Source organism: Neopsephotus bourkii, unplaced genomic scaffold, assembly GCF_033783945.1.
Source record: "Neopsephotus bourkii isolate Nb327-2 ecotype Australia unplaced genomic scaffold, CSIRO-AGI_Nbou_v1 NB_1825, whole genome shotgun sequence".
NCBI lineage: Eukaryota > Metazoa > Chordata > Aves > Psittaciformes > Psittacidae > Neopsephotus > Neopsephotus bourkii.
Genome location: NW_026902298.1, coordinates 2,426,642 through 2,570,820, shown reverse-complemented (window position 1 = coordinate 2,570,820; position 144,179 = coordinate 2,426,642). Strand labels below are relative to the sequence as shown.

Sequence of the window (144,179 nt, the reverse complement as noted above, 5' to 3'; positions counted from 1 at the left end):
CAGTCTTATTCTTTGTATGTTCCAAGCTTCAAATTCAGGCCGAATCAACAGTCTGGTCTTATTAAGTGGCTGACTGAAAGGATGCAGGGGTTATTGTGCCCCAGTTACTAACTGTGAAGGACTGATCGTGGCCAACCATTGTAACTAGAAACTCATAGTCTTGCTTCTGGGAGCCAGGCGAACTTGTGACATGAGAACATGTGTGGGAGCATTCTACACACCACTAACAACTTCTCCCTCAGAGAGGTAAGCTAAGGTTGTTCTGCATTTGGATACAGAACAACTAAATGCATGACTCTGGTTTATCAACCTTTCACATGCACCGATTCCTTGGGCAATAATGAGGAAATGTTTGATGACTTTTGAAGTAAGAGGCAAGTACAGTATTTTGGATGGAATTTACAGCTTACAAGTTTCACCGGTCCTGATCACACATATTAAGTGTGATTAAACAGACAACTTACCTTGAATTGGATTTCAGTTGTTCCTCTTCTTCTTGGTGTTCCACAATACCATGTAGCTCTGGTGGCACAAAGACTTCTTTGTTAACATTGCTCACCCAGCTGTTCTTCACTTTGTTTGATTTGCTCTGACTCACTTCAGCTAAAACATGAAGCAAGAATATTGTTGTCTCCCCTATGTTCATACAGGATTGTTTGAATCATCAAATACAAGTATTAATGTTACTAGAAATCATAGAATCCCAGATAGGTTTGGTTGGAAGGGACCTTAAAGCTCACCCAGTTCCAGCCCCCTATCATGAGCAGGGACACCTTCCACTATACCAGGTTACTCCAAGTCCCGTCCAACCTGGCCTTGAACACTGTCAGAGATGGGGCAGCCACAGCTCCTCTGGGCACCCTGTGCAGCACCTCACCGCCCTCACAGGGAAGAACTTCTTTCTTATATCTAATCTAAATCTACCATGTACCCCACACTAAGGATTCCTCAGTGTGCAAAACTAAGCAAGGTTTTTGTTTTCACTATCGCTATTCGTAACTGCAAGCAAAAATATCTTGACATCTAATGAGTCATTGAAAGCAATCAATCGCACATAGTTCTGAATGTACCAGTATGCCCTTTTGTTCAAGTAACAAGACTGGGGAGTAATTACCCCCCTTTAACATAATATGGCTTTAAGTACTCTCTTTTAAACTATAAATCACTGTAAAATTTCGCTACAATTTTACAGCTGATTTTCATAGCCTGCAAGTTGAAAACCAGCCAAACCCACAAACACACCACACTAACCTTTGATTTTTTTCAAGTCTTTTCTGTTTCAGGCCTTTTCTTGTCAACTTAAAAAGCCAAAACCATCACACTGTAACCTCAAACTGACTAAACTGCCATTATCCCTCATCTCTGGGAAATAGGATCTGAGAAGGTGTAACATTTCAGGATTAGACACAAGAAAACAAGGCTAAGTTGTGGTTACAAAACGTATAGAAAGATAAAGGTATACAATACGCTGTAATGTATACACGGCATTGACAGAAGTACTTGGTTGCTTCAAGAGCACACAGCAGAATCCCTTAATAGAACTTTAACTATCAGTACAAGAAAATAAGAACAGTTTTGCCCTTGTAAGCCAAAAGGATTTAGTAAAACTATGAGATAAAGAGGGATGAGTGTCAGTTTCTCTAAGAAACAGAAGAAATATTCTGTCCAAATAATGACAAAATGGAGCAGGACTCCCTAGATTAGAAAGTCAGATGTTGAGAGACTTCTAATAGAAGCCTACATAATCCTGTATGTTGCATTATATATGTTTTTATGAATAGAGATCAACTGTTCAGTTGGCTTCCCAACGATAATGGTGATCAGTTCAGTCACTTCTTACACGGAAAACATTCATTTCAAAATGCCTCAGACAGGACACGGTGAATGTTAGAGGCATGGCTTTAAAGAACTTCTTAAAGATATTAATGGGGGAAAATAACCCAGGAATACCTCCTCTACATCAAAACAGTCTGAGGTGAAAGTGTTTGCAGGCTGGTTCTGGCCTTGGAGCACATGCGTGCTGCCAAGCACTCAGAGCTGGGTGCTGGGGCCATGAGCTTTTGGTCTGCTCTAGCAGAGCAGCTTCTGTGTTCTCTTTTGGTTTGTTTCTCTCCAAATGATACACTGTATTTATTTCTGATGTTACACACAATGCATTATCTTCCCACACTCTGATTTTCTTAAAAGAAGAGCTTCAGAATATAGTATTTATTATCAAGTGAGCCCAAAGCTCATCAATATCTCAATTTACACACAGTACAGTACTACCTATTTGTTCTATTAAGTTAATGTCTGCAACTTATCTGGTACATGAACACAACTGGCTTTAACAAACACTTCTAACAGATCATTTGGGGGCACCCACCATGATGTAGGAGATGGTGGGTGTATTTACAAACCAGGTCTGTCTGCCAGAACTCCAGCATGGATTGCAGTAGTTACAACCTCTAGCTCATGGTACAAACCACTGAACTTCAGAGCTCTCAAGCAACACCTAAAATCTTGGAAATTTATAGATAAAAAGCAATTTCCTCAATCCCTGATTACTTGCATGTTCCAAGACAGCTCAGAGAGCCTCAAGAATGGAAGTAAGAAGGCATCAGGAGTGCGAAGAGCTTTTAGTCCTACACAGAAACACAAGCCAGTCCCTCCTGTCAGCAGTCATCACACAGAATCCTCTCTTTAATGGGGAGAAGAAAGCTTACACTGTAAACTCATGGGAAATCTCTTTTTTTGCATCATTTTCTGGTTATGGATACCAATATTCTTGTATTTCACTGACAAAAGAGTCTGAAGTTAGCAAAGCAAAAATCAGCCTTTTCATAATGAAATGTAAAGCAAATGCTTACCAGGATGTGCAGGCTTCCGGCGCATGGAAGCTCTGATAATATCTGCTCCATGCATTTTATCTCTGTGCCTCTTGGACTTGGCTTCGTAAAACCACTGCCCGCTCATGTTCTTGAGCTGAACATCGTCCTTGACTTTCTCTGGTAAACGCCTGAGGAGGGGAAAAAGGAATAAGTGAGACACACAATCTACTTACATGTGTTAACAGGATCAAAGTCAGATTTTGGGGGCTTTGGGGAAGCAGGTTGTGAGTTTAGGGATTTGGTTGGCTGGTTTGGGGTTTTTCTCAGTGCACTATTTCTATCTTGTGACCTGTTAGTTCCTTAGTTAATTATGAAGGATGACAATGAGCTGAAAACAGAAGCTTCAGCCCTGTTACCCTTAGAGCTTCAGCTGAAACAGCTCTTAGAAAAATATATTTATGTTTTGCCATGATAAATTCTCAAGCAGAGAAAGCTCTGAAGGAGTCTCCAATAACTGCAGATCTTGAGTTTTCCCTTCAAAGGCCAGATTGTTAAGGATAAAGTTGAGATAAGCTAGCAGGGCAGGTTTAGAAGTCTCTGTCAAAATTAAGTCTGTGGCTGGTTTAGGGCTCAGAAGGTGCCTCTTTAGGCTCTTCATGTGGCACTGCTTTATAAATACATCCCAAAAATGTACTGGAAAGATGGTTCCATTTTTTCCATAGGTTATACAAAGGTCCTTGTACAATCACAAGTTACAAAGGAAGACAGCAACTCATGGAAGAAACAACAAACTAAGGTTGTGCAGTTTATTCATCTACAAATCCGAGACTGGTTTGTGTTGGAAGGGACCTTAAAGCTCATCCAGTTCTACCCCATGCACGGGCAGGGACACCTTCCACTAGAGCAGCTTGCTCCAAGCCCCTGTGTCCAACCTGGCCTTGAACACTGCCAGGGATGGGGCAGCCACAGCTTCTCTGGGCACCCTGTGCCAGCACCTCAGCACCCTCACAGGGAAGAGCTTCTGCCTAAGAGCCCATCCCAATCTCCCTTCTGGCAGGTTAAAGCCATTCCCCTTGTCCTATCCCTAACAGGCCTTGTAAAAAAGTGGATCCACCACATAAACTGCAGCAATTTTAAATACTGTGAAGCACATCTTTAATAATTTGCTTTCAGGCTGTATGGTCACTCTGCTTCTATGAAACATTCTTTGAGGAGGCTTTGTTTGCCATTTGAGAGCTTGCTGTCTTTCCTCATTAGGAATATAATCATAAGGCATGTGCTCATACATGTCCTGGAGACCAACCTGGACACCAGGAAAGTTACTAGACGGCTTTGGAGAGTACTTGATGAAAAAGTCAAGTCAGGTTTCATCTGCCTTCTCTATGTCCTTTCCTGCAGCAAATAAGCTAATAACAGAGCTCAGGGGAGAAACCAGAACAAACCAAATTAACTTGAGACTTTGAGACCAAACATTGTCCATATTGCTGTGGGATGCTGCTATTTTCTACAGGCCTGATGGCCAATCATAGAATTGTTTGAGTTTGAAGGGACCTTCAAAGGTCATCTAGTCCAACCCTAAGGAGGTTCATGCCAGTTTTATCTTGTCCATGAGATTAGGAGAAGGAACTTCCAGTGCAACCAAGTAGCTCTGATGACAGTGTTTATTGTAGGTTGAAGATTTGACTGTCAAGTACACACAACCATTCAAAGCAGAGAAAGGGCACTGGGACAGTCCCAACCACATACTAAGACCATTCTCACCTATCACTCAACTTCTCCTTCATCCAGAAGTGAAGAGGCTTATTTGAATGTATCAGCTCTATTAGCATTTGAATACCTGAATGTCTTTTTGGCAGTACTGTCAACAGTCTGTCCCTCCTGGGTGTTTAAAGAACTTCCCTGTCTTCAATCAACTACACACAGTTGAGGCTGCAAGAAGTTGAGGTCACCACTGGCATTTCTAATGCCAAGATTAAACAGTCCGTAGCATGACTGGGCCATTTAAGATCTGGCCCTTCCTCTTGCTTATAACTCTAAGAGCCAAAATACATACTTCTCATATGCTGCAGGTCTTCCAAGTTGGAGCAGGAACAGAGCAGTAGCTTCTCTCTGTCCTCAAGCAAACACATTACTCAGGTATGAGCCAACTCCTTGTTGTTCAGGCAGTTTATGAACACAGCCAGCAGGAATAGTGGAATGTAAGCGATTTTTACACAGATGATTGCTTCTCCCTTTCACCTTCTTTCCCCTGTGTTATTTGTCTTCTCAGAACAGACGTTCCTTAGGGCTGGGGATGGGCTCTTCAGCTGTTTGCACAGCCTGCAGGGCAAGCAGAGCTCTGACCCCAGCTAGTGCCGCAGGGCAGTGTGACAACACATGCCGAGGGAGGTGCTCTGGAGGGATGGCACTGAGTCACAGGACAGGTATTCAGTGCTCTCACCCCAGTCATTTACCCCAGACACTGCTCACTCCTTTCCCCTCTATTCAACCACTGAAACTAGGGTGCGGTAGGAGAGCTGTACAAGTCAGCTCACACCAATAGATCACTGTAGAAGTGGATGGGACTCTCAGGTGTGTCAGCCTATATATCTGCTTGTGGGGATCTCAGAACTTTGACTAACATAAGCAGGCCAGAGACAGAGGATTTGTCATGGCTCTGGACTCATTAAACATCACCCATGGCCAATGTAGCTGGATGGAAGCAAACGTCAGGCACCTTGCTCCCACCCCTGTTTATGGAGCTAACTGTACCTTAACCTCACCAGCTCAACAGGCCTTATAGACTTTGGGAGGTAACTGTGCTGCTAACAAAGGTACAAACCTTCTCTCCATCTACAGTAATTCCTTTACAAGTGACCTGTCTAGATTACAGGGTTTGTATGGTAGGAAGTGACAGAAGCTCATAACTTGCAAACTACTTTTGCCTTCTCACTTTCATAGCACTTGACCTTTGCTGGCTTGGCTTCCTCATCTAAAGGAGAAGTATTTAGCCTTTGTTCCATCTTTTGAGGAACTAAGAGCAATATTAAAGCTTTTCCCAGGCATTGCCTTGCCACAAATAAAGCAGCATATTTTCATCCTCAGACAGTTAGTTCTAGGTCTTGGCAAGGACCTTTCAAGCAGCCTGTGTGCACCAGGTCATCATCGACTTGTTGCAAAACTGAGGTTAGAGACTAGAAGTTTTAGAGTGCTGCTTGAATCCTCAAGCTGTGCTATGAGCAGGCCCTACTGGCAATACCAAACTGCTGGTACTGTGTGGGTCTGTTTCACTGCTAGGCATTAGGCTGTGATTTATCTTCAAAGGAACTGTTGAGAAATGAGGCTGCAGCCAGGGATTTCCAATGTTACATGTGCCTCCCAGCACACCACAACAGGGTTAGAAGCCAGGAGCTGATTCTACACCAGGTTCTCAGTCAACAGAAAGGCAAACCATGTTGCCATTACCTTGTTTTCCTCTTGGTACCAAAGAACTACTGGGTATCCAAATTAAAATTCAGATTGCAGGATCAGCTGGCAGGTTTGCAATTAGGAGAATATGTAATAATGGCTTTACATATGTTGTAAGCATGTATTCTGAGTTCCTCAGTGGTCTCTTATAATGCCACTTAACCCAGGTTGCAGTTTTCAGAGTGAAACACCTTAAGGTTATAAAAAGGTAGTGCTTGTTTCTTCTATAGAAACATTAAACTTAAGAAAATGAAGGTCAGTTAGAAGGAATTCACTCCAAATCCTCTTTAAAAGTATGTCTGAGCTCACCCTTTACTTAATATGATTTTCTGACTGTAGAGTCATAGAATGGTTTGGGTTGGAGGGACCTTAAAGCTCATCCTGTTCCAACCCCCTGCCATGGGCAGGGACACCTTCTGCTACAGCAGGTTGCTCCAAGCCCTGTCCAACCTGGCCTTGAACACTACCAGGGATGGGGTAGCCACAGCTTGCCTGGACAACCTATTCTAGTGCCTCACCACCCTGACAGGGAAGAATTTCCTCCTTGTATCTAACCTGAAAACCTTATATCTAACCTATGCCTTGGTGAAACACTTGATGGCAAGATGACAAAACTTTCACCCCCCAGGGCATTAAGTACTCTCAGGATTACATGGAATGGGCACACAAAGCAAGTGTCTGACATTCTGCAGGCAAACAGAAAACCTACATGTGCATTAACAGGGTTGTTTCTCCCACCTCTGGAGAATCTGATAGTGGGTTAAATCACAGGGTACCACTTCAAGACAGGAAATCTATTCTTACTGAGGCAACAGTCAGAAGTTAAAAAGCCATATTAGTATCCTCTTTTTCCCTTAAACACACTCTTCTACCATCAAAATAAACTCCATTCACCCTGCTCTGCTGGCTGTTCCAAACAAGCATCATCCAGTCAAATAATCTATCTGCTACTAGTAGACAAGTTAGCAGTCAATACTGCGAAGAAAAGGTATCAGTTTCCGGTTGTCCTGGTTATGGTTAATTTTCTTGACTTCATCCCAGCCAAAACCAGGACATCAGTATAGTCCAGTGTTATCAAGACCAGTATGTAGGGTCTCTTCCTTAACCTCACCAGGTTAAGATGAGAACAGTCCTGTTTTTCCTACTGGCTTTTCATAAGGCAGCTGTTCACTGTTCATAGACCAGTGCAGTTCCTGCTACATTGGTCTGATGAACCTGGCAGAAACCACACAGGATGCAGAAAAGCTTTCTGGAGGATATATACCCCCTTAGGTTTTTGTTTGTCCAGTTACAAATGGAGGCTTGGGCACAAAAGGACTTTGCTCAGAACAGAGTGGGTTTGGTTTGTTATAGGGTTTTTTTTAGTACATCTCTGGAGAGCAACAACAAACCTCCCCACCAAACCCACAGTCAGTCTTATATCAGTTGTCTTTGTTAAAAAGGAGAAACAACAGCATGCACATTTTGCTAGAGGATAAAATTCTTTCCTAGAAAGTCAGATTCGGTGCTAAACAATATCCATAGGGAGGAATTAATCCCAAAAACATGAGCTTAGCCTTTTCCACCTGACCAGGTGTTCCTTACAGCCCAAAGAGGAACATTCTCCTCTGGGTGTATTTAGGTATTTACATATCTGAGAAATCAGTGAGTAAATGCCACTTGATACTTTTATTACTGCCAGATCTCTCAGATATCCTTTATCCTCACCCATTTTTAAGCTGCTAAAGCTAAAAAAGGAAATAAACACAGACCAAGTTTCATATATTTGAAAAAGGCTGTTGCTGAATTGATGTGCTGGATCTTGTCTGTCTTTGGCAATGGGAAATGCCTCTGAGCTGCTTCATCTCATGCAACCACCACATGAAGCCAAGCAAAGGAAGGAAGGAAAGCACAGGCAGCAGACAAGCATCAGCTTATCCTCCCTCTGGGGTAGTACCAAAGGATGTTCAAGATGTGATGATGTAGCATTGCCTCCTTCAGCACATCTTCCCAGCTAGAAAGAAGTGAGTCAAGCACAGGCATGAGAAAAGCTTACAGCTTACAGCTTGTCTCAGGTCTGGCTGAAGGCAGTCTCCAAGCACGCATCCTCATGTAGACACTGACCTTTATACCTACTAAGGAGTATGCCTGAAGTCCCTGGTACGACCACCTCAGAAGGTGCCTCTTTAGGATGTTCATACAGCACTGTTTTTACACACAAGTCCCAAAAGGGCACTGGAAAGACAATGCCATATTTTACATAGGTTACACAAAAAATCCTTCTCTGAACACAAGTTACAAAGGAAGACAGCAGCTCATGGAAAAAAACAACAAAATAAGGTTGTGCAGTTTATTAATCTACAGATCACAGAACCACAGAATGGTTTGGGCTGAAGAGGACATTAAGCTCATCCAATTCCAACCCCTGCCATGGGCAGGGACACCTTCCACTATAGTGGGTTGCTCCAAACCCCTGTGTCCAACCCGGCCTTGAACACTGCCAGGGATGGGGCAGCCACAGCTTCTCTGGGCACCCTGTGCCAGTGCCTCAGTACCCCCACAGGGAAGAACTTCTGCCTAAGAGCTCATCTCAGTCTCCCCTTTGGCAGGTTCAAATAACATTCAGAATACACTACAGCTGTAAGTCTGGCTCCCCCAGTGCCACAATTCATCTCACCCCAATACCTTAGATATATCCCACCCTGAGCAACATCTTTGCAGTGCCACACCAATGTATGTATTAAGGGGTTTGGCACACAGCAGTCACCACCCACCACATAAACAACTCCATATTCTCCCCTATCATTGACCTCCTCAGTTTACACAAGGAGCAAACAATCCTCAGCATAGCCCAGAGCAGCACTGCCAGATTCTGCTGGGAAGGGCCCAGAGAGCTCTGTCACAAAGGCGACCACAACAGCTTTGTGCCTCAGACACCCTGGTGCCAGGGGCCACCCACTCCACCACAGGAGAGACATGCAATCACGCTCCAGAGCTTCACAAGATAGGTATATTTCTGTTAGTCTTTCTAGAAAGAGCCTCAGACTGTGTTAGTCTGAACTATGTCACTGTATAAAGAGTTAGGGGCTATGCTGAAGATACTGCCAGGGAATTCGGTTGTGTGCTTAGCCCACTTGTGTTCAATACCCAAATCCCAGCTGAAGCAGGGTATAGCAGAGGTTGCTGGACAGGAATGAGGACAACAACAAAGTGAACAATATTACAGAATGGTTTGGGTTGGAAGGGACCTTAAAGTTCATCCAGTTCCAACCCCAGCCATAGGCAGGGACACCTTCCACTAGAGCAGGTTGATCCAAGCCCCACTGAACCTGGCCTTGAGGGACGTGGCAGCCACAGCTTCCCTGGGCACCCTGTGCCAGCACCTCAGCACCCTCACAGCTGAATATGCTGAAAACCAGCTTCTAGTCTAGTGCTGAACAATCCAGGGATTAAAGCAGAGTGCCCAAGGAGGCTGCGTGGGCCAGTCTAACCAGCAGTCTTGCTAGAGGTAAGCAATATTAGGAGCCATTTTCAGAGAGGAAACTCCATCAGGTGGTGTAAAATTCCACTAGGAAGTTGCTCAAAGAGGATTTTGTCATGTTACTGGTTTGTCCACACTCCAGGAGCATGGCACAGGTTGCTGTGAACACCCTCCAAACCTCAGAATTCCTTCTAGAGGGAAAACGATCTCATTAAAAGGCTTCCATTATATACACATACAAACAGCACTTTGTCAGGGTGTGATGTTTGTGTGATGACATTCAAACCCAGATCTTGGAATCTTCCAGGTGTGCAAGGCTGTAGAATTCAAACTAAAATGCTGCATCTCCTTGGCTGGAGATATAATTTATGCAGTGTTTTAACACATAAAAAGCAAGCTCCATGTGCCACATCTATGCAGAAACATCAGTTTCATACGTAAACTTCCAGCTCCTCAGAAGTTATAATATTAAGAAGCCAGAAGAGACGTTTTGTTGTAGGAAGAAACATGGTGATTACAGGCTGTGACAACCTGCAGTCCCTTGCATTTTCCACCACACCCTCTTGAACTACAATTACAAGAGACCAAAGAGAAGTTACACAGACAAGAATACTTGTCAGCAGCCCTTTCAGACCACTACTGAGAGTGGCTTTTTGATTTAATCTGTTCCAGGAAGGGTTCCTTTCCCCACATACTGTTTTCAAACTCACATCTACAATTACTTGCCCTGAGCACTCTCAGACCTGGCACTGATTTATCATTACAAGACTAAAGTCAGTGTTCTTCTACCTAAAGAAAACACCCGCTCTGTTACAGCAAAGTCACTTTTCTGCTTTCTGAAGCAGGAGACAAAACTACACGGTGAAAATATCTCCTCAGGTTGCATTAAGATAGCTGGGAAAAAGAACTGTGGTGAGTGTTGCCTGTAATAATTTTACCTTCAGCCTTCAGAGAAGCAAATAACCTTGAGAGGAGAAGCACTGTTAACCAGGAGAAGCAAGAGTAATAACAACATGATGAATACACACTGACCAAACCACCTCAAGGCTGCAGAAGCTATTCAGCAAATGAAGGCTGCTCTTGCGGCAAGTGGCAGGCTGCTGCTTATTTCCAGGGTATGGGAATGTCTACACAGAAGACATATTTCTCAGTAGTGAAGCATCACAGGTGATCATGGCTGAAATAATTTCAAAACATTTAAATAGGAAATACAGGTCTTCACAAGGAAGAATCCTGGAGATTATTGAATCAGCGAGAGAAAATTTGATCCTGCCCCTCTATTCTGAACACGAGACCCCACTTGGAGCACAGTATACAGTTCTTATGTCCTCAACGTAAGGACACAGAGCTGTTGGAGCAAGTTCAAAGGAGGCCACGAGGATGATCGGGGCTGGAGCACCTCCCGTATGAAAACAGGCTGAGGAAATTGGGGCTTTTTAACCTGAAGAGGAGAAGCTGTGTGGAGAACTCAGAGCAGCTTCCAGTATCTGAACGGGGCCTATGAGGATACTGGAGAGGGACTCTTCACTAGGGATTGTAGCAATAGGACAACGGATGGTGGGTTTAAGCTTAACAGGGGAAGTTCAGGCTAGATATAAGGAATAATTTCTTTACTGTAAGGGTGGTGAGGCACTGGAACATGTTGCCCAAAGAAGTGGTAAATGCTCCATCCCTGGCAGGGCTCAAGGCCAGGTTGGACAGAGCCTTAGGCAACATGGTCTAGTGCAGCGTGTCCCTGCTCATGGCAGGGGACTGGAACTAAATGATCTTAAGGCACTTTCCAACCCATACCATTCTGTGATTCTGTGAAATTCTGCCCAAGCAGAGACCTCCACTATCAGTTTGTGTTACAGCACTTCGACCTTTCATCATCTAAGGCTCCATTTTTCATTATCTGGCCACTTGTCATTTTGTGGAACCTGTAATGGATACTTTCCTTCACAAAAAAAAAAGAAGCTGGCTATTACAGTGCTCATTCTTGAGCAGGTACCTATCTCTATTAGCTGAAACCACTACTTGACTGCTATTTATAGCTGCGTAAACTGGCTTTCTCAAAGCCATTTGGGCAATGCTGCTTTCCATGCATGCATTTCTGTTCATGGCAATTACCCTAATAGTAGCTCTAGGAAAACCTCCCAGCACAGAAACACTCTAGAATAACCCCACATTGCTCCATCTGTGACACCACAAAGAAAACTGAGAGCAATTTTCTGCTTCAACCACAATTGCAAAGACATCTCTTTGTAAAGAGCACAGTGCTGGTACCTCCTCTGGACTGCAGGTGCAACACTTCATGTATGTGAGGTGTAACTTCATCATTCAGACATACTGCTGACTGCATCCATACTGACTTTGTTTGGGATACTTTTTTTGAATCAAGTCTCCCCACTTAATACCCATTAATTCAGTTCACAGAGGTTTTGGTACATGCAAACTGAATGCTGTTCTGAGGAACCCAATCCAGGTTCATATCAAGCTAGATGTGCACTAGCTGTGCTTGGCCTGAGGGAATTGTAGGAATCCAAATCAACACTTGGCTTTTTGGCCAGCAATGAGTCATTTGTGTGTTAGAGGCATTTCACCCGGAGTCTGTGCTAAATCTAGTCCAGAGTAAAAATCTCCAAACCACATAAACAGTGCAATATGGGGCCATCAGCAGCAACTGGTTTTATCTACTATGCTCCAAGTAACTTGGTGTGCGAGCTATATAAGTCTTCCCAAGACAGCCAAGGGTGTTGGATCCCTTACCTGACTCTCTCTTCTTCAGCTCTTTTAAGCTCTGCATCCCGTTGCAACACCTTCATTATTGCCTCTTGTTCCTCCTCTGTTAGGAAGCTTAGGTCAATCATCTTGTGTGTGCAGGGTAGAGTGTCCAGGAAGAAATGAAATCCTGCTGGAGAGGATAGTCTTGTAGACTGCTTTAAAGGTACAGAAGAAAAGTCTTCTTCAGCAGGTACTGAGAAAGTTGGATCAGGTCACAGTCAGTGGTTTAAAGAGCCCCAAATGTTGCTGTCTTGGATATGCATGCTTCCCTAGATGAGAGGCTTTGGGGTAAGTGTTGCGTTCCCACTTGCCATTAGAATGATGTCTTCTCAGCTTGTCCACTCAGCTCTGCTTCCTGGAGTAACAGTTCACTGACCCAGCATATCCAGGGTTTAAGAACAAACAAAACATCCCCTAAAAGAGACAAGAAAGAACAAGCTGGAATATCAGGGATCAGGGAAGTAGATGATGTATGCATTTTTAATTAAAAGAAACAAGTTTTGCAGTGTGATTAAATTACTTTGTGAAGTTCAAATGGTCACTTCAAGTCAAACCTGTTTTACAGGCCTCTTGAACGAGGTGGCCATGAGAATATATTCCCTTCCAATACAACTCACACCCTAAAACACAGAATCAAGTGTTATTCAAATGATAACATTTTAGGATAAGTCGTTTTTAAGTTGCTCTTTAAGGCAGCAGAATAATTTGGAGGATAGGGAAGGAGAAACATGACAAAACAAATCAAGAACACTTCTCACATTCATTTAAAGTAAAAAAACCCAACGTGTGGTCACAAGTATTGACATCACATTGAAGAGAACATAAGAAATCTGTGTTTGTGGCTATCATACATGGACAGACAAGAGCCAGATAGCGTGGAATAAAAGCCACTGCTGCTTTCAGCCCTGATTCACAAGGAAGCAGTGGACTGGGTGAGGCAGCATAACATCCATCTGCAACATCCACCTCCTGGCAGCATCTGGATCACTCCATGAACCCTCTTCACAAAGGCTTGAAGTTGGATTTTGCTTATTTAAAGAAAGATTGCCTGAGCCCCAGGAACAGAAAAAGGGGGAAAAGCAGCCACTTGGGCTAACACTCATACACTTGCCATGCTGGTTTATTTATTAGCACATTTCTAGGACACCATTTTTGGCAAGTCACCAAGCAATCAGAAGAAAAGAACCATCCCATTAGGACAAGCCATTGAACTTCGGGATCCTACTCCACTCATGCGTGCCTTGCCCTCCACACCTGCCTTCCCACTCCAAGTGTTCAGACTCTTTTCCCCTCCCAGGAGATCAGAAAGGTGGGAGCCATCACAAGCCCTGGAGGTAAAACCCAGAGGAAGATATGGGAACCCTGCCAAATGTAACATGTTGCAGCAGCGAGATGGGAAGAGGCTGGGAATGTGTTAGGGGAGTTTGTGTGCTCTAGTTCAAGACTTAAGCAGCATGTTCTCCATCTGGTGCAGTGCCTCTTCCTGCAGGATTTTGTCTTCCATTTGTAACAAAGCTTCTCACATGGTACTCAGAACCAAAAGCAACAAGTTTAAGAGATTATTTCGTCAGAATCCCTTCAAATGGGAATTCTATAACAGACTCGGCCAAAATCCTCTTTCCCCAGAAACAGACACAACACTCCTCACTGAATGGTCAGGTACCAGGCTTGCAAAGGCAAGTTTCTTACAGTAAACTTTCTAAATTTCCTAGAAGCTGCTGCATGGATCCAGCAGTGCTATTACGTTCTGACAAGTTACCTTGAGCGCAAGAGGAAGGGAGTCACTTGAGTCCTTTCCCTTTCCTCTGGACCAGCCCCTCCTTTGGGAAAGTCAAGGATGTCACAAGCTGCAGTACAACTTCATTTACAAGATATAAATGTAACTTTTACTCACATTTTACCACTAATAGTGTATAATTATGTGAGGAACGTGATCCCATGCAGGCCCAGTCCCTGCCCTATAGAGCATATTGAATAAATATGCCATAATTTCTACACAACCATTTTGAGTACATGGAATTCAAAGTCATGCAGTAACATGAACCTCACTGCTTTACTGAAACCAAACTGCATATACAAGCAATCATTTAAGATACTGTTTTGCCTCTTTTATAGGCCATGGCTCCAGAGGACTATTCACTTACAGGGCAATCCCAACTGTCAAGGACAAACTTCTTCCCAAAGAAAACACAAAGGAATGAAGTGGGGGGGGGGGGAAGACAGGGCAGGGAGTTGGCTGTACCTAGAGTAATAGCTCCAGGTTACAGCCCAATGGATGTAACAGAGCCAAAGAAATAAAAGAGCTTGAATTTACTGTTAGAAGCATCCCTAGTGACAACCCTGGTGAGAGAGAGAAGAGAAGTAGATGCTGCTGTTGGGCAGATCCCGATTAGGCAGCTCCCATCACAACCACCCTTTAGGTTAGCATGTGTCCGCCTGAGGCTTCTACAATCTGATACCTGCCATCTGGCAGACAGGATGCTGACACTGTATTGATCTAAGGAGCATGAGCGTCACGCAGCGAGTCATTGCTCTTGGTCCCCTGGCCACAGGCTTCAACCAGGAGATCAAAACAAGATACTGGCACTTCTCAAAGGGAAACTTCATCTCTCAAGATAACAGTGTTTCTTGCAGATGAGGAAGGCAGCTGCAGCCAGGTTAATTATATTCCTGAACCCCCTTCTGCATGTGGTTATGTCTAGCAGCCATATTTATGTTCTCCATGATTGTCATTGTGATTTTGTGCCATGAGGTTCATATAACAGTATCTCAAATAACCTGCCATAGAATTATAGAATCACAGAATTCTGTAATTCTTGGGTTGGAAATGACTTTAAGATCATGTAATTCCAATCCCCCTGCCTCACAGTAGACCATGTCACCCAAGGCCATGTCCAGCCTGGCCTTGAACACTGCGAGGGATGGGCATTTACCACTTCTTTGGGTAATCAAAGAAATATGTAGGACCCTAACTAAAACCAGTGCAGATTTTAGGCTCTGCATGAACAAGAAAACCTCTTCCTGTGTTTTATGAACTCTCAACCTCAGGAGATCCACAGATACAAGTGAGTGCAAAGCTGACTTGCTGCAAATGGTTTTTAGCACTGATTCCAAGCATATTCCAACAGCTAAAAACTGCTGACTTAAAGTCTATAACCAATGCCTTCCCCCTTTTCAAATCACCCACTACCACCCCTGAAGCTCAATTCTTTTAAGTTCCTTTTGGACACTTTTTGCCTCCAAAAAGCCCCTATAAAAAAACAAAAAGAACTAAGAGGTCTCAGCAGCTGGTTTGGTGCCATTGCAAGTTTGGAGTTTTCCTTTGCCAGGCAAGTTTTCAGACTGAAATGAGACTGAAAGGAGACAGAAAGCTCCACAACAGGCTGATTAAATAATGGAAACGGATAGAAATACCACGTGGACTGACTTCTGGAGAACGGCTGTCATGCTGTAGACTGACATCAGTGAGTCTTGGCATATTTGGCATGAGTTTTTCCTTAAACCTTGAATTCAAGTGAAACCACACAAAAATCTTCCCTTTCATAAGGCAATTCTAATCCCTGTAATAAACAGGAACATGAAATTATGTTTTATGTAACTCATACATGAAAGTATCTCTGTTTTGGCAATAAAAGGAACAGAGAGAAACCCCCAAATAGTTTCCCCACATACACTCTTAAACTGCTTACAACTTCCAAACATTTTATTTGGCATTCATCCAATAACTTTATCTTCTAGAATTCCTCAAAGCCCCTCAGGCAGCTGCACACATCAACTCCTTTAAGTAAGGCTTCATACTGATCTTAAACACAGGTCATAACAGCAAGACAACCTTGTCCACAAACTGGTTTACCCTACAGAGCGCAGATTTTTTTGCCTCCCCTTCTGCTTTATCCCAAATACAACAGGGGAATATTAAGTCAAATACTGCATCCCAAGCATCATGAGTTATCAAATTAAGATGTACCACAATCCTAGTTTAGATTTTAAAGTTCTCACTCGGTGTATACCTGTGGGATGTAACAAGAGAGAGGCAAGGAAGGAGTTGGAGTAGTTTGTCATGGCTGACATTAAGTTCATCAACAGGATCAGAAAACAAACAGCAGAACCCCAGAGTCTGCTGCTCCAGCCAAATCAACCAGACTTCCCTTTGCATGCAGAAACCTCATAATAGCCTCTATTTACATTGCAAAATCACATTTCAAGTGCTTCTTGCAAAGTAGACTTAAGTTGCTAGAGCTCTGCTGGAGAGAATCTGTCTCACAGCCAATGCCTTCTAATAAGAGGAAGAAGGTGACAGCCAGCTCTACACTTCTGGCTGCTTTCATACCCCTGTTTGTGCCAACTTCTTTAGTTGAAGAGTTACCCCACGGGCCTGATTGAGCAGTGACTCCCACCTAAAGGGGGCCTACAGGAAAGCTGGAGAGGGGCTTCTGACAAGTGCCTGTACAGACAAGACAAGGAGGAGCAGCTTTTACCTGCCAGAGGCAAGACTGAGATGAGCTAGTAGGTGGAAGTTCTTCCCTGTGATGGTGGTGGGGTGATAGCACAGGGTGCCCAGAAAAGCTGTGGCTGCCCCATCCCTGGCAGTGTTCAAAGCCAGGGTGGGCAGGGCTTGGAGCAACCTGCTCTAGTGGAAGGTGTCCCTTCCCATGGCAGGGGGTTGGAATTGGATGAGCTTTAAGGTCCTTTCCAACACAGATCATTCTATGATGATCTTCATCCCATAAAGCATTCAATTACTAGTAGCCTGTTGACTCTGAAAAATGAGAGCGTTTGGTTTTATCTGTTTGAAAGCTACACATTTTCCTAACTTAATTTCTCCACGGCTACAACATACTAGCACTAGCAAAGAAAACAAATTGGAAGTCCAGAGATAAGTCAACAAGCAGCTGAAGAAAACAGATAAATGGAATTGTGTAATGCAACAACTTGCATCTTCAGAGAAAGTCATTCTCAGAAGTAACTAAGTGTGGCCTGCACCCATGCTCAGGAAATAATAAACCTTTTCTTTAAAGCAAGGAAGCCAAGGAGAACACAAAGAGCAGTGAAAGCTTTGCGGAATTGGCCTCTATGACCCTGGGTGGTCACATTAAGCAGTAACAGTAGTTTATGAGTCCTACAGCTTTGCAACAACAAACACATCATTACACTCTCCTGAACAAATCCGATTCTCCACTGACATTTAAGCTCAACAGTCACGGGTAACTCAACACCTTTCAAGGCTTGGGGAATATAATTTGTAAGTACATGAGACAAATCCCATGAAGAGAGAACAGCTAATTGAGCTAAATGCCAGTGTTGGCACAAGCACAAGTAGTTTAAGATAGAAATGAACGTATTGCGCAGAAGATCAGCAGATGATGAATTTCAGTTTGAATAGTGGAGAAAAAAGACTTAAAGAAGGACTTAAGTCACCTTCCAGGAGAGTTTTAAATAATGATAAGGATGTGAACTTGAAACAAGTACAAGAAAGGCTGTTGTCATTTTAATTCTTGAAGGGGCAGAAAGGAAGAGATCATCCAGGATTCACCAGGTTCTATAGTGATAGGACAATTGGTGATGGGTTTAAACTTAAACAGGGGAAGTTCAGGTTGGATGTAAGGAAAAAATTCTTTACTGTAAGGGTGGTGAGGCACTGGAACAGGCTGCCCAAAGAATTGGTAAATGCTTCATCCCTGGCAGTGCTCAAGGCCAGGGTGGACAGAGCCTTGGGAAGCATGGTCTAGTGTGAGGTGACCCTGCCACAGGCAGGGGGTTGATACTGGATGATCTTAAGGCCCTTTCAACCCTAAACCATTCTGTTCTATGATTCTATACCTGTAGCTTTAGCCAATCCAGCTGCTCTTTCAAGGTGTTATCAGAGCATTTTCCAAATGATAACAGTGGAGTGTACACAGCATATTGTCGTTCCAGCAGTCCGAAATTAACTTAAAAAATAGTGTTTGCCAACATGTATGTTTAGTCAGGGGAAGGTAGAAAAATTCTTATCTAGCTCCTTGTGAAGTAGGGAGTGCTGGAGGAAGACGGACTTTTGGGGATATCTGTAGTAAGGCAGCATTGAAGTTTCTCTTACAAACACAGTAATGCTTCATTTTAGTCCAATAATAAAGCTATGTGTTGATACTCAACAAGCCTTGCTCACTCCTTACCCTTCCTTAACAGCACCAAAATGATTCCTTACAGTTTCAACCTGCAGAATAATTGTAATCTTAGCATATTGTCACTGGCAGCTTTATGTCATGGTCTTCAGGCAGCTGGAAGAGGAAGAAATGCAACTTGAGCAATAGAAGTACTTGAGAATAATTTCATTTTTCTCCAGGAACAACTTCTCTGTTGGTCCACAGGACTCTGCCTGGGATTTCATTCTATCCTTTTCTGGTAAGAAGTCAAGACTTTCACCACTTTGAAGACTCCAGAGGCAAAAAATAGTTGTGTTTTACACAGAACTTACCCTGACCAAGACAGTGAAATGTTAAGAACAGAAAGAGGATAAACATTAACAACTGAAAATTGGAAGAGAAAGGAATAATTTGCTTTGGTTGTGGCCTAATCCCTCTAATCACATATGGCAGCTCGCCAGTTCTTTCATAAGGCTTGGATACTAGCAGCAATACCCAGGAATGTCAGTCTCTGCACCTATTATAGTATATAACCATGTACCTATTATGGTATATAACCATTAGGCCAGTGGTTTCAAGAGGATGTGGTCTCTGGAATAAGAGGTTTGTAAATTAAAGAGAAGCCTCAGAGAAACACACCTACATTTTTCTTTTCCCTGTGAACACTCTGTCAGACTAACTATAGATGCCATTTATTTCACATTACCATAAGTATAAAACTACTCGAAAAGAAGTAACATTTAAAGCAGCTTCAGAATTAGAGATTCTAGCAGTTTATTAGCACTCACATCAGCATCTCTCATTCTAAATTCTGAAGTTCTTCAAATCCAGTTGTATTTCTTTGCACTTCATACCACTGGCACTTTGTTGTGGTTTGATCCCAACAGGCACTTGGTTTGAATTCATAACAGCTCCTTCACAAGAACTTCATTCTTCTAAGTTGCTAATTCAACATCAAGAGTTAGAATATCAAGAATTACAACACAAAGACTATTTTCTCAGGGCAAGAGACTTAAAATATAATGATGAAAGTGGCTCAGTCCTCTGGATGGCTGAAGGCAGAACACTGTCTATTCTGTAACAACTATTCTCATCTCCCTTCACACTGGGAGTAGACTCCCTCTCAAAGCCAAAGGGGTAGGGGGGCTCACAAGACACAAGCCCCCACTGGCACTTTCTCATTCTTCATGCCAGCATTGGCATTAGAACCATTCAGGGTCCAGATTTCATGTCTTGTTTGAGCACAAATTCAACTAAAGTACTAAAACATTTCAGAGAGATTGGAAGTACACTGATTACTTGGTGGGAAGTAATCCTGACCATACATATGATGATCTGACAAGCTTCTTCCCTTCATATTGATGGTTAAAGAGTAGTGCTGTGGAACTGGGAAAAATCCCTGTTGTTAAAAGTGTTGGTCTTGGGTTTAGCAAATCTTAGCAAATTAAAGTTACAACGATCCAAATATTATTCCAAGTGTAAATACTGGAGACTTAGGGGAATTATCCTACCCTTACCCTGCTTCCTGGCTCTCCTACTATTTAGCAGGTACTTGGGTACTTAGCAGGACTCTGTTGTGGCAATTATACCACTCTGGAATGGGAATGGGCAAAACAGTGTGAGTAATGAACAAGTATTTCCTACCAGTGGCTACTGGGAAGTGACACACTTCCTGCATCTTGCTTAGATAATCTTTGCTATCTGAAAGCAAAGAAATGAGCTGCAGTTTATGCAGTCCCTGTGTAGTTGGTACTCTGCTTAAAGCAGACTTTCTAGCAAGATTTTATTAAGGGGCTACCAGCACTGGTGCGAAGAAATTCTTTAGAGCACTGTGTGCTGTTCTTGTCTCCTCAACATAAGAAGGACATGGAGCTGTTGGAGCAAGTCTAGAGGAGGCCACGAGGATGATCATAGGCTGGAGCACCTCCTATATGAAGACAGGCTGAGAAAGCTGGGGCTGTTCAGCCTGGAGAAGAGAAGCTGCGTGAAGACCTTAGGGCAGTCTTTCAGTATCTGAAGGGGGCCTGCAATGATGTTGGATAGGGACTCTTCAACAGGGACTGTAGTGATAGGACAAGGGGTGATGGGTTTCAACTGAAACAGGAGAAGTTCAGGTTGGATGTAAGGAAAAAGTTCTTTACTGTAAGGGTGGTGAGGCACTGGCACAGGTTGCTCCATCCCTGGCAGTGTTCAAAACCAGGTTTGACAGTCTTGGGCAACATGGTCTGGAGTGAGTTGTCCCTGCCTATGGTGGGGGGGGGTGGAACTGGATAATCTTAAGGTCCTATCCAACCCAAACTATTCTACGATTCTATGTTACAAATAGCAAACATGAGGTTTGAATTCAAATATTTACTTAGACTAATGCTCACTTTGCTGAGCTGACAGTAAGAGAGTTTGTAGAGATTCAATCTTGGACACCAACAGAAAGACTTTCAAGTCTACAATTTCTGAATAAACACCAAAAAAAAGTTTACTTCAAAGCCTGTCCATATGACTATATCTCAGTGTTAGGGGAATCCATTAGTCAGTATCTGTTGCACTCCTGTGACTTAATTTCAGAGTCACTGCTTTCACTCCTCCCTCCTTTGAGTGGAGTTGATGAGCTAGTTGAGCAAGGACAGCCACCATCACACTGATTTTCTATGTTTGTAAGATTAGGAACCCAAGGATTAATAGGTTGACCCTTTTATGCATCACCAAAGCACTGCCACAGCCAACTCCTCAGTCACCGATGGCAGCACATTTCCTCTGCAGAAGGATGCACAATACAGTGGTACAGATTGAACGCAGAAATGCCAAATCAAGAGGGTGACATTTTAAGTCATCTTTGCCTCCCGTGATGACAGCCATTAATCTCAGCTCCAGAGCAGCTTTGCCTGTAGCCCAACACAGAACTGAGATCACACAGAACATTGCAGAAGGCACTCCATCAGACTCAGACACAACAAACTATATAAACAAGTAGTTGTGGAAAATAAAATCATCCCTTACCTAAATCTCTCTCATTTGTCGCTGCAGCCCCCCTACTTTTCATCTAACAACTTGTTATTCTAAGCACAGCTCTGTTTAACTGATTACTACCCTGCACAATGAGACAGTGAACAAAACAAGCCCTTTGGCTGTCCTTTTTCAGGAGATGACTGACTAACCACTGACCTTAGACACTCACTCCTGCAAGTGTTTAAGGTTAAAATTACCCACCTAATAACTGATGAAATCTGAAGGCTACTAAGGAAGCTTGGGTCAGATAATCTGGTCCTGAAGCACACACCTACCAGAAAGCAGGGCCTCATACAGAATCCAATCACCAGCATAAATTAGGTGCCAGAGGGAAATCAAATATTCTTTAGGAGTCCTGCAGTCACAGAAACAGTAAACTAAAGAGGGTGGTTAATAAAAGCTGCCTAGACTGCAGGTAGAATAGCCACAACCAGGTCTCATCTCAGTCACCAAAATTAACTCAATCTTTGCAATGAAGTTTTTATTTCAGGGTTATTGTTTTTTTTTTAATAGCTACCTTTAAAAAGCTTACTATAGCTCCTTATTAAGAGGAAAATCAACCATCTTCCCATGCATAAAGACGTTTTAATGGATAGCTCCATTATACGAACATTCCATCTGCTAGCAGGTTGAGTCTGGCTAAACTGAAACCAGCAAGCAGCAACATCAGTACTCCTTAATAATGATATTAAATGGCAAGAATAACAAGAAGTCTATCAGCCATGAAAACTTCACTCAGGAGATTATTTGCACTGCTGGGCTGGGCTGTATCATGCAAAGCCCAGTCTGTCCCCTGACTGGCACCAGTTTCACTGAATATTGATGGCCAGATGCAAAAAGCACAATGCAGTATGATGCAAGGAGCCTAAAAAGTCATGGGGAGAGCTACTCCCAGTTGCTACACATGAGCAAGAAGCAGAGAACAGTTTCTGCAGCAGCCTGTAGTTGCACTGCATGAGGTGTGCTGTCAAATCATGTGCATGAGTGGGAATTGCCCTGTAAATGCACAGGAATAGGACAGAAGGAACAGAAGTTGTGTTTGACATTTTCTTAGACACAGCAGAGTTCTGAGGTTGGGTTTGGAGTATGATACCTGTCCCTGAACAGGTATTTAACCTTGCAGGAGTGGTTCATCCTCTAAGGGAACAGTTATGCAAGGTGTTAGATCTGCAGGAAGCAGCCAAACTCAGAGTCCCCGAAATCACTAAACCTAAGAGGACCCAAACTCACATCCCTAAAGGTTTCACTTGGCTCACTTTTAACCCTTCCTGGGGCTGCACTACCACGGATTACACCCCTATGTCACGGAATGACTATTAAAGTGATGTCACAGCCTTGCAAACAGAAATAGAAAGGAACACTTCCAGTCAGACTACTATATCACAAATCAAAACCTCACACACACATACATTCTCTCTCTTCCTGTTGCTGTCAATGCAATAAATACAATAAAGTTACATATAGCAAGGAAACCTCATACCAACAAGTAAGAATCTAGCGCAGGGTGTTACTGTACCCAGGTGAGTTGGAATGACTCCCTACCACAAGAATGAAGCACAAATAAGTCTGCTAAAATCAGCTGTCACTCACTCACTTTGTGCCCAAATAAGCTAAAGGACTGGAGACTACTAATATAGCAAATGCAACAGTACTGGCTTGACATATCAAAAAGCATAAGTGTTCTGGAAGAACAAACTAAAGAGCCTCCTTAAATTACCTTATGAGGCACCTAAATCAGCTGACTTCAAATGCAACAGGGATTAAGCACCAGAAAGTCAGCAACAGCTTTTAGTAGTTATCTGTCAGACAGCCATCCTTGGTGAAGAGTCTGGTTCAAAACAAGTCACTATTGACTAAAGACTGACTTCCAGAAGACAGAACCAACATTTTAATTAAAGAAAAATAAAATTGAAACCTTTTTTTCTACTGAGAGACTATGAATTTCTTTCATGTTCCCCTGTAAATAATGCTTCACATGAGGTTGTTTGGGTTTTTTCATTCTCTCCTATTCCTTTCCCTCATGAGCACAAGGAAAAATACAAGGTAGAAAATAAGTAATTTGTTTGGCTTCATTCCACTGTTTTGCTTCCTGGTTCAGCAGTTAAAAATCTCACCTTCTGTGCAAGCATCAAAGGTTCTTTCCAAGGATTAACTTGGAGCAGCATGTCCACCTGGGAATCTGGCAAGTGTCTCCTGCAGAATAACAGGAGCTTACTCCAGGGAATATATCTGTCCATGGTCTCTACCCAGTGCTTTAGAGAAAAGATAGAGAGACCTTTTTGTCCCTCATTTCTGGGGGCAATGAAGTGTTGTTTACTCTGCCCTTACCAGCATTAGTAAACAAGACCTGAAGACCTATTTCACTGAATTCTAGAAGTCTGACAGTGAAACTGGTAACACATTATTCTGAGCTGCAAGAGATGCTGGAAGGGAATCTCTTTAACATGAGACAGGTCCAATGACAGCTTCAGAAGACTCCAGAACATACCTCACAGCCAAAGCAGGGGCCTGGCTGCATCCATAAGGTAGAATCAGACTGAGCAAGATGCTTATTATTTTTTTGCCTTAAACCTAGACATAAGCACTCTAAAATATGGTACTTTGTAACAGCATATAAGCATTTTGTGCCACTGTAACATTAGTATTTTACTACATAGCTATGCATGAATAAATACCACATAGCTGCAATAAATAACACATAGCTGCAAGTGGATAAAGGCTTGCAGTGAACTTGCCCAAACAGTGCAAAATGAGAGCAAAGGTGTCAGGTGAAACCAAAAGAACAAAGAGAAGATGTGTCTTAGGAAACCAGAATCATCTTGCAAAATAAATGAGAGGGGTGTCTAACAAAGCTAGGGTAATTCTTACTCCCAAAAATAATACAAACTGTGTACAAGGCAGATGAGTTTACCCCCTTTTCCCCCGGGGGGCAGCAAGGCACATGAAGCACTAACAATAAGCAAAGAGGGATAGTACTTCATGGAAATCACAAAATGCTCACTTTGATTCCAGCTTCTCCTGACAAAGAGCTCTAGAGTGCTTTGCTTTGACTTTGGCAACTGAAAACATCGAGAACTGTAGTCACCAGTGCTGAACAAAGTGCATCAGCTCCATGGCATTGTATATTCCCAGGTTCACTACCACTTGCAGATGTGATTGTTTAGGAAAATATAGTAATAATGACTGATGATAACTAAGGCTGGAAAGCTGTATTGTTGCTATATATTAGTTTGGTAAAGTGGTTTAATTCATCAGTATTTTTAATACTCCATCACAGAAGTCTCCAATTCTCCAATATATGAAAACATGCATATTTTGCTGCAACAGTTTGCTTCCTTTATCAAACAAAATGAAGTTTCTTTTCAGAGCACCCTCTCAAGCACGATTTAAATCCCCTCATTTCGACAAAGGTCGAAAACACTTCTCTGTCCCCACATTAAGTCACCTTTAGCCTGCAATGGCAACGATGAAAACAGATCCTTCTGCTCAAACAGGAAAGACACAACTGAGCGTGTTGGACTTCAGGGCCAGGTCCAATTCTACAAGTCATTCCAGAGACAGCGTGGAAGATGCAATTAATTTAGCGTTTTGAAATGAAAGGTGATTAGCATCTCTCAACTGAGATCTAAGCGCCCTCTTTAAGCGAGGAGAGTCCCTTTACCACAGCAAAAGCTGGGTGCGGGCAGGCTTTACCTTTCCTCGGCTCTCACTACCGGGCTCCCTCCAACAGCGCAGCGCTCGGCTCCCTTTTCAGGGCAAGGCTGCCCTTCCCCACACCGGCTCTCGGATCGCTTCTGAAGAAGGTCGCTGACAAGCGGCGCTTCCCCCCCCCTCCCCCGGCATTAAACACGGTGGTGAGCTCTGCCCCGTCCTCAGGGAACCGGCCCCGCAAGCCCACCACAGCAACCCCACTGGAGCCCGGAGTAACCCGGCTGCAGATAGCCTTAACCAGGGCTCCTCAGCTGCCAAGAGGCTCATCCCCAAGCTGCCCCAGCACTGCGGGCACGGTTGGGGGTTTATAAATCTTTGAATTAGGAAGGCAACACCCCCAGCTTCCGAACCCCCTCAGGGCAGCCTCAGCCCTGCAGCCCTCTCAGGGCAGCCTCGGCAGCCTCAGCCCCTCAGCCCCTCAGCCCCTCACTCCAGTCACCGGTTACCTCGTCCCGACCACAGCCGCGTCCTCACCCGTCTGAGGGGAAGGGAGGCGGCGGCGTTGGCAGAGGCAGCCCCGGCCCGCCACGGCCGGGCCAATGGCGGTGCCGCCTCCCTCAGAGCGGGGCGGGCCCTGCACCTCCCAACCCGGGCCGCAGCCGTGTCCGTGCCACCGGTACCTGAGGGACTGGGGCGGTTGGATGCTGCCCTCGGTACAGCGGGAGCCCCCAGGGCGGCTTTAGCGGGCACTTCGGGGGCAGAAGCTTGCAGAAGCCGGCTCACACCGCGGTGTGAAGTCCCTCATGAAGTCCATATCGGCTTGACTTGCCTCGCTGCCCTGAGGTAAAACAGTCCTTCACTTTACCTGGTGACAGGCAACCGAAGAGGTGTGAACACACGCCTCTGTTTGCAGTAGAGATACTGGTAGTGATAACAGAGGTTTCAGTCATCTGTTTGCCCAGGAAGCCGCTGTAAGCCCTTTTCTGTTTGATTAGTGGCACAAAATACACATGCCACCATTGCAATGGAGCTTTCAGCAGGACCTTTGGCAGCCAAGACACCAGGAGAGGATGATGGCACTGACCTTCTCTGATGAGGAGAGCCGGTGTGGTGGTGTGTTTATAGCATCATAGAATTAACCAGGTTGGACAAGACCTTTAAGATCATAAAGTCCAACCATTACCCCAGCGCTGCCAAGGCCACCACTAACCCATGGCACTGAGGGCCTCATTTACACTTCCAGGCATGGTGACTCCAGCCCTGCCCTGGGCAGCTGTTCCAATGCCTGAGCACCCTTTGGTGAGGAATTGTTCCTCAGCTCCATCTAAACCTCCCCTGGTGCAGCTTGAGGACGTTTCCTCTTGTCCCATCCCTTGTTCCTTGGGAGAACAAACTGACCCCCATCTCGCTCCATCCTCACGTAGTTGTAGACAGCGATAAGGTTCCCCAGGTCCCTCAGCCATTCCTCATCACACTTGTGCTCTAGACCCTTTGTTGCCTTTCTCTGGCCCTGCTCCAGCACCTCAATGTCTCTCTTGTTATGAGGGGCCCAGAACTGAACATAAGATTAAAGATGCAGCCTCACCAGGGCAGAATACAGGGGGATTATTTCCCATTATGCATGTTCCTCTCACGGCACTTGCTTTCTATTTTGATTCTGGTTTGGGGCAGCTGGAGGATTTCAGTCCCCACTATGCCTGCCCTGGTCTCACATGCAGCCTGGTTTTAAATTACTTCCCCTTTTGTCTCCAGCCTGAGTCCATTCAATTGCCAAATCCTAGATCATAGAATCATAGAATAGTTAGGCTTGGAAAGGACCTTAAGATCATCCAGTTCCAACCCCCTGCCATGGGCAGGGACACCTCACACTAAACCGTGTCACTCAAGGCTCTGTCCAACCTGGCCTTGAATACCGCCCCAACTTGGGCAACCCATTCCAGTGCCTCACCACCCTCACAGTAAAGTTCTTCCTTATATCTAACCTAAATCATCAGTATGGGCTTCCTGCTAACCATAAATTCTTTTGTTTCCCCTCCTACTGAAACTTGGACATGGTGAAGCAAATCACTGTTTTTTAGAGAAAAATTAGTAAACATGGTGTTGGTATAAAGGTTTGGTAAATTATGTGTCTTCAATTTCATGTGGTTCATATGTGGCCCTTCCTGATGACAAAATCAGTGACTGGATCATGCTTTTTGCAGTAAAATTCTGGCTCAACAAGCCTTTAATAAGGCTTCCACTCAGTTCACAAGGATCAAAGTAAAATGGAGACCTTGTGAAAGCTTAAAACTTGGTTTCCCCCCAAAATAATCTTCATTGAAGCATCTCTCATCCACAGATCCTGTTTATTCATCCTAACGCAGCATGCTAAGCTGTATGTGTTCAAACCCACACTGAACTCCTGTTCAGTGCAGAATAAGAAACACCATTTGGTACATTAATTAGAAGTGGGGGCCTTTTTGGCATTCTTGGTCCATGGCATGGAACATATTTTCCTGTTGTATTAAATACCTCTTTTCTTCCCCACCTCCCCACCCCCAGCAGTCCCAGAGAAGAAAGAAGATGGGGTAAAGCAGCCTTTTTACACCAGACAAACTGTATTAGCTGGTATGCTTGGCCCCTGCTGGATGGAAATGGAACTGATGTTCTGTTTTGCCCAAACCCTTTAAATAAGAACTTTGGACCCAATCATAGAGAAAACCAGGTTCTTGCTGCTAGGAAGCTCCAGACGGCAAAAGTCTCCAGCACTGGGACAAGTGACAGCTGTAAAACTGTGTACAGGGTGTGTGCTGTGTCTGTTAGAATGTGTTCGCTCCTATAAAGTTCAGTTTAGTGTTTTGTTCTTGAGGTGGATTCAGATGAAATCTGTGGGATTACGTACCTGAGGGCTGTCCCAGGTCAGACTGATTGCCAGCTCATCGCTTGAGTGTTTGCAGCAGAGACTGAAAATGCCTGAAAGATAGGAATGGTGAGGACTCGGATTCGTCACTTACTTCAAAGAGTCTGCAACAAGTTCACAGCCTGTCCCCGTGGTTCCTCTGTGCTAGTGTATTAAATCTGGAGAATCTAACTCGGATGCCACTGATTCAGCCTGGAGAAGAGAAGGCTCCTTAAGGGGAGACCTTAGAACAGCCTTCAAATACATAAGGGGAGCTTACAGGTAAGTAGTAGAGGGCCTGTAGGGATAGGACAAGGGGGATGTCTTTAAACTGACAGAGGGGCAGTTTAGATGAGCTCTTAGGCAGAAGCTCTTCCCTGTGAGGGTGCTGAGGCACTGGCACAGGGTGCCCAGAGAAGCTGTGGCTGCCCCATCCCTGCCAGTGTTCAAGGCCAGGTTGGACACAGGGGCTTGGAGCAACCTGCTCTAGTGGAAGGTGTCCCTGCCTGTGGCAGGGAGTTGGAACTGGGTGAGGTTTAAGGTCCCTTCTAACCCAAACCATTCTATGATTCTACAATTCCATTAGTGTACTAATATTTCCCTGGCTGGTGGCTTTGACCACATCATCTCTTGCTTTAGATCCTCTATTTGTCTCCTGGGCCCCAAGCTCTTTTCTTCCCCTGTAGACCCTTCTGCATTGTTAGGTTAAGTGACAAAAGGCTCTTTTCCATACACACAAAGGAAGGCTGAGGAACAAATGTATGTGGAGAAGCTTAAGCATCATCCTGCCTGTCTGCTTCCAAGCCCATCATAGGATCTCTCAGCCAAGTAAAGGTTCATCCTCGCACACACAAATGAGCACAGATGCACAAGGGCATGTCAGGGAGCACGAATACCCGCTTCAAAGGCACCACCATTCCCAGGACTGTCCCAAGGGATCTTCAGCAGCTTACAGACTTGGGGGGATCGCTGCCTGTGGGGTGGAAAACGTGGTGGGGTGCAAGGGAAGAGGATTTCCAGATGCATAAGAGCTGCTATGGGATACTCAGGGAACGAGCTAACGGTGGGGAAAAAGGAGGGATAAATCTGGGATGTCTGGCCATATACACGCCCTTGTCACTGCTCTGTGTGCAGGAGGCCCATGATCCCACCACAGCGCTGTGGCCTGGGATGACCGCGCTCTCCCCACTCAGCCGCGCTCTTTACGCGGGCTTTTCCCCGGCGGCAGATACCGCGCGGCCCGCCAGGGGGCGCTGCTGCACCACGGAACGCGCCTATGGGCGGGGCGAGGCTCCCCGTTGCCTCGGCGACCGGCGGCTGTTGGCGCTGCTGCGGGAGGAGCGTGGCGGGTCCTGACTGAGTGAGGGCCGGGCACCGGTAGCGGCGGGGCCTCGGGGGTACGGGGACAGCGTGTGGGTGCTGTGGGGGTACGGGTGGGACCCGGGGCGGTGTAGCAGCCTCGGAGGGACCGGGAGTAGGGACAGCGTGTCGTGCAGTGGTGACAATTTAGGCCTTGGGGTGCTGAGGGCCCTGAGGGAGACTTGGATGTGAATGGTGGTAGGGTGAGGGGAGACACCCCAGAGCCTGACTGTGTAGGGAATTGTTTGGACGTGGGTGCTCAGAGCGACAGGGGACAGCATAGGGCAGAGGCTTAGGTACAGGGTGACAGCGACAGCGGGGTCTGGTGGCTGCGGACAGTGTGAAGGGTTTGGCCACTGGTGATGAAGGGGGCAGTGGGGAATGCAAGGGACATGCAGGAAGGATTGCGTAGGAAGGGACTGAGAGCAGGGGGAATCATTAGCCTCCTTTGAAGACTAGGAAGGGGTTATCGTGTGGCTGCAGGGTGCTGAGGTAATTACTGATGGGCAATGAGGGAGTGGAGGCTACTTCAGTGGCAGCTGCTTGAGCTACAAGGGAGTAATGTGAGTGTATCTGGGATCTCCTTGCTGCTTCTGAGGATGTCCTGGCAGTGCAGTTATCAGTTGTGAAGGTGCTGGTAGTGGTAATGGGGAACTGTTATAACCTATTTGGGAGAAGAAATAGATATTGTGTTCTGCAAATGGTTTAAATCTGCAGACAATTCTCTGTTCCCCCCAAAAAAGTTCCCTTCTCTCAGATGTATTTTTGGTGTCTTGTAAAATCCAGCAAATTAGAGTATGGTTTTGTTGCCTTGTACAGCTTGGAGGCTTTCTTGTTGCTCCCTGTACAGGAAGAATTTAATAAATACATCACTGGAGCCCATCTGGGGCTGGAGTGCCAAGAAAAACCCAAACCCTTTTCAAAGTACTGCTGCTCAGAACGATTCAGTTTGTGCCCAGCTTTAGGGAGGAGATTTGATTATCCATTTAGTGTAAGGGACAGAAGCAATCGTTATTAATAACAACAGTAATTCTTCAGATTGTGGTACTGATCTTACATTTCTGAGGAAAATCAGTAAAGTAACTGCTCAAGTGAATCAATGGCAGTCCAGTTAATTCTGTGCTGAAGAATGACAGATTTGTTGTTATACGTAAAGAATGCATCCTGCATTTGTGCATTTGGGCTGGGAATTTTAAGGGGATTTATGGAAGCCAAGTACCAAACTTCCTTTACCAAACAGTCTGTACTAAACTTCTGAGATTTTTCTCTTCATTTACTTGGCCTCCTTTTAACATCTCAATCTTACAACCGTTGTGTGTTCAGGATGTTTAAAAGTTCCATGAAAAATATCAAATTGGTATCTGCAAAGGTTGTGTATAAATATTAAGGACTTAATATGGCTTCAGGCTCAAGTGGATGCTCAGGTGCAAAAGGATTTGTTCTTGGATTGGTAAATGTCAGGTTTACTAAGTCACTTGGTAATGGGATGGCATTGAAGTTGTACAGTAGAAACATTTTACTAACGTGTAGCAACTGTTAAAACTTTGACCTGGGACGTTTCAGAAGTTCAAGCTATTGCTCGTGGGAGTCAGAAGTTTCCAGATTTCTGCAAATGGAATTAGCTGTATCGGTGACATAAATAATCAGGGGGTACAAAGACAGTGATTAATAGCTCTAGGCAATTATCCCTGAGTGTGAACTTCTCTTCAGCAGGAGAACAGGTAAAATCTGCACAAGCAGGTTTCCAGTAGAGTGGGAGTAAAATTCTTCTGAACATCACGAGAAAGATATTCCAAGGTGTGAGCAGCTGCGTGAGGATATTAGCTCCAAAGTATGTTTACCCTTTCTTTCACTTCCCTTGCAGAGCTGCCTCACAGTGAGCATTCCTCTTACACACCTTTCTGTGCCACACAGCTTACTGCCCTCAGCCCCCTCACTTGTTTCAGCAGCAGACATCAACTGCTCATCTAGGGTAGGAAGTTATTTTGGATACAGAAGGCTGACCTTGCCTTGCTTCAGGGCCAGCCTATGGATTAGAGTGCATCTGTCAATAGTCACTTTAACTTCATTCCCTTGATTTTACATCGATTTGGCAAGCTTGTTATGTGGCTTTCCATGGATGTTTTTTCTGTTTCCTTGGGCTCATTTTAATAGGAAAAGTATCCATCCTGCTGTAGTTAGTCACAGTTATTACTTTAGTTACTAGCTATTCTATTAGTTGTTTTCAATTTTAGCTATTAGAGTGATAACTGTTAGAAAGCAGAATTTGAAGACAGAAAAGCAGTTTAATATGAAAACAGGTTACGTAAAATGTTTATAGTCATTCAGTAATAAAACCTCCCATGTTACATGAACTAATCTAGTTCTGGCATTTGATCACGTGACTGCTAAAAGTGAGTAATCTTCATAAAAGCCCTTTCTTGTGACTTTTATTTTATATAATATATGCTACCGGTTCCATTACAGAACTGTTCATTGTCAGTTGAATCCTGAGGTTGGCAGTTGTGACAACATGCCCAGGGAATACTGCTGACATGCACTGCCCTTCAGAGAGCGGTTTTGTTCCAGCTCTGACAATGAAAACTGAGTTGCAGTGAAAGGCAAATATTCATGGTGCTAGGAGAACAGAAGGAGAGGGAAAGAGATGCATATTAACAAGGGGACTCGATAAAAGAAGCCTAATAAAGAAACAGAGACAAAGGACTGGGAAAGGAACAATTCCTTGTTTGATTTGCAAGAATGTAAAACCTAGTAATTAGTGACAGAGGCCACTGTTCTCAAACTCAGGGCAACACTTCAGGATGTCATAAAACCAAGGGCCTGAGTGCTATCCTGGGCAGGATTATTGCTGTCAAAAAACCCCTCTCTTGTTTTGTTTATTTTGGAACAGTTAGGAACTTGTCACAAGTGACAAAATCTGGTGAACATATGACATTTTAGAAATCATTAATTTCTCTTTATTATTCCTTCTTTTCTGCTTGCTCTTACCTCCCTTTTAGGTCTAACTTCTAGCACAAGTGTACCAAAAAGCATGGAAGAAAAGAAGAAAGAGGAGAAACCAGAAGAGCAATTTACAGACCCTGAATCAGCTGTCCCAGAATCCTTACTAGAGTTTCAGTAAGAATTAAGATATTTATTTTTTTAAGATATTTAACTTTTCATTGATATAGAATATGTGAATGGATAAAGCAGATAACAAAGACAACTTTTCCAGTTCAGAGCCTGAGCTGATTGACTGTATTTTTCTTTCTTTCTTCCTCTCTCTTCTCTTTCGCTCTTGCTCTATAATCTGTAACTTCTCTGTAACACTTGATTGAACAAGCAGCATAATCATAGCATCATAGAATGGCTTGTGGTGGAAAGGACCTTAAAGCTCATCCAGCTCCAACCCCCTGCCACAGGCAGGGACACCTTCCACTAGACCAGGTTGCTCCAAGGCCTGTCCAACACTGCCTTGAACACTGCCAGGGATCATACAAGTGAATATCTGTCACATTCTGCTTTAGGAATTATCAAGTGTGTAGTATTTGTTTAACTTCCATTCCTGCTTTTTCTTCTGGATATTGAAGCATGGATTCTCTAGTGAGTTTGTTATTTTGCAATTCCAGTACAGGATTGCTTAGGAACAACAGTCCCATGAATTACTTTCCTTAGTAACATCCTATAGATGACTGACAAAATTGTCATGGTAGTGGAGTGTTGCTTCTGGATGCTTCAATCATCTAGATGAAACCTACTACAAAGAGTTGAGAAAAACAGTATCATCAGTCTAACTGGTTTGTAGCTTTCACCTGAGAAATACCATAGAACTATAAAGAGGAAAGCTCCAATAGCAGAGAAAATAGCAAATTCTACTCATATAATTTTTCTTACATTAACCAAGTGATGGATACAGACTGCCACTTCATGGAAAATATTAAAGTAGCAGAAATGAAGACCATAGCAGCTTTCTAACTCCAGAAATGGTTTAAAATGGCAGGTCATTTAGGAGGTAACACTGTGTGGCCAAGCTGTCACCTCTGCCTAATGAGTGATAGATTTTTGCTGTAGCCATATCCACATATCTCTGCTCTAGTCTCTCTAACTAATATCCTTGTACTTATTGGAAAACCTGAAGGATACTGTGGAACATATTGGCACCGGAGGATGCAAATCTAGTAACCTTCAATGACTGAGTGATCCAAACTTAGCCAGGAAAAAATTATCTTCTTTTAAAATAACTTAATACAATAGGGAGGGGCAAAAAACAAAACCCCAAAACAAAACCTCAAGGAAAAATAGCTGCTGAAACAGTAAAAGATATTGTGATAATTGTAATATTTGCTCTATTGTGCCATTTGGTGAATGAATTCTGGGATTAGAAGGAAAGATTATAGAGAATTTTGCAAATAGACACTGTTAGCAACCCAGTGTTTCTCATTCTAGGAGAGAGAACACACAAAAAATGCTTATTTTACAGCTGTGGCAAAGAGGATGACAAGTAGTCTATGAACATTGTGAAAGCAGCAAGCTAGTTCTCTGATGAAAATGTATAAACGTTCTCAGAGGATACTACTCAGGCTGCAGTCCCTATTCCCTTAGTGCTTCTTAAAGGCTGACAAGTTTTTAGTGTACAATGCAGGTTATGAATCACAACAAGCCACATTTCCAGAAGAATTTAATCCCATTGAATTCTCCAGTTTGGGATTCAGCTGAGCTGTGTCTGACCGAATTGCCTCTGTAGCAGAGAAGTAAGTATTTCTGGAGCACAAACCATCTTGTCCTGAGAGAGACCTCTGTGATAGGTCAGCCAAACTTCACTCAGAGAGAAGAAACCAGCTTAATCCTTTCTAGCGGTTACAAATGAACAGAATAATCAGGGATTCTGTTTCTGTGAAGGTCTAAATGTATATGGGAAATCATTTCTTTATGTGTAGTAAGCAGACAGCGGCATCTACCCAGGTGAGTCTCAGTATGATACACAGACATTTCAGTTGTATTTACATTAACCTAGTTTAAATAATACTCCTCTCCTGTTTTAATAAGGATGTCTCTTTACTCTTTCTCTGCAGAATTGAGGCAAAAGAAGAAGCAATTGATAAGCTTTTGCTTGCTTTGAAACAACTGGAAGAAAAGAACAAAGAACATTATGAAAGAGTAAGTGGCCATGCATCCTTCTCCCAGTGCATTTTATATGTGGTATTTTAACTCAGATTCAATTTTACTCTTTTAAGCCTAATACTACATTGACTAAAATTACCCCTTGCAGTGAATTTCTTACAGTCAATGTAACTAGAGTTAGGAAGTGCTGAAAGTTAAAGTGTTATCTGAATTAAATGTGACATAAAGCTTAAATATCCTAAATATGCAAAAAGGAGCTGCAGGAGTAGAGCATTGCAGAATAGGACACAGCAGTAAAGTAAAGTGAGTTCAGTGAAGGTGTTCTCCAATCTAGATTTAGATTAGATATAAGGAAGAAGTTCTTCCCTATGAGGGTGCTGAGGCGCTGGCACAGGGTGCTCAAAGAAGCTGTGGCTGCCCCATCCCTGTCAGTGTTCAAGGCCAGGTTGGACATAGGGGCTTGGAGCAACCTGCTCTAGTGGAAGGTGTCCCTGCCTGTGTCAGGGGGCTGGAACTAGGTGAGCTTTAAGGTCCTTCCCAACCCAAACTGTTCTGTTTCTACCAATGCATGTGAGATCCTCAGTAACTACTTAAGTATTTAATCCTACTCTGCAGCAAACACGGGTCAGCAACCCCCTTTCAGTAGGTAACTGTGCTACAATATCTTCAGGTGTGCCTTTTTAAACAATACTGCAATATTTCAGCATACAAAGAATAAACAGTATTAACTTAATTTCTCTCAGCAGTATCAGCAGATCTGACCAATTATTGAGATTTGCAGACCTTTGATTCACTTCTGAGATCATGGAATTGCACAGGTTTCTATGAGAGCTTATTGATTCTTGCAAACTTAGTGTGAAAACTGAGCAAAAGAGAGTGAGTATCATGCAGTTGTCTAGGTGCAGTTTTTGGCACTGCTTGGTAAAGACTCACTTTCCTGTGGATTAAGATTTGTTTTGGGTCTGTTTTAGAACAAGGTTATGTGACTATTGATGGCACCTGAGTGACACTTTAAAGAACTGTATATATGAACTGTATATATGAACTGTATATAAAGAACCATAATATGGCATATAATGACTGAGACTGAATTTTGAAAGTAGATATATACAGTTACCTAATGAAATAAATAGCTCAAAAATCCTTAAATTGGATTATGTGATTGAACACTGTTGCAGGCTGCACCACTCCCTAGAGCAGGAAAACTGCCTCTTTATCCTTCCCATGCTGATACTTCCCTGTATCTGTTCAGATATCCATCTGTTTAGCTTTTCTTGGTGTTACTTTCTGTCTTGAAGTATGGATGGTGTTTCATTTGTGGCCTTAACTATCAGTGGAAGTATCATTTGGCTCTTCTCTCTGCAGACATCTGAAGTCTCTTATGGTTCTTCCCCTAGTCTGCTGCTAGTTCATGATCTCACAAAGACTCCTTCGTATTTTAGGTTGTGCAAGGTACCTCAGGGCAAACTTGAAGTAATATTTGCTTAATTTACCTATGTTTTGACAGTTTTTTGAGCTCCATCCTTTATTTTCTTAGTGATACTGTGTGGTTTAGAGTTAATCCATTCAGAAGTGATGAATGCTTGAGACTGTATACTGAACAGTCACTGTTACAGTTATGGTATCCTTTGAGAGCAAACATACATGAAATTACTGACCGTGTAACTTGAGTGTCACTTGAGAGGGCCATGGTGAGGGGTTATAATCACAGTTGTGGAATCAGTCAGTATAATTAATTTCAGCTCTTTACAAGACTCTCTACTATGGGTATATGAAAGTGATCTGCTTGACTGATGACATTTCTACCCGAAGCTGGTACATTCTCATCAAGAACGAATGTGAGGTAAATAACTCCTACAAATAACTACTATTATTAAACTGACCCACAGGAGTCCTACAAGGGTACCAGAAAGAATCTATGACTATTGATGTTCTGCACCAAGTCCAGCAGTCATTTGTCTTTCATTTCCTTGTAATAGTCTTGAAGTTACTGAGGAAAATTCTGAGACTTGCACACTGTGCTTTCTGCTCCATCCTTTTTGAATATAGAATCAAGAACAGTTAGGATTGGAAAGGACCTTGAGATCATCCAGTTCCAACCTCCCTGCCATGGGCAGGGACAACTTGCTCTAGACCATGTCACCCAAGACTCCATCCAACCTGGCCTTGAACACTGCCAGGGGTGGAGCATTTACCACTTATCTTGGCAACCCATTACAGTGCCTTACCATCCTCACAGTAAAGAACTTCTTTCTTATATATAATCAAAACTTCCCCTGTTTAAGTTTGAACCCATCACCCCTTGTCCTATCACTACATTACCTTAATAAAGAGTCCCTCCCCAGCATCCTTGTAGGACCAAGATGAGGAGATGTTTAGCTGAGTGGTTTTGCAGTGCATCCTGGCACAGGGTCAGATTTTACTTTTCTTCACTACTTACACTTGTCACTTTGAAAACCAATTTGAAACTGGTTTTATACATGCTTTTTCTTCTGCTCTTTCATAGTATGAGCTGCTGAAGAAGGAATTGCAGGCACGGATCAGGCGCTTACTGGAGCAAATAGAGGAAGAGCAGAAAGAACGAGATAAGAAAGGGATTGTAACTAGGGATGATGTGGAGAAGTCGCTGATAGCAACATGGCAGTATGTTAAGGACAAAGAACAACTTCTGGAAGGTGTGCTGTGAGTTGTGGAAGTTGCAGCTGACACCCTTGGGATTTAGTACTTCTTTTTGTATTTTAAATCAAGATTCAACTCCCCTGTTGAAGCATAAAGCTTTTCGCCCTAAAATTAAGCTCTCTCAATGTGGTAAGAGACTGTAGAGGGTTTGTAAGTAAATCTGTTCCTTCCAAGTGATGCAGACCACTGTGCACATGCAGTGGCAAGTCATGAAAACCCAATGGCTCCAATGGAAGATTATGATGGCGGCAAAAGTTACCAATTTTGATTGTTTAGAGTCTTGGCTACCATCCCTGTGATTCTCTGTGGGACACGCATGTGCATTTGGTTACATTTCAGTGAGAACTGTTGGCTCTCCTTGGCAGAAGAAGATCAAGCTGTTTTCAGCAATGATGGTGGCCCTTGGCACTGCATGAGGCATTCATGTTGTGAAGTATTGTGGGGTAGAAGAAGCACTCTTCTTTCTCCAATCCCACTGAAAGTGCCTTTATTAAAGATTTTGATGAAGTAAGAATTATGAACTATCAGTTCAAGAAGCTGGTAATGAACCTGCCTTCTCTTATTCTGATTTTCATAGATCTGCACTCCCAAATTGAAGAAACCAACCAAAAAATCTCAGTAAAGCAGAGAGAGAAAGATGATTGCTTGGAGTACAAAAATGTAGGAAGTAAAATAGAAGCTAAGAAGATTCTGAGTCTGGAAAAAGACATTAAAGAAGTCAAAGATGCTTTCCACAGAGCTACAGGTCAGTTTACAGCTGTAAACATTTTTGGTCAGCTACCAGCTGCAAACATTTGCTTTACAGCTGGTGTAAAGCAAATCTTAGAGGCCTTTTGTATATTACTTGCCCAAATTAATTAAATTTGAAGTCATATTCTGATAATTTCTGTGAAGTTTTCCAAGACAGTGTACCTGAGGAGGGCTGCATAATTGTATAAAATGGAAAGTCTTTCCTTTCCCCTTTCCTTTCCCCTTTCCTTTCCCCTTTCCTTTCCCCTTTCCTTTCCCCTTTCCTTTCCCCTTTCCTTTCCCCTTTCCTTTCCCCTTTCCTTTCCCCTTTCCTTTCCCCTTTTCCTTTCACTTCCCCTTTTCCTTTCCCCTTTCCTTTCCCTTCCCCTTTCCTTTCCCCTTTCCTTTCCCCTTTCCTTTCCCCTTTCCTTTCCCCTTTCCTTTCCCCTTTCCTTTCCCCTTTCCTTTCCCCTTTCCTTTCCCCTTTCCTTTCCCCTTTCCTTTCCCCTTTCCTTTCCCCTTTCCTTTCCTTTCCTTTCCTTTCCTTTCCTTTCCTTTCCTTTCCTTTCCTTTCCTTTCCTTTCCTTTCCTTTCCTTTCCTTTCCTTTCCTTTCCTTTCCTTTCCTTTCCCTTTTTCTTTCTGCTTTCCTTTCTCTCTTCTTTTCTCCTTTCTCCTTTACCCTTTCTCCTTTCCCCTTCCTCATTTCCTTTCTCCCTCCCTCCCTTTCCTTCCCTTTCCATTTCTTCCCTCTTCTTTTTTTTTCTCTTTTTCATCTATTTCTCTCTTTCTTTCTTTCTCCCTCTCTCTCTTCCTCTGCGAAAGTCTCTTTAGTAAAGAAACAAAGTGAAACAGGAATTATGAACACTTCAAGAAACTGATCAGTTTGTCTCCTGACAGCTTCCTTGTCAAATACAGGCAGCCCATTTCTAAAAACTGTTCCTGTGAAGGACAGCAGGTTTCTAAATATAAGTTACATCTATTGAGGTCACCTACACATAGGACTCCCTCAGCAGTCATGCTGACTCTGCTGCTGTTGCTTCTTATCATGCTCCAAGCACTTCACATGTGGAAAACTCTTTTGATGGGAAAGTGCTATGAGCTCATTCTTGGAAGTCTTTTCAGCTGAGCATGGTTGAAATGCACAAGTAGAGGGAGCTGTCGTGCCAGTGGTCTGAACTTTGTATAGTCCCATGCATGAGGCCCTGCAAAACTGCCACTACAGACATATACAAATACTGGGAACTGTTTCAAGCCTGACACAACAGTGGAATGAACTTGAGAGCTTATGTATTCTGCTGTTGAGTGCTTCACAAAGGTTTTTTTACTACTGCACTATTTTAAAACCTTTTAAATAGTTTTGCAGTTACATATCCCATGCTTCCAACACGACAAGGATGTCTTGGTTTTTCTCCTTTATGGCCCTCTCAGTATGCATAGCCACGGCCAAGCAGCTGGTAGTAACAGGCAGTGACACTGCTCTAAGGGTCTCTGTATATTCTGTGCCAACCATTACCAGGCATCAAGTACTGTGGATAAGAGCCAGATATCTTTTTGTCTTTTGAAACATATTTGATCCCAGTTAAGACCTGCACTGTGCTTTCTACATCATCAGATAGCTTGTCAGATATCCATGTCTGTATTCAGGAGAGGTTGATATTTTTCATTATGTGTTTTCCATGCTCTGAATCAATCTAAAACTTTGCTATACAGCTGCTGAGCTATGGAATGAAAAAGAGAATGGGCTTTTATATAGAATGCCAGAATGAGCCAATAGGAACATTCTGTCTGACCTGCATGTCACAGGGTTCAATTTGTGGTCGAATGGAAGTGTATTTATAGAAAGACTGTTACAGAGGTACATATAGCAGTTGCCTAGTTAACATACTACAGAATGATGCTGCCAGTACTGGATGTTAGCAGTCTATTTTACTCAGCTTCCTAAAATCTAACATATAAAGTGGCTGGGGAGTACAGTTTTCCAGCCTATCAAAAAGAAAACAAACCCAAACCCAAAGAGAAATAAATCTAACAAGCTGACAGAGTGATGCAGCAGCAAACTGGGCTTGTTCACTCCCTAAATGTGTAACAGGTTTATGGAATAAAACAAGCATAAGTGAAGAGGTTTCTATCTCTGTAGGGCTCGATGTTGGCACAGTTCATGTGGTCTGGTGATGACAGCTTAAACATAATTGCTGGAAGGGAGAAGAAACAAAAGAGTGCCCTACACTTACGTGAGGTGTGGGGAGAACAGTGTTGCTGTGAGAGTTAGGGCAAATAGCCTCCTTAGAAACAGTAAGCATATGTGAAGTGTTCCTCCTTTTCTGCATTCTCCCAGCACAGCTCAGGTTGTTTAGCTGTGTGAAAGAATGAAAAGGTGAATTAATAATAGTCTGTAAGTACTTCCATTTCATTCTGCCAAGTCTACATGGCAGGTTGATTAAGGCAGGCCAGCTTTTACTGTGTTAAGAACTAATGCACAACTAATGCACCTTTCATATTTGACAGCCTTTGACTCCACAATGGGTCCATGACCATTTACAGCCAAGCCTGCAATAGGCTGTCTGCAACACAGTGCAGAGCTAGGCTGAATTTCAAGCCTCTGGAACAAGTATGAAGTGCTTTCCTTCAAAGAAAACTAGTACAATCTCATTCGCTCCTTCAAAAGGAGAAAACCCCAAGCAGCAGGGGGCTGTTTTGCATAGCACAGAAACAATTGAAAGGAAGGATGCAATAGTTAAATAGCAAGTGACTAGAGCTGGAAGCTAAACAAATTCAGCCTGGAGAAGGGAAGCTGTGTGGAAACCTCATAGCAGCCTTCCAGTATCTGAAGGGGTCCTACAAGGATGCTGGAGAGGGACTCTTCATCAGGGACTGTAGTGGTAAGACAAGGGGTGATGGGTTCAAACTTAAAAACAGGGGAAGTCCAGGTTAGATATGAGGCAGAACTTCTTTACTGTGAGGATGGTGAGGTGCTGGAATGGGTTGCCCAGAGAAGCGGTGGCAGCCTCATCCCTGGCAGTGTTCAAGACCAGGTTGGACAGAGCCTTGAGCAACATCATCTAGGATGAGGCACCCCTGTCTATGGCAGGGGGGTAGAACTGGATGATCTTGAGGTCTTTTGCAATCCAAACCATTCTGTTTCTATGTGAAATTCCGGTTTATCTATTAAATGTCAATTATCTAGTTGTTAGGAGAAATGGATGTCAAATAATGATTTCTGATTTCCTTCTTTTCTTTGTTTTGAAGAATATTACAGAAATGCCTTGAAAGCAATGGAAGAAGAAAATGCCAGACTGGTTTTGAAGCACATGGACTTAGTTAAGGAACAAGCCCCTGAGGTATTCCTTCTGCCTTTTTACAAGTGCTAACTGTATCATAGTTAGGATTCGCGTACTCTGCATTAATAATTATTTTCACTTGAATTAAGACTTAGAACTTTTCTAATAACTTGAGAGTAAAATAAATGTACATTTTCTTACCAGACATGACATCGGTTATTGTTATACACACGTGTACTTTTGGTTTCACATCAGACTAACAATGAATACATGTGAGGTCATTTTCCAAGCAAGGTATGGGAAACTGGGGCACCATGGACTGACCTCACTTGTTCAAGAGCAGGTCACTTTTGCTGTGACTTCAAACAGCAATTAACACACTAAGAGATTGTCTGCATTGAAATATACATCAATTTGAAAAGTACTTTTAAACTTACCTACTTTAAAACATTTAAAATGTCAAAATAGTGCAGTCTGCAGTAAAATTTAGGTTTATTGATACATATATATATGTGTATATATATATATAGTGGGTCATGTCTGTGAGCTGATTTGCAAAGTATTTATGGTGAGGTCTTTTTACACACAAAATGCAGTGTACTTCAATACAAATCATTGCTTGGGACCATTAGGTATTTAAATTCCCTGACTTCAGTGCTGGTATATTCAATCATGTGAGAATATAATCCAAAGGACTGTGTTCATGGTGATCTATAGGTGATTTCCTCTCCCCAGTTGTTCCTTTCTACTTACTGACATCAATAACTGTAGCCTTGGCTCATGAGCATGGACCTCTGCATGTTTAAGTCACTTGCCATGGATCAGTTCTGATTAGTTTGTGATTTTGCCTGGGTTTTTTAATAGCTAAAGCTTTGATTTCCTGAAAACAGGAAGATTTGGGCAGTAATGGGAACATAGCAGAACTTGTTAGGTGAAAAGGGAATGTCCTATCTTAATATGGGAAATTAAAATCTTGGTAAATGACTTGACATATAAACTGCACTAGTCAGGATGATGGAGAAGAAACATGTGGCCCTGGGGACTAAATCCCCTTGTGATCCCTCAGGGGATGATGCTACAGGCTGTTGTGTGGATGTTTCTTAGCTGTTTCCTGCTAAAGAGCAGAAGGATCTGTATAGTCTGCAGCACTGTCAAAGTCCAGCTTTCAGATGAGATCTCAAATTGTGTTTCCTCAGAATGCTGTGAGATACTTAGACAAAGACAGCTGCAGAGAAATTGAAGAGAATAGCTGGCTAAAAGAAGAGGTAAGAGCATCACTTGTGTACAGGTGATCATGGTAGTTCAGTTTTGAAGCACCGTAGCCTACAGTCATAACTGGTTCCAGTGATGAGCCTCTGAAGACTTCCAAAGGAAAAGGAGAGCAATTTTCCTGTAATTACTCTGCAGTCCTGAGCAGCAGTGTATGAGGTGAATAAAGGTAAAGATGAACATGTGTTCACCAATGAAAGAATCGTTTTCCTGCCCAAGCAGTTAAGTATTTGTATCTACAGAGATAGGAATACTCTGTAAAGTCCCAGCCATCTAAGTATTTGGAGAGTGTACATTTGAATTGCATTAAAGTTCTGGTGGTCCTGTATTGAGATAAGAAAGCTGGAGAGGGAATTTTTACAAAAGCCTGTATGGATAGGACAAGGGGGAATGGCTTTAACTTGCCAGAGGGGAGGTTTTGATTAGACATCCAGATGCTCTTCCCTGTGAGGGTGCTGAGGCGCTGGCACAGGGTGCCCAGAGAAACTGTGGCTGCCCCATCCCTGGCAGTTTTCAAGGCCAGGTTTGATGGGGCTTGGAGCAACCTGCTCTAGTGGAAGAGGTCCCTGCCTGTGGCAGGGGATTGGAACTAGATGGTCTTCAAGTGTTTTCTCTCCAAGCTCTGATGTGAAAGCAAGAAAGAAAAATGCAGAGCTTCTGTCTACCAGACCTATGTGGCTATATGAGAAGGTTTTGCTCTCAGGGTTGCAAAGCCCAAATGTGTGGCTCTGATTCACAGAGTTGTGCCAGTAAATGGCTCTAATAAAGGCATGAAAGAACCAGAGAGGCCTTCCCTTGCCTGAAAATGTGTCGCTGTTCCTCAGCCTGTTATAGCAAAGTATGTGCTATTAAGACAGTCACTGTGAAATCTTTCCACAATGGGTATAGCCTTTCTAAGATGATCCTGTTATTTTTGCTTTCACTGTCAAAAGGTTAAGCTGTATCAAAAGGAAGTGAGTGATTTGAAAGCCTCAATTCAACTCCTGGAAGAAGAAAATATCGCTCTAGTGGCAAAACTGGTTGATAGCAGACTTGAGTATCTCGGAGTACCCAGGTAAAATGAAGCCTTGACAGATTCAGAAGTGATTCATCTTTTTAAAAGATGCCTTCAGCCTTTAAAGCTATTTGGGTTCTCCTACAGCAAAACCAAGGTAGTTTTCTAGTCGAGGACAAGCAGGATTTGACTGGGTATGCGTGGGACTTGTTTCTCTGAAGAATGCCTGTGCCATTGTAACCTCCTCAATACCAAAATTCAGGGAAGAAACTGGGTTCTTTACTAATCTCTTCAGACCTAATGACACTTTCTTTTAGTGGGGATACCACTGGGGCTTGGAAATAGTTTCTGTTGTAATTGCCTTGAACCAAGTGCTGAGTAATAGATTTTCCCTTTTCTGTTGGCAAAATGTTTAGGGATATGAAGATTAATATACAAACAAATGCTGTTTTGCAATCTCAAATGAAACAGATGACCTGGTACTGAGTAAGGAAGAGGCTTTGGAATAGGTCTATCTGTAGAGGTGTCTGTAGTATTATTTGTATTGAAATTATCTTGTTCCCTAGAGAAAGATTAATTTAACCCCAGAATACCAACATGAATGGTATCAAAAGCACAGTGTAACAATGGGAATGATCCATCTCCATTTTCCAGTCCCAGCCCAGTGATTTCAGCCATATTGCAGAGAAAGGTTCCAAGTCTTAGGAAGTGACCATTTTTCTCTCCTCTCCAAACTTCGGACTGCTTTTAAGTGAGAGCTGCCAGCTGTGGTTTGAATCTTGGACTGACTGAAGAATATAACATTTGTTTTCTTTTGTCTCATGGACATAGTTGAACTGAAGCACTAAGAATAAGAAAGAACAGCTTTTTAGCCACTAAGCTACCTGGCTGCCTCCAGTGCATTTTTAAACCATTGCTCTATTCTGCCTTTGTGGTTAAGGAGCAAATGGCTTTGAGAAAGGGTGTTCTCCCCCCAGAACATTGCACAGGACAATTCAGAAAGCCAATTCAGGCCTTTGATATGAGTTTATCTTTTAATTCCATAGGCATCTTGCAGCTGGCTTGCCAGATAACTTTCTTAAGGATGGAATGAAAGCAGTAGAGTATAGCGAGTATGCAGGTAAGGCACATGCAGCTTCTAAGAACTGATAAGTTACTGAACATTTATATGCTTTTTATTTCTTTATTATCAAACTGATGTTTGACAAGATGAACACTTGATTTCCCACTTAACTGCAGCCACCACAGCAATGACAGACTGTAGTTTGTGTTAAGAAGGCAAACCCACAATCTACCTGTAATACAGTCTTAAAATTGAAATTGGTGTTTAAATTGTAGAATCTAGACCTGCCCTGGAATGTGGGTACAGGACTGGCCATCTTTTATGAAGACATGATTTATATATTAATCATAGAATCACCGAATCCCAGGTTAGAAGGGACCTCAAGAATCATCTGGTCCATCCTTTCTAGGCAAAGCATGACCCAGACTAGATGTCCCAGCACCATGTCCAGCCAAACCTTAGAAGTGTCCAATACTGGGGAATCCACCCCTTCCCCAGGGAGATTATTCCAATGGCTGATCATTCTTACTGGGATAAATTTTCCACTTGTGTCCAGTCAATCTCCCCAGGAGTAAGTTGTCCCCATCACCCCTAGTCTTTCCCATGTAACTCCTTGTAAAAAGGGAGCCTCTGTCTTTTTAGCCACCCTTTTCATGCTGGAACATGCTGATAAGGTCTCCCCTGAATCTCCTTTTCTCCAGGCAGAACAGCCCCAGCTCTCTTAGCTTTTCCTCATACAGCTTCCCAGTCCTTGGAACATCTTTGAGGCCCTTTTCTGGACCCTCTACAGTCTATTCTTTACTGATCTGTGTCACCATAACTTCATTGTATCTTGCCCCTGAGAGGTTACTCCTTTCATTTGCACTGTATGTGCACTTTACATTCATTCTGACACTGAGATACACTGGAGTTACATGATAAATGAATCCCTAGCAACAGCAGATGAAGCTACACAGAGCTCAGGCTGCACTGAACATCCTGGTAAGCAGTACTCAGTTTGGGCCGAATCTCCACTTTTCTGGTAGGTGTGCCCTAAAGAAGGATGTACCATTAGGCAAGAAGGACCATGTCAGTGCACTTGTCTGTTTAGGGCATTTTCTATGGATTCCTTGGTATCACATGTTTTATATTACATCTCTGTGTAAGTAGAAGAAAGAGGGGGGAAGAAAGGACAAAATTAAATCAAAGAGTTAAGCTGCAAAAACTGAAGCCATACCCTTACGGATACATGAACAAGTCTGTTGAAGTTCTGACCAGTTTCACCCATAGGTGGACCTTTCTGGAACTATCAGGCACCAAAACATGTTGACTAAGGCTTTTGAATTGGATATATGTTTATTTTGAGCAGTTCAGTTCTATTACTTTTGCTAGAACTTTACAGTAGTTACTGGGAGAAGAAGGTTTTGTTCCAATAACCTGGAGTCAAGTCCTTGTCCCAGGCAAACTCCACATTTGGCTTGGCTTGCCAATTAAAAGTCTTCCCAAGCTGTTCTTTGCGTTGCACTGGCCAAGCCACATTAAGGATTGCAGGCAATGCTCATACCAAGTATTAATTCTGGTCTTCATAAAGCTTAACAATTCCATACACATCATTATTCTTCTCTTTAAACAGCAGAGGCAGATGGGGATGAAAGCCTCGGAAGTGCCACAGACTCCTGTCAGAAAACAAAAGCCTTTCCAAAGATTCAGTCTACATCAGACACTGAGGAGCCCCAAGAGAGTGATGAGGAGATACGGGAACAGCCACTCACTTCAACCCTCGGTAGCCTCTTTTATGAAGATGGAAAAGATTTCCAGGTATGAATTCAAGTAATTGGGTCTCTCAGTGAAACATCTTTCGGTACAGAGCATGAGTTACTGCCAGCAGGGTTCTATTCCCATTGGTGTCATGGCAGGAAAAACTCCCATCGCTTTTACCATGTGTACAATTCAGATGTGTAACAATAGGCACATGGTGCTATTTCAGGTGGTAAGGACACTCCTTTTTCTTCATATGCTGGGCCAGAAGAGCATGGGTTCTGTGTCATACCAGCCAGCATCATATGGATGGTTTGGATATCTTAGGGCATTCCTGGTACCAGAGACATACTGTTCTGGTGTCCTAGGAATCAGCATACATGAGTGTCAGGGTGAAATTCCCCCTAGAAAGAATTCTGGATGTCATCATTTGTGGATTGCACAGGCTCATTCACTTCATTCATGGTCCTTCAGAATTTATGTTGCGTAGTAGCATTGAAGGGTCAACAAGGAATGTGCTACCTCAACAGAAGACCAGGATGAAGGTGTGCCTGGGTGCAAAATACAGGGGTTGAGAAAATAAAAAGGTACAGATTATACATAAATAGGCAGAGATCTCCCAAGGCAGAGAGATCTTACTCCAAAAGAAATGGTGGCACCTGTCTTGGGAGATCCTTGATCCCAGGCTGCAAAACTATGCTTCCTGTGTGCCTTTGATTCTATACTTGAGTTGTGAATCACAGAGTCCCAGACTGGTTTGGGTTGGAAGGGACATTATAGCTCATCCAGTTCCAACCCACTGCCACAGGCAGGGACACTTTCCACTAGAGCAAGTTGCTCCAAGCCCTGTCCAGCCTCGCCTTGAAGTGAGCTGAAAACTTGAATACATTACTAAATAAACTAAGTACTCTCAGAAAATACATTGCTCTACATCATTGATTTCTACTGCAGATTAAAGCAGATGCTACAGACATGGTGCAGACTTCAGGGCTTGCTGTGTGAAGATACTTCTCCAGGTTTCTTTACCCTTGAATATTCAATTCAAACTTACTCAGTCATGAGTTTAGGGGATTTTAAAGAAAAACAGAAAACCCCACAACTCTTTTCCTAGAAATCTGCCATTAGTTTGATTAATACCCTGCAACTTGTGTTCAGAGAAATGACCCTGTTGCCTTGATCAGAGACTAACTTAAGCAGTGGCTCTGCCCTGAAAAGTCATACAGAGAAATGAACATTTAACCAAAACAGACCTCCCCACGTGTTTGTTTCCTTGCTGGTGTCACCCTGGGAGATGAATACTTGCTTTACCTCTTTCCCCCTGCTGTTAGCACTGCAGAGCCCACCCCACATGAAGGCTGTAGGTGCCGCTGACAGTCATTCCCAGGAATGGAGGTATAATTGCAGACAGTGGAGGTGCATTAGCAAGTATTAAGAACCCATTCGTTAAATAGAGGTGATTCAACAGTTGCACTGTAGCGTTCCTCCTTCCGCCTCCTGGCTTTGGCCATATGGTGCTGCTCCTGCCCTTAGGGAACCCGTAGTGCACATTGGCCTTCCTGTAGCTGATTCACTCATAAACCCAGCATCAAAACTTGCCTTTTCCTCTCCTCCTGAGTTACTTTTCTGTTGGGTTAGTCAACCCAAGTGAGTCATAGGTTTGGAGAAGACCAGCGCCTACACAGACGTGGTGGAAGCACGTGGCTGGACTTGGAGCTCTCTCTTCTGGCAGCAGTGAGCTGTTGGATTAGTTTAATTCTTCTCACAGACCTGAACTTGAGACAGAATGTGCTGTTCAGAGAAAGGGATATAGGTGAAATCACACAAGGGAAGAGGAGGGCATTAGGGCTGCAGCCTCCTAAAATGAGCTGTCTGGTAAACCAAGCCTGTTAACACAAACACTGCCCAACATACAACCCCAGGGCAGCATCTTTACCATTGCTTTATAAAGGAAAATTACTATTTTTTTTTTAAGAAAGCTGCTTTTCCGTGTAATTGCACAATAATAATATTCTTTCTTCCTAAGGAACACTTAAAACTGGCTCCTCTGGAGACAACGCTGATGTGTGTGATTGGAAAAGCTATGCCTATTCATAAACAAGCAGAAGAAATGCCAAGCAGAAGGGGCACAGAAGACAGCATGGCTCATAAATCAGACAGGCGCATCACAGCTCGGATGATCAGGGCTTTATCTAAAGAAAAGGTTGGTTAAGAACAGACAAGCTGTGCTGTTAACCTGGGACTGTAACATTCTCAGTTCATTAAATATTTGCTCTGTTCTTCATGGAGCATGTGGCACTGAGCTTTGTGAGAACGCTTTTTGGTGCCTGAATCATGATTTACACGTTTAAGTTTAACACTATGTATGTCTGCGTGCAGATGGGCATGGAGAGGGTGCTTTCCTTACCAAAGAGAGAGCTCTTGTGCATTTTATGGGCTTCTCAGTCATAGAATCACAGAACAGTTTGGGCTGGAAGGGACCTTAAAACTCATCCAGTTCTAACCCTCTGCCACAGGCAGGGACACCTTCCACTAGAGCAGGTGGCTCCAAGCCCCATCCAACCTGGCCAGGGATGAGGCAGCCACAGCTTCTCTGGGCAACCTGTGCCAGTGTCTCACCACAGTAAAGAATTTATTCCTAATGTCTAATGGGAAATGTTCCTGATTTTCTTAATATATTCTTTGGAAAAGTCTGATGAGTCCATGTAGCTGCACATACATCTAACAAAGGATTCAGGTTAATACTTATTTTAAGTGGTCCCCACTTGCAGTCTGTCAAATGTGGAATGCCTGCTGGATAAGACCCCGAATGGGTAAATGCAGGCTGCCATAGAATGTACAACTGTTGCAAAATACTTCATACTCTGCTAAAGCCAAATCTAGTCTATCCAAGTATAATTCAACTATTGTTAGCAATTAAATGTTTGAATGCCTTTTATCTGTCTCCATAACCCCCTACTTAAATACATTGAAATAATAAAAAAATTGAAAAAAAAAATTAAATAAGCAGCATAAAAATCATCAAAGTCTTCAATATATTTCAAAATTGGCCAAATATGCTGTCTAAGGCTGCCTTTGGTTTGTGGCTGGTCTCTATGAAAACACAGTACTTGCAGCACTGTGTGCAGTTCTGGTGTCCTCAACATAAAAAGGACATGGAGCTGTTGGAGCAAGTCCATAGGAGGCCATGAGGATGATCAGGGGACTGGAGCACCTCCTGTATGGAGATAGGTTGAGAAAGTTGGGGCTGTTCAGCCTGGAGAAGAGAAGGCTGTGTGGAGACCTCATAGCAGCCTTCCAGTATCTGAAGGGGGCTACAAGGATGCTGAAGAGGGACTGTAGTGGTAGACAAGGGGTGATTGGTACAAACTTAAACAGGGGAAGTTAAGGTTAGATATAAGAAGTTCTTTACTATGAGGGTGATGAGGCACTGGAATGGGTTGCCCAAGGAAGTTGTGAATGCTCCATCCCTGGCAGTGTTCAAGGCCAGGTTGGACAGAGCCTTGGGTGACATGGTTTAGTGTGAGGTGTCCCTGCCCATGGCAGGGGGTTGGAACTGGATGATCTTAAGGTCCTTTCCAACCCAAATCATTCTGTGATTCTATGATCTCAGTGCATTGATTTGGTGGGGTTTTTCCACTCTCACTGCACATCCTGGACACCCTGCAGGCAGACACAATGCAGTGTGTCCTGTGTCCCACAGGCACAGGCAGCCTTCTGACCTGCGCATTTCCCACTTACAAACTTGTGAAAGCATCGAGCAACCTGATTAGACCCTTGATGGATCAACCGCTGTTAGGAATCAAGTGTCTGAAAAACTTCAACATTTCAAACAATCTGTATCTACCCCCTGTCTCAGTGTAGCCTGCAGTTCAGCACAAACCTTTCTGGTTTCTGAAGCAAGCTCATGCCCAGCAGGCATCTGTATGAGACACTGACTCCAGCTCCTCAGACACTGGGCTCACAACCAGGCAGGTACAGGAAGGAGCCTTAACCTCAGACTGAATCTCTTGTTGATTGCCTTGTAGTAAACAGCTAAATGAGTTTGGACAAGTCCCTGCTGTAACCCAGCTGAGTTACTGCAAGCCTGAGATGATCTTAGGGCTCCAGTGGCCATAGAATGGGGATCCCTGTGTGCAAGGGGGTCATGTTTTAAGCACAACAGACACCCCCCATGAGCCACACTGGCTTTCTTGAAGTGCAAGCCCCAGGAAATGGCTTCTTTGAAAGAGATTAGTTCTGCTCAGTGATTGGTTCAGTTTTTGGTCTAGTTGCAGAATTAGAATATGGGTTATGCTGAACAGATTTTCAGTCAAAGAAAGGCCTGTCCTCCTCCCCCCATTCCCCAAAAGGCAGTAGGGAGATTTAGATTAGATATAAGGAAGTTCTTCCCTGTGAGGGGGTGAGGCACTGGACCATTCCATGATCCCCTGCAGCTCATACCTGCATGACCAGACCATAAAGTGAGGGGATCTAATTGCTTGACCCTACAGGGAAGTTGCTCAGGGGGTTCAAACCAGTGCTGTGCTGGGGTAATCAGGAATCTGGCTCACTTGAGGAGGTGCAGCCCTGTAGGACATACCACTGCACCATGCTTTGTAGGATTTGATGGGTTGATGTTTCTCAGTTCCAGCACACAGACTTCAGTTCTGTTACAATGGCTTTTACTACCACACATACACAACTTGGGTGATGCTTGTATTTCCTTAACTTTAATTTAAAGGTATTTCATAACATGAGATTTAAGGGTGACTCCTGTAGGTTTTGTTCTAACTGCAGTAGTGAGCCCTGACTCCCATTGTTTGAACAGGAGGTGGAAGCATGGGCTGTACTGCCACAAAGTGCACTGCCATCAGCCTCTGCTTTACATGTTGCTCATTGCTGAGAGCTTTTGCCAGTAACAAATTCATCAAATCCAGATGTCTCAGTGGCTGAAGACCCAGCTTTCCCCATATGAAAGACTTACACTGGCCTTCATGCTGATCCTGTAGGAATCAAGGGGATTTGGGACACTTCACTAAGCATGTTTTGCTTCAGGCTGCTCCCTCTGGCTCATGCGACTGCCTGTGGCTTACACCCAAATTAGTGTGCCTCACATTTCTTTTTAACTCCCTCTCACCCACTCAGGCCTCTTATGGGAAAAGGCTGAACACAAACTGGAAGAGGTGAAGGTACAAGTTTATGTTGTCCTGCCCACAGGCATTACAGGCAGAAGCAAAGAGATGGGCCCTACATACACTAGAAAATGTAAATCATAGGATTTCAGGCTGGTTTGGGTTGGAAGAGACCTTAAAGCTCATCCAGTTCCAACCACTGCCACAGACAGGGACACCTTCCACTAGCGCAGCTTGCTCCAAGCCCCTGTGTCCAACCTGGCCTTGAACACTGCCAGGGATGGGGCAGCCACAGCTTCTCTAGGCACCCTGTGCCAGCGCCTCAGCACCCTCACAGGGAAGAGCTTCTGCCTAAGAGCTCATCTGAATCTCCATCTGTCAGGTTAAAACCATTCCCCCTTGTCCTGTCCCTACAGGCCAGAAGCAACTCTCCAGGCTTCATGTTGGCCCCTTTCGGTACTAGAAGCTGCTCTAAGGTCTCCCCGGAACCTTCTCTTCTCCAGGCTGAACAACGCTGGCTACTTAACTTCTGGTCTGGCTGTGGAGAGGTTTGCAGCCTCCACCACAGCCAGGTTATACAACAAGGCAAACGTTCCACAGGTTCAGACCTGCATGTTTTGGGTAATGAGGGTAGGAGACTTGTTCTGCAGCATTTGTTCTGGTTTGGCTGCTTCCTGAGGGAGAAGTTACTAAACACTCTGCTCCTGTGGGCTGAAAGGAGTTTGCCAGAATAAGGTCAAGGCAGAAGGTAATGGACTGTAAAGTTACACTGCAGTGACAAGCAAGGAACAGGGAATCTGAGGGTGTTAGTGCCTCAAACCACTGATGTTTTGTAACTGGATGTTCCTCTGAAAACGACTTGTCCTTGGAGTTTAAGTGGACTGTAAAAGCACGGATGTTTCTCTGTAATACAACACTTCAGAGCTCGTGTTTGGTAGACTACCCCAAACACGGTGTTGTTTTAGGACGTGACATGGTAACAAGATGCCAACAACCGTTCCCATATCAAGGCCAGGTTGGACTGGGCTTGGAGCAAGCTGCTCTAGTAGAAGGTGTCCCTGCCTGTGACAGGGTGAGCTTTAAGGTCCCTTCCAACCCAAACCATTCTATGATACTTTATGGTCCACCACCCACCTCCAATGAGCCATGGAAAACTGGGACTTGACATGGTGCTGGATCTTTCCCTCACTTTTAGTGATCAAAGTGCAGCAAGAGGCTATAAAAGCCTATAAACAAATGTAATGCAATATCAAATAATGCTTCTCTAGAAAAACAGGACTTGAGCACTTGCTCAAGTTGAGCAGTTACCACCAAGATCCACACAGTGAAAACAAACCCAAGACCCCGCTCTCTTCCCACACTGCAGCTGCCGGATACCCAGAGCCACGTGCTTGCATCCAACAGCTTCTCAGCACCGTTATCAGCTCTCAAACAGGACTTGTAAGGGAGCCAGCTGGTTGTTCCAAGGCTTTTGATCTTTGTCTCAGGAAGTGTCCTCAGCAGATAAGCAAGAATAGAAACAAGAAACATGCTTTACTCAACTCATCGACTGATTTGGACTGAATGATCTTAAAGATCTCTTCCAACCTAGTTGATTCCATGATTTGTTATCTTGAGCAAGACATGTCCCAAGACATCCCACAGGTGAGATGGATGTGGTATTTACTCAGCCTTCAGATACAACAGGGTGCCAAGTGGGTGTCATTAATGTTGCACCTCCAGGAAACCTGCTCTGTGCTCTCCCTCACTCTGATCTGGCCAGGTCAGAGCCCGTTCCTGTTGGAACATGGAAGCTCACAGGTATTTCTTGGTGGGCAAATCAGCAAGAGACATCAAGACTTTCTGCTCTCTCTGCCTCAGCACAAGCGAGCTGCAAAGATCAAGACAAAAGGTTGCCAACAGGCCAAGGAGAAGGCTCTTGGGTTGTTTACACACGCTCCCATTGATGCTTTGTCTTCTGCATTCGGCACATTACTTCACTACCCCTCACATTATCTTGTTAACCTTCCGCCTCCATCAGCATTTACTCTTGCAGTCATGAGAGGCTGAACCCACCAGCTGGCAGCACATAAAGTGAAGACAGCTTTTAAATGTTTCCTGAGGTACAGTTCTGTTTGTGACTTTGGAACAAAGAACAGAAGCAGCAAACAAATTGAGATTTGCCTTCAGATGAAGATTCTACACTTGGGCCTTTAGAAAACCCAAGAAGTTACCCAGCTGCTCAGGTTCTTCTGGCAAGAGTCATTCTCTCAGGAGGTAAATCCAGTGGTTTTATTTATACAGTTCTGATTAGCTACTGTGATATGCTAGTTTCCATCACAAAGCTCTATGAGGAACCATGTTCCTCTAACAAAGCACTCCATCCTCCACTGCATGCAAAAAGCAGGCAGCTTTCCCAGCCTGGGTTTGCTCTTCTACGTTAAGTAGTGCTTAAAATCAGTTTTGGGGAGAGCCAGGTTTCCATAACCCCCCCTGATTCAAGATGGCCACTAGCCCAAAAGAAACCAGTCTAGGGGCTATGCTTTTTAAACTGAGCTACAGCCAAGTGTTGATCCAGCACTACCGAAAGCAAGCATGCTTTCTAGGGGAACAAAGTAAATGGGATTGGGAATTTTCCTCAGGAAAATTCTAAAGCAGTTTGAAGAGTAAACCAAGAGCAAGGTTTATCAGCAAAGCTTCACCCACACAGCAACTGTGTATAGAACACAGAGCAACTGTGTGCAAGCACTGATGTGCAATGGATGGAGATCCATCATCCCTGCGGAAGTGGTTTGGGTTGTTGAGGGCTTTGATACCCACACGATTTGTGACCTCAGGGCCATGGCCACACCAAAGAAGGGCCGAGGGCTCAAAACCACCCAAAACTAAACAAGCAGGTCTGTTGAAAGGCAGAGGTTGAAATCGCTGCATGAGGAGCATCATAGACCAAAAGGTGACAAAGCTGGCATGTGTTTTTACCATGACCTGTCACGCCAGGCTGTGGAGGAGCAGGAGGAAGGTTTAAGCTTTATCTTTCACACAAGGCCTGGACTGTGCACCCTAACAGGACACAGAGACACCTTTCCCCCGTCTGACTCCCAAATCAGACAATTCCCATTTTTGACATTGTGAGTGGTAGCCAAAACTGAAAGGATTCTGCTCTGGTGGGACAGTCCCACAGCAACAGCCTCAGCTGCAGGAAGGGAAAGAGTCCAGTGACCTGTGTATGAAACCCCCCAGTCTGGGTATGTGCATCATGGGATGGTCAAAGAATTCAACCCTACTGACATGGTCTGGGGTGAGGTGTCCCTGTCCATGGCAGGTGGCTGGAACCAGATGATCTTAAGGTCCTTTCCAACCCTATCCTGTCCTTTCCAACCATTCTATGATTCTATGTCCTTATGCACATCCTTCAGGACAAGCCTCAGGCAGCTGAGAAGAGGAAAGTCCCAATTCTGTCACATCTCCCTGTGACAATAACTACCATCTCATTGCCAGTGACAGCCTTGGCAAACCATCTGAATCTTCTCCAGGATCCTCACACCTTCTGCTGGAAGATATGAGAAGATACCTACGTAATTATTTAGGGCATGTTTATGCTGCTTGCTCAGTTACAAACAGCACAAGTTTATTGCCATGAACATTCTGGAGAAACTAGGTGGTGGTGATACAGCAGACGTGGTAAGGAACCAGGCTCTTAAGGAGACCACTCACTACAGTGCAGCTAAGGCTGTCTGCTACTGCAGTGCCTGGAGGGTGTTGTATGGATCAGGTCATCTGCAGGCTCGCAGTGCTGCCCTTCCTGTAACACAATATGCACGTGTCAAATACATTTGGTATTTTATTAAGTAAACAAAGCAGTTATCAGTGCACATTTTTAAGCAGCAAATAAAGAAAAGAAGCACCTCAGACGTTCATACCGTAACAAAAGGTGTGTGGAAGCTGCATTTTATTGGAAAATCCACCCAGTTTTGCTAACATACAGTTTTAATATCTTAAACAAAAATAGAATCTGCAGAGACAATGCAGCAAGTATGCTCGACTCATGTACAGAATTGCTTTCACCTCCTGGACCGTCCTTCTGAAGGCCCCAAACTCCACCCCAAGGTTCTGGTGTATTTACAGAGAGCACCGATCAACAGTGCGGCTTTAAGTCTTCGTTAACTAAACACCCATTAGACACACGTAAGGAAGCTGCTTCCCCCTTGGTGTTTGTGGCTTTTAAAAGGTACATGATCAGAAACATGGCACTTGCCAAATGAAAAGGCTTCTCCCCCTCCCCAAACACCATCTTTTTTATTACAGAAAAGAAGGGAAGTCATAAAGTGAAAGCAATTCCTCACATTCATTTTGGAAAGGCCTTATAATGTCAACTGTAAAAATAATGACATGCCAAGCACAAAGCAATAAAGTTCCTTCCCAATGCACTAATGCTGAATTAAAAATGTAGTGCTTCTCCTAGTCAGGTAACTGTTCCCTTGCAAAGATCCGAGGCACGGAATTGACTATCAGGATTAACGTGGGTTTACAGCTCTTCCCTAATTCCCACTTACACTGAGAATTCATTAGATTCAGACCTTGACAGTATTTAGTGCTCTGTGTGAAAAGTGTTCTGAATCAGATTCATTCTTTGTGGAGATAAATCAGACATACTGTATACACCCATACTCATTTCCAGAAGGAGGTTGGGGGGAGGTTTGATACAATATTAATGTTAAATCGATAATCATAAATAAATACAAACAATAATACATAAGGAGTGTCTACTGCAAACTGAATATAGACTTGTTTAAAAAAGTTAATTTCCATTACTGCTGTGCCTACGTGGGTGAGGACTGAAGAAAAGGGACCTGCAGAATTAAGAGTTAGGATTTGAGCCTCCCCTGCCCCAAGTCTTCTTACAGTAAAGGACACATCCCCATTCCAGACAGCATTCCCAAACACCAATCCCAGTTTCTCAGAACCGAGGCTTCTCTGTGTGTGTTACCCATTACGGATGCTGTTAGAAGCTGGGAGTACTGAGGTGTCAGTCACCAGGACATAAACCAGCTCTGAAGGCTGAGCTGATGGCAGTTCTTGGCTCTGTATCATGTAGTGATGTTTTCTTATGGAGTCATCCCAGGTTCCTTCACTGCTCTTCATCATTTCACTGCATCGCAGAATGGAGGAGGAGGGTTGGAGAGACTGAAGTTCACTGTTTTTTCCTGGAAGTGGGGGTTTACTGGTGAGCACATCATTTTGGAAACGTTCCTTTCTCTTCCGTCTAACACAGTTACATAAACTGGATCTGGAAAGACGAAAAACCCTCCCGTTAACATCCAACAGAAGACGACTTCACAAGCATTGACATTCTTGGCCAAGCAAGGATGCCCAAGCTACCCCAGGAGCTGGAGTTTCAGGCAGAAACGGACATTTTACACAATCAGGGCCAGAAGACAACCGAAAGCCATCGAGATGTTTTTCCAGCTACACCACCCTGCAGAACATCCCTTTGTGTTGGGTCCCTTGTCCAGCAATAGAAGTCCTCACTGATCCACACAATACTGTCACCAGTGGCAGCGTAACACAGATCAACATCGTGATGAAGAGAACCCAAGGTCATTTCTCATGCTGAACCAGAGCAAGTGCACAAAGAAAAGCAGATGCTGCCTGCAAGGAAGCCTACTCTTCCTTTACACTACATAGCCTTGAATCTTTCCATGGTTTCACTCACTTTAGTACTTAACTCCCCCCTACCCCTGAGTGGTAACAAAGAACAGAAGAACTCCAGTGCACATCTGTACAAAATACAACCCTTGCACACCCAACATGAGCACCTTCTGCATGAAGTCAACTCTCCGGGTCAAGCAGCTTGAGGAAGGGCACAAGTAAATGGTATCTGCTGCTGACCATGAAGCCTACACATGAGGGTCAATACTAGGGAGTGCCTGTTCCTGCCCCCTGACTGCAGCAAGGGCCTTGTGTGAGCTGAACACTCAAGCTTGATTTCCAATGGATTGAAGCAAAATGACTCGATGGGGCCTCTAAATCACTGCAGGTGAGTGCACTGAGCTTCCAAGTGACTTCCACAGCGCTTCCAACTCTACTTATTTTTCTTCAGAAACAGTTCTATTTGTGGTAATGAGACTTTTAAGCTTTGTTTCATATCACAAAAACCAGCATCTCCCCAGAATAACAGACAATACCTAAGTTGTTCTACAAGAAATCCTGGAGAGAGAGCTCTGCAAAGGGATCCTTTCCTGAGGCTCTGTGAGGACTCTGACTGGAAGGGCTGGATGCTGCAGACAGCTAGTAGGAAAGACGACAGAGAAAGGGAAAGAAAAAGAAAAAAGGTCTCAGAATGACAGAATATGAAAGCTGAACGTGTAATGAGAGGACAAGGGCAGGCTTAGAGGCAAACCTGGCAGAAATCAACTGTTAAAACAAGGTGTTTGGTCACATGGAAAACACAAAAAGCCTCTTCAGTGGTTGGTGTAATGCAGAAACAAGCTGGATGTGACCCTCTGGAAAGGAAACTTCTATTGGGGCTTGCCAAAGCAGCAGGTAACCTCATGCTTCCAGAGGGGCTTTCTTCACAAGAGATGAAGCCTGGCTCTGGTGACTGGCAAAGGCAGGTCCTGCCAGGGACACAGGAGGCTGCGGGTCCAGCCCTGGTGAGGCTGCTTTCCAGATGCCTTCTCCAAAGGAAACAGCTCTCAGCATCTTTTCCTCTCAAAACAGGATGTCTACAGAAAGAGGCTGGAGAGTAGATAATGGATAATTCATAATTTGGGGCCTAGAAGGAGAACAGGGGACACGTGCTGGGGGTAGATAAAAAAGAAGGCAAAAATGTGTCAGTTGCTGCTGTTTTAGGTGAGAGCTGACAACTAAGAGCAACAGTCCATCTGCTAACCAAAATCACATCTTACAGCCCTGTATTTAAAGCACCACACTACAAACATATCAAGCACATAATTTACTAGCAGTTAATGCTGGCCTCCCAGCTCCAGGGACCAGCAATCTGCAGGCTGTAACTGCAGAGTATCTGCTGTTTGATGATTTATTCAGCGGTTTTCCTTCTTACTGCTTTTCCAGCTATAAATGGTGATTTATTAAGCTCTGTTTGCCTCCCCCCCTCATAGAACTTGCATGGTTTTGTAGTTACAGCTAGAGTCAGCTGTCTCCATTTCAGGTTCCATCACTTTAATGGTTTACCCACAGAGTGGTTTGGGTTGGAAGGGACCTTAAAGCTCATTCAGTTCCAACCCCTGCCACAGGCAGGGACACCTTCCACTAGAGCAGCTTGCTCCAAGCCCCTGTGTCCAACCTGGCCTTGAGCACTGCCAGGGATGGGGCAGCCACAGCTTCTTGGGGCAATCTGTGCACTTCTCTTCAGGCACTGGAGCTGCTCTAAGGTCTCCCCTTCAGGAGCCTTCTCCTCTCCAGGCTGACCCAGCCCAGCTCTCTCAGCCTGGCTCCAGAGCAGAGCTGCTCCAGCCCTTGCAGCATCTCACAGCCCTCTCAAGTCACTACCACCAGCACTTGTTTGTACTTCACACCCACTGCAAAAACCATCGCACGAAGGTGTTCTTTCCTTTGGAAGCACAGAACATCTGCCAGCCTGGGCATGGCAGGGAACATGCTTATGGGAACTGCTTGCACAAGCGCCCAGCGTGTAAATACTGACACTGCCCATTTAAATCTTTCACATTAACATCGATCTCAACCAGGTGGGGAGTAGTTCTTTCACGATCAGTTCTCCCTCTCTGCTTTGGAATCTTTATCTCCCTTTCAAAACTCCACTCCCAATGGGCGCTCGGATCCAGTCCCCATAAGCAGCTTATGGAAGGAGTAATGGGACAGAATGGGAAGTGCTTGAGAAGCAGTTTCAGCATGGCAGAAGTTCCCCTTTTAAACTCAGTTCTTCACTCTGGAAAGCTGTAGCTCACATACCCCACTGCTCTCCAGGATTTGAGCCAGACTACACAATGCAGTCCTACAGAGTCATGATGAGAGCAGGACGTGTCTGCTGCCACTCCATTTCATGACACATTCTTCCTCGTCACAGTCAAGTGGCCTGAAGTCACACATTAGAAGTCCTGGTATATTGAGCTGGTGAATCTCCAGCTGACACTGAGCCCAAAGGGATGCCCCAGTTTGAAAGCAGTGTGGAAGACTGGCAGGTTCAGAGCTCTGTCACTGTGCACGTAGCCAGTGACAGGGGTGGAACTTCAGGAAGCTTCTTCAGGTTAAATACTGGGAAAACAACTTGAGAATGCCACGTCCTAGGTGCCATGGCCAAATTCAGTATCTTACTATCTTACACTATCCTACAGTAAATATGTATCTTAACAAGATTCCTCTAATTATTAAAAAGGCCTAAAAAATACTTGTGGAAAGTCCAATTAGTTTCCTACGCTACATCTATCCAGAATCCAGGATAGCTCTATCTGAAAACCAGAACCTCCTGTAGCAGTTCCTAAGGAGAAGCATCTAAACCAGCAGCAGCAGCCTCAGTTTCTCTAGTGCCAACACATCCAGAGCTGTGGATTTAGCCTCCTCACACCTGGCACTTGTGTGATCTGTAAGTGCCATGTCCTGTACTGCACCAGCCACAAAGCCTCAAAGCTTGGTCTCCCCTCCAACAGCAGCTGGCACTTCTCACTGCTTCCAACTCAGTCAAAAGCTCCCTGGAGTCACAGCAGGACAGAACCACCCCATCCATAGGTGCTGGTTATGCTGGTTCCCATTGTTAGCTGGGTGCTGGTTCCTCATTGAAGGAGTCTGTCAGACTGCTTTAGGATTAATGTGCCAAAAGGAGCACCTGGAAAGTCACAGTATCACAGTATCACAGTATCACAGTATGTTAGAGATTGGAAGGGACCTCAAAAGATCATCCAGTCCAATCCCCCTGCCGGAGCAGGAACACCTAGATAAGGTTACACAGGAACGTGTCCAGGCGGGTTTTGAATGTCTCCAAAGAAGGAGATTCCACAACCTCCCTGGGCAGCCTGTTCCAGTGTTCTGTCACCTCACTGAGAAGAAGTTTCTTCTCAGGTTTAAGTGGAACCTCTTGTGCTCCAATTTGTACCCATTACCCCTTGTCCTTTCATTGTTTGCCACTGAGAAGAGCCTGGCTCCATCCTCGTGACACTCCCCCTTTATATATTTATATACACTAATAAGGTCACCCCTCAATCTCCTCTTCTCCAAACTATAGAGACCCAGCTCCCTCAGTCTTTCCTCATAAGGGAGATGCTCCACTCCCTTAATCATCTTAGTTGCCCTGCGCTGGACTCTCTCCAGCAGGTCCCTGTCCTTCTTAAACTGAGGGGCCCAGAACTGGACACAATATTCCAGATGAGGTCTCACCAGGGCAGAGTAGAGGGGAAGGAGGACCTCTCTCGACCTACTAACCACCCCCCTTCTAATACACCCCAGGATGCCATTGGCCTTCTTGGCCACAAGGGCACAGTGTCGGCTCATGGTCACCCTGTCATCCACCAGGACCCCCAGGTCCCTCTCCCCTGCACTGCTCTCTAACAGGTCGTTCCCCAGCCTATACTGGAACCTGGGGTTGTTCCTGCCCACATGCAGGACTCTACACTTTCCCTTGTTATATTTCATCAAGTTATTCCCCGCCCAGCTCTCCAGCCTGTCCAGGTCCCTCTGGATGGCAGCACAGCCTTCTGGCGTGTCGGCCACCCCTCCCAGCTTAGTGTCATCAGCAAACTTGCTGATAGTACACTCAATTCCCTCATCTAAATCGTTGATGAATATATTAAATAATACTGGTCCCAGTACCGACCCTTGAGGCACTCCACTAGATACAGGCCTCCAACTAGACTCCGCCCCATAGACTACAACTCTGGCTTCTCTCCTTCAGCCAGTTCACAGTCCACCTCACTACCCGATCATCCAGACCACACTTCCTCAATTTAGCCACAAGGATGCTGTGGGAGACCGTGTCAAACGCTTTGCTGAAGTCGAGATAGACCACATCCACCGCTCTACCATCATCCATCCACCGTGTTATTTCCTCATAAAAGGCTACGAGATTGGTCAAGCACTACTTCCCCTTGGTGAAGCCTTGGTGAAGTCTCTGGCATGAGTCTGTCCTGAACCTCATCCCCTGTTCTTCCAGTTTCAGACACCCCAAATGACCAAACAGCAGCCAAAGAACCCACCAAAACCAAACCCTGACAAACCCAACTTACTCATTTGCACATCCACTTCTTCCTCAGCATCACCAGGTGATCCCTCCTACTGCCCTTCCTGTACTACTCAGTGATGGTAGCAGCTGGGGGGTTCCATTCACACAGATACCAGCAAGAGGCAGAGTAATTTCTTTATTCTATTATAAATCTTTACCCAAATGCCTCCCTTCTCGGGGCTGGGTCTTTTTGGGGTAACCAGAGCAGAATATGTAACACTTACAGCACAATGCATCAGTACTGTACCAGTCTGCACTAGCCAGCGTGGTCATGCTTGTGGTGGTGGTGAGGACTGAAGCATGTGCATGATGCTAGTCAGGCCTTCCAACAGGTAATTGCTGTATGTCATGAGCTGTATGACAGCATTTGGATCTGGCTTGTCTGAATTACTCTGCACTGAATGACACTGCAATACCACATCTGCCATCATTCCAACTGGTTTTTAACCCTGGTTGGACCATTGGCTCAACCTGTTCCTCACACACAGGAACATCCATCCCCTGCCAGCTAAAATGTAATGAAACCACTCCAACCTCTCGCTGCTGTGGGCAGCACGATGTAATATAACTGCAGAGAGGAATCTGTTGCTATTTTATCATGATGAAAACTCATTTTCTTTAAGTGAGAAATACTGAGCCACATCAAGGTACGTGGTTTCAAAGAAGAAAGGCACACACCGGTCTCTATGGACTATTTCCTGCACGCACGTTTCCAAAGCAGCAACTGCTCCAGTCTCATTCTCAATTGCTTCAAACTATTTTGCCTTTAAAAATGCCAAACCCCCCTCATTTTTGAGAGCAACAGCCAGAAATGAAGTTGCAAGCACATAAACAGAATACTGGAAAGAGAAGCAAAACGTCTGGAGGAAGGAAAAGTATATTGAAGACAAATCCCTAAGTGTATCAAGTGAGGAATGTCAGTTTGAGTTAGAAAGAACTTATACCTCAAATAACTCATAACCTGATGTAACTTATCAGCTATAGAACTTAGAACTGTCATTATAACGGCACAACGCTGGGCTGCCCACTTTACCAGCCTGTGTACCCAACAGGAGGAGCTCCCAACGCAGTACAAGGTGGCAATGTGATTTCTTAGCAACAGGTTTATTATCTCTCATGAAGCTTTTAAATACCTGTAGTTTCTTGACTGCAGACAGCAACCAAGAGCTATCAGCAGACGAGAGGCAAGTGACAGAATCTGGTGCTTTAAGTGTGACTATGAAAAACACTATGGGTTTTGACAGCCATGACACCATGGACAAAACCTGGATTAGAACAATGGCGTTTAGAGGGATCCACGTGGGACGAAGGCAGTTTGAACTGTGTGCTTCCAGATAACCATTATCTGCTCTTTAAGCTTTGTTTACTTACCCCAGGAACACACATTTTTATTGCTTTATTTACCTCTTTAATATTTCTGGCACAACAAGAGCATGAACTAAACCTAAACCTGTATTGCTCCTGTACTGGGCACCTCCAATCCTGTGCTTAGTTTTGGGTTCCTCACTATGACAGAGACAGGGATGGGGCAGCCACAGCTTCTCTGAGCACCCTGTGCCAGCGCCTCAGCACCCTCACAGGGAAGAGCTTCTGCCTAAGAGCTCAGCTCAGTCTCCCGTTTGTCAGTTCAAAGCCATTCCCCTTGTCCTGTCCCTACAGGCCCTTGTCCAAAGCCCCTCTCCAGGTTTCCTGCAGCCCCATCAGGCATTGGAGCTGCTCTGAGGTCCCCCCTTAAGGAGCCTTCTCTTCTCCAATACTACTAAATAATACTAAATCGACATCAGCAAACGTTATCTCTGCCACATCTGGGGAAGCAGCTCTCAGAAGCAGCCTTTGTTTCACCGAGGTTGCCTGAAGGGATAGCAGACGTCTGAAAGCCCAGCGCCTGTGAGCAGCACGGACTCTGTGCTCAGGGAGAGCCCTGCTCGGTCACGCAGCAAACGCTGATCCAACGGGTGTGTTCCTATCAAATCAGTGCTCACCGGAGCCAGGCTGTGAGATAAACACCACAAACACAGCTCTGCACACCCCACTGTGACTAATTCCTCCTCCCCCTGTTATGACAGCGCCTGGGGTTCAATCGAGCCCGAGCCCTGCAACCTCCAGTGAAGCAGAAAGGCCTGGCCTGGCTCCTCAGACCCACCAGCCTGTGTCTGACTCATGCAGGTTATGATTTAGTTTTGGTTTGAAAGCATCATTTCAACTATGATTTTTTGGGGGAGCTGTCGGAAAAACTCTTTTCCTTGAGGATTAACTCGCTCTTTGTTTATGAAGAGCCAGAAACACTTTCTCCCACCCTGAAACAACATAAAACCCATGTGAAAGATACCGAATCACTTAAGTGGCAGTGCATGTGCAAAGCATCTCTCAGAAGCCCAAGAGAAAGTCAACAGAGATTGCATTTTCAGCTGAAGAACTCCATCACCTTCCCTTTCAGATAAAGCCTTTAGAAAACAAGAACATTAAGAAAATGATCTATCCACAAGGCTCTGTTTTAAGAAAGGCAATGGCCACAGTGCCCACTGCAGCACACAGCACAGCCTCTCCTGTCAAAGCATCAGATTTGGGCAGGGGAAAATGTTTGAGGCTCTTTTCCCTTCCAACCTACTGCTGAATTCTCTCCCCTCCAAACTCTAGAACCAAAGCCCATACACACCCCAATGCACACCTACATTACACAGACATGGCTTTAAACAGTCACCTTTAACGACTGAGTTCTTGACAGGAAGATCAAGACACAGACCCAATATATTACACTGTTCTGTATTAAAGTCATTGTGTCCAGTGTGAACTTTGACAGTTTTACTGGTAAGTAAAACCCACGCTGTTCACACTGGAGTTCCACCTGCAAGCTACGCTCTGCCCCTAACTACAGCTCACACACACAAAGCCTTAATGCTCTCAGTACTTTCTGGATACACTGTGAAGGTGTTTGCAGTTGCCCACCCCTTCTTCCACCCCCTTTTTAAATGCTTTTCCCTAAAGCTATTTTGAGATGGCAACTGGGTTAAAAAGATGTGAGCTCAGAGAAACCTCCCCGTGACAAAGTCTGGTGAACAAGCAAAGAAAGGAACACATTAGACTCCAGTATTCATAAAGTCAGCTCTTCTCAATGGTCAGAGGAACCCTTCACCACACTCCTTCGTTCCAGCACATTAGGAAATGCGCCTCTACACAACACAAGCAGCAGCAAAACAGGCAATTTAAGGAACACTCCACTTAGAATCACAGAATAGTTAGGGTTGGAAAGGACCTTGGAATCCAGTTCCAACCCCCCTGCCATGGGCAGGAACACCTCACACTAACACCCAAGGCTCTGTCCAACCTGGCCTTGAACACTGCAAGGGATGGAGAACTTACCCCTTCTTTGGGCAACTCATTCCAGTGCCTCACCACCCTCTCAGTAAAGAGCTTATTCCTTATATCCAGCTTGAACTTCCCCTATTTAAGTTTGAACTCCTTACCCCTTGTCCTATCACTACAGTCCCTAATGAAGAGTCCCTCCTCTCCAGCATCCTAAGGCTTGCTTAGGAAAGCGCTGCAATACCACAGACTCACGCACTTGGAGATAAAGCATCACAGAACATGACTTTGGGGAGGAAACCTGTCTTCAGCAAGCAGCACAGACATTAACTGTCCCCTTCCTAAAGAGCTGAGGATAACCTTGGTCACATTCCCCCAAAAACAGTGCTTTAAACCCTTACCCTCTGCTTCTCTAAGGCCACACTTGATGCTGCCAACCTGGAGTTAAGAACCTAGGAATCAATCCTCACATCCTGGGCTTCTGCAATACGTTTATCCAACACAAGAAAATACCAACACACTTTTAAAGGAGCTGACCCAGCTGCAGTTTGTTCCAATATGGCACCAATGACTTTGGGTATACACACCTGTGCTCCTGGGACAGGGCCGAAGGGGTTTGGTGGTCTCATCACTGGCTGACTGTATATTAAAGTTGGCTGTGTCATTACTGGTATGCCTCCCATCTGCAGGGGCTACAAGAGATCCAGACAGCATCAAATCACACAAAGCATCAACACACCACAAGTATTATATTCTGTGATTGAAGGAGAGAAAGGAAAATGGTACATGGGTGAAAAGCCTTGGTCAGATTTAACAGATGCAATCAGGAAGATCTTTCTACAATATTCTGCAAATAAAGGTTACTAGGAAGGAACATTAGAGCCTTTCCAAGGAGCACTCTCAACAGCAACTGAGCCCATTGAACCTCTTGCTGCAGAGATCTGAAGAGCTAAAATACTTGTTCAAGTACAAGCATTTGTGCTGGTCCTCTTGCTCCCAAACTGAGGCTGGAGCCTCTGAAAGCACAAGGACAGATTCACAGATACCCGTGCAGAGCTGAGCTTAAGGAAAACTGGGAGCTGAGAACACAGTCATTAAGCAGTCCTAGTCTAAAGTGTTACTGATGCTCTGGCTGAGCCAAAGGAAGAGTTTAACCTATATTAATGGTCTTGGAAGTCAGGTTTTACTTAAAGTAAATGCCCACCTCTGGCACTGCTTTTGGCAATGCTCTCAGGCTTGGGTTGATACCCCTTACTGAAGCAATCTCCGCTCCCAGCAGCTTTTCCTTGACCAATCCTGGTACCCCCAGTGAAAGCTGCCTTACAAACCATGCAAGACTGTTTTATGTACAAAGTCCCTCCTCAGCTTTCCTGTAGCCCCTTTAGGTACTGGAAGGCTTCCCCAGCTGCTGAATCACACTAAGAAAACTCTTCCAGCACCATCAGTGCAAAGCCGTGTAGATCAACTCTGAATCGACACCAGTGGTTGCTTAACCATGATGACATTGCACAACACCACACTACAGGAGCCCACAGATGGACAGCGGGGAACATGTTCCTCTCTCAGAAGACCCTCAAGGACACAGATGCTGCTTTCACACTTTGCTTACTGAGTGCACACAAGTTATAAATTACTCATTTGATGACATGATGACACATTTAACTTGTTTTTGTATGATGCTAACCTGTGAGCTGTGTAATGGAGTAACTGTTGTAAGGAAGTTCTCTCCCCTTTAATTCACCCAGCAAAGCTGTGCTACATCAAACCAGACTGATAAGGAAGAGTTCAGGTGAATCATTTCAGGAGGTGGAGATAAGAACAAGAATTAGAACAAAGTTCCAATTCAAAGTTGCTTTTCAGAGCAACAAGCAGCGAGGTCAGGTCTATGTCAAAGCCTTCCAGTGCTGATGTGCCACCAAGATTCAATCTCAATCAACACCACAACATACAATCATAGAATAGTTAGGGTTGGAAAGGACCTTAACATCATCCAGTTCCAACCCCCCTGCCATGGGCAGGGACACCTCACACTAAACCATGTCACCCAAGGCTCTGTCCAACCTGGCCTTGAACACTGCCACAGATGGAGCACTCACAGCTTCCTTGGCAGCCCATTCCAGTGCCTCACCACCCTAACAGTAAAGAACTTCCTGTCACAAACTTGCAGTCTTACAGCAGTGGTCATTACCAACACCTTTTACTGAGGTTGGGAGCAAGTATTTGTGGAAGGTTCCACTTCACTGGTAAAACATTCCTGTTGTGAATGTAGCTGGTTATACCCACATGCTACACTTATTTCCACAATACACTGATTTCTATGCTAATAAAGCCAATGAATTTTAAGGAGTTTATGAAAAACTAAGTGAGGTAAGAAAGGGCAGACTCCAGTTCCAGACAAACCCCACTGAAGCAGTTCAGAAAAACAGAACTTCATGATTTGGTGAAGCACAAACTGATAGGAGCAGAAATTCAGTCTTCAGAGAAGCAGTTTAAAAAACAAGTGCTACCAAACCATAAGCAATCAAATCTAAAGCACCCCACTTGTGTTGCAGGAATTCCACTCACCATTCCATAGCCCATCATTCCCGTTGGTGTTGTGGCAGGATACGCCATTACAGGTGGTGCCTAGTGTGAAAAACAGTGGTGAACTGAGAGGAGAAGAGAGCAACTGCACACTGGTAAGACATTGTGTTCTAAGGGTCAACTGCAGCACTTGGCTTGTTATCAATACAGCAAAGAAGAAATAGGATTTACAGTCTTGTGTTAAGAGTGTATCCAAATTATTCCATCTGGAATTTAGTACCTACAGTTTCTACTGTCAAATCTATGGTTATGTATTTGCTTTTAACCTGTCAGGCTAACCTAAATTGCAAAGCACCATTCCCTCAGCATCCTGTTTAAAGAACACAATAGGAGACATAGAGAAGTTGATTCAGGAAGCAGAGGCATTTTTTTAATCCCATAAAGTATATCCTTATATCTCAATATCAGAAATAATGGCACACAAGGAGCCTTAAGAGTGAATTTTACAGATGGGAAGACCAAATTACCATTGCTTCTGCTGACATTAAGGGAATTCTCTCAAGCCAGGATGTACACACTATGGGGATTCTCCTATCACGCTTCAATAGGAATCCAACATGAATACCCAGCTTCTATCCTCTCTCACTCACCCCCTGAGTACAGTGAATTTGAAGAGGTTTCATGTCTCTTTATTAACCTTAAGCCCACTTTATGAAGTTACAGCAAGATGCTGTCAACAGACAAAACCTGGGGTAAGGCTACATTCTAAGCAGCTTGGCAACACATACATAGAAATCCAGCTGATAACTCAGAAAGGAAAAGGTATTAAAGACAGCTCTTCGGATTCGTTGTTCTACATTCATTATCCTCTTTCTAAATTGATATTAACTCTTACGAAGACAGGTAAAAGTTTCGTTTTCCTTCAGCCTATCTAAATATGCAGGTAACTTGCTGTCTATCCACTCTACCTCCTCTTAGTCTCTCCTTTAAGAGTCCAATTTCCATGCTGTTGCTGTGGGGATTACTGTTTGTGACAAGGCAAAGACAATACGCATTTCCTGGTACACAGATTACTGCTACAGAGAAGAGGTAAGTGATAAAGCATTAAGAATACTGGATTAATTAAAGCACATCAATCATAATATCAAGGGCAGGACATCAGCAAAGCTGCTGCTGAATTCAGTTCTAAGGTATCAGCTGCCTTTTCATACATAGTAGCCAGTCACTGGCATTCAATAGCCATTGGAACAGATTTCCCCAAGCAAGAATTATCCAGCCCGTGTACTATCCCTCTATTTCACAAGGCTGGTCAAACTACCCTGCAAATACTTCTGTTTGCTACACAAACATGCTGACTGAATTCAGCTTTGAGCGCTCAGACCTACCATCCTTTAGTTAGAGTTACCCTGCAATAAGAACAGAGCACAGGGAAAGACCAATATCAGTACTGACAGGAAGAAAAGACCTCCTTTGAAAGGAGAGACTGCATTCCTCAGACAGCAAGCACAGGTTACTGCCTGCCTTTGTAAGCTGTCAGCATGGATTTTCTCATTCCACCTGAGCATTAATGACATATTGGTCTCTCCCCGCTTAAAACAACATGAAAACCAATCAAGATCTACCCATCCAGGTGGATAAAGTGCCAAGTATAACAGAAGCCCATGAGGTTTCATGCAGTTATTCAAACACGAACGTTTTGATCTTCATTCAGAATCCACCAAGTGCATTAAAGGCAGCACAGACACACACACCCCAGCTCTCTGGCAGCAAATGGGACAGTTGAAAGCAAGGAAAAAAAAAATCATCTCAGTGTTTCCCATGCCATCATTCGAGTCAAGAGGCTGCAGACCACCTATGGAGTTGGTGTATGCTAGGGAAAGCTCCGATTCTTTGGCACACCAAAGACTTTAAAATGAGAGATGTGTCAATAGCAGGAAGGTTATGAGGTTCTGCAAGAGCAGTGGTTAATATCAGCATGCCAGTCGATTGCAAAGAAGAGGCTGTGGGTTGTTTCACTTACGTATTGTGGAAAGTGCATGCCATTCTGTATTCCCCAGGGAGAACAATTACATAATGCAATAACACTGGATTAGAAGCAAATACTTACACAACGGAATAAACACAGATAGCATTTTAGTTCACAAATACATTGTTTACCCCGACACGTTCTTGTAATTCAAGTCATTCGCTGAGACAACAGACACCTGTGATACTGTCACTGTTATTGGGGTTGTAGCTGGTTTGCACAGTCCATTTATTTGGTATATGCCTTTTTCCCAAGCTTTATGTTCAAAAGCATATCTATTTAGCAAGCAGCAGCAGCTCCACAATAAATAGACCAGCAGAGGAAAAACAAACTTCAACAACCCCCCCCTTAATTTGTGTTTCAAGATTCTTAGGTTAATAGAACAGTTTCACAGGCAGAGAAGTGTCTCAGCAGTATCTCTACTAATAAAAGCTGTTCGAGGTAATGACTTATCACAAGAAGATGTATATACAAAGACATGAGTTATTAAACAGATTCAAGCACACAAGTAAACCACCAGTCATTAGAGCAGGGGAGTAGCTGCAATTTCTTCAGTATCTACATGCCCCCCAGTGAGGTCCACAAGCTTTACTCATTGACTCATGGAATGGTTGGGATTGGAAGGAAGCTTTAAAGCTCATCCAGCTCCAACCCCTGCCACAGCAGGGACACCTTCCACTAGAGCAGCTTGCTCCAAGCCCCTGTGTCCAACCTGGCCTTGAACACTGCCAGGGATGGGGCAGCCACAGCTTCTCTGGGCACCCTGTGCCAGCGCCTCAGCACCCCCACAGGAAAGAGCTTCTTCCCAATCTGTAATCTACATCTCCCTACATAACACAAACACAGTATGATCCTATCATATGGGATACCCAGTTAGGGAAGAGGTGGTGGATCTGTGGAGACAAGTGCTCTGTTTCCAAACCCACAGTGTTGTTTTATTATGCTGTACATTCAACCTCCCCCAGTCACAGGCAGATGCAATAAACCATCGGGGCGTTTTGTTACTTGTTCTGTCCATGTACAGTTCTCCGGGTCACTGGTGAGAGGATAAATAGGATTCACATGCAAAACTGTTCTGTTAGCACTGTGAAATCTACTCATGTAAACTCCTGACATGTAACGAGAGCCCTCACTCTACCTGCTACCCCCAAATCCTCACCAGTACTACCTGCTACAATAGACACCATGAAGTTGATCACCAAAACTGACATGTCTTAAAAACAATGGCAGACATCAGGGCAGGTAAGCAGTAGTTACGCACATTGAGAAAGCTACAGCCCCCATCACTACAGGCAACTTTACATGTATCAAGGGGATTAATCTGTTATCAGCCCCAGAGCAGGCCAAGGTGTAATGGAGACATACTTGAGATATCGGTGTACCTGAAGAATGTCCTTTTCATATTCTATTTTTCTAGACTGAAATGTGAGCACTCCAAACCCCAGTTTTATGTCCTTTAATCGCAGAATGGTTTGGGTTGGAAGGGACCTTAAAGCTCACCCAGTTCCAACCCCTGCCATGGGCAGGGACACCTTCCACTAGAGCAGGTTGCTCCAAGCCCCTGTGTCCAACCTGGCCTTGAACACTGCCAGGGATGGGGCAGCCACAGCTTCTCTGGGCACCCTGTGCCAGCGCCTCAGCACCCTCACAGGGAAGAGCTTCTGCCTAAGAGCTCCTCTCAGTCTCCCCTCTGGCAGGTTAAAGCCTTTGCCCTTGGCCTGTCCCTACAGGCCCTTGTCAGTGAAACACAAAGGTTGCTATCTTGCCATGAGAGAGGCTGGTCAAACACTACTGAACCTTATGCTAAACCCACATATGTCACATCACAAGTTACCTACTAGGACAGCGCAGCTAACATATACAAGTAGCACAAACATCTCAAACTGATCACTTCTTCAATTTTCTACTACCCTTTCCTGCAGCTATAGATCACTTTCAAACTCCTCCATCACACATCAGCCCCACATACTTAAGCTTAAAGGAGTACACTATTTCAAAACAAGCATTTGCTTACCAGCGTTGGAGCGTTCCATGCAGTTGTAGGTGCAATCTTGGGTTGCCAGTTGGAACCTCCTGTTAGTTTCTTCTCACCTGGCTGAGTCCAGTTTACATCACTTCAAATAAATTTTGTAAAGATTTGTTAGGAAACATTGGATTTTCTTATAAAAATCCCTCAGGTAAACACCAGTTCCTCATAGAAACCTGGCGTCTTTTGTTAGAGAAGCAGCACATTTAGCAAAGGAGTTTATAAAAGGTATCTCGACAGCTTCTTTTGCCTAGAAAAGTCAGGTTCAGCGTAAGTCCACTCAGCTTTACCTGATCTCAGTCAATTTAGAAACATAGAATAGTTAGGGCTGGAAAGGACCTTAAGATCATCCAGTTCCAACCCCCTGCCATGGGCAGGGACACCTCACACTAAACCACGTCACCCAAGGCTCTGTTCAACCTGGCCCTGAACACTGCGAGGGATGGAGCATTCACAGCTTCCCTGGGCAACCCATTCCAGTGCCTCACCACCCTAACAGGAAAGAATTTCCTCCTTATATCCAATCTAAACTTCCCCTGTTTCAGTTTTAATCCATTACCCCTTGTCCTGTCACTACAGTCCCTAATGAAGAGTCCCTCCCCAGCATCCCTATAGGCCCCTTTCAGATACTGGAAGGCTGCAATGAGGTCTCCACGCGGCCTTCTCTTCTCCAGGCTGAACAGCCCCAACTGTTCCCCAGTACATAGAAGCCAGTCTAGCTGACTTTCCTTGGGTCACGGTAGTTTAGTTAAGAGCAAGTGCACAGATCTGTGAATTTCAGAGTTGGCACAGATGATCCTGCTAAGCCTGACATTTACCAATCATATTCTCACCTTTGCCGCTATAGATGTGCACTATTCTAGAATACACCCTGCTTCAGAATCCACTTGCTCAACCACAAGCTGGAGGTTGTTATTGCACAGTCTTTAACACAGCTCTGCACACACTCAGATCACGCAAGCATTTAAGCATTTAAGGCTTGCAAAGATTACCTGCAACTACAAACATTATGATGAACTTATTTCCTATATATATCGAATCACAGAATCATAGAATAGTTAGGGTTGGAAAGGACCTTAAGATCATTCAGTTCCAACACCCCTAAACTTCCAACCTAAACTTCCTCTTAAGTTTGAAGCAGTTATCCCTTGTCCTATCACTACAGTCCCTGATGAAGAGTCCTCCCCAGCATCCTTATAGGCCCCCTAAATAGATAAAGCTTGAAAGGAATCAGACAGAAGGACGCCTTGCCTGCTATGGTCACTATTATTACCATTCAGTCTGCAGTCATCTTCCAATAGCTCTCAATAATTCATTATACTTTGTATGAGAAACCAAGTACAACCCCAAATGTGCTCTGAAGGTTACCATTACGTTGTTATGCACAGGTTTGAAACTTTGCTGCCATAAAAATTTACTAACAATAGAAATGCTCAATTTTGGATACTCACTTTTTAGTCGTTCCATTCCCAATGCCCAAATCTGTCACAAAGCAGAAGAAGATACACTGAAGTTCTATTCATTTAAAAGAATTAAGTAAGTATTTGTATGTTAATAGTTCAATACTTACTGCCTACAAGATTGGCTAAAGATGAATCCAGATCATCTGACACTAATTTGTTAGGTGGTACTTTGGCAACTGGAAGACTCTGGTTTTGAGAGGCCACTGTTGGTTTTAGGAGACCACCTAGTTCATCAAAGCCTGGGAATGATGAACAGAGAACAAGTGATTTGAATCCCAGGCCTCCCATGAATGTCATGACATTCAATTAGACAGCAAGTTCAACATAACAGCTAGAATACAACTGTAACCTAACGATGCTACACTACACAAGTATAAAGCTTGTAACACCTCTTGATAAAGGAGGTATTTACTAAAGAAAAGACATTTCAACTTATTAGTTTAATTTATAATTTTACACAGAATGGATTCACAATGACGGAAACCAATCAAAATAGAAACCAAAGAATAAAGCAAGCATTGCAATCTTATAAAAAGGCTTTGTATTTGCTTTTAGTGGATCACTGCTTTGCCCAAGAAGAATATGATGTCAAGAGTCCAGTGTCAAAAGACCAGAAGCATTTGCTTCCCAGATGCTCAAAAGCACAGAGAACTATGGCTACAATCCAAATTAACTCTGCACCTTGCTTAATTTATCATTTTCTAATGTAATCTTAACATCAAAAGAGTAACAAAGAAGGAAGCACCAAAAATACCAAAGATACATAAAATTAAGGTGCAACTTCACCTCTTCAAACCACACTCTACAAATACAGACTCGATTTCAGTGGACAGCATGTAAAACGAATGCTGTTCACTGTGTGAGGTTTTAATGCACAAAACACTGAAGTGAAGGAAATCAATGTAAATATTTCAGCAGGGTGCACATAGAAATAGTGTGTAAGGAAAAATCCTTTGATTAATAAAGAAAAACTTGATGTAGAACTCTGCTATTGCCCTTTTAAAGTCAGCTTCCCTCAGCTGAAACAATGTCATAGGTAAGAGATTTATACCTCAAGAATAAAGATAGTCAGGACCTATGTCATCTACTTCAGTAAGTGTCTTACCACCAGAATCTAGGACAACATTAGAGGATTTGTTTCCAAACACAGACTCAAAGTCGACATTAAGGCCAGCTGATGGCTGTGGTTGAGCAACAGGAGATGGAGTGAACCCTGTGGCAAAAAAAGAAAGAAGTTGAATGTTTTTATGCAGCATTTCCCATGAATTCACCTTCTTTATGCAAGACAAATAAATATGAAGAGTATTTAAAGTCCAGATTACACCCTGACACTGAGAAGTATGTAACAGAAAGAGCTGGAAGCACTTTAGTTGAAGCTTACTTGGAGTTACTCCTCCAATGAAAAGTTCTGTCTCAAAAACTGGACAGAACAGGCCATAAAAAACCCCACTCCTTTCCCAAACTGCTAAATCTCGGATTAACTATTCACATCTTCCTTATTCTTTCACCAAACACTTACAGTAAAGTTACTAAGGAAATAATCACCATGCTTCCCCAGGAAAAGAAGCTGGTTGAGCACAGAATCTGTTTGAAGATTATGCCCTCCACGTGGTACATTAGTTGAGCAGTTCTCTTAGACACAACTGGAGTAAGACCCAAGCCATCTCAAAGTGCCTGACTAGTAATGCCTTTGATTAGATATTCTTAATACCAATAGTGCTTATTTAGGTGCTAAATAAGCGCTATTTTCACAGTGCTTATAAATAAGCACTATTTTCATAGTGCTTATTTAGGGTTTTTTTACACACATTTTGCTGGTGACCATGTTTTGCAGATACCTTTCTAGCAATTATGGCAAGAGATGTGTAGCTGAAACCAAGTTTTGACTCCTGTTCCTGTCTGAAGTACTCCTCTTGTCTCCTTCTAGGTATTTGTAAAGCAGTGCTCTCCAAATACACTGTTCTTTCAATGCTGTGAACATTTACTGCAGTACAAAGCATTGCTTCTGATGTTCTGCAGTATTAAACTGACAGTTCAGTAATACGGAATCAAATGCTGATTTGCTTCCAAAACTGCAGATTTTAATGTTATCTATTTGGTCATGCACACAGGTGTGTACGTTCAGCATCCAGATATTCAGGCAATTGCAGAACTAATTATCACTTTACCTGAAAAGCACCAAAACAATGCCAGCCTGAAAACCAGCTCTTTGGTTTCTAACAGAAGTGTTGAGGATAAAGGGAAATCAAAGGATCACAAATAATTCAGCAGTAAAACATTGCAGTGAGCAGAAACAACTCGTGAAGAATACTTGGATTTTATTTAGCTTGCTGTGACAGCACCTCATCTCAATCTTGCTGTTTTCCTCCAGTAAGTCACTTTTCACCTAAAACTTTAGTAACTATGGGACGCTATCCATGAACATAAACGTCACAGTCATTTGGAGTACTTGTTCCTTCCTATTTGTCGGAAAGGAACATACCACTTGTAACTTAAAAGCATCCACCACTAAAAACTTCAACAGTGTACTTTTTGTTAAAAGCAAATGAAAGAGCATATAGCAAAACATGGGAAGCAGTAATGTGATAGGGAGTAAACAATCAACAAACCAAAATGAGTATCTTTAGGACAAGTATATACCGTCACGTTGTAACAAGCCATTTCAGAGACACTGAACTGCAGGTAGGAATTCCTTTGATGGGATGTCCTGCAACTCTTAAAACCGTGCTTGTACCACTAGTAAACTTGACTTACAATAGCTCCTATTTTTCTTTAGGGAAGCAGCCTTAACTGAAACAAGCTGAGTTTCCTGCTCTCACAATTCAGGAAGCTTCAAGCTTTACAAAGCTAACAAGATGAGACAAGCCAGAAGACAAAACAATACACAGGTCTCCTTTGAATCACCTCTGAATGAGATCAAATCCTACCCCAGTATCAACCACCAGCCCAGGGCATTTCCTCTGAAAATGGATGTTTTGAAAGGTGCAAAGGTCAGTATTTTAGTGGAGTTCCTTTGAGAGAATAGGCCAAGACTTGACAGAAACTAATCCTGCTTTTTGGGTATGGAACAAAGGGAACAGATTCATATGCAGTATTGAACCTTTTGTTAAATGACTAGCTAATTTCTACTCAAAGACTCTAAACCAAAATGTGACTTTACAGTGCTTTTAAGAACTAACTCTTCCAGAAACCATTTACTGAAGGTATTCCTAAACCTTGTATAGCAATAATGTTGACACTCCCTATTCACCCTGGTTTAGACAGATCATCTGCCATAGCCCATAGCCTGTCCAGCAGCTGTCAAGATGGCATTCCAGAACCAGCATCAGTACTTGGTCACTACAGACGTTACACAGCTGCAGAAATGATTAGGTTGTAATTTAATGCAGCAGATACCTCTTTCTCGTGTTGTAAAGCTTTGTGCTAGCTTAGTGCACTGTTTAAGAGTGATATATCAACAAAAACACCATAAGCAGCACGAACATCCCAATCCCTTTGTCTTAAAACCAAAGGGATAGAGGAAAATAAGAAGGTACTTTTAACATGCAGGTCATTTGTGTGGTACATAGCAAGATATAAGCTATAAGAAATCCTGAAATGGAGAGATACTCATTTCATGTTTAGACTAAATAAGCCTTAGTTTAGCGTTAACTGAAAAAAACAGGTACCATTTGTGACAATGCACCTTGCACAAGCACACGAATGAAAGCTGGAGCTGCTATAATAATGCACTTCTGTAGCCAATAACATGCCTACTAGTTCTAGGCACACAACACATCCAAACTCCTGTGTTTGTGGAAAGGCTGTATCCCATTACCTACCTCCAAATAGACCAGCTACAGAAGAAGGCTCATTGCGGAAATGAGAAGCATTAGGGTAAGCTTGAGGACCACAAAAAGAGTCTGATAAGGCGTATCACACAAGAGAGAAAGCCAGGAAAGGAGAAGAGGGAGAGTTACAGAAAGAGAAGCAAGATACACTGTTCATCCGCTATTCAAAAAACCTAATTTCAGGTCAGTCTATTCAATCCACATATACACTGATAACATAGAACCAATGGAATGAAATCAATACACATCACACGTACAGTGAGAAACAGATTTACATTTATCTATAACAAAAGGGGAAAGCATGGTTTCAAAGTTACAGCTATATTAGGATAAATACCTTTCTTTTAAAGCAAATGCCATCTTTTACACCCATGAAAGGAATGAGTGTAAAGGCTTCAAGGCATTTTTCTTATACCTGAAGTATAAGGACACAGCCCAATAGCAGATTCATATTTGGTTGCCACAAAGGGATTTAGTTGAGTAAACGGATTGTAATGATCTAAAGAACCAGAAAGAGGTATTTTAAATCCACATTCACTTTGCTGCAGCACCTTGTTTGTGCTATAGCTAAAACTGTATTTATATATCACACGTGTGTCTATCAGGAGGTCACACTTTGGTTCTAGATGTATCTTCAGAGAATGAGACATCAGAAGGGAATGCAATGTACCAATGCCACCCATCTCCAGTGACTTCAGGGCTCCCATGTGCTGAACAATACAAAACCCAGCGAGTGCCACAAACCCCCTCCAGGCTGCCTATTCCCAACCTTTTGTATGACTGCAGAACAAATTATGGAGAGGAAACTGATCTGACTGAACAATAACCTTACTAAACCCAGCTGTATTTCAAATAATCATTCTATCAATTATTAATTAACACTGCTTCTAATCCCAAATAATAATTCTAATAATTCTGTATTAGCCTCTAGAATGTAACTGACAGTTTATTATGCAGTAGTACCACCTTACAGTACTTACACTGCTGCCTCAGCCAACTAAACCTCACTGGGAATTGTGTAGAGAAGTTCACAAAGACAGTTCTTGTGCTTGATCTTGCTTGTTTTCTCTTTTCCCTAACCAAACAGAAGCTAGGGAACGTGTTCACTAAGGTGACAAAATATAGAGGTCATGAATGTCTCTAAAGAGAGCCCTTGGTTTATCTCTGCTAACAAGAACCAGAGATCATAGAATAGTTTGGGTTGGAAGGGATCCTCAAAGCTTATCCAGTCCAACCCCACTGCAATGAGCAGGGACATCTTCAACTACATCCGGTTGCCCAGCCTGGCCTTGAATGCCTCCAGGTATGGTGCATCCAGCTCCTCTCTGGGCAACCTTTGCCTCATTGTAAAGAACTTTCTCCTCACATCCAGCCTGATTCTCCCCTCTTCAAATTTAAACCCATCACCTCTCGTTCTATTGCAACAGGCCTTGCTAAAAAGTCTCTCCCCATCTGTTTAATAGGCCCCTTTTAAGAACAGAAAGGCCAGAGTGAGATCCCTCCAGCATCTTCTCTTCTCTAGGCTGTACAACCCTAACTCTAAGCCTCTCTTCATTGAAGTGCTCCAACCCTCTGACCACTTTTGTGGCCCTTCTCTCTAACATGTCCACATCTTTCCTGTACTAAGGAATCCAGAGCTGGATCATAGAATAGTTAGGGCTGGAAAGGACCTTAACATCATCTAGTTCCAACCCCCCTGCCATAATGGGGGACACCTCACACTAAACCATGTCACCCAAGCCTTCGTCTAACCTGGGCCTTGAACACCACCAGGGATGGAGCATTCACAACCTCCCTGTGCAACCTATTCCAGTGCCTCACCATCCTTATAGGAAAGAATTTCCTCCTTATATCCAATCTAAACTTCCCCTGTTAAAGTTTGAACCCGTTACCCCTTGTCCTGTCACTACAGTCTCTAATGAAGAGTCCCTCCCCAGCATCCCTATAGGCCCCCTTCAGATACTGGAAGGCTGCCTTGAGGTCTCCACGCAGCCTTCTCTTCTCCAGGCTGAACAGCCCCAACTTTCTCAGCCTGTCTTCATATGGGAGGTGCTCCAGTCCCCTGATCATCCTCGTGGCCCTCCTCTGGACTTGTTCCAACAGTTCCATGTACTTTTTATGTTGAGGACACCAGAACTGCACACAATACTCCAGGTGAGGTCTCACGAGAACAGAATAAAGGGGCAGGATCACCTCCTTTGACCTGCTGGTCACACTCCTTTTGATGCAGCCCAGGATACAGTTGGCCTTCTGGGCTGCAAGCGCACACTGAAGCTGGCTCATGTTTGTTTTCTCATCGACCAACACCCCTGGATGCTTCAGGTACTTCATGTGGGCTCTCATCAGAGCAGAGCAGATAAAGATCTCTTTGTTATAAGAGTCTAGATTCTTCTGTGATCAATTCTAGTGGGGTTCAACCAGCAAAAAGGCAGCCTGTTGTGCAGCACAATTACCTTTAGACGCGGCTTTGCCGAAGAACAGAACTGACATGTAAGTAATTGATTTTTAGTCTGTGAAAGCCAACTTAATTCTTCATATTGAAAAGTAATCAAATCACTATGCAGCTGCACCAGCAGAAATGTTAGGAGGATTTCTTATATAACAGCCATGCTGAATCACCTCCAAAGGAAGATTTCAACAGGTTTAAAGAGGTGAACCATTAGGTTATTGCCTAGTAGGTAAAGGGTTTGAGGAGACTGCAACAGAGTGTGCATGGCTTTATTGGTTTTGTTAATGTCAGCATGACTGGGGGGCAAAACATCCACTTCCAAAAGCATCACATTAAGCTCCTATGTTAAAAAGCCTAAAAGCAACATTGCAACCTAGGGAACAAAGTAGCATCATTTTCTTTTCCTTCTCAGGCATGTATTTTACCTCAAAATTCCTACGCATACAACCACAGTCAAACAGCTGCTTTAACTAGAACTAAGTTCCTTTACATCAGGTAGAATCCCATTTAGGCAGCCAAGCAAGGATTTTAACCCCATTTTTGTGGCACAGTTACTAAATCATAGCACAAAATCAGCCCCAAATGTCCAGCTTTCAGTTTCTGAAAGGCCCCACCAATATAGTTTAGAAACTGAAATAATGTTAGTTTGTTTTAGTAAATAGGAAATTAGTTTAAAATGGTACTTTACCAACAAACATTTCATGTGTGGGTGTCCTACTGGTGAAAGTAGATACCTCTGAAGACACAGACAGATGAGCAGCATCGTTAGTTTTTGTAAGGAAAGGATTTAGGTTTGGAATGGCATCATCAACACTATCAACAGTAGCAGAAAAAGGATCTGTTCAATTCCAGAGAGCAAGAGAAAGAAGAAAAGGGAGATGAATTTAGTTACATGCTGCTTCCTAGGTATAGAAGAATAAGAGTTATGAGGAGTCTAGGAAGTATAGCTGTTTCCTGACACCCCTACCCTTGGGATGACCTGGTTTCCATTTTCAAGGTGTCCAGAATTAGCTGTTCTCTGCTCAAGAAAAATACTACAGGTATTAGTTACACATTTCTTTTCTTGCTTTCTAGTTAATACCACCTTGGTCTTATAAGCTGTGCTTCCTCCCAAGTGAGTTTTGTACTGGAAATTAGTATGTTATTCCTCTTCAAATACACTCACTTTTTGGTTCACTAAGTCACATCCTGACACTTGCAATGAATTCTCTGGAGGACAGACTGCTTCTCAGCATAACAGAAGCCCAGATGCAAAGCAAGGATTCGATGCAATACCATGCTGAGGACAGCTTTAAAACCTGAACAAACAAAACCAACAGAGCTGCATTTTCTCTTTCTTTACACTGTGTTTATGGACTTTGCTGTGGTTGTTACTGGGCATTGTGACATTTTCAAGAGCTATGAATATGCCAAGGTAGCATGCGGGACTAAAGCACTTTGCTTACTACCTGTGGCATCACCAAGTAACAAGCTTGTTGTGGATATAAAAGGAGGCAAAATCCTGTGAGCAGTGATGAGGAAAATGTTCCTTATTGGAAACCTGCTGGACCATACTGGGGGATGAAGAAAACACAGATCTAGGCGAGCTACATCCCAAGGCATATAGGAGGGTTACAAGTTTTCCTGAGGACGGATACAGCTGCCAAGCTAAAATACTCCTGTACTCCAGAATCCAACAGTTACGCAGGATACAAAAGGCAGCTACAATACTTGTTGACAGAACGAGCTGTGGTTTAGCTGTCTGGCGTTAAAGCACACAAATCCCTGATGGAAAACTCGAGAACTCACTAGTGAGATAAGCAAGATGATGGTTTGGGTTGGATGGGATCTTAAAGCTCATCCAGTTCCAACCCCTGCCAGGGGCAGGGACACCTTCCACTAGAGCAGGTTGCTCTAAGGCCCTTTCAACCTGACCTTGAACACTGCCAGGGATGGGGCAGCCACAGCTTGTCTGGTGCCTCACCATTCTCACAGGGGAGTTATTTTCTTTCCCTGAATCTGCCCTCCTGACTCGTAGCTCTGAATCCCACAGAATCTGCTTGCTAGCATGCAGCTTTAGGTTAATGCAAGAGCTGAGGAAAATGAAATTTTCAAACCAGGACTGCATTATTCTTTGCAGGCTTAAAGCACAGTTTGATTCTCTGCGAGCTCAAGATACCTTAGTAAGACCTGACTTCTCTCCCAGATTGCTTGGCTACATTGTAAGAATGAGCAAAGTACCTTAAAAGGCCTTCTTCTAAACCATTCAGTCTGCAAAAAGACAGCTTCCAACACTGAATAAAGGATAAGTGGAATAAGCTTATATAGTATCTGTAAGAGACAATACAAAGTTTTGTACTGCTGTCATATGTTTCAGATGGTAATGCTACCACCTAATCCACTCGTGAGCATTCCAATCAACCAGTCACCTAAACCCAAGTCCTTGCTTCTGAAATCACTGCTTAAAACCACTGTCTCCTTTGAATGCTATTCTCAAAGCTGTAGAATAAACAGATGTGACAATCAACCAGGCCAGATTATCCTTTCACCAGCTCCTGCTTGCTTTTTCCGTTGCTGCTTCACATTCTTCTGATTCTCCCGGTTCTCCTTGTAATTGGAAAGAATCCAAACAAGTAGTGTGGAAATAACAATACTAATCAGACCATGATAATGAACTAATACATTGGTTTTGCTTCTGAAGTTTAAGTACTGACAGCTGGCAAATATAGCAGACACAGCTTGAATGGTCTCCAAACAACCCCAATAACCAGCTCAGATATAATAATATAAAAGAAGCCAAGAAGGACAAAAAAGTTTTAACCAGATTTGTCTGAAACTACTGTCAAGTGGAATTATTTCACACATGCACTCAACAGGAAAATTACTACATACTACTCCAAGACTCTGTGTTCCATGTGTTTTGACTAGTAAGACAAGGCAATACAACTTCAAATTATCATCTCAGAAATGTCTTCTGTTCTCAGACTCCTTGCTCATCTGCCTCACTGTGACTCTCACTCAGCGTGTTCAATCTTGTCCAAGCCTCAAACTTGCCAATGCTATGAAAACGGTAACTGAAAATTCACTGGGTTTGGGTAATTTATATCCTTCTTTAGTCAGATTCCAAAAATCACTGCCTCTCCTTACGGCAGCACCTCAATGTTTCTAAAGCCCAATTTCATCCTTGAATGCACGTGGCAGCTGCTGGTGTCAATGGAAGTGCTCTGCACCTTCAGGCTATCGTTAGGCATTAATAATTCAGGTGCATTTAAAAGAGTAATCTGAATTTTGCAAACCTCGACCTTTAAGTTATCCCACCAGAAGTATTCTACCTGAGAGAACAATGACAAAGGCTTTTCAATGGCATCTCTTACAGTTTGAGAAAAGTAAGTGAAAACATACAATTACAGAACCCATTCTCTGGGAGTTTTTACCCTTTAACAGCTTTGGAAGCACAAGGCAAACACAATGTTTTTGGAACAGCTTACCCTTTTATAACGCATCTAAGAGCTGCTGCATAAAGTGTTTAACAGTAATTGATTAGTCCATTGCAAGTCATAGCTGGTTTGATGTTTTGTTCTCAGAGTCACCATATACACCAAATACAAACATCATCATGCCAGAAAATTACCTAAGGGAGGGATGCTGGGCACTGGGTAGAGCACAGGACTGGAAATAGTTCAGGTTCCATTCTTGGCTCTGCCACTGACTTGCTGTATGACTTCATGCAAGTCAGTTAACCGCTCTGATTTCCCCATCTGTAAAATGTGGAAAGCACTTCTTACCTACCTCACCTGTGTGAAGTGAGTGGTCATGTCTACAAAGCTGAAGAGATTTGGTTTTGGTTTGATGAAAAGAACACCAAAATGGTGATTCCAGAAGTTTTAGCCTAAAATTTCAGCAGATTCTTCACAGTTAATGAGATCTTAGAAGTATTTAGGTATCTGCCAATATAATGATCATTGACTGTTACTGAAGACTTTTACCAGGAGTAACACAACACTGAACCAACACAGACTTTCAGACTCAGGCTCATGAAGAAACACTAGATTGTGATGTGACCTTTGGGAGGAAGATAATTCCCATTTTATCACTCACCCATGAAACAAACAGAAACTGAACTGGAAGATGCTTCCCAGAAAGCAAACAAGATGAGCTAAGACATTTTTCTCCATTTCTAAAATCAAAGCCTATCAAGCACTAAGATTTGTATGCATAACTCAATATGCTCCTCACTGCATCTCTCAAAAGATGCTCTGCTCAGCAAGACTAAAGGACAAGTAAACTACTTGATTTATTCTGAAGCTCCCACTTATATTAGTGTTGCCTCTGTCACTCAAAGTTGTATGTTGTTTCCCTACAAACAAATGCAAGAAGATACACAAAACACAGAGTACACACAGCAAAAAGTAAATAGGAAAGTAGAATACATACACTGCTTACTATGAAGCTGTATTAGAAGACTGGAAAGATGTTTAGGGAAAGCTATAGCTCAGAACAAGGAACAGTGAAGTTAAGTTTCCAAACAGGATCATTCTGATGCCCACAAAACTTTCTGAAGCAACAACTCCCGATTTTTCACATCATAAAAGAAAGCATTTTTGCAAGCGTCTGATTTATAAAGAAAAATAATCTGGAAAGAGCCACATAGCTCACAAATTGACTATTTTATTAAGTGTTATTTATGCAGGAAAGTAAAAAGAAACATTTTCATAAGAGATTTTTAATCCTCCACCAGTATAACCAATGGTGCGGGAAGGCAATGTTACCTAGATCAGAAGTACTCTGGAACACTGCAAAGCAGCAAAGAGAAAACCAGCTTTGAGTAAATGACTAAACGCTCTAACATTCAAACTAATCTTGAAGTAACATGACTTTCTAGAATGCTCTTGCTTACCTGCTTGGTTTAAAGACTTGCATGTACCAATATGATAATCTAAGGTCTCAGTCCATCCTAGCAACTGGGTACAACAATAATTTGGGTGTTCAGAGCAGAGACTTCCATAGAAATTTTGTCTCTTCTAGACATCCAACCACAGCTTTGTGCTAATTTGCCTTTGTAGGTAAGTGAAATACAGCACAGAATTTGTAAAGAGGTGCTTTGCTTTGTTTTCAATAACTAACTCCAGCTTTTCTTTCCTTCTATGCATAGCTGTCAACTGCCTCCTATCAGGCCTCCTCCAAATCGGGCTTATTTTCACTGCAAATTTGATTGAACATTAGACAAAGTTTAAAATGTGTATTAAAAAATTCTATATTCAAGTTCTTGTGTCTGCAACGTGGGGTATGTGGCAGACCTCACAGAACTGACTTCTCACAGCTAAGGTTCTGTACCTTGCTATATGACTCATGAATACAGAGTTGGTCAACAATTAAAGTAATTTTGCTACTAAGAACTCTCATATTCATATTCTCTATAATCATCAGATGCTGCATTAGTTTAATCCATACCCAGATTTCACTTTTTCTGCTCCCTTCCTCCACTTGTAGCTTGTCTTTGCAAGATATCTGTCTTTAAGAAAGAAACAGCTTACAGACTAGAGCAAACATTTACAGGGACAGGGCCATAGCAATTGGAACATTAACCAGCTTCAGAGCTCTTACCTCCCCAGGTAGTTCCTACTTGTGGAGCAGCAGATACAGGATGTACAGATGGTTGAAAAGTTGGCTGCAAATCAAGCAGATCATTTGGCAGCTTTGAAGTGCTACAAAGATAAATACAACTGTTTGAACTACATCAGTTTTCAATACAAGGCAAATGCTAGTGACTGTCAGTGGCGAGGAAAGCTTTATTACAAAGTGGTTGTTACAGAACGAACTTTGAAATAAGCCCAAACCAGAAAGTCTGGTGGATTTCCTATTTTCAGTTCTGTAGAAAACTGTTAATAAAGCCACTAAAGTTCTATGCTATGCCAAGTGAATTTTGTCAAAGGTGTCTAAGACAGAAAGACAACCAGTCTTTGCATCTCCTTCTCAGTCCAACAATGGGGCTAGAGCATGTTACGTTCAGCAACCTTCAGCAACTTATAAACAACCTCATGAAAGCCCTGCACTATGACAAAGGCAGACTGAGAATGAACTCTAATGGGCTGCACCACCAAATGTTACACCTAAATTCCACAACTCCCATCTTTCCACTATCAACCAGTGGTGATAAACTGGCTTACATCTACTAAGTAACTTTGGGGAAGGCAAAAATAAAAGAAACCTTGAAACACTCGATCACACAGAGTCATGTGAGGGACAACTCATTTAGATGCACATTTTAGACTATTCAAAACCAAACTGAGACCTAAGAACATCACATGGAAATGAAGAGTGAAATCTTTATACAACTGCTGTAGTGACTTCAAGAGCCAAACAGGAACAGTAAAATTCGTCCTCTTGCAGCAAGTTAATTCCATACTTTGGATTTGTCTTGGAAAAAGCAAAAAAGTATAAAAATGAGTACTGGTGTTCACCCAGAACTTTTCACCACTCAAAATGAACCAAAATGTGCACATAAAGCTGCTAGCATGTACAGGAGCTAAGTTACTGCGGCATCCAAGCATCACTGAAAATGAGATTGGCACCAGGGTTTAAAGGGTAGTAGTGACATCCTAGACCTCTCTATATTCTCTTGCTGACCCAATCACTTGTATCATTCAGTTTTTACTATTTAATTTCCACAGTGATTCAACCTGCATTTTCCCACTACTGCTTCTAGTAAAAAGCAGCATGGTCTGGCACAGCCCTTGTAACATCAGCAGCAGAACCAAGATCACTTTCAAGGTAAGGCTTATTCAAGTTAATAACAGGGATTAATTGGACACATTGCATCTTATAGCAAGCAACTGAACTCATGACCCAGCATACCCCCTGCATGGCAGCTCCTGCTACAAAATCTGCTCTTTGCTCATAGCAGTCATACTGCCAGCAACTGAATTCAAACATGGAGACAAACTAGCATTTGTTCTTTCAGAAGAAAACGCTCTTGTCTTCACAATGTAGCATTTCTGACTGTTTGAAGAAGCTTTATCAGATGTTTCCATGTTTCAGACCTCTTAAGAAGCAAGATCAGATATTCAAGTTACTAGTTCAAAGCAGACACCCATTTCAAGGACTTCTGGCCTCTAAAAAGCAAATTGAAAGAACATCTTTTTCCAAGGAAGTCTTCAGTTACTAACACTGACATTCTCTAGCTCCTTATATGTGATTCAGCTATTTTTCATGTATTGGTGTCAAGTAATTTCCTACAGTAGCTTTGTAATGGGGAAAGAAGGCTGTCACAGTGCTGACTACTTTAAAATAACAACAGTTTTTCATGTGAGCTCTAACAGAGCAACTAAGCAACTATAGAGGTTTAGGGTAACACTCAAAGCAAAAAATATGCCTTCAGAAAACTACTTCCTTCTATACTGATAAAAGCACTGCACTTTCTGCAACTGCTTGATTTGACAGGTATTTTACACAATGAAGATCACACCCTTACTCACACCAACAGTTCCTGCTAGTCAGAGACGAGGATTAGCGTGCAGCGAGCACTCTTGCACTATCTTTGCAAACAGAGATGTCCCAGATAGAACCAAAGACTGCAAAACCTGCCTCTCTTCTTTCAAACCCTGTTTCAGGCTTTCCTTTCTCTGAAAATCTACCATGGACATTTGTTACCACTCTACTCGCAAAGACCTAGAACTGCAACATGAAATTCAGTATCATCTTTTGTGATCTCCCAAACTGAACTTCTATTTGGCTTTTCCCAAATGAATGTGTAAGGTTCAACACTGTAAGATACCATATCACTAATGTATCAATACCCAGCCAATGTACATTCTACAGCAGAAATACAGAGGAACCTCTAGCTGCAGTGCAACCCACAGTGAAGCGTACCTGTTGGAAGAGCTAGGGGTAGAAAAAACATCAATGGCTGGTGTAGTCATTACGCTTCCTGCTGCAGTCGACACAGGAGAAGCTGCAGTTGTTAAAAAGGTATGAGGTTTCTTTGCAAGTTCTTTTAGACGTTGCTCCTGTTGGGAAAGTGAGCTGGCATAAGAAATCCACAAACAGCATTTGTGTATCTGACTTCGGAAGCAAGTAAAGCTTTTTATTTATCCCACACACTAGTGACAGCTACTTATAGTTTCAAGAGTCAGTGGTGCCACTGATCCTTCAGAAACCAGTTCAGCAACACCCCCCACCACAAATTATATGCTGTATGTACATAAGATTGTACTTCCAGCACTTGCCAACAGCACATATTCAGTATTAACAACTCTGTTTTTATCCTTTGCTCCTTTAAGAATCCCATCAAGTTATCAATAAGAACACGGGTAAAGCATTTTCAGTTTAAAACTCTGTAAGCTTACCTTTAAAGCTTTTAAGCGAGCCTGTTCCTCCTCTAATGCAGCTTGTTTTTCCCTTTCATCTACTTTTGTAAGGAACAGGTCCGTGTTTGCAAGGGAAGACACTGCATCGAAAAGGGTGATAGCCCTAAAGTAATTGGACAGGAGAAAAGCTGGCTGTTAATAGGTGACACGTGACAGGAACACCTACAGAACTCCTTGCTGGCATCCACCCAGTCTCCTCCTTAACTCCTTATAACATTAATTATATCTTACATGTACAATACAAAGTGGTAAGATTGAATAAGATACAGCAAATGAACTGCAAAATGAAAATGCCTAGAAATCATGCTATCTACTCTTTTACACTGGATTGGGGATTTTCCCCCTTAAATATTTCCCCTCCAAACTGCATCACAGAATCAAGTTTGAAGCCTTTGCTCTTTTTCTGTTTGCCTAAGACGGCATTATTTATAGACACATGGGAATATCCGATAATCTGGGCTCCAATTCAAACTGCTGCTAATTCAAACAGGTTTAGTAAAGGGACTATCCATACACCTAGCATATCCCAGAGGAAAAGTTTGCAATCTATCATCATGTTTAAGAGTGTGCAAAAAGATCTGAAAGAACTTTAAAAACAAACTACATCTTACAAAAGGAAGCAAATATTCTGACAAGTAGCTGACAAAATGGGGCTCACCCCTAATATTGTCACTGCTATAAGGAGAACATATAAAATATTACTGCCTTACTTTCTGAAGATGCATTAAATAAATGTTTTTTAGTTGGGCAGGTCTTCCCCCCTGTATTAAGCTTTTTAAAATTGAAACAATGAAGTTGCCTGGAGGGCTCCTTTAGAATGCACTTTGTGTTGAAGCAAGCCCTCAAATCAGTGAGTACCGTTTACTGTATGCACTGTGGCTTTAATCCCCAATTACTTTAAAAATCCATTCTTAATGTGAGGACTTCTGGAACCATTTTCTTGCTTTTGACAGAAAAGGGATTAAAGTTAAGATATTAAGAGTGTAAATGTACTATACCTTACAGAGTGTAATTATTAACACCAAATTAACATTTGCAGGCAGCAAACAGACAAAGAACTTAGTTTCTCCTCAGAACTTTAAGATTAGATGTTAAAAGTATAACTATGACATGATGGATTCTACAGCGATTGCAGTTCCTCAGATTCTAGTTCTGTTGACCCGGAAGAAGCTACTCAGCAAAAGATATAACAACCTGCTTTTCTATCATTGCTAATACAATGTCTTCAATATAGCCTAAACAAACCTTAAGTTTATAATGGATTTAACATTCAAATCAATGTTTAAAAGGACAAGGGTGTAAGCACCTGATTGCAGCTGTGCAATCTTTGATTTTCTTCCCTTCTAGAGAAGCTAAATGTTGTTCCAAAGCATCAAGAAGGCTACTCGGTGCCTGCAAAGAGAGACATTCAGGAACAGACTTGAAGAATCTAAGGCGAAGAAAATCAGTAGTTAAAAGACTTTGAGAGAATGCAACTGTTGGGTGACTGATACAATGGCTCCGGATACTTATACCACATCTTGGATCCTGCACATATTGAATTACTTAAAATACCAGGTAATATACTCTCCTCACTACATTACTCTGGCATAATGACTCTCCAGTAGGTATTCAAATACGTCAAGAGGTGTTAAAATCAACAGCTGGGAAGCAGCAAGCAGACAATCGGAAGCAGTCAGTATTTCAAGAGGCACTAAAGGAAATTGGACCTAAAGTCATTTCTACGTACACACTCTGCAAGCCTTCACAATGATTTAAGTGGGTATTTAACCAAAAGCAAGCTTGCTAAAAACCACAGCTTCCTCATATCATGTAAAAGCTTCATGATGTGAACTCACAGATATTAATTATGTCTTCAAGCACAATAGGAATAAGGTTGTCTTAAAACTGAGACTATGACAGAAATGATCTAGAATATTTAACAACAGATCACTGCATATAAAAGCCAGGCTCTGACAGGGTTTGGATTTGATCACAAACTTGGAAATAACGCAGTGACAACACACATAAAAAAGAGTAAGTGCCAGACATAATGCCAAGTTGTTCTGATTATACAACCCTAAACAGACATGTACTGGCAAGCATAATAGGTTTATCTACCTGTGAGAGATCTGGTATGTCTCCTCTGTCAATTCCAACTTGCTGTAATAAAACAAACGAGCAAAATGAACCGGTTTGCTTTTGTTAAAGGCAGAGATGCTTAAAAATCAAACAACATGAACATGATGTAAAAGGCACAAAGCTGTCCATATGCATTGTAAATCTCCACAATCTGAACTCTACAATAGTTAGTTATAACAAATTCTTCTGTTAAATGTATATGCATTTGAAGTAGGCATGTTACAGATTTTAACAGATACCACCTTAAAACAAAACAGTAAGAATCAAGTGTTTCAGAGTTCTAAGGCTAAAGAAGTTTGCCTACCCCACAATTTTCATGGCAAACTCTCAGACCTACTGATCCAGAGCATGTATTTGCTGAAACAAAGAACCTTCAAAGTTCTGTGAAGCAGCTGTTTTCTAAAATGCAGATCAAACTGAAGATGTTCTGCAACAGTATATATTATTATGGTAGAAAGATTAATACTCTCGACTGAAGATAGTAGAATCTATCTCTGTTATAGATACTGTGTCAGGACAGACTGAGCCAAACCTTATGGCTTGATTTTTTGTTAAGAGATACATGAATAATGAATGAAAGCAAAACAAGAACAGAAGCACACTTCAGCTGAGGAATTCCATACTATTACTATATCAATTCAGCAATGCTTCAGAAACAAGAACACAACAGAGTAACTACAGTGAAAAAAGAACCACAATACAGTATCTTGCAAGGTAACAGCTTTTTCCCCTGTGAACACACCTATAGCTAAGATATCTTTAAAAAAACACTCCCATGCTCATTCACTTCCCTCAATTTCTTATTTGTGAGTGGTTATTTCATCTAAAACTTATGGCAGAATTGCAGATTTCCAACTAGAATACAGCTAGAATCATAGATAGCATCAAACTACCATGATGTGACTTCCTTCAAAGCAAAGTTCACAATTATTAGGTAGCCAACGACATTTTACAATGCATATTTATGTATCTCCATCAGATAAAACAGTAATTATTCTGCAGTCAGGTTTTCAGTACAGCCCTCAAATGAACTAATCACCAGGACAGCAGCTGATGAGGTGGCCCTTGATGGAACTGCAATTAGGCTGGAAGGAAAGAATATCTGCTTTATGAGAAAATGAGCACTTTTATAAGCTATTCCAAACATAAGGCATGATATTGGCTTATATATTGACTTAAATATTGGTTAACTGACATTTACCTCTGCAACTTTAAGGAACTCTGAGATCCTTGTCATTCTAGTGAGGAACTTCTTATATATATCAAGGCCTTCTTTGCACTGGTTCTTTTTCATATCAAAGTATTTTTCTACAAAGAGTGAGAATACTTCCATTAAATAAGAAACCAAGAATTCTGCAAAGGATATGCAAAGTCAAAGCATATAAACCAAGACAAAGTGAAAACAGCCTGCAGATCTGTTTGATTATGTTAACTGCAGAGGTCACTATGCCTAACTTGCACCAAGTGACAGAAGCTCCATCGAGCACAAGCTAATGCTCACATGCATGCAAACACCTTACCTTGCAGGTACTAGATCTCACAAAAGCATAACCACCCTGAAGAGGACAATCAAATTTAAGAATAGGTCACCCAAGGAAATGCAAATTCATCATCTTGGTTGAAATAAGGCAAATTTACAACCTGGAGGTCAGACATCTACTCTGTTCCAGTGGCCACATGTCAGGCAAGATATGGATGTTTTCTGCCAGACTGATGCCTCTTGTTATGATGTGGTCTACAACGAGGTGCAATTGATTACAAAACTGAAAGCAAGAGGGTCCTACTCTCCTTGAATTAGCACAATCAAGTTCTGTTTCTGTATTAAGTTTCACTCCAAATGTGGGTGAAAGCAACTGCATTCTAATTCTTACTGAGGGAAGAGAAGTAGACAAGGGCTTCAGACTGCTCGGCTTCAGGCAGTCCTTTACTAATTCTGGATTTCGCTTTTCATTTTGCAAGTACAGGGTAATACCAGCAGTCATGCTGCTTGCTCCAATCACAGAATACAACCAAACCAAGCAAACCAACAGGTTACTTTCAAATTTAGGCTTCCCTGCATCTCCAGTGTATGCAAGTGAAAGGGCCTGAACCCTGAATTTGTAATTCCCCTTGAAACAGAAGATATGCTCTAAAAATGGAAACCAACCAATCATTAAAACCAAGCAACATTCAAATTTAAACAGCCAAGCAACCACAGATGGTGTGACTGCAAATCTGTACTGACCATAGCTTATTCCACTTAAAAAGAAACAAAACCTGATCTTGTCTCTTAAAGGAAGAAAAGCCCATCAATATCATGATTCAGGTTTGCAAGCACTTCAATGAGACAACAACAAAAAAAGGGATAAGAAACCCACTCTAAAGCAGTGCAAGTGAAGAAAATCATGACTTGGCTTCACTTTCACAAGTTTACCCAATGCAGACAGAAAAAGACTTGGAAATATTGGTGTTATTTCCAATTCAGATTTATTTTGATATCTTTCACAATAAGATTATTTCAACAGCTCTTTGTAACTGTTTACTGTGCATCCTCCCCAGAGTTTAATGTTGCAGAAAACAGTTATATTTACCTAAGAGGTTAATAATCCCTTCATTATATGCCGCAAACAGTCTAATGGCATCTTTGAAGAGGAGCATGAAGGCAGCATTAATTACACCGTTTGTAAGTTCATTGCTATTGACCTAGGAAGATCAGAAAACAAAGTTAATTTAACTGGATTGATCCCTTATTGGAAAACTTCTAGCTGAACTCCAGTTCTCTATCCCAAGGCATGCTTTCCATTCATCTCACAGGCTATTAGTGGAAAGTAGCAGCACAGCTCATCAACACAGGATCAAATCAAATCATTTTGGCACATATTTTTGTTAACTAATGTTAACTAATTAGAAGACAGAGGGCAGAAATAATCAACTTTTAAATGAACAAACAATTCTTACATAGCAAGAATACACAACAAACACTAACTTAGCACAAGGCACTCTCTCCAGTGAGCAAATACTCGTTTTCTTCTGATTTCTTGGAAATATACCAATGAAGAAAACACTTAGTGCTCTTTAAGCTGTGCAGATAACATGGAAGCATGTTCAAAACCTTTAATCTTGACCTATTTTACAAGCTTGTGCAGGTTTGTACAAAGCCAGTAGTATACATTAGGCATGTGCATATATTGCTAAACTTACATTGAAGTCGAGAAGTGCATCCATTTGATTTTGTATAATTGGTACAGTTTTTAGGAGTTTTTCTGTGCTCATCGTTCTCATCACCCCATCAGCCCTGTTGGACAAAACAAAAGAACATTCTTCACCTGAATTTTGAAGTCAATTGTTACTGAGAAACAATGTAGAAAATAAAATAGGTCATCAGAGAACATTTAAATCATTGCCATTCAAAGCAGGCATTCCTGTGTTCAGGAATGCTGTCTAGCCAACACAACTGTAATAACCATAGTGTACGAAAGCAACAACTTGTTTGGCCAAAATATTAATCCAAGATGAGTTTTTATTCAGAGGAAATTAAACTGATAGTGCTCAGAAATATATATATAGAAAGCAGAGATATGATGCATCAGGTAAACATAAAACAATTCTCTGAAGGTTATTTCTGAAGCTCATTTTTACCTATGCTTTTTCCAATCATCTGATGGTTATTTTGTGTCAGTTTGAATGATTTTCTTTGCAACTAAAAGCACTCAGAAAGACTAGAGAAACGTGGCAAAGTTTTTCAAGGACAGAAAGTTTATAGACTACACAACACTTCCTTTTAAGGCTGATTAGGAGTATTTGGTTGTTTTATGAATTGTTCAGATTTAATAGACTAAGATTGGCTGCATATTTGAAACAACTCATCAAATGAATACCAAAAATACCCCAAGGAAAGCAACAACTGAGGAAGAGATTAAATCACCTCAGTGACAAGAAACAACTGCTCTCTGTAAGGCAAATCAGCCTGCCTTGCAGTTAGTTCATCAGCATGCACACAGCAAACCAAATGTTTCCTGCAAGTGCACGTCTTGCAGTGCATCTGCACAGAAAGGCTGCGGCTGCTCTCCAGGCTGGAAAGCAGTGAGGAGCACACTGCTTCCAATCTTCTACTTGTGCTGTATACTCCATCCTAATAGCAAACAGCAACTGCAGTTAAGCTCAATGTGGCAGAGCACGGGTGCAGAACCCTTGAGGAAAACAGAGGTGTGGAAAAGGCAGACTGTTGCCACCACAAGTGATTCTTGCTGGCTTGCAGAAGGATCTCCAGGCACATGCTGTGGGCTAAATAATTCACCTCATAAGGCCTGAAACACCTGATTGTAAAACAACTGTGTAACAATCAATACCGTATCTGCAGCCACCTGACCACACACACATCACATACATGGAAAACACTGAGTGGTTTGTGTGGCTGGGATTCCAACCATCTCTAATGGCAGATGGAACAAAAGGAGTGCAAGGATTCCCCTTTTATTTTACCATCATACTTCAAAACTAAAGGGACTCTATACTATTAGCAAGGAGGCATAAGGGATTTGGACACTGTTCTGCAGCCAATTCCAAATGCAAGGTATCACTGGACAGCCAACTACTGCACTTGGATAATTTAACAGTTCAAAGTTAAGATTTTTGTGGGTTAAGAATAAAGTTTTTAGCTTCCATATAAATTAACCTGTGTAAAGATGATAAAGAATGCCCAAATGTAAAACTAAAATTAGGGTTTTAAACTTTAAAAAGCACTGTATACAGAGATAATGGAAAAAGGTGGAAAGACTTTTAACCATCACAAGCTCTCCAGCCTTCCGATGAACTAACTCCAAGTTAGTTCTATCACTCACTGTAACATGCAATTACCTCAACTACTGGTGTTTTGCACTGTATTATATGTAAAGAGGTACCTAGTCTCAACTAATTCCTCTTCAAGGAGCTCACCTTCCAGGGAAAATTTTAATTCCTATGCACAAAGTATGAACTGCACTACATTTACAAAGGTTGGGGACTTTATATGGATGTTTTGGGACACGAACAGAGAAACACAAGGAAGGACTTCAAGGTGTTTCACAGAACACTCATGTTGTGGTTTCAGCTGGGATACACAGACTTAATTTCTTTCCCAGTAGCTGGTACCGTGCCGGGTTTTGGACTTAGTCTAGGAATAATGCTGGTAACACACCAGTGTTTTAGCTGCTGCTCAGCAGCACTTACCCTGATCAAGGACTTTTCAGGCTCATGTTCTGCCATTGAGGAGGGGCACAAGCAGCCCGGAGGGAGCAGAGACAGGACACATGACCCAAACTAGCCAAAAGGGTATTCCATACCACAGCATGTCATGCCCAGTATAGAAACTGGAGGGAGTCACCTGGAAGGGCTAGATCACTGCTCGGGTCCAGCTTTGTATCGGCCGTCAGCGGGTGGTGAGCAATTGTACTGCGCATCACTTGTGTTTCTTGCATTTAATTCCTCTTTTTCCTTTTAAAAATTATATTTTATTTTATTTCAATTATTAAACTGTCCTTATCTCAACCTGCAGGTTTGACTTTTTCCTGATTCTATTCCCCATCCCATTAAGGGGCTGGAGGGAGAGCGAGTGAGCTGCTGCATAGCACTTACTTGCAGGCTGGGATTAAATCACAACATTTAAACATTCCAGAGCAGGAAACACAAGTAAATTGCACAGTTCACTATACTACATGCAAGACAAAGTAACTTTGTGATGCCCTGTGAAAGATTTATCTAAACTTCTCCTTGGTTTGATGCATGCCATTTTTCATTTCTTTATATAAACCGTTAATGTCTAAAGAAGCCAAATCCCAACAACTGAAGTAAGATTATTTTTGCAATATACATAACTGAGCAATGGAGCCTTTTTGTGTCATGGGAGACATTCAACTGTGAAAAGCAGACGTTACTGCTCTACTAAGCTGGAGCCAACTGCGGTATTTTCCACTCTGAGGTTTTGCCTTATGCCCTGTAATTCAAAATAAGTAAAACAAAACACAGCTCTTACCCTCTTTTTACTTTCGTGAAGTCAAAAGCCACTTGTCTATAGGAAACTGCCTTTTCATTCAGATACCTGCTATACCGTCTGATAAACGTTGACATGTTATAACCTAAAAAACAAGTTCCAGAAGCTTATTACTTACCCTATCAATTAAAGAACAAGAGCCTCAGTCTAAAAGTGCAAGACGTTAACTCAAACCAGCTTCATTAGCTATACAAAAGCAGGCAATAATATAGTCTGTTATGAAAAACAGTGTACACCATTGTATTTACCATGTCAGACAATACGGAAGTATCTAGAAGACCTGACCAACGTATAAGTTTACACTTCCAAAGAAATTACTTCCAAAAGCAAAACAAAATATTCTTATGCAAGTTCTCTCATAGTATGACAGAAATTGCTATCAAATAAATTGGACAGAGCCTTGGGTGACATGGTTTAGTGTGAGGTGTCCCTGCCCATGGCAGGGGGGTTGGAACTGGATGATCTTAAGGTCCTTTCCAACCTTAACTACTCTATGATTCTACATGCATTCATGAAAATGTTCACATCAGCTGCACAACATTCTCTCATTTGGAACTGAACAGAAATAAAGAAAAGGCATTGAAGGAAATATTAAGACATGACAAGAATTCTTCAATGTTAAGACAGTGGCAATAGGAAATGTTTTGATATCTGTCAGTCTAAGGATAAAGACCAAGAAATGAAATCTGTTTGTAAATTATACTGAGACCTTGGAAAATAAGACTCACTAAAATGAAGCCATTGGTAGACCCTTGTTATTACTGAGAAAGATTTGTCCCAGGCCACCACCCTGTGTGCCTGTTTTGTGGCAAAAATGAGAGGTAGCCATAGGAAAAGTAATGCAGAAGGTAAGAAACCACCTCAACAAAGACAAAAGCAACATCCTCCCCTGCGAGGGTGCTGAGGTGCTGGCACAGGGTGCCCAGAGAAGCTGTGGCTGCCCCATCCCTGGCAGTGCTCAAGGCCAGGTTGGACAGGGCTTGGAGCAAGTTGCTCTAGTGGAAGGTGTCCCTGCCCATCACAGTGGGCTGGAACTGGATGGGCTTTAAGGTCCCTTCCAGTCCAAACCATTCTGTAATTCTACATCTGATCAGAACTGCACAGAAATGCAGCTAAGAGTTTGGAAGGGTATTTCACCTGGAAAATATGAACCAGAAAAACACTTATTTGCCCACAGAATTAGCCTCAAAGATGGATGGAATGGCCTGTGAACAAATTCCCAAAAAGTTAATTTCTTCATTTAGACACAGTTCTTGTCTCACTGACGCTGTATCCAATGTACATATGATGCATTTGTTGAAATGGAAGCTACCAGTCAAAATATACCTCTTTAAATGGAGAAATCTCTTCAGAAATAAGAGGAACAGTCAGATCTGTTTAGCTAAAAGAGTCAGAAGCAATTACAGGCAAAGCCTTCCCTGAAAGATACAACCAATTCCTCCAGCAGACAGCTTCTGCCATGCCACAACAGCACTGAAATTAAGAAATGCTGTTGGGGGTAAAAGAGACAGAAAAATTACTTCTGAAATGACAGGACCCATTAGAGTCACCGAGTTGCATTGACTGTCCCCCAGGCTCTACCAACTTGTAATGAAGAAGTCACCTTACCTTGCAATCCACTCTTGTCTAGGAAATTGCTCAGATTAAATAACGTGTTTCTGGACGCCAGATACTGGATAAAACGCTGGATGAAAGGAAAAATTGGAATGCTTTTACTACGTTACCCATGAGCTGCAACCGAGGTAACAGTATTCAGAACTCTTTTTAAGCAGCTTATGAAATTCAGCTTTAATGCTGCAAGATTGATGTCAAATCTGGAAGCTATTACAACAAACTCAGGTGAACTTTCAAAAGAAGCTACTTATAATTTTCTATGTAAAAACCTATGGCAAAGTGAAGGAGATATTGCACAAAGGCTTCTGACTCAGAGACTTTGTTTATTTGAAGCCAGAATACAGAACTGGAAACTTCTGACCAAATCCCCCTGAATACATTCTCATTTTACATGCTCACAGTTATTTCACTGACTTCAAGTTTGTAACAGTTGATTTCATTTTACCAATTAGCCTCGGCTGCTGGGTAATGCTCAGCATGCATGTGTAATGGCACTTAGCTTAAATACGAAAAAAGGTGATATAAATGTTAGTTTGCTTATAAATCAAATGTTAAATAAACCTAAGAATCCATACAAAGCATTAACACAGTATCACAGTTAGTACATCTTACTAGTTACACCTAATTCTGAATTAGGTTTCGTAACGTGATTTTCATCTTGTAAAGACATTTCAGATCACTGGCACCACATCTTAATTTAGTAGGAGAAATAGCTCTGTCATATGAACCATTGTATAGAGAGCTGTTATAAAAATAAACCAAACATTCACTTGCAATAACATTTTGACAGAGAAAAAAATAGTTCTGATTAGTGTAACATATACCACTGAATTATTTTTGTTGGCATAAATACACAGGTTATGTTGGAAAAAGACTGGAGAAGTGTAAAGGCACTTCAGTGCTCCGCTGTAACAGAATTCAGCAAAAACTGCAGAACCAAATGCTTTTCAGGATTTTGCAAAGGGATTTACAGATTCACTAAGAACTTGTAGACATTTTCATCATTTCAAGCATTGGAACAGGCTGCCCAGGGAAAGGCTTGAGTCACCATCCCTGGGGGTACTGAAAAGTCGTGCAGATGTGGAGTTTGGGAACATGGTTTACCGGTAGACTTGGAAGTGTTGCGTTAAAAATTAGACTCAAATCTTTTCCAACCTAAACGATTCTATAAGCACTCAGTTTCCATGTTCAATGATCAAGAACTATTTCTATGTGTGAAAAGTTTCATCTTGAGCGCCAATCTAACCCTCACTACCTCTATAACATTTAGGAAGCAAAAATTTGGCAGTTTTATTCTTAAAATACAAAGTATTTCAGACAGTGGACTCATGAAATACCTTTAATTACTATGAATTATATTGGCATCAGATTAAAAATGTATATGACTCATAATGCAAGTACACCAAAAGCATATGGACTATTTTGGGAAGTGTCAATTATCCCAGCGACAATGCTTAAAGTCAACATGAGAAGTTTGCCCTCTTGTGGCTTACTTAGCTTCAAAGAATAGATTTTCAACAAGGCATACTCTGCAGCTAAGCTGCAAGAGAAACCATTATATATAACCCCACCACAAGGCAGTCAGCCAGAGGAAGCAAGTCAACAACCTATAAGAATACAGTAGCCTGAAATGAACACTCTGGGTTCTTTCTACAAAATCCTACTTGTAATTTTGTAAAGCTATCCCTCTTAATTCTAATATTTATATCTTTACTGTTAGGGTGGTGAGGCACAGGAATGGGTGGCCAGGGAAGCTGTGAATGCTCCATCCCCGGTGGTGCTCAAGGCCAGGTTGGACAGAGCCTCAGGTGAGATGGTTTAGTGTGAGGTGTCCCTGCCCATGGCAGGGGGTTGGAACTTGATGATCTTAAGGTCCTTTCCAACCCTAACTATTCTATGATTCTTACCTTATATTGACTGCTTGCAGTAAAAAAGAAGGTTTAGAAACACTTTCTAAGGAAGCCTTAAAAAGTAAAATTTTAGGGTTTCTTTTTAAATGCAGAAACTTCCAAGCTGCTGCATCTTCCATTTGAAAAAATAAGCCCCCAGAGGAATTCCAGTTGTGGAACAAACCAAGCTCATTCCTTTTTGTGTAAACTGGGGTTTTATTTAATTGTTCTACAGTATTTGATGCTATTTTGGTGTTCAAAGTCGAAGCCAGCTCAGAGGCACACATTCATCTTCACTGCAAAGGGCTAAGGGGTGATAACAGAAACCAGTTCAGAATCGAGTTAGCAGGGAAAAAATACTATCTGGATTAGCTGGAGCATGAACCTGAAAAAGCTTCCACATCTTCAGCTTCCAGAATTCCATTCCAAGCTAATTTCTGTTGGGTTTGGGGGTTCTTTCATTATTAAAGTAACACCACAGGAAAAAAAAAAGGTACCTCCAGCATTCAGGACACCGATTCTAAACTTATAAACTATATTTAAAGTAGAAACAAACTCAATAGCTAACATATAATGAGACTTGTGTTCATGCAGGGTTAAGGCATAAAGAAGCAAAACTAAAGGTTTTCTTACAAAGACCATTAGTGGGAAGCATTTAGCTGACATTTATAGAAATGAAGTGCCATAACTGTTCCCAGACATATCATTTTTGGTCTTACCTCATTTCCATACACCATTAGATGATGGGTTGTGATGAGAGATTTGAAGACCACTACCCAGCTACTGTTGGTAGTTCTTTCAAACAAACTGTCTGCCAACTGGGGGATGTTCACATTCATCTCATTTGTGCACTGGATTAAATCTGCAATACAAGAATTTTTGTTATTATGAGTTCTGTGAAGGAACATCAGTAACATACAAAAATACCAGTACATTCGTTTTATATAGTGATATTTCCTATGAAAGCTGAGGGGCTTTCTAGCAAGATAATTACTTGAAAATCACCATGGTACTGGGCTATCAGAAGCTTGAAACACACTCAAGCCTGCTCGCTGACAAGATTCCAGGTACTGAATTGCTTTAGCAGTTGCCTTAGAAGGCGCTGGAATAGAAATACCATAATGACTTACACTATCTCTGACTAACAACTCCCAGCTTTCAAACATCTAAAGCATTAAATAACAAGTCATTCTTACACGCTGCCATTTCATTGAGTTTTACTAGAAGATTATGACTAGAATTAACTGTGACCTCTAATTTCTGGCCTTTTAATGGACCTGTAAACCCTGCTAGCCATTGGTTCAATGTGAGTAATAGAAGATTCAAACATTGCTTAGTCTTGATACAATGCTATCAACACCTTTAAAAGGAAATGTTAAGTGAAAAAAGAAGCCTCTAGCTACTATGCCAGAAGCTTAGCAGATGAGTTTAGTTGTAAGTGGGTTATTAACTGAAAAGATTAGCTAAAACAAAGCTATCCAATTCTTGTCCAACCTGGAATTCCAGTAGACAAGATCCAGTGACTCTTCTAACAGCTGTTAAAAAGTTACTGTGCCTGTCTTTATTCTAGCTTTACTACTGTTACAACTGTATAATCACAGTTAGCCCCACTTACAATACAACTAGTATAATAATATATAATAATGCAGTAACTTATTGCCAAATGCTAATGAAGGAAGCTATGACTTAAGATCACGATGCTGCAGTGACAAATACAACACAAACAACTACATTAACATCTGGATGTGATGTAACACAGCTTGCCAGCATTTAATACAAAGCTTAACTTAAAGCAACACAGTACTGATGACATTTTACTACTGTTACCACCCCAAAAATAAAACAGTAATTTTCACTCAAACTGCCAAAGGTCACAGCTCAGTAAAGATCAAGACTTGACTAATCCCTGTGTCTGTCTATGGCACAGGGCTTATTCAAGTTACTAAGACTAAGTAGAAACATCCATTTAATCTTTAACCTTTGAAGACAGTTTTATATCTGAACGAACAACCACTCATCACAGAGGACTTGTGAAAGACAGGATCCTCCTTCAGCCTGAGAAGCAGGGAAGTGTGGCTACCACAAACTCAGAACTAGCATGGTCAGGACTGAAAGGGCTGCTCTTACAAGTTAAAGTATTAAAGGAAGCAAAGCAGGAAATGATTTCTACATTCAAAATGTAATGAGATGGCGAGATTAGACGTTCCTTTATCTACAAGCAAAACTGTGATGACTACAGGCATTCATGACCTCATTTTTAAGTCAGGGTTATCTATTATTGGATGATGATTTGGGGCTGTTAAGACAATGCAAGGATATTACTCAGCAAGAGATCTGCTCCGAACTGGATCATTAAAACCAAGCCCTGCAGCATCCTGATCTTCAGGTCTTCCCACCTAAGTAACAACACAAGCAGTTTTGTGCCAGGCTATCCAGCAGGAACACATTCAGTACAAAGGTATATGCATCATGGGATGTCAAGTCATATATGTGGGCATAAGAGGTGCAAGTGCATATCGGAAAGTGAGAACTTCTATTAAATGCAACATTTGCCAACAAGTCAACAGTGACAGAGGTGCCCCTTAAAAAGCCACTATCTAAAAATCGGTTAAAAATCTCCATTCTGGGTGGTATTTGGTGCTGGAATAAATGTCTTCTGAAACGCCACTGGACTTGCAAATGATGTTTTGGTATCTGTTGCAGTGCGTAAAAGAAAACAGGCTCTGTAACCCAGCAGAAAATCATCCCTCATAGGAGTGACGAGTGCTTATGTGAAAAGCATATGAATGACCTTGGGGGGCAGGGGGAGAGAGGGCAGGCACGTTAGGAAGGAGAACTAATAGCCAGCTGGGAGAGAACTCAGGCAAGAACTGAAGCACGCAGGCAAGTCTGGCCCTGACTGGAAGGGAGTAACTGTGATACCACAGTTACTACAAACTAAGTTTAGCAAAAACATGAAGTTTCTTTCTCTATAAAAACACAGGCTGAGTATCACAGATACTTAATAACCTGCTATGTCTTAACAGCCCAAAATGCCTACATCATATACATTTCAGAAGTGTTACATCTACCTAAAGGTTCTTTGGGTGTATTTGCATGAGTGATGTTAATTAGGTAAAGAAATATTTGCACAGTTAAACCCAAATTACATCAGCAATTTTTGTGCTAACCATAGCACAAACCCAGCAGACAGCACCCTGCAGCCCACACTGCCTGTTCAGGAATACTGTCATATTCAGCGTTCCTGCTTATTTACCCTATTCCCACAGACACCCTTCATTAAGGGAAAGGAATGAATATATCATTATTTTCACATCCTACACTTTACACAACTTGTCTCACACCCACCTATGAAAATAGTAGCTACATGTTTTGAAACCTAAGTGCCCAAAGCAACAAATCTCAAGACTGCTAGTTACCAGCTATGGTGTGAGCTATATATACCACAGGCAGGTATATAACCAAAGGGCACAGCACTGAGGGGAATAGCTTTAACCTTAGAAAAGAACAGAAAAGAAGCAAAGAAAAAGCAAGCAAACAACAAAGCATAACCTTTGGTGAATTAAGCGTGATGACTGTTTCATCTTTGATCTTCTTTTCATAGGAGAGAAGGAGGAATTGAATTAGGATTGAACACTAACCCCCATCAATACTACAGAAAGGAAGGTCACTCTCCCGGGAAGCAGAAACCATCTCAAAGTTGCTAAAACTTCCACAACATAAGATACAGTGCACACAGATATTAAATAATAAATGTTGATCTTTGTTTCAAAGGCAGCAGTTCACTGCTGAGAATCTTAAGTTAAGCTTGCAGCTGTCTGGGAAGGTTGTTTAAGGGAAACTCAGACAGCCAGGAATGCAGAGTCATATCCATGGAGGCAGAGACAGACCAGAGAATGGCCATAAGCACAGAACAGACAGGGCACAAGTGGCTGAAAGAGGTGGGTTTGTTCCATCGGCAGAGCATAAGATTAAAGGCAGAGAGAGGGCAGACACTGCCAGGCATGGGGCAGCCACAGCTTCTCTGGGCACCCTGTGCCAGCACCTCAACACCTTCCACTCACAGGGAAGAACTTCCGCCTAAGAGCTCATCTCAATCCTCCCTCTGTCAGTTCAAATCCATTCCCCCTTGTCTTGTCCCTATGTGCCTTTGTCAAAAGTCAGTTCAGTGAAACACAAAGATTGCCATCTTGCTGTGACAGTGGCTGGTCAAGCACTACTTAAGTTTATGCTAAACCTGTATATGTCACATCACAAGTTACTTACTAGAACAGCACAGCTAAGAAAAACAAATATAAGCAGTACAGACACCTCAAACTGACCACTTCAATTTTCTACCACCCTTTTACTGCAGCTATTTTAAAACAAGCACTTGCTTACTCACTGAATCCATATTCATGTTTGCTAAAACAGCTAAAACCATAAGACTGTTCTGCTGCAAGACTCAGCAGTTGAGCTTGCCCAGGACCAACTGCTGCAAAATAAGGGGGATTAAATACTTAGGTGGAAATCACTTGGGAATAGAAGTTATTCTAGACTACACAATGCCTTCCTAAGTTGGGAAGCTATGGTAGAAGGAAGGACCTACCAAACAGCATCTCCAAGTAGCAGTTGCAATGAAGGAGCTCATTACCCCAGTGCTGATGAAAAACGTTAAGGTAAACCATGGCAATAGATAGTTCTTCCAGACTGGCTAAGTTTGGTCTAACACAGGACCAAAACATCTTCAGAATAAGGGCACTTTCATCTTCCCTCATATGTGGATGCTGCAGTTTTCATGAAGTTGGCTGGGAAATGACTAAGAAAAAAGCACTGCAATCCTGGGAAGCCGCTCACATGTGATACTCAGACTAACTACAGCTAGAAACTAAGTCACAAGTCCTGCCAAACACTCAGGCAGTTTGCATTGTAAGAATTAGCCCAATTAATTCCTTTTTAAAAGGTATTACAGAGCTCGAAAAGAAGAGCGGAGCACTTTACTACCGCTCCTATTCAAAGGAGCCAGTTTTCACGCTGCAGCCAGCCTCTGCCTGGATGGCATGTTTGCTTTTGATCCCTGCTAGAGATATTATTGTTGTAAAAACTCACTGTCTCCCCAAACAGCTTCTCACAGGAATCAAGCCTGTGGCTGAAAGTCCACCCACAGCCACAGAAATTGGAGTCACAGATACAGAACTGCAACTTAGTGCAAGAGTCAATATGGAAATGGTCAACTGAACTCTCCAAAAGGGGCAAAATTCACCTTAGTGTGTATTCTAACTTCAAAAACTCACACACGCCAGAAGTATAATGCATGATTAAAGACAGGCATGTATACCTTCACCACAGGAAACAAATGCTTGCTTTCTCCCATGCCAACGTAAAATCAACATACTAAAGACACTATGGATGATTAATCAAACAAACCACATGGTCACAGCCTGAGCTTATGTATCAGAATACACACAAGCTTAGCTCCAGGTTCAAGAGGAGTCTCCAGTTTATTCTGTGATCTTCCACAAACGCACATGTACAAAGCTAGGCCCAACAAATCCTGTATATGAATGGTTCTTTGATTATGAACGCTACTAAAGTACAACCCTACTAAAACGGGCAAATAGCTCACTTCGTATCATTACCTTTGGACACTGTTTAAGTATCTTCACTCTACAACAAGGTACTGACAAAGATTAAAGGTCATTCTGAACAGACAAAACACTTTTCAGGTAGTACATGAAGTTTTAATTCAGATAAACTCAATGCCCAGACAAAGAAAACACTGTGATAAAAGAAATACATACAGAATCACACATGAAACTCACAAGTAATTGTTAATATCCTGCTGTTCCAGAACAGTCAGAATAAATTAAATCTACTCTAAAATACGTATAGTTAGAAGTTCAGTTTACCAGGAGAAGTTATCAAAGTTGTCAGGAAGCTCTCACTTGCCTTAATACTTCCCTTTTTTCTTAAGAGGATCAACATCAAAAACCACTATTAGCATTTAAATACTTATCAGTGGATCCAAACTACAAGCCAAGCATGCATCAGGTCAAGTTTCCCTAACCAGTAAATTTATAACTGAAGCCAAACCACACAGCAAAGCAGTTTATTTTTTAAATATAAAAACATTTCTTGAAATAGATGACTAATTATACTTAGGAAATTATGGCCACATGGAGTTCAATAGAACACAATCACCTATTTAGCACATGTAGTACCTTTCAAGCTGAAGAGGTAACACGCTGGTGACTGATGTTCCACTGGCATAAGGGAACACTTGTGGCTCATCACTATTGCTAGAATATAGGACAGTGTCTACAATTAAAATAATCCTACTCAAGAGGGTGCATTTGCTTATGATCAATTCCTCTTTCACCTAAGGCCGGAAGAAATGAATGCAGTAAAGTGCTTGAGCTAAAGATTTAAAAACCTATTGATAGCTTATTTTTTTTTCCTTAGGGGAACAGTTTCTCCACAAGATGCAGCATTCAAACCTGAAACACTTTTGCTTCATTACACTTTTGAAAACCATGTACATCGGGGAAAACTTCAGTGTCTCCACTTAACCCAGAAGCTGAAAGAAAAAGATACAGGTGTCTGCTCTGCTAAGATAGAGGTTCAAGTCCCTTCTCTAGCAGTTTAGATTTCAAGTCATACAATGGCTTGGAAGGGACCTTAAAGCTCATCCAGTTCCAAACACCTGCCATGGGTTGGTGAGAGCCAGCAAGGCTTCACTAAGGAGAAATCCTGCCTGACCAGCCTGGAGGCCTTCTATGATGGGGCTACGGAACTGATGGACAGGGGTAGAACAGTTGATATCATCTACCTGGACTTGCATAAAGCGTTTGACACTGTCCCACACAACATTCTTGTCTCTAAATTGGAGAGACAACAACTAATAGGTGGACCACTTGGTTGCTAAAGAACCGGCTGGATGGCTGCACACAAAGAGTTGTGGTCAATGGCTCAATGTCCGGCTGGAGACCTGTAACGAGTGGTGTCCCTCAGGGATCAGTGTTGGGATCGGTCTTGTTCAACATCTTTGTCGCTAACATGGACAGTGGGATTGAGTGCGCCCTCAGCAAGTTTGCCGATGACACCAAGCTGTGTGGTTCTGTTGATACGCTGGAGGGAAGGAATGCCATCCAGAGGGACCTTAACACACTTGTGAGGTGGGGTGATGCCAACCTCATGAAGTTTAACCATGCCAAGTGCAAGGTCCTACACCTGGGTCGGAGCAATCCCAGACACAGCTACAGGCTGGGCAGAGAAGGGATTCAGAGCAGCCCTTCAGAGAAGGACTTGGGGGTGCTGGTCAATGAGAAAATGAACATGAGCTGGCTTCAGTGTGAGCTTGCAGCCCAGAAAGCCAACCGTATCCTGGGCTGCATCAAAAGGAGTGTGACCAGCAGGTCAAAGGAGGTGATCCTGCCCCTCTACTCTGCTCTCGTGAGACCTCACCTGGAGTATTGTGTGCAGTTCTGGTGTCCTCAACATAAAAAGGACATGGAACTGTTGGAACAAATCCAGAGGAGGCCACGAGGATGATCAGGGGACTGGAGCACTTCCTGTATGAAGATAGGCTGAGAAAGTTGGGGCTGTTCAGCCTGGAAAAGAGAAGGCTGTGTGGAGACCTCATAGCAGCCTTCCAGTATCTGAAGGGGGCCTTATAGGGATGTTGGGGAGGGACTCTTCATTAGGGACTGTAGTGATAGGACAAGGGGTGATGGGTTAAAACTTAAACAGGGGAAGTTTAGATTGGATATAAGGAGGAAGTTCCTTACTGTAAGAGTGCTGAGGCACTGGAATGGGTTGCTCAGGGAAGTTGTGAATCACAGTATCACAGTATGCTAGAGATTGGAAGGGACCTCAAAAGATCATCTAGGCCAATCCCCCTGCCAGAGCAGGAATACCTAGAATGCCCCATCCCTGGCGGTGTTCAAGGCCAGGTTAGACAGAGCCTTGGGTGACATGGTTCAGTGTGAGGTGTGAGCTTGGAACTGGATGAGCTTAAGGTCCTTTGCCACCCTAACTATTCTATGATTCTAAAAAATGCCTTCTTTTTTTTTTTTTTTTTTTTAGGAATCCATTTACAGCAAGCATTAGTGGTGGTGTGAAACTGCATTTACTTTTACAATTTCTAACAGTTGTTACAGGTTTAGGATTAACATTTCCCCCAACCTCCTCTGTAAAAGAACTAATGATCCATATGCCCATATTGATGTTAAACAGTCCTGTGATAGGTTCTGGCAGGGCACATCTTTGCTTTCCAGAAGGACATGGAAAGTGTTATGCAATAGGGGAAAAAAAAAGGTGTTATTGAGGGATAAACAGTCACTGCAGTTATATTCATGTAACATTTGTCAGCAAATTTCAAATGAAGTAGTAACTGAATTCAGGCACATAGCAGTAAAGTTTTCCATGATCAGTTTTTAGTCTGTCATTTATTGAACTAAAAGTTCCTTTAAAACAAGTGGTTTGTATGAAATGTGACATAAAGGATCAAAATTACCCAACCTCTGTATATCAGATATGATTTCCTAGTTGTATCCTTTTGTTCAGATTTCCAGATCATCTGCCTTCCTTGAACAGAAGGCAAGTTAAAATAGCTCCTTGTTCCCAAATGTCCAAGGGAAACACATCAAGTGAAAGAGGTTTTTCAACTGGCTGCTGCTAACAAGTATTTTGGATTATGGAGGTTATTTTTTCCATCCACCTTGACAAGCTCATTATGGGAGTTCATTCTAATTTTACCCAGTTACAAAAACAAAAACAAAACCCACACATATGCCAAAAAACCCAACCCCAGACCTGAAATGAGTTCACAAACATATACTAGTTTCATTTGAAAGATGTATGAACTCTTGCAACCCCCCTTTGAAACATTTATAGAACCTTTAACATGCACTGTTCTTCAATACTTCAACACTACAGGATTTAACTGTGCCACAAAAGGTTTTTTAACACATAAAACCCCCAAGAAACCAGGAATACTGAAATAAAAACAAAACATAGAGGTTGTCTGTAAAGTGTGTTATTAAAATCTACTTCGATAGACTATCATTTCTGAACCCTGATACATTCAAATCTGATTCCCCACATTCCAACTGCCATTTTAAACCCAGACAGCTTCAAGCAAGCATATGGCAAATTTAGAACTTTCCCACCTCATCCATAGGTGATGTCCTTATTTAAATGTGGGAAACAGGATTAGGAAGTTCCTGAAGAATAAGTAATTTTCATTAGAGAACCAAACAATCTGTTTAAAAGCAATACTCAAAGTAGCTCTGAACATTAACGCAAGCAGGTTTTATTTAATTTAAATTTGATTTCTCCCTCAAAGAGATACATTTGGTACACTGAAAATGAAACCTGTGCCAAAACAAAAAAACCCCAAATGGCATACTGAAGTGACAGAGCTAGAAGCTGAGTGATGCTACATTTCAGTCTGAGCCACTAAGTGACATTCAGTGTCCCAGTAGAATATTCTTTAAGCAGCATGTATTTGAGAACTGAGTGAATACTTAGACGTTGTCATAATTACCAGAAAATACCTGTATTTGCAGGTTAAATTGTATTTGTCCTGAACTTCATAGAATGATGGAACAGTTAGGGTTAGAAAGGGCCTTAAGATCATTCATACCATGGGCAGGGATGCCTCACACCAGACCAGGTTGCCCGAGGCTCTGTCCAATCTGTCCTTGAACACTGCCAGTGATGGAGTGTTTACCACTTCTTCGGTCAATCTGTTCCAGTGCCTCATCACCCTCACAGTAAAGAACTTCTTCCTTATATCTAACCTGAACTTCCCCTGTTTCAGTTTAACCCCATCACCCCTTGTCCTACCACTACAGTCCCTCATGAAGAGTCCCTCTGCAGCATCCTTGTAGGCCTCCTTCAGATAGTGGAAGGCTGCTCTGATGTCTCCACGCAGCTTCTCTTCTCTTCTGAATAAGCCCATTTGTACCAAATTGCTTTACCAGGAGCTTTCTACAGCAGCCTTAGAGGTGATTTCAGCCAAGTCTCCTCAAGACAGGGTGGACGAGAAAATCTGGACCATGCATTGCACATAACCGGCAGTAAAAATCCCAGTTGACAATTCTTCCTGTGCATATAATGGCATCTTAGTTGCTACATACACTGACTCAGGAAACACTTCATGGAAGAGTTAAAGAAATCTGGGAAGACCCACTCTGTTCAGAGCTTTCCATGTTTAAAAAGAAATGTGATTTATATTATACAAGCAGAAATAAATAACACAGGAGGCAGGTTTAATTTAATGTTGAATAACTTGTTCTACAGCCAACATTTTACATTTTCATTTCATCAGGTTGCATCTTGTCTTTTTCTTCCAATTCAAATACAACTCATGTTCTCCTCCTACTGAAAACTACAAATTGTAATGGCAATTCTTTGAAACTAAGAATTTAAAGAAATCTATCAGTAACCCTGTGAACTCAGCATTCCTGCCCCAGGTATCTCTGGCTAGATTTACTCCTACAGCAACACCTTGACTAACCTTTACTTCTTATGACAGACTAAGAAAGTTGGAGCTGTTCAGCCTGGAGAAGGGAAGCTGCGTAGAGACCTTAGAGCAGCTTCCAGTGTCTGAAGGGGGCTACAAGGATGCTGGAGAGGGACTCTTCTTCAGGGACTATAGTGATACAACAAGAGGTAACGGGTTAAACTTGATCAGGGGAAGTTCAGGTTAGATATAAGGAAGAAGTTCTCTACAGTGAAGGTGACGAGGCACTGGAATAGGCTGCCCAGAGAAGGGGTAAATGCTCCATCCCTGGCAGTTTTCAAGGCCAGGTTGGACAGAGCCTTGGGTGACATGGTCTAGTGTGAGGCGCCAATGCCCGTGGCAGGGGGTTAGACCTAGATGATCTTAAGGTCCTTTCCAACACAAAACATATTGTGATCCTATTTTTGAGACTTGTAAGAAACTAATTGAGATACGTTCTGTGAAAAACAGTAAAAATGGGTTTAGCTGGACCACTGCTTCAATGAAGACTTGCTGACTAACAGCAGGAGTGTCTACCAAAGCTCATCAGCAAAAAAAGCATCAATAAACAAAACAGTAAGAGAAGTTAAAAATAAGGGAAGCGCAGCTCAAGCCAATAGATAGGTAACACTGACATACAAGATATTTTCTATTATTGGTTTTATTTTTCATCTTAATTTCCACACACCAGTAGGTGCCGAATGACCACTTCGATCCAATATTCAGAATGAGTGTTCCAAGCTCTCCACAGTTAGAAATCCTGCTGAAATGACAAGTCTGGCTAAGCTACCTGTACAGAATCCATTCCTGAAGACAGAGTGGAACATCATTTCCCAAATCATTTCCTACCTTTAACTTGCTGAGTGCCCCCATCACACTTTAAAGGCTACCATGAAAATAGTGTTAAATTTTGTCACAACAGCTTCAGCCACATACTGGAAATTCAATACTCAACTTCAACTACATTTGTCTCATTAACCCAGAAACAGCTACAGGCACATTTACACAAGCCTAAGTGTACTATATAAACAAGCCAGAGCAATTTAGAAAATGAATATACCAATACCAACATCCTTCCTCTTATCTGCTCATCAGATAAATTTCTCCTTGGAAAAAATGACCATTTTAAGCAGTTCTGTTCATCCTGGAAGCATCATCGTGTTACACTTTAAAGTTCCGGGTATTCTGTTAAGCTCAATTTAAGCAAATAACCTGAATTGGAGATCGCCGCAGCAGAGTAAATAAATTATACAAACTTAGAATCACCAAGTTATAAAATAATTCACGTTGGGCAGAGACTCTGGATGTCACCTACTCTAATCCCATATCAGAAATGGGTCCATCTTAGAGCAACCAGTGCTAAACTCCACTCGGCTACTGCAGTCTTATAGGTTGGAGCCTGGATCCCTCTGAGGAATGAGTTCTCAAAGACATCCAGTCATGGAACATGTATCAGTGACAACATGTTTTATTCAGCTTTATGATTCTTCCTCTCCCTTTTAATATAAGGAAAAGGTTATTAAGCTCACAACTGAACAAACTTAGAGCTACTGGAGCTGGCTTTTGTGGCTACTGCTACAAGCTTACTCATTCCTTCATTTGCTACAACATTGCTACTCTTCAAACAAGAGTTTAATACACCTAGATCTTGATTGAAGCCTAACACATCATGTAAGTTAGTTTTCTTAGACCCACCACAAATTTACAAGAACAGGCTGGGCTGGTTACACAGTCTAGGAGAGCCGTCAATGGGGAAGCAAGACTGAGCCTTAAATTACACTTTCCTACACTAACTTCAGTGGCGGTGGGTGGTATGGCAGGGGATGACACACAGGGGACACAACCCCACGTAGTTTTTCCATTATCCTGCAAGACAAAAGAAAGGGCTCACAGAAGACCACAACTGGCAAAAGGCACTACAGAAGAGGAGATGATGACATGCAAGAGCAAGAAGAACAAGAGGAAAAAGGGAAGTGGATGAGTCTTCCCACATTCAGCAACAAAGAGCTATCATATTACTGAACCATTCAACGATGATCATCTGCTGTTCGCCAAAGATGCTTACTTTGGACTTCAGTGGTTATCCCACATCTCCATAATTCCAAGCTTTCTTCGATCTATACCCCAAAAGCCTGATGTTCTGCTGCAGACTAAAACAAAGGAACTTCCTCTCGTCCTTCTCAGTGGAGACAGAATATCCTCCCTCTGCACAAAAGCCATCAATACAATGGAAAGCCACTACTGTCTACTTAATAAATATTTTTCTTCCAAAGTTTCCTAACTTTCCAGTCATCTTAATTCAGCTGATCTGCTCTGGATTCTCTATAGTTTCAGTATTTTAAGTATAGTGTTCTAGGCTGGATACTGAAGTTCCCCAGCACCAAATATAATGAAAACAACTGTCTGTCTCAGAATACATTCTTCTATAGGCATACAAAAGGATTCCCATCTTTCCTGTGGCCTCACATTGGTGGTTTATAATGACAATGAAATGAGCCAAAGCCTCTTCTAGTGCTCCTGCACTTTCAGATAATCCTTTTCTACTCGACTTTGACACCTTCTTTACTCATTTAGAACTTTGCCCTTGCAAGCATTCAATGCTTGCTACTCCATTTTATCACGCTACTCCAATTTATCAGCATAAACTTGCCTTCTACTGTTGATCTCAAGAGCAGCTGCAAACATTCCCAGCACAAAGCTATTCTCTGTTAACACATGGTGTATTCCAACACAACACAAAAGCACAAACAGAACCAGATCCAGACATATTCTCCACTTCAAGCACCCTGCAAATTGATGACAGTGATGCAAACAGCCTATGCTGAAGCAGTTCTCCCATGAACTATTAGAGAATCATGTAGAAAACACTCCCCAAAATATGTTTGTTACCTGCATTCATCAAAATCAGACAGCCAACAGAACCAGGAGATTATTTTAGCTAGAATCACAAGTTTCATTTCAGGTGTTTACCAGCTCCTGCCAACTCGAATTCAACTAATGTAAGTAAATATTCCTTAGCATAGTGTTCTCTTTCCTCCTGTAGCATTCCTTTCCTCTTGTAAAGAACAGTACTAAATATCTGGTCACAGTTATCTTGTGAAGCTTAGAGAAGAAAGGCTTTTTAACGTTGAAGCTATTTCAGCATCACTTTCCCCCCCTTTTAGACAAGCATGTTTTTAACTTACTGATATGAAGTTAAAGGTTATCGATCTCTGGAATGGATGTGGCATGATGGCAAAACATTCTTTAGATGAAGAACCATCAGTGATTCCACATCTCCCTGCGGAACTCCTTTGACACAGTGAACTATGTCTAAATTAGTGATTTTTACTGGTATTGAGTGTTTTTCATAAAGCTTTCTTAGTACGCCACTTTAAAGAGTTGTAAGCTCTTTTCAGTACAAAAAATACACATTTTTCTTACAAATTCAACACATGGAGATAGATTTTAAGCACACATAGAGTGATGTTGTTTACATATGGCAAAGTCATGCTCAACGAATACAAGCTAAAAAGTCCAAAGAAAAGGAATCCACAGCCATACCGGGCACAAAATGTGAGCAGCAATTCCAAACTAATGTTTTAAAGGTGTCTCTAAGATCAGCCTATACCACATAATCCATGGCTCCTAAAAGTGTCTTGGCTGAGGATGTGAAAGCCTGACTTTGAATCCTACTGTACTTCAAAGTGGTCACATTGCTCTAATATGAATCTCTAACACCATGGTAGATTGAAAGACCTCTCAAAAATTCCAATCTCCAACATGCAAAACTTATTTAACTTAGACATGTGTCCCAAGTTTAACACATTTACATTAAGGGGAAACCTATCAGCACAAATGAGCCAGATAAAGCTTTTTCTGCCAAACGCTGTTGTCAAACCTTCCTTCCTGCATATGATGTATACATGGTGATTTTCAAGAAGGTTGTGAACTTCTAACTGCCTCTAATTCACATAACAGATGAATGCTTAGGATTACTTGTAGAGGCATGATTTTCCTCTCCCTTTAAAGTAATACTCCTTATGACAGCTTTCTGGATATCCAAGTATTTATCTTCTGCTAAAGCATCATCCCTGCAAAGTTCCAAGTTTTACCAATACTGCATTACTCTTAAGACCAGACCTTGAGCTCTTCCCCTGAACAAGACAAATCAACTACTGCTTCAGCACCCTAAGGCTGAGAAATACACAAGACATGCTGAAACCACTGAACACTTTGCTCTACATTGAATTCCTACAGTAACTTTTAAAGCATTTTATCATGAAATCTAGGCCAAAATAAGTATTAGCTCCCACACATACACTAGCATATTATTCCCACTGAGAATTCTCTGTAAACTTAGAGCCTTGATCCTATCTTTACAAACATGCTTAATAATGAGCCTGTGAATCATATTCTAAAGGTGATTCTTGACTGCAAAGACAAGAAAATGCCTGTATTGGCAATTCTTGCATAAGCAGTACATTCAAGCTGAGTATTTAACCCATTGGCCTGTTTAAATCAGGGAGAAACGAATACTCTTTTTCACTGATCAAATGCTAGTTTTAATGTTTCATGGGTGAAATTTGAAATACTTATTTTTCAACATTAAGTCAGCATTTTCAGAGCACATAACTGCAAACACTTGAGGATGCATCCACTTCTTTAAGTGATGAGTAGCTAGAAAGCACGTACATACTTTTAAGGGGTCTGTGTAAGCAACAAAGTTTGAGAATACCTTCGGGCAGGTGGCTGAGCAGGCTTTGATTTTGAGTGACAGCCATCTGAATCATTGAAATAAATATTTCAATTCAATATATTAGAATATCAAATCAATAGATTAAATATTATGATAAATATTTAAGTATGCAGTGTAATATTTATAGTGTGGATAGTCCTACACAGCGGATGGCTGGAAGCACAATGAACTGCATTAGATGGAACACTTCTGTTTTGAAGAAGTCTAATTACTTTGAACACTGTATAACTTTAAAACTACTTTCACCTCCTACTGCAAACATGAAGCTATTTTAAGCTAACAGTCTGCATACATGTGAGTTTATCCTATGCTTTAACCTGAAGGTGCATAGAGAAGGCACATAACATGATTTATAGATAGCCAAGATACATCAGTATGTGATGCCAAAGATATCAACCCTCAGGCCTCTTCACCACCACACAGACATTGAATACGTTATCATGCTGTTATCTATCTTTCTCTCTGACAAGAATAGTGCCCAAGCCATCTGCCTCTGCATACTGTAAATTTTTGGTTATAGCATGCACTTACAGACCTCTCCTTCTGCTTCAAAGGAACACAGCCTGTAAATACTCCACAGTGATTACACCTTTGTACAATTAAAAGTTGTGCTAATGGATATGTGTTAGAAACAAGACTTGTAAAGCACATGTACAAGCTGCTGTTGAAGTGCTGATAGTACACAGCCAATCCCTGCAGATTGCTCTGGAATACCTCCTAAAGTACCAACAAATGCCCATACCTGGCAGCTTGCTAGCACTGGTACAGTAGTCACATTGTAGCCTAGTGGAACAGAGAAACTATTTTGTTAACAGCAGACACTGCAGAACAAGAAACCCCAATGAGCACAGCTCTACAGTTATTCTGCAGCAAGACAACTCCTAGGTTTTACAAGGTGAGCCTTTAAGTAGGGTTCACTTCAGTAGCGAACCCTCCTTCAATCCTACAAAGAACTCCTGACCTGAACTTGTAGGAGTAAGTCCTATAGTTGGTGATACCCCTATTTGTGATAAAGCTAAAGGGCTGGTTTTCAAAGCTTCCAGACCCAGAACTCACCTGGTCCATATGGGATTCAGATCAAACCTGTTGAAAACCATACCCAAAGTACTTATGCTACCTTCCAACACCTGTGACTTCCTTAATGCTGCATTAAGGAAAGTTAAACAGAGAAAACACACCTGACTTCACGCACAGCACATTTTGTCAATAAACACCTCCAGCACTACTTCTAAACCTAAATATATGTATCATGTAAATACACAAAGTATCCACTCAAGTGTAATCTATGTGTTTCTTACATGTTTATCTTCCACATCACTTCATTTTAAGATGCATCAGAAAGCAATTTTGTAGTAGCAAAGCACCACTACTCCACCGCAAAGTGAAACTGAAACTACCACTGAGTGTTAACGCCAACCTGACCTCTTGCCACACCTCCCTCAGCAGATTTTCAAGCCCAAAATTCTATCTTCGTAATTTTAGAACTAATCACATACAATCCACATTTTCCCCTCTTCAAATGGCAGAGCTGCATCTATAATTAGACAGTTTCACAGACAAAACCAAAGCTAAGAAACAACCAAAGCCATCTGATACAAAGTTTTCCTACCTCAATACTTGCCTCATTTCACTCTCCAAAGTCTTACTCACCCTAGCAGAGTTGTTTGGAATATGTTATTTTGTCCCATTTTAAAATAAGACTTAGGAAATTAGATTTCCTTCTAAACAGAATCTAATTCAAAGCAAGAATAGAACATAAATACTGAGCTAAAGGAGATATGCCTCTGTACTTACTGCCTATTGTACTTGCAACTACGGATGAAGACGCAGCACTGATGATACCCACCTCCATACAACATGACCTTCTCTACATTAAAGGTTTTCCAGTTTCTGGAAAGCACTTATGCCAAAACACATCCTCTACTATGGAGCTTCCCAGGCTGTGGAATGCCTGCAGCACTTCAGGTGTTCTGGTGTCCTCAGCAAACCGGAATTCTATAGGACAATAAATTCAGTGTAATTGTACAAGTATCCAAATGAATGTAGGACATGTGTCTTGACAGACAGCATCCTCTACAGCTTCACTTTCAGTAAAGGGCTACCCAGTGAATAGCTGGTTAAATAAAAAGGACCCAGACGCATAATTTTGTGGAAATAAGCCTTCTTTTGACAAGAGTTCTTGCTGGTTTGTTGTACAAAAGAAGCTGTACTTGTCAGTAGGTTCTAATGGTGAAACAGCATCTATTAAAGATCCTTTTACCCCTGCAGTATATTGGCTAAAAGCAGAACTCCACTTTTAACTGCTTTTCATATAAATTAGCAAAACTGGGAATTTAACCTGATAAAGGGAAAAATCTGGGAAACTTCTTCAACGAAGAGGTTTAAGCCATATCCTGAAATAGTATGATTATTGAATTATGATCTTCCAACATCATAACTATGCAAAAGTGACCAAGTAACTTGAATTCATTTTAATATCAAGAGTATAAAAAGCCCAGTGAATAAACTTACTGCAAGTGATGCATTTTCTGGCACATAGAAGTCCAAATATATGTTTTTTAAAATATTATTTATTAAAAGAGAATGCTATAGACTTCCTTATAAATAGCAGGACGCTCACCTGTCAGAAGAAAACTCCTCGCACGTTAGGCGTCAGCCTAGATTCTTACTATGAATAAACTTTACACACATCATGCTACAATTCAGCTATGTAATATTCCCTATTCTGTGTGGAAAACCTTTGTATCTTACATTTCTGTTGATCTCTAAGGAAATACTTAGAGCAGTGCCCTGTCAGATGATTGCTTCCTGATTTAGCTGACTAAACGGAGCTTAACAGGTCTCAGTGAAAATTGCAGCTCTCATTTAAGAGCTTATACGTGACAAAAGATGTAGCCCAACGGAAGTGGGGAAAATAAAGCGAAGTCAACAGAAACACACATTAATAAGCAACTAAACTGATTTCATTGAGTGAGTTATGCTGAGGAGTACTTTTCCTCTCCCTGTAGTTCCTATAGAAGCTGGACAGCCCCAAACCAATCACCCTCAAGATTTTACCATTAAAGTTCCCTCCACTGGCAATACAGAGGCAAAAAGAACACTTGCCCAAAGCTTGCTGCAAAGCTTTCCTCCCCAATTCTCAGTTAACAGACCAAAGAAAAAAGCAATTTAAATCACTGCTTCTATATCATATGTTTTCTTAAAGAAAAAAGTTCCTGATCTGAATGTGCAAAGCAGCAAATCTTCAAACTTCAAATATTTATCGTTCAATGAAAAATCAAACACCAACCTACAAAGCAATTGGCAGAAAATCACACAACAGCACAGGTTTACACAGTTGGGGACTTGGGCTTGTACCTCACAGATCAAAAAGGCCAAATTTTGGACCCCCTGATGATACACAAAACAGTCTGAATACACAGAACGTGTTTAAGGTTTATCTTTCTCTATGCTGAAACAGTGAAAGAAAAATAGCAGGCTTTGTAACAAAGCATGTAGTATAAAGTCCGAACTGAATTCTAGACATCAAATTGTGTTGCTTTCTGCCTTTTCCTTGCTCTTTCCCCTAAGCCTCACAGGTGATTTCTTTATGTGAAAGGCCATCTGCATGCCAGCCATCTATATATGACTTCTGTCTACTCTTGTGGGACTAATTGTCATTTGTCCCAGCAGGAACAGGAGAAAGCATAAGAAAACCCATGAAGCCGGTCCTTCCATACTAATGTATCTGGTGAAGTGCAAAATTCCAGTAATTCTGGTTAAAAAACTATCACTACTTTCTAAATTAACATTTTTTTAGCAACTAAAATTCAAGTTACCTGGTTTTACAGTGCTTCTTGTAGCCATTTTAATGCAAGCTCCATCAATTCCATACAATCTGTTTCACACTGTGCACTTAAAGTAGTTGAACTCATTTAAGGAGATTTGTCACTGACAGCCACTTCCATACTTTTTCTTCTGACCAATTCAGGATTGGATTTTGACATTAATTGTTAGCAAATGGGGCAAAACAGAGGCCCAGAGCACAAAGAACCAGTGAATTAAAAAAATGACCTCTTTCCCCATCAGAACACAGGTACCTCCCCAGAACTGTTCCAACTGACACTCACGTACTCTTACTGTGCAGCACTCCCACGATGGGAGACAGTCAAGTAAAGGAACAGCTAAAATCTTCCATACTATTAACAGGAATGTTGGAAATGCCTAATTTAGCTTTTACTTCCTTCTTCAATTTAGACTAACATCTCCCATGGGATATATGGAGCTCCTGGAGCAAACAAAACTTGTCCTGGCTCATCCCAAGTATAGCTTCAACGCACATTTGACTAGCACCCTTTTACAAAGGCACAACACCTAAAGGAGCAAACCCATCCTTTACAGCCTGTAGCAAAGCTGCTCAGAGTGAAAGTTTTATAATACAGTGCAATTGACACAGGTTAGGATGGAGCAGAAATGGTCTTCATTGAACATGGGAGTGAAAACAAAGCTGTATTTTCCAGCACCACACATTAAACTTTACTGATTTTCAACAGATCAAGCACATGAACTTACAAAGGGGAACCCACCCTCTTACAACAAACCCGAGTTTCATAAATCCAGATCAGCTTCTTTCTCTCATCCCTTAGTTTTGGAGAGCATTCCCTAGCACTTCATGTGCTTATCAAGTTTCACAAAGTTTCAGAGCAAACATGGAGCTTCAAACCCTTAAGTTTGAAACTGGACTGATAAGGGAAGCTGTACACAGAGAACTCCTCTGTATCCCACAGCTTTCAGACAGGAATTTCTCTATTTACCATGCACAAAGCCACATCCCTATCACAAACAGCTTCTAAGATAAACTCAAGCCAAGAGCAGAAGTAAATAACATCTGTCTTTTGGTCCTCAGTAAGAGGAAAGATGATTTCAGCCAGATTCTGTCTTTAAAGTGAAATTGTTTCATAAAGAAAAGCTGTTAATGCAAAATAGCTATTCCATTTACTTCAAAGTAACATCTATTCACTGGTGAAAACCTCAGCAGAGCTAAAAAGAATATGGAGCTATAGTAAAACTAGGTGTTGTAACATCTTGTGTCAGCCCTGCTATATATACACCAAGAGACCACATTCCTCTCTACAAAGGCTCCTCACTGACAGTTTAAGGACAGAAATACCTCCTTCAATTCACTATTTTATTTACAGATAATTAAATCTGAAGAAAGTCTCCTCATAAAACAACTGTGTGTAAACAAAAAGCAAACCCCAGCAAAACAGAACATCAGCTCCTGGAAATGTAAGAGCTTCAAGTTCATAACAACACAATTCCAAATAGCAGAGGTCGAACCAACTATGCCTTTCCTTGCTATTTGACAACCAACACAGAAGTTTCTCTGGGTTTCCATCTCCTCACACACCAAATTCAGCACTGAAACAAACTTCACATACTCCAGATTTTTTAATGCAAAGTAATGGTCTGGGAAATTTACTTAATTTATGGTTTAGCTTTAATTACACTTGAGAGGCTTAATGATGCTACTGTTGTGGCAAAGCATTCCAACTGAACACATCTGGAGGAAAGTCTGAACTAGCTCCCTATTAACCATCAAGAACTTAAATATAACAGTCAGTACCCAGTCCATCCCAACCCAGTGTGCTGGTCCCTGTGTTTCAAACACTTTACAACTAGGAGTCATGCATCTGGAGCTTTTCTGTATGACAGCTAATAGAATGAAGCAACTTATTGTTGCTGCAATTCATATGCTTATTATAAATATCTACAGGCCAGAAATGCAAAAGTATTCAGATGTGGTTTCCATTGACTCTTATTCCTATGATCAAAATACACTTCACATTTCTTTCTTGTACTCAAACTGAGTTCTGCAATGCTGTACTGTGGCACTCATGACAAACACAAGCACTGCAGGGAGAAATAACCCCTACTGAATTTGACAGGTTATTAATATATTACAAATAATTTTATTAAAGGGATAACAAATCCAAAGTCAGTAACCTGAATAAACCCCAGCTAATGAGAGCACAGCATTATCATCACAGAATCACAGAACAGTATGGGTTGGAAAGGACCTTAAGATCATTTAGTTCAGCCCCCTGCCATGAGCAGGGACAGTCAGCACTAGACCGTATCACCTAAGGCTCTGTCCAACCTGGCCTTGAACATTTACCGCTTCTTTCGGCAACCTATTCCAGTGTCTCACCACCCTCACAGGAAAGAACTTCTTCCTTACATCTAACCTGAACTTCCCCTGTTTAAACCCATCATCCCTTGTCCTGTCACTACAATGCCTGATGAAAAGTCCCTCTCCAGCATCCTTATAGGCCCCCTTCAGATACTGGAAGCTGCTCTGAGGTGTCCATACAGCTTCTCCAGGCTGAACAGCCCCAATTTTCTCAGCCTGTCTCCATAGAGGAGGGGCTCCAGCCCCCTGATCATCCTTGTGACCTCCTCTGGACTTGTTCCAACAGTTCCATGTCCTTTTTATGTTCAGGACACCAGAACTGCACACTGTGTTTCAACTGGGGTCTCACAAGAGCAGAGTAGAGGGGCAGGATCACCTGCATCAACCTGCTGGTCACACTCCTTTTGATGGAGATATATATCTGAGTAAGCCAGGCTCAATGAAGCTGGCTTTACATTAATACAGAAATGAAGAACTGCTTCATGAACTACAGCTGTCTGGAGTTGCCACACGTAATCAAGTAAATATTCCTAAATAGACTGATTTTTAAAAGAAAGTTATTTTTAATCCCTTCATAACAGTCTATTTGCTGAATGGACACCAACAGCTCCTGGCACATACAGAAAGGGACAGACAATTAAATCCAATAATGTTACACCACCCTTCTCAGGATGGGGACTTAACCATCAAAGAGTTTAAACACTCTTTAACATTTCATATAAAAAATAAGGTCAGATCAAGAATAGAGTTCCATAGCCTGAAATAGGTTGCATGATAGCTGCAACTATTACAGCAATACTGGGCAGGGAGGGAGGGAGGGAAAGGGAATAAATCAAATTCAAGTGTGACCCAATTTCCAATTAAATATCGACCCATCTGTCAGCAACAGCAGAGATATCAGCCAAACAGAATCACAGAATCATAGAATAGTTAGGGTTAGAAAGGACCTTAAGATCATCCAGTTCCAATCCCCCTGCCATGGGCAGGGACACCTCACACTAAACCGTCTCACCCAAGGCTCTGTCCAACCTGGCCTTGAACACTGCCAGGGATGGAGCATTCACAACCTCCCTGGGCAACCCATTCCAGTGCCTCACCACCCTCACAGGAAGGAACTTCTTCCTTATATCCAATCTAAACTTGCCCTGTTTAAGTTTTAACCCACTACCCCTTGTCCTGTCACTACAGTCCCCAATGAAGAGTCCCTCTCCAGCATCCCTATAGGCCCCAATAAATAAATAAACCACAGGCAACTGCAAACAAACATAGGTGAAATGCTGATGTGATTTCTGAACATACAGGGAGAAAACAGGGGAAGAGAGGGCCACAACACTACATAACAAATCTAAATCCAAAGCACAAAGCATACATTTGCACAGCAAGAGTCAGGTACAGAATCATCTCCATAGCACACTACAGCTCCTTATCCACCCCACAAGAACCCAAACAGCAGCAGCAGTAAAGCAAGTCACAAGCAGCCCTTAAGAACTCCGAGGAGCGTGAAGACACTTGGTGATTTTAAATGTCTTTTCCAACCTAGTGGGTTCTATGGTTCTAAGACACCAACTTTTACCCTCTGACAGCCAAGACCCTCAACCTTTTGATCTGGCAGGTAAAGCAACAACTCACAACCAGAACTCCTCTGAGTGGATTTACTGACCTATTAAAGGCATAGAAAAATCTATGTATTTAAATAGAAATGAATACTTAAAACACGTTTACTTCTGCTTGTAACCTGAGTTTAGTTTAAAACTTTGTATCTTACCAACTCCGGGTCTGGAGATCCAGTTTGCTACCATAACTTCAGAAGCCTTTGCCATGCAGCTGAATACCAGTGGGTTGAGTTTGATTTGTTGGGGTGTTTTTGAGCAAAGCTAATTGAGGAATAATGTTAATTTCTTTACCACCTTTTCCAGCTGAATTAAAAAGTCTCAGTTTTTAGAAGTTATTAATATGAAAAGCTTGTATACATTAAATACTTTACTAGGAAACAATGTTATTAAGGATTTATACCTGCTGATTTAATTTGTATTAAATTCACTACTAAAAATTGACAAATGTTACAACCAATAGAAATACTTTGTTGATGCCCTAACACACAGTTGGCAACTGGAATAGCTGAGCTGCATGCTACTGCAAGTACCATATTTAGAGTAAATATGTGAAATACCAGAGCAGTTTCAACCCGTGCCAACTTACCACTTCCTACATAAGCAAAAGAATCACTGCTGCAGAAGGGCACCACTGCTAGAACATATGGATGCTGGGAGTGAAGGGCTGCTTGCTTGGGAGGAACCAGTAAAGAACATTAAGTGAAGATTTCCAAGGTCTCTTGTTAGGAGAAAAGGAAAAAGGGATTGATGCAGAGAGCTCTTCCACAGTGAATAGGGCTGAAAGAAGTTATATAGGAGAGTTCAAAATGAGACAGAATACAAAAGGTGGGGTTTGTAACTTTCTAGACTGTGTGTAAGTCACACAGGAATTAAACTAAAACCACAGAATTTCCCTTTACGCCACTGTTCAGGAAATGTTCTTCTACTTCAGGCTAGGAACTGAGAGTGCCAAGTTAAATTCTGGTATAGATCTTGTTAGCTTACACACTCTGTTTTGAGGTAGAACTTATAAAATCCCAATTTCCTCATGTTTAATATTACAAATGATCCAGATAAGCATTACTTTAATAAAGCTCCTTTAGCAAAACAGCACGGAAGACGTTTAGTCACAAATGGAAAATCCAGTGTATTTGCTAAGCCCTCATGAAAAGCTTAACTTCCTAAAGTTACTTTCACACAGCTAAATACAGCTTAGTCCCCTGATTTCTCAAATCTCAGTGCCAGATTTCTCACATATTACTCCTAACTTGGACTTGCCATTAGAAGTCTTGGGGGTATCACAAGGTAGCACCAAATCTACTAACAGTATTTTGAGGTTTAGAAACTGCCAGCTAATTGCTACGGTTCTAATGTAAAGCTAAAGGTGAAATACAAAGTATTTCTACTTTCTCTGAGTTTAGAAAGATATATACTCAATAAAGTCATACCCTGCCTGCTCAATCACATTTCACAATGGAGAAAACTACTAGAAGAACAAGAAAAATACCAAAAGCCTACAGTTTTATATCAACATCAGCTTCTTTCCACTTGGTTGCAGCTTTTTGGCTGGTTATTTCTTGTTTACTTCTAATCTGTGCTGATGTAATCAGTCCTAAAATCTCTCTCCTACCTAAGCCAAGATAACAGTCAGCTCCAACTCACACCTACTTCCAGCATCAAGTCTTCAACCAGAAGGAACTCTAACTGGTTAAACTGATGGACAAAACCCCATCTCTTTAACACAAAGCAAAGTTTTCATTGCTGCAGCAGGAGCTTGCCAAGACACTCGGAAGTAAGAGTGCATACTTGAGATTATTGCTTTAAAGTTGTATTCCGAACTATTTGGAAATGTTTATTAACTGGCCCAGTACATGACTTGAAGATTTTATAAACAAGTCATCTACAATACTCACCTGATTTATTCTAATGTGCTTGAGGAACAGCTTCTGCACAGCTTACAGAAAGCAGGAGTGTCTATGCCTGATCAATAGTAGACCAGTGAACTATATTTAAAGTAGCATATTTAAAATGTTTGAGAGTTGGTGAGTGAAAAGATTTTAATTTAAAAATTTAAGTTTAGGAAGGCTGTAAAAAAATAAATAAATAAATAAAGCTTTCAAATTAAGCAGGAGTCCTCAACATAAAAAGGACATGAAACTGTTGTAAGAAATCCAGAGGAGGCCACGAGGATGATCAGGGGACTGGAGCACCTCCCATATGAAGATAGGCTGAGAAAGTTGGGGTTGTTCAGCCTGGAGAAGGCTGCATGGAGACCTCATAGCAGCCTTCCAGTACCTGAAGGGGGCCTATAAGGACGCTGGAGAGGGATTCTTCATTAGGGACTGTAGTGATAGGACAAGGGGTAATGGATTAAAACTGAAACAGGGCAAGTTTAGATTGGATATAAGGAAGAAGTTCCTTCCTGTGAGGGTGGTGAGGCACTGGAATGGGTTGCCCAGGGAAGCTGTGAATGCTCCATCCCCGGCAGTGTTCAAGGTCAGGTTGGACAGAGCCTTGGGTGGCATGCTTTAGTGTGAGGTGTCCCTGCCCATGGCAGGGGGATTGGAACTGGATGATCTTAAGGTCCTTTCCAACCCTAACTATTCTATGATATAGATGCAAAAGGTGTCTCTGCTTCAGAAAACATGGTGCATTTTGTAGGGAGAGCAAGATGCCAGTCATGTTAAAAGTTAACTTTTCCAGCATTCTACTATCAGTCCTTCACTGATCACATACTTTATACAAGGCAACATACACAAAGCAAAAAAAGAGAAGCTTTAGATTCCATGTTGGATAAGTCATCACTTTTGTATTATTACGCAAACTAGCGCTACTTTGCGCACCAAGTCACCATGAACAGCCTAGAACTTTCACATCTACAGATCAGAAACTGATTTTAGGATTAGGAACTAAAGACTAAAATAGAGCATGAGGTCACAGGCTGAACTGCAAAGGAATTGCCTGCTCCAAGCACTGCTTTTAGAACATAGAGATGACAGCACCATTTAAAAGAACTAAAACTCACAAGTACAGCTCCAGCCCAAAGTTACATGACACCTGACTAACCACAGCTGAGGGTAAACAGTGACAGTATGAAGATTCACAGTGAGCTGATTGCAGGTGTCCTACAGCTTCTCTTTAGTTCCTGCCTCTTACTTCATCCGAAGTAGAATATTGCTTCAGGCTAAGTAAAATAAAACAACAGCTGCAGAACTAAATGGCTATTCTTGCTGCAAATGAGCAGCTGTGGTAGAAAATTGGCCCTCTGGCAGTCTAGAGGAGGGTGATAGTTCTTGTCCTCTCCTAAAAGGCACAAACATTTGTAAGGAATTCTAGTAAGAAGTTAGGAAAAGTTCGCTAAGGAGGGAATGACAAAGGAGTCATGGAAGCACCCAGGCCAAAAAAACCTGAGTACTTCAAAAGAAAGTTGTAATAATGCAATTATCTGTATTTGAAATAATTACACAGAATAGTTGGAGGCAACAATGGATTGCCTCCAGGTATTTAAGTCAACTAGAAAATGGGAAGCAAAGCCACGAGAAACTTCAGGTAATCCTGCCAAACCCAGAAGGATTTGGTGAAGTACTACAATACCATAAAAGGAACGTGGATAATCTATTCCTACTGGATAACATGGTAGCATCCAAAGACACCAGCAGTTAACTCACTACATCACTGAAGTAACCCACTTACCCTTCAGAATGTAAAAGCAAGCGAGCACTTAAAATATTGCTTTTTCCAGCTTTACTACAAATCTCTTGTGAGAAACAGGGAAAAGGAGTGATCCTTGTCCTTCAGTTCTGCAAGATACCTTCTTCTTACTCCCATCTGGAAAACAGCAGCTGGCCCCAACACAGACATAAAGCAAGGCTTCAGCTGGACTTTTATCTACACTAGCAGTAGCCTTTAGACAAAACCAAACTAGCTACACAAGCTCCCATAAGCACAGTTTACTTCCATTTATACAGCTTCTCGCAAACATCTCCCAGTGCAGGGGAGTGTTTTGGTTTATCATCTTCCTCAAGAACACAGATTTTTCTTCACAATAAGGAGTCAAGGAAGTTAAGCTCTGGCATAACTATAGAGAGATTTCCTGTTAAGAATGGATAATTACAGCATTGCAACTTCCTTCCAAGCCATCCATCCACATTCTCCTTTAAAGAGCACTACTCCATTAGCTACAAGCAGATGGGGTTACTATGTCGTACTCATTCAAGAACCCAACCCTAAGGATGTTTCACATCAAAGCTGTTTTAACTACACTCCACAACATGTGCTTGTACACAAACATCTTTATAGTGTTGAGATATCGCTGCTAAAGTGGTTTAACTGAATTGACACAGTAAAACCTTCTACTAGGCATTAACTGTCGATCTTCTGGGTTTTCTAATATTCATTACCCACCACACATACCTATGCAAGGAATTCCCCTTCCCTCCTTAAAAATCATCTAAAAAAAGAAAGGAGTGAAACCCAGCATCATGTTTTCCAGTACCATTTACATTCAAACAACCTAAAGCACTTGTTCTTAGCATCACTAAACAGCACTGAACACAACAAACAAAAAGCTAAACAGGAAAGAAAGGGTTGTATAAATCCCAGCACCCAAGTTAAACCCACAAACCAGCTCTGAGCTCTCACTGCTCAGAGAGGTGTGAAAACTAGGACAAAGTCCTAGTGAAACTGGGTTTTCTGTAAAAGAACTATGCTTTGAGGGTTTCAAGACTATTAAACCTGCCTGATGGCTGCAAAAGCAGCAATCCATCATCACAAAAGCAGCACCTACATTACAAAACAGAATCCTTACCCCAGCCAAATGACTGGACTTTCGAAACAGGAGAAAATTAAAACCAACATATCCTGAGTGCAAGGATATGACCTTAAGATGATTTTTGCTACTTATCACGAGCCATGTCCATTTGTAAATTAGAATTATTTCTCCCTCAAACCAACCAAGCAACTAAGCTTTGTAACGGGAGAGAAAAAATATCATTACTCTAAAGAATATCCTATCATCATGGGCTAAGAGTGCCTTTTTACACTCTGATTATTAAGGTAATGTTCACTGAGGGAAATACAGAGGGAATATAGAAGCCTAGAATGGTGAGCACTTAAGTTTTGGAGCCCCACAGGCAGTCAAGGGCAAGATAAAGAAGTATAGGGATAATCATGTGCACAAGTACGTATGTTGGATTTGCCCACATTTGTAGGGGTTAATATGAGACTGAGCTACTTCAGTGTGTTCATGATGGCTCAAGCTTAGTAAAGAAAGAATCCCAGAAACAAGATCAGAAAGATACTGAGATCTGTGCAAGCCATACAAATACCACATTAGCAAGAATGCATGTCAGGGTCACAGCAAGTGCTACAAAACTCAGACTTCATTCCAGGACAGCATGAAGAAACAGCTTACCAACCCATCCAGGACACAACCTTTAACAAGGTAAGTTTTAACTGTCATTATCACAACAAACACCAATTAGGAAAGTATTTAAGCAGCATGCCACCTATGAAGACGGGTATATTGAGTGTCACTCACAGGGAGATGTCAGTTCACAGGACTTCCCTGGTAGTTACACTGCTTGCTGTAAAAGGAAGATATGTACAAATAACTCAGAGGTGGGGCTGGACTCACAGCAGAAAGCATTCATTTTTAAACATACAACCATAAACGGTATGAACAAAGAAAATCTTCAAAATACAAAACCATGTGTCATTTCCTGATGCCAGGAACAGAAAGTTCTAACAAAGGTATTAGGGGCAGCACACAAAACTTAGCTATCCATGATCTGCTTTAACCACTAAAAAAAAAAAGAAGTGACTAGTAGTAAAACTACTTTAAAAAACCCAAGTTTGCGTTGCTTTGATTAAAGAAAATCTCTGGGAAAGAAACAGGAACTGGGATTGACAGTTTGGAGTAGCCAAAGGAAATACAGAAGTGGTTTTCTCATCCAGCAGCTACCAGACAGCTTTCTAAGGAAGTTCAAGCACCCTTCTACAGCAGCATCTTATAAGACTCAATTCGGATGTCCCCAGCAAGAACAGCACCCTGTTATACACACACCAGCCTGAAAAGAACTTGCCAGTTTGATGTTCTTTTTCATAAAGCTTACACCATGAAATAATTCAGCTGCTAAATGGCTTATTATCAAAACCGGAGTTTTAGCCTTATTCCAGGCTAAACCTGACAAAGTTTTGTTTCCAGAAAGCCTCCCTTCTGTTGTGTGAAATCCAGTAACACCATGACTTCATATAGAAGCCATATGACAAGCTGTCTTCTCTACCCGAGACTAGGGTACTTAAAGCCTCAGCCTTCTGACCCTGTGGGCTGCCCAAAAGCCACCTAGTTACTACCCAGTCTTCAGGCAAGGGATGAAACAGAAGAGGGAATACCAGCAAGAAACTGAGGTGACTCTTGTGGGGCTACCCTATAAAATTGATCATATCCCTCTCAGGTACTCACAGAACATGAACTTAAAGGTTTAAATCAGACATGCTTTGGTGAAAAGAAGAAATAACTATGTACAATTAATCCTAGTACTATTATCTGGTCTTATCATTTGGATATAGAGGAAGCCAGAAGACACATATTCAAGACACATGAAGACCCACCACTCTCCTTACAGACGTGAGTGGGAGGAAAGGAGAAAGATTACAGATTATATACAGAAGGGATAGCCATACATCTCCCTCCAGTATCTTTCCTTACATACTGGGGGGTAAGGACAGGAGATGACAAGGAGGCAAAAGAAGGGTGTTTAAAATGCCTAGAATAAACAGATGTAAGATAATCAGGTATTCGAGCCAAGAACTTCCTCAGTCCTGTGACCCTACAGCATAATGGGAGACACACTAATACGAACTTCAGTGCTTATCATCCTCTTCATAATCAGCTGGATGGAATGGAGCTGACAGAAAACATTTTAAACCTTTCCACCTTGGCTCCGTTTTTAATAGAAGCCGGAAAACGGCCAGTCCCTGTATGGAATGTTAAGCTCAGGTAGTGAAGGTCTAAAGAAGCCCTCTTAGGCCCATCTTCCCAAGTGAAGGGAACAGACCAGGAAGGCAAGACTAAGAACACCACCCTTCCCTAGAGAGAATAGCCCCTCAAGCACTCATTTCACATACTCTTCTGTGTGGAAGAGTTATAAGAATGATACCGAAGCAATATTCTTTTTTCTAGTAGACTGTGGTAAAGCATTAAGGTAACTGGTCAGCTATTCCTTCTTGAAACTCCCTCTATAGAACGGGGGAGTGCTGCCCTCGCAAAACACAAATGAGATCGATTAGTAAGGAAATTACAGCCCATTCCTCTGCTTGGTTCTCCCTGCCCAAGGAAGGGGTACGGGGCAGGTCCTGCCCTTCAGGAGCTCACACTGTCCAGGGCCCTGTGCATAGAGCCAGTAAGGCCCCTTCTGGAGAGCAGAGACACTGAGCAGCCTCTCCCAAGATCTCCATCGCCACGTCCCCGACCCTACCCCCGCCATAAGAATGCCCTGCGCCGAAACACACGGAGCTCCTCTGCCCGACGAGCCTTTACCAGTGGGAAAGGAGGCATCCCCAGAGCCGGTACTCGGCTCCACAGGACCGCGGGACAGGCCGGGCACGGGGGAAGCCGTCCGGCCGCCATCCCTCCAAGGTACTCACAGTCTAGGTGCTTCTTCTTGGGCCCCATAACCTCGTGGGTTGTGGCCTTGCAAACGGTTTTCGAGACCGCCGAGCCGGTCACGCTGTGCTGCGCCGCCGTGATGCGGTCGGTGAGGCTTTGGCCGGACATGGCGGGTTGTTGGCGGCGCTGGAACCGACAGCGGCTCCGCTGCCTACTCAGGGGCCGGGACGGGGGGAAGGACTAGCCGGGAGGGACGGAGCTACACACGGACTCCTCTCCCCGCCGCGCCGCAGGCGGCCCCCGCTCCGCCCTCAGGGACGGACCTGTCACCCGAGCGCGGACCCCTCCTCCTCCTCCTCTTCCTCCTCCCACCCCCCTCCCCCGGCCGCCGTCCCCTCCCCCTGCGCGCCTTCCCCCGGCCGGGGACCGGGCACACACACACTGAGCTCCGCAGGAAAATGGCGGCCGCGGCGGCGCTCCTCCTCGGATCTTTCCGGGCCGCCCGCATCACGTGATCCACCCTGGCTGCCACGCCCACGTGACACGCACCGCCCCTCCTCGAAGGCCGGGGTGGGGATGGATTGGGGTGGGGGGGAGGCTGGTGTATCACGTGGTGCTGCGCGCGCCCCCTCCTCTCGCCGCTGCGGGCTAATGGGGGGCCAGGCCCCTCAAAGCCGGCGCCTCATGGAGGGGGATGAAGAGGAGGAGGAAGAGGAAGGGCTCAGCCCGCCCAAACCAGGTGATGCCTGAGGGAAGGTGGCATCCCTTCCACCCCGGGGCGGGTGGCGGTGTTTGTTTGGGTCCAGCTCGCCGGGTGAAGGTGCTGTCGTGGAGGTGTTTTCGCCCTGAGGGAAGTTTTCGTGTTTCTCAGTGTGGAAAGTTGTGTGGGAACTCCTTCAGTGTCACCTTAAACGGGATGTAAAGGGGAAATCTGCTCGCTGGTAATGAGTTTGGCTGCTGCGGTTGTGCTTCTCCCCAGTTCCCTCCCTCTGAAAGGCTGCACAAGGTTCCTCCAATGTGCCTCATGGCAAGCACAAAGAACTGGTGGCTTTCGTGCCCATCGTCAACAGCTCCCACTTTTTTGCTTCTCAGCTTCTGGAGGCTTGTGGACTGAGTTCATGGCTCTGTCTTTGGCTTGTTAAGGTTACATAGAGTCGTAGAACCAGAGAATGGTTTGTGTTGGGCAGGACGTTAAAGCTCATCCAGTTCCAGCCCCCTGCCACAGGCAGGGACACCTTCCACTAGAGCAGCTTGCTCCAAAGCCCCTGTGTCCAGCCTGGCCTTGAACACTGCCAGGGATGGGGCAGCCACAGCTTCTCTGGGCACCCTGTGCCAGCGCCTCAGCACCCTCACAGGGAGGAGCTTCTGCCTTATATCTAACCTGAACTCCCCTGTTTCAGTTTGAACCCATCACCCCTTGTCCTATCCCTCCAGCCCCTGGTGAAGAGTCCCTCTCCAGTGTTCTTGTAGCCCACTTCAGACAGTGGAAGGCTGCCCTGAGATCTCCACACAGCTTCTCCAGGCTGAACAGCCCCAACTTCCTCAGCCTTTGTATCTTTGTATTCTACACAAAGTTACTTAATGTTTCTGTTCATAAAACTTTACTGTTCCATTACGTTTTGGTACCTTTGACCCAGACACAGTGAGGAACAGGTACCAGAGTCATTACCTCCTGCTCTCCATTGCCAAAGCACAGCCACAGCCTCCCACCTGTCTGCAACTTTCATTACTTGTTACAACAGGGCTCTTCTCCTTCCCAGACACACAGCAGAGAATAATACAGCAAAACCACAGGATTCAAATATTCTTCCTCTCTCGGAAGTGCTTCCTGAGGAGCTGTCTTGTAACTGTCCCTCATCCATGAAGCCACTGAAATATTTATTAGGCAAGTTAAACAGCAGCAGTATACAAACGGGCCTCAGCTCTGTCTGCTTGGCAGGATGTATAAGTAGGATTATCTGTTTATAATGCGTAATGAAAACTGGTGGCAGAGGAAGGACACCTGGAGAAAGTCTAACCCAAATAATGCCAGTGCTGTGCATGTGGAAGGAGGGCTTGCACACGGAGAACTTGCTTCCTTCCTAATGCCAGGCTCTTTGAAGGCACTGTTGTGTTTGTATTTCTTGGCTCCTTCTGAGCTGCTTCTAGAGTCCCAAGTATCCATGCTGGGGAAATAAATCACCGAAGTATACAGCAGCAGACTCTGAGATAAGGCAGCTTTAGCATAAAGCTTTGCACCATGAAAACATGCTATGGCCTCTTGACACAGCAACACATATTGCTGTGAACATGCCAACTTTTTATCTTGTGTCCAAATTATACTGTAAATCAGAGATATAAATAATTTTGACGCTGCTAGTATTTTTAATGCTAACTTCAGCTACAACCCGGATTTCAACACCCCACTTCAAGCTGCTGTTTGGAGAAGTTCCATAGAATTGGCCTAACTAATTCAGGCTCCATCAGTTCTTCTCTGATTATGCCCATTGCTTTCTCCACTGAACACTCAAAGTACCCAAAGAGAGGAAGCTTGCGACTCTAGGAGTTGCTGAGACCAGATTTGGACATAATGTCTCATTCCTAATGGGAGGAAAAGTGACCTTGGTCTTAGAGGTCCAAAGCCAAAAATAAATGTAGCCTTTTTAAAGCTCTTCCTATGTGCAGAAACCTCCCGGTTTTACCCCGCAGTTACAAATTCTGCTTGCTGATTCTGTTCACAAGCAGAAATGGGAGAGACAAGTGATGGGAAAACACATCTTTGTGATTGTTTGTTGCTTTTTAACTGCTTGGGAGCCACTTGATACCAGTGCAGCAAGGAGCTTGAAGTGCTGTGATAGATAATATCTGAGCACCTCCCATAGATTTGGAAATTGAAATCAAAGTATTACTGCTTTTCCTTTCCAACCTGAAGAAAACTAGTTTGATTAGTTATAACTCATTTGGTTTTTGTTTGTGTGACTGGGTGTGCTTAGGAAGGAAAGGAGAAAGGAGCATGTATCTGAAGAGAAACTAATGCAAAGATAGGAGTCCTATATTTAGCCAAGTGGCAAACATAAACAACATTCTTTTCTCTTGTGAAAAGTTCTTCCAGAGTCGGAATAGAGCTCCTGCAAAACTGCTGTGTCCTGTATTCATAAGCTCCCCAAAGTGTCCATGTTTCACTGGCATCCAGCTATCCTGGAAGGACAGACAAGCTGTCAGGGCTGTTTTTCCCCATGTGTATTGTGCAGTGCTGCATGCTTTGCCTCACCATGACCTCTGTCATTCATTATGTATCTCACTTCCTCTCAACAGTGTCATTTCTGGGCCACACTAACACCTGCAGTGGGTGCTTTGGTGCTCACATAGAACCTGTGCCCTTCCTGCATGCCTCATATCACTTCATGCAATGAGAAAAGCTGTGGGTTGGGGCATGCTATTGGTCACGTGTAGCTTCAGGTTTAAAGCAGGTGTTTTGGCTGAATTTTTGGTCCATTATAAATCAGCCCTTCTGGGGTAAAAAACTGATGAGGCGGAAAGGTGAGCACATATGAATGAACTGCAGCAGGTTCATTTCCCAGGATTTGAGGGCGTACCTGGAAGCAGCAACAAAAAAAACCCACTAACCATCATTGTGAAGTGGAGGGGGCTGATGAAGAAATGTTGCAGAGGGGCAGTAAAGTTGAAATAGGGCTAAGCCAATGGAACAGAAATGGAAGTGCTGAAGGGAGTGCTAACATGGACAGCGATGGGGCAAGGAAGTGATGGGAAGAAAACCCAGAGGCAGAGAAGCCACCTGATTAAGGGTTAGGAAACACTCGCAGTGTACAAATCATTTGGAAGCATGTTACAATCCAGATGTTTCCCATGACCCATTTTAAGGATCGTTACAGCTTCATGTGCTGTTAAGGGTCGTAATATTTACCCGCTTTTAAGGGAAGGCGAATTTGATGTCAGCTCCAGGATTTTGTCATCCAAGTTAGACATAAGATATGGAATAGACTGCAGTAAGGAGAAAACACCAGCTGTTTGGCTTCCCAAATCAGAGACTGGTTTGGGTTGGAAGGGACCTTAAAGCTCATCCAGTTCCAACCCCCTGCCATGGTTAGACCTGGGTAAGCTTGACTATAAGAAGAATTCAATATTATTTGTGCCACCATAGCAAATTCATCGAATAATTTTATGGCCAATAAAGAATTTGTACTTGTAATGCCTCTGAGAAGATAAACAGAAAGGAACTCAAACATGCTAAAGGTACTGTCAAAGTCACACTAGTTAGTGTCACAGTGAAATAATGTAGCCAGGCCTGTGGCCCTTGTTGCTCATTCCAACATGTCTGGCAGCCAGCAGAGGTATGAGAAGGGAGGGATTACATGGGCAGAATGTGGCATGACCATGGATGGAGGACTGCTGGAATATCACAAAATAGCTACAACACACACTGAAGCTGGGGTACATTTTTAACCCATTTCCACTACTCCAGATGTGCTTGTTTATACCTCCAACATTCCTCTCCCCCACATGTAACATGATTTTACTTTTGCTCTCTTGTCTTTATTTCATATGAAATTATGTTTCTGATCCCTCAAATTTCCAGTACTCAGCTCCTTCCTTTCCCAATGTTCACTATTCCATGTGCAGTTCATTCCTGCTTCAAATACATCACCCTCTTCCATCTGAACACCCACCTTGAACCTTTTCAGGATGTTCCTGCTGAAATCACCTGTTACTCTGCATTCCTCTTACAGAACTTCCTTTTCTTCTAGCTCCTCACTGCCTTCACATCTAGGACAAATCTTGTCCTTGCAGACAAAGCCAGCTTCCTCAATGCCACGTTGAATCAGACATCTCTGTTTTAATTCTCTTCCATCTTTCTGGAAATGGTGACAGCTTTGATGTTTCTTTTGTTCCTCTCAAATATCTTCTTGTGCATCTCTAAGACCAATATCCAACATCCTTCCTCATACGTAGTATTCTGAGCTCTGCAGCTTGTGTCAGCCTCTCACACAGCTCCAGTTAACTAGTGGTTGATGTCCCTTGATGTTCAGTTCCCTGAAATGAAACCAACTTTGTCAAGGAAGAAACCAGCTTCCTGAGAGCTCATATAATTATGAGATGAGAAAAGCAAGAAAAGGAGGGAGTAAAGTGAGTCAGTACCGTTTCACAGGAAGGGAGCAATCAGAACTAATTTTACTGCATTCACTTAGGAATAGGCTATCTGGGTGGGAACTCCTAGGCCACATGAGGAGATCTAAGTAGAGGTGAAAAGAAATAATGATGCTTCTGAATTCTGCTGTGTGTTATAACACCTTTCTTTCCTTGCCCTGACATGAAACTTGCATGTTGCAAAATTGGTCGTGTCATTAATGCTATAAGCAGATGCCTTCAAGCCCAGGATTGCTGCCTCACTGACAAATGTGTGTAACAAAAGTCTTTTTGGGTGTGAGGCAGAAAGGAAACAAACTCCCCTACGTTTTGTTCACACTTTCCTGTGGATGTGTCAAACACTGACACCTCTGAGGAGTAAGAAGTATGCTGTCCCCTGTGTTGGCCATGCATTGCCCACCAGCATTCCTAATGCACTCCCACTGCTCCGTCCTAAGGACTTTTATGTACATACCCCTTCTCAGCAGCGGGCACTCTCATAGTAACTTGCTCAGATGCTTCAAGGAATAAAACCAAACCTTGCAACACAGCCTTACCAGTATACTGCCCCCAAATTTCATAGAACCATGGAATCACAGAGTGGTTTGTGTTGTAAGGGGCCTTAAAGCTCATCCAGTTCCAGCCCCCTGTCATGGGCAGGGACACCTTCCACTAGAGCAGGTTGCTCCAAGCCCCTGTGTCCAACCTGGCCTTGAACACTGCCAGGGATGGGGCAGCCACAGCTTCTCTGGGCATCCTGTGCCAGCGCCTCAGCACCCTCACAGGGAAGAGCTTCTCCTAAAATCTCATCTCAATCTCCCCTCTGGCAGGTTAAAGCCATTCCTCCTGTTCCCTCCCTACATGCACTTGTCTCTAAGATCACTTGTAGGCCCCTCATAAGGCACTGGGAGGCTTAAGGGCAGACCATCTTTCAGCAGAACATCTTTCACACAGGAAAAACAAGTGGCCTGGTCTCAGCTAGTGACACTGTCTACATCCCTTCCCCCTAGTTTCGTCTCTAAAACCTAAGGCCTTGCTGCCAAATGCTTCATCGTTCCAGGCTGGCAGTGTTCATGAGATTTGGCAGGAGACAGCATTTGATAAGAATCCTTCTCTGGGCACTTCTGAGGGTGTGCTGTCATTCATTTCACTCCCCTGCCAGCTCAGAAGCAGCAAGCCAGCAGGGCAGTGCAGGAGAAACTGCATTCCTTTTGGGCTCCTGTAACTGAGAAGCAGCTCCTATCATTTTATTCAGTCACCTCTGAGCCAAAAGCAAGCGTAACACACTTCAGCCCCAAAGGAATATTTTTAAGGAAAGCTGTAAACAAAAATGCAAGGTAGGAATGGGACAGCCACTTCAGCCTGTTGCCAAGCTGTAATTGGTACTTATGCTCACACTCTTGCACACACATACGTGCAGCAGAGCTTAATCGATTCCCTCATTAATGTTGAGGCTCATGTGCTCGTGCTCTGTGTCTGGGAAAGCTTTACACCCACATGAATTTTGATGTGGAACTGAAACAAAAATGTTGATGCTGGCAATGCCAACTGTAGAGAGTAAATAGCTGGGTCCAGCCCTGCCAATGCTGACTTGAATGGGGCTTCTCACCCAAAAGGAAACCAATGTGTGAAAAGTATTCTCATGACTGGGTCTGTGCAGCAAAAGTAAATCACTGTTCCCTTCCTCATATGAATAAACCCATTTATGCCAACAAGTTGGTTTCTAGCCTTGTGTGGGTAGGTCCCACTGCCTGGTCTTTATGTGAGATCTGAATCTTGCTGGCTGCAGTGAGTCAGGCTATCAGGGCTTGGCTTTGTGCTTCAGGGGTCAGTGACTGCATTTACACGTGGGCAGACTTCATGCTGATAAAATCAAACTGCTGCACTGAAAATGACATTAACTAAATGGCTCCCGACATTCTGATGGTGTATAAGCTATTCTGAATCTTTAAATCAATAAAGGATTTGTCCCAATTCATTCCAGTACACACAAGTCCATAAATGAAAATGCTTTCCATTCAGTGAAGCAGAGGGAATGCATAAAAAAGAAATTAACTGGATATTTAAAATGGCTTTGTTTTTCAGGATCTGAAAAGCAAAGAATTGGAAGCAATATTGGAGTGACTGTTCTCACCCTGTTTCCCAGTCTTATTTATTAGACCTCAAAAAGCAATCCTTTCTGAGTAGCAGCAGTACAGGCTTGTCTTGATAACGTGCTTCAGTCACCACTCCTGTCTAGAAGTAATCGGATTATATGTTCTGCTTGTTTCATCCACTGAGGCCAGGGACAGATGCAGGTCAGATATGAACAGCAGGGACACAGGCATATATGTCAGGCACTCACCTTTGTGCCAGCTTATCGGCCTCTGGGAGGATCCACAGTAGAGGGCTGAATGCAGGAGAATACATACTCAGTTCTGCATCAGATCCTGCCCTCTTTCTGACTCCCCATGGCTTGCAGATCATAGAATCATAGAATCAACTAGGTTGGAAGACCTTTAAGATCATCATGTCCAACCATTCCCTGCTGCTACCAAGGCCACCAGTAAACCACATCACTGAGTGCCTCATCTATGTGGTGTTTGAACACTTTCAGGGATGGTGATGGGGTTGAGGTGCCAGAAAGAGAACGAAGTGATACACTGGGAGCAAGTGAATTGGCAGCACTAGAGCAGTGGAGTGGGAGAGGGGCTACAGTAACACTAAAATTCCCTTAGTAGCCTGCTGGTAAATCCACATCAGCTTAAAGCTACAAGTGAATCTGGCAACAGACTGCTGTGGCTTCAGACAGAAGACACCTACTGTGTTGGAAGTGCTGGGATGTGGACCCTTCCGCTGGCAAGTGGCTTCAGGCCAACAAATTCATTCCCCATGGATCACTAAATCAGTGGAATTTTTACTGGTTGATTTTATCTGAATGCAGGAGCAAAGAATGGTAGAGAATCTGTATCTCATTTCTAATGTGTCCACCTACCTAGTTTTTGTCTTTGGACCACTGCTGTGTGCTTTCACCAGCCAATTATGCTCTCCCTTCCCTTTTCATACAGTATTCCTTTTCATAGGAAAGCCAGACATGTTGGCAGTGCTTGCTAGGGGAGGAATAAAGAAGGAATACTGATCCAAAAGAAAGGATTATAGCCTCTCAAATTGCACTGGGATATTCTCAAGTCAAACATGAACCCTGCTTGTGGTGGTATTCACTTTTAACGCTCTCCAATGTTCATTGCTAAAGGCTTTCTGCATTGCAACAGCGGCTGAAACCTAGGAAGAACTACAAAAGCAAGACACCGATGAACCTTCTGTGCACCTGTGGGTTTTAGCTCTCACAACCTAGAAAACAGTGAAGGATAAAGAGCAAAAATGAATATCAGATGCATTGAATTTATTCAGATTAGATAACCTAGTTGGAGGAAATAGGAGAAGTAGTTTGTGCAACATCTCGTTGACCTGAAAGATCAGATGTCTAAAAAAAACATTTAACTAAGAACAGCTGTAAAGCAAACAGTAGTGTAGGCAGGTAAAACCACAGATCAAATACTTTTCAGGTCCATATTTCATCACACTCAGCATGCTTTCAGATGCCAAATTCCGTTCCTATTGAATCTATGGCAAAATGCCCACCGACTTCAAAGAGAATAGGTTTTGTCCCTGTAAGCTAAAAGTAAGGCCAGCAATACCAATGCAGTATAGGAATAAATGGAGTAGGTGAAGAGGAGGGAGGTGGTACTGCAAATTCAGTGCCTGCTTGATATAATTGCTCTTAATTTCAAATTAACAAACTCCTTTTACACTTGGGACATGGCTTGGAGCAACCTGCTCTAGTGGAAGGTATCCCTGCCCATAGCAGGGAGTTGGAACTAGATGAGCTTTAAGGTACATTCTGACCCAAACCATTCTGATTCTATCAGTCTTTTTTTTTAGGTCCACAATATTTTAAAGCCTTTGCCTGTAAAGCTTAATGTTAATAAACATTATTTAGTGATTTTTTTAAATGGTTAAACAAAGTGTTTGGAAACATTAGAAACATTCTTTTCAAAACATAACTTTTTGGTATCACAGCAAGTTCTGTTCACTAAAGGTCTTTAAAACTTGATATTGCTCTTTTATTAATTATGCCTACTGCTTACTGAATGTCATGGGGTATGTTTATCCAAATGTATATTCTTCAGCCTTATCAGAGAATCACAGGATGGTTTGGGTTGGAAAAGACCTTAAGATCATACAGTTCCAACCCCCTGCCTCACGCTAGACCACATTGCCCAAGGCTGTGTCCAATCTGGCCTTTAACACCGACAGGAAAGGAGCATTTATCACTTCTTTGGCTCCAGCGCATCACCACCCTCACAGGGAAGAACTTCCTTATATCTAACCTGTACCTCCCCTGATTCTGTTTGAACCTGTCACCCCTTGTCCTGTCGCTATAGTCCCTGATGAAGAGTCACACCCCAGCATGCCTATAGGCCCCCTTCAGATACTGGAAGGCTGCTATGAGGTCTCCCCACAGCCTTCTCTTCTCCAGGCTGAACAGCCCCATCTTTCTCAACCTATATTCATATGAGAGGTGCTCCAGTCCCCTGATCATCCTCGTGGCCTCCTCTGGACTTGCTCCAACAGCTCAATGTCCTTATGTTGAGGACACCAGAACTGCACACAGTGCTGCAAGTGAGGTCTCATGAGAGTGGAGTAGAGGGGCAGGATCACCTCCTTTGACCTGCAGTCCTGAAAGTGGGTTTAATAACTCTTTGTAATTGTTTTCCATCTCTCAGCATTATGGATGTATCTGAGCGTGGACCTGTGCATGGATGTGAAAATGAACAACAAGAAAAACAAACTACTGAACTTTTTGCTCAAGTAACTGATTTTGCATGAAACCAAGTCAAATTGCCAGCAGTGTATCTGTAGTATTTTCAAAGCAGATAAAAATAGGCTTGCTGTATTCTTTAATTAGCACAGCTGAAAGTTAGCCAGATCGACTTCGGACACAGCCGGAGCCGTACAGTTTGTCCCCATTATGTGGGGAATGAAAAGATGTGATGCTTGGCACATGAGCTAACTGCGCTAACCAAAAATGTTATAAAACATAGTCAACTAAATCTAATATGGTGGTTTAGCAGAGATCAGTCCACAGGGCTGGACAGAACAGAAGAGCACAGTTTTAAAGCTGTGGACTACTGAAAGAAAGAAAATCTAGAGAAAGTGATTATCAGTGACATGAAGATCTTGAGGAAAACTACTTATACATTGAAATGAATAAGCTTCTTTTGACAGGCCCTGGCATTCTTACTGACACTGAGTAACATCATCTCCTAGGAATAGTTTTGTTGGTTTGGAGATCCAGTCTTCCACCACAAATGGAATTGTAAAGTGTTTCAACTTGGGTGAGCATGTTCAAACGTTAACGTACTAAAAACCACCACTTTTTAATCTCTATGTGACCATTGCACAAGATGGGTTTCAATGAGGTTAAAGGTGTTAATATTAACATGGGATAAATCGTTTATGAAACAGAAACATCCACCAAGTAAACATCTTATTAGTGCTTACAACATCTCACCTAGCTTAATCATGATGGAACTGCAGTGTCTTACGAAGCAGATACTTTCTTATGTAAATCTAAGGTCAGAATTCTGTCATTCCCAAGCTCACACCATTAAGCAAAGAACCAAAGAACTCAGCAGTCATGAGAAATGTATGAAAAGTCCATAAGAAAGCCTCTGAAGAAATCAGAGGTGGGCTTCAAACCAGTCCTGTTACAGACATGTAAAACTGATTCTTCCTGAAACAGTGAGGACTGAATCCAGAGGAATTCCTTGAGGAGGAGCATCTCTACCCTCTCTGCAATGTTTTACTGCTTTAAATTGCAATTTGAATTCCTGCCAGGAAGGTTGTGAAGGATATTCAATAACTTAGTGCATGTGGCAGCTGCTTTCATCATTGACTTCTCCGTAGACAGCCCAATTTGGGAGCAACACTGGCCCTTGTACCAGATTGCTATGTGTAGTTGGGTACCAAATTTACATTTATTGGCCTTTTCTGTCTTTAGAAATGCTATTTTCTTGCTCAGAACTTAATTATAAGGATTGCCTCATTCCCAGATGTGACATTTCCAAGCCTTGGAAGAAAGTAACCCAAACAACTTTACCAAGTTGCACCACAGAACGTACCTCTTGGTGTTCCTCTAATCCAGATCATTTTGTTTCATAGAAAGGACAGATCATCGTTGCACAGTTTACCTCTTAAAAACCTACCCTTCAGAAACCACAGGAGAACATGAGCACTCTTAGGCAATAGTTTCCAAATTTGGGTTTCTGACCCTTCATAAGGTTTGTAGCAGCCCTGAGTGAGGTGGTGATTATAGCCAAAATTCAATCATTTCGATAGTTCCAGGGCTCTGAGCCAGGCTGGAGAGGAACTTGCAATCAGAAGAGGAGTTACTCAAAAGCAAAGTGGACCACATCTTTCTCTTGTATCAGCTTCCATCTTTTGAAACTGTGATGATTATACACATTAGACTGTCTATAAGATGTATCTGATGGTGGGTGAAGGTTATTATAGCCCATCCAGTTTATAGCCCATTCCCTTCTTACAAGGAGTCACATGGAAAACATGAAGAGTAATGGGTACAAATTACTCCTGGGGAGATTCTGACTGGACACAAGAGCAAAATTTTCCCAATGAGAACAATTAGCCATTGGAATAATCTCCCAGGGAAGTGGTGGATTCCCCAGAGTTGGACATTTTTAAGGTTCAGCTGGACAGGGTGCTGGGACATCAGGTCTAAGTCATGTTTTGCCAAGAAAGATGACCAGATGATCCGGGGGTCCATTTAAACCTGGTATTCTGTGATTCTATGATTCATTTTAAAGACAACAAACACCAGGACAGGAGGCAGAAAGACAAGAAAGGCCCCCAAGACTAAAGGGGAAGGCAGAAATCTTGCCTTTCCCCAAGTCACTGATTCACTTTGCAGCACAATCCAAAGAGCTGTGACCTCTAGGTAAGACACATTTGTTGGGCTTCCTCCCTCAAAGATCCTTTGATCTCTTTTCTGCCCCAACCCATATCCCATCAGTGCGAGGAGGTGGGATAGCTCAGTCACCCCACAGGCTTCCTGTGACTTCTGATACATACTCTCAATAAAAGCAGGATGCATCCAGTTTCTTTGGTAAACAAATGGATGTGCAGGACCATTTGTCCTCTCAGAGGCTTGCTAAACATCTCATGGGTAGATGGAGCATAACTGAAAACAAAGACCTAATTCCAGTGCTCTTGCAGAAACCTCTGGGCAGCACTGTCTCTTTTTGAGCAGACTGGAGGAATGCAAACATGTGTTTGGCCAGTAAAGGAGCAGTTATATAAATGTGAATTATGAAGAGCATTTCCCATGAGCACAAGGCTTTTGACACAACTTTGATCCCATGCAAGGCACAAGGAGTCACATGCTCTGCATGAGAACTGCGCTGGTGCTGCTCTGAGCCCTAAGAAGCTGCAAGGGCATTTGCTGTAGCACAGGAACAGAAGCAGCTTTGATGATTGGAACTGAAGTTTGCACAGCACCTTAGTGAAGCAACCCTCTGTTTAATTAAAGGGTTCCATTGGTCAGAACATGTGAGTATCTCGCTTTATCCCTGGGTGGCCCATCCATGACAAAATGCAGGGAGAAAAAAACCTAATGAGCTTCCAAACCTCTCTCTTGTTCCCCATACTGTAGCTGAAACCAGCCATAAAATCCATGTATCTCATCTGCTCAGCCAGCTATTATCTTCTCCCTGGGTTTAAATGCCTTCCTTCAGTCTCCCCTCACCTCCTGCATCTTCCCAGATGTCTTTATTTTTCTTTGCAAGGCCAGTACAATTCAGGCTACACCTCCAGAGCACTACAGCATCACTGAGCAGGTAGGGTAGTAATGAGATGGATTGCTGAGCTAGAATACCTACAGTGTGTACTGCAACCCTGCTAGTTCTTTCACTGTATGGAGTAAATGTGCCCTTAGGTCTTCTCTGTCTCCTTCCTGACGTTTCTTCCAGCTTGTCCTTGTTCCTATGCCCTTCCCTTTCTTCCCTCTCGTCCCTTAACTTCCTCCCAAAACTGTTTGTCCTTTTCTTCTTGTGCCCCTATTCTTGATCTATTCTGCTTTTCTCAGGATACACTTCTTAAAGTAGGATGCATTGGAAGCTGCTTTTCCCTCCACGAACAGCAAACAAAATTGCTGATAAAAAGGAACTAAATAAAAGCCATATATACAATGTAGTGTGGGCTATGGGATCATTCCATTTTTGCTGCTGTGAATGTGAGGTTCTTCTCTTTGCTTTCAGTGTTTTGAGCTGTCAGGATCTTTCATGCTTTTTTCCTACACAGGCAGGAAGGAATCAAGTTAAACTGACCTTTCCAAAGGGATGCTGAGAGTCTGACATGGGTAACATGACTCCAGACTCTCACAAAGATCACAAGAACTGGGGACAACCTTAGGCTTTCTTTGTTATGAATAGAGCAATTGTGTGAGGGGAGTTCTTCACCATGCCCAAAGTGAAGCCTGTCCTCAGGCTATTGGGGTGAAGGCACCAGAGGACTAGTTTAATAGTGAGCCTGTTGGTGTTCATGGTGGTTTAAGCAGAGTGTGATGCTCCTGCTCCCATTACAGCCAACCCTTCCTCATGTGCTGCCCTTGTGCATGCAGCACTTAATACTGCTGGGTGATGAATCCAACTTATCTGACCAGAAAATATCATGTGGCTCTTTCTTTGCAGTTACTTTTTCAGTTGGATCGGAATTCCTTAATCCAGTTAGTGATGTGGCTCCAAAATGGGTCAGCACAGAGTGAAGGTGATGAGAGGTAGGAGCATGCAAGCAAGAGTGCAAGTTTGGGAATACCAGCATCATGCAAGTGGTCTTTGGCAGTCCAGTGACTGAGTATTGAACCGTGCTTTGGGACTGAAACCTTCTGTTTGCCTTGCCTGCTGAACTCTTACTGCATGTGGTGCTCTATAAATAATAGCTTTTGAAACTATAGCAAGGCTATTTTAAAAGAGAAATAGAGTTTCACAGTTACTGAATTTCCACTGTGATTTATCTTCCAGCCCTCCTCCCTTCCCAGTCCCCTGTGGCTGATCATCTCATTTATGCATTTAACACATGTGAAACAGAAAACTCCACTGCTTTCCTCCCCATTCTGAAAGAAAATGAGAATTCAGCCTTTCAGAATGACTAAGCAAGGCAATGGGAATTGTGCTGAGGAAG

The 144,179-nt window shown here is 42.6% G+C and overlaps 3 protein-coding genes across 18 annotated transcripts in view; 1 reads left to right on the top strand and 2 right to left on the bottom strand.

Annotated features, from left to right (window-relative positions):
* Positions 1-25,931, bottom strand: part of SYTL2 (synaptotagmin like 2) — a 53,294-nt gene extending 27,363 nt beyond the window's left edge. For 4 of the 8 annotated variants that reach the window (XM_061343672.1, XM_061343673.1, XM_061343675.1 and 1 more), the window contains exons 1-4: positions 25,763-25,930; positions 12,466-12,894; positions 2,850-2,998; positions 465-603 (exon numbers count right to left, since the gene is read on the bottom strand). In XM_061343672.1, the coding sequence (XP_061199656.1) occupies positions 465-603; positions 2,850-2,998; positions 12,466-12,566 (389 nt within the window). In that variant the 5' untranslated portion in view covers positions 12,567-12,894; positions 25,763-25,930. Of the gene's footprint in view, positions 1-464; positions 604-2,849; positions 2,999-12,465; positions 12,895-25,762 lie in introns of all 8 variants that reach the window. The other 4 variants (XM_061343676.1, XM_061343677.1, XM_061343680.1 and 1 more) reach the window with 2 other exon arrangements.
* A 5,039-nt stretch (positions 25,932-30,970) lies between these two features.
* On the top strand, positions 30,971-48,617 carry CCDC83 (coiled-coil domain containing 83). The gene is made up of 11 exons (XM_061343684.1): positions 30,971-31,465; positions 32,493-32,610; positions 34,545-34,629; positions 37,100-37,268; positions 37,850-38,017; positions 41,249-41,340; positions 42,477-42,545; positions 43,482-43,603; positions 44,590-44,663; positions 46,219-46,403; positions 48,367-48,617. The coding sequence occupies exons 2-11, from the start codon at positions 32,525-32,527 to the stop codon at positions 48,550-48,552; spliced, it is 1,236 nt and encodes a 411-aa protein (XP_061199668.1). The 5' UTR covers positions 30,971-31,465; positions 32,493-32,524; the 3' UTR covers positions 48,553-48,617.
* Positions 48,618-55,256: 6,639 nt separating this feature from the next.
* On the bottom strand, positions 55,257-130,196 carry PICALM (phosphatidylinositol binding clathrin assembly protein). 9 transcript variants are annotated; one of them, XM_061343387.1, is made up of 24 exons: positions 129,857-130,142; positions 99,941-100,083; positions 97,327-97,402; positions 95,701-95,803; positions 92,892-92,985; positions 92,282-92,393; positions 90,913-91,019; positions 89,691-89,732; positions 88,897-88,982; positions 87,570-87,693; positions 87,094-87,230; positions 84,829-84,929; positions 79,934-80,083; positions 77,212-77,295; positions 76,788-76,868; positions 74,072-74,179; positions 73,074-73,205; positions 72,955-72,985; positions 71,492-71,591; positions 69,472-69,495; positions 67,494-67,553; positions 65,516-65,620; positions 57,619-57,721; positions 55,257-56,720 (listed from the first exon to the last, which is right to left on the bottom strand). In XM_061343387.1, exons 1-23 carry the CDS (start codon positions 129,984-129,986, stop codon positions 57,629-57,631), a joined length of 2,223 nt encoding a protein of 740 aa, XP_061199371.1. In that variant the 5' UTR covers positions 129,987-130,142; the 3' UTR covers positions 55,257-56,720; positions 57,619-57,628. The 9 variants fall into 9 exon arrangements, with proteins under 9 accessions (XP_061199371.1, XP_061199362.1, XP_061199364.1 ...); XM_061343378.1 differs by lacking the exon at positions 77,212-77,295 and having other exon boundaries at positions 129,857-130,195; XM_061343380.1 differs by lacking the exons at positions 69,472-69,495; positions 77,212-77,295 and having other exon boundaries at positions 129,857-130,196.
* Between the last annotated feature and the right edge of the window lie 13,983 nt (positions 130,197-144,179).

Excerpts from the sequence above, each read along its gene's own strand:
- CCDC83 (XM_061343684.1), top strand. The coding sequence starts at position 32,525 with ATGGAAGAAAAGAAGAAAGAGGAGAAACCAGAAGAGCAATTTACAGAC. Across the intron at positions 37,269-37,849 it reads CAAAGAACAACTTCTGGAAG|ATCTGCACTCCCAAATTGAA; the intron begins GTGTGCTGTGAG and ends TGATTTTCATAG. Across the intron at positions 43,604-44,589 it reads GAGTATCTCGGAGTACCCAG|GCATCTTGCAGCTGGCTTGC; the intron begins GTAAAATGAAGC and ends TTAATTCCATAG.
- PICALM (XM_061343387.1), bottom strand. The coding sequence starts at position 129,986 with ATGTCCGGCCAAAGCCTCACCGACCGCATCACGGCGGCGCAGCACAGC. Across the intron at positions 92,986-95,700 it reads TTCACGAAAGTAAAAAGAGG|GGCTGATGGGGTGATGAGAA; the intron begins GTAAGAGCTGTG and ends TTTGTCCAACAG. Across the intron at positions 57,722-65,515 it reads GCCCTGTCCCAGGAGCACAG|CTGTCTGCAGCATCCAGCCC; the intron begins GTGTGTATACCC and ends CTTTCCTACTAG.